Source organism: Oratosquilla oratoria, chromosome 3 (assembly GCF_046742065.1).
Source record: "Oratosquilla oratoria isolate Oo_2021 chromosome 3, ASM4674206v1, whole genome shotgun sequence".
NCBI lineage: Eukaryota > Metazoa > Arthropoda > Malacostraca > Stomatopoda > Squillidae > Oratosquilla > Oratosquilla oratoria.
In genome coordinates, this window is record NC_134779.1 from 32,302,032 (window position 1) to 32,417,031 (window position 115,000).

Genomic DNA, 115,000 nt, shown 5'->3' on the forward strand with positions numbered 1-115,000 from the left:
CGACCCCCAGGGGTCGATGAGACCATCCAAGGGGTCGACAAATAGCCAAGGGGTCGAAAGGGGGTCAGTAGATTGCTAGGGGGTCGATGAGACCATCCAAGGGGTCGACAAATAGCCATAGGGTCGAAAGGGGGTCAGTAGATTGCTAGGGGGTCGAAAGGGGTCAGTAAATTACTCTGGGGTGGAAAGGCAGTCTTTAGAATTAAATGGTTAGCATGAAGTGATCCTGTTCTCCTCCCGTACTGAAAGAGCGAGAATAATCAACCGACTAATATCTAAACTTAAAGAAAAACCATGTCATTTCACTCTGAGTCGAAAATCCTCCCCATTCTGTGTATGTAGGGAGAATCTCACATACAACCACATCGTGAATGAAAATCACGAGCTCGTGTAATATTATTGCCTTGAGTATTACTTATAGTAATATAATAAAGAATATATAATATCACTCTTAAGTTATGAATATTCATTTTAAAACACTAATATTTATGTATATGTGAAAGTGTCTGTATCATTATTGGAACGCCGTCGCCTTGATGAATGTTGCCATTTAGCCCTTTTATAACTGATCAAAATGATATTAATAACACCATTGATAACTAAAATTATAATAGCAATAATAAGAATAATGATGATAAAATAATAATAATAATAATAATAATAATAATAATAATAATAATAATAATAATAATAATAATAATAATAATAATAATAATAATAATAATAATAATAATAATAATAATAATAATAATAATAATAATAATAATAATAATAACAATAATAAAAATGATAAGGATAATGATGACTATAATAATGATAATAATATTACTAGCATTAATAACAATAACAACACCAATAATGATAATAATAAAATGACATAAAATTCGTGAATTAATAGTTTGGGGGTCTATAGAAAATCTTAAACCTTACTTCTAGGGGATCGATGAGGCGAAAAGTTTGGGAACACCTGCTTTGGACAGATGCTCTGGCTCTCTGCAGGAAGCCCGAGAACTCTTGGCCACGTAGCACTCTCACTGACGTCGTCCTTGTCACAAGCGCTCGCGGCCATATGGTTTAAAGATGTCGATGCGAATATACGTCGTGAGCTCCATCATGCACGTGTGTATGTGCACGCGCACGAGAGTAGGAAGGCATACGCACATCTGTTCACACGCAAGCACACACACACATACACATACACATGCGCGCGCGTGCGCATACACACACACACACACACACACACACACACACACACACACACATATATATATATATATATACATATATATATATATATATATATATGTATATATATGTACATGTATATATATATATATATATATATATATATATATATGTGTGTGTGTGTGTGTGTATGTGTGTGTGTGTGTGTGTGTGTGTGTGTGTGTGTGTGTGTGTGTGTGTGTGTGTGTGTGTGTGTGTGTATATATATGTGTGTGTGTGTGTGTGTGTGTGTGTGTGTGTGTGTGTGCATGTGTGTGTGTGTGTGTGTGTTGTGTATGGGTGTGTTTGTTGTGGTTGTGTGTGTGTTTTTGATGTGTGTGTGTGTGTGTGTGTGTGTGCATGTGTGTGTGTGTTTGTGCATGCATGTGTGTGTGTGTGTATGTATGTGTGTGTGTGTGTGTGTATGTGTGTGTGTGTGTGTGTGTGTGTGTGTGTGTGTGTGTGTGTGTGTGTGTGTGTGTGTGTGTGTGTGTGTGTGTGTGTGTGTGTGTGTGTGTGTGTGTGTGTGTGTGTGTGTGTGTGTGTGTGTGTGTGTGTGTGTGTGTGTGTGTGTGTGTGTGTGTGTGTGTGTGTGCAGAAAAAGAAGACAAATATATAGGTACTGAGGTGGGTAAGTAGGTAGGCAGGTAGGTAAGTTAGTAGGCAGGTAGATGGCTAAGTAGGTAGGTAGGGAGGTAGAAGGGTAGTTAGGTAGGTAGATAGATAGGTAAGTAGGTAGGTAGGCAGGTAGATAGGTAGGTAGGTAGGTAGGTAGGTAGGTAGATAGGTAGGTAGGTAGGTAGGTAGGTAGGTAGATGGGTAGGTAGGTAGGTAGATAGGTAGGTAGGTAGGTAGATAGTAAGGTAGGTAGGTAGGTAGGTAGGTAGGTAGGTAGGTAGGTAGGTAGGTAGGTAGGTAGGTAGGTAAGTAGGTAGGAGGTGGGTAGGTAGATAAGTAGTAGGTAGATAGATATAGCAGGTATGTTTTCGCATATTCAAATATAGGTTAACATACTAATGTATATGCTTATGCATATACTGTCACCTTTACACAGTAGATACATATGCATATAAACATGTACGTTTACAAACTAATGTGTATACATGCATTTCAAAAAAATGAAAACATTTGTGTTTCTTTTTTTTTTACAGATGTCGCATGGAACACTGGTACATAAAAAAATGTGCGTAACGACATTTGTGTATGCTGGAACAAGAAACTTCATGGGCAACAGAGAACTTCTGAAAAACATATTTGGATTCAGCACTCGAACATCGTTAGAAGAGACAGATATCGTCAACGATGAAACAAAATGTTTGGTGGCCTGCGGAATCTATACGATATGCCTCCCACTTGACGACCACCAAAGAAACTTGTATTTATTTCATTTTATTCTATTTTATCTTATTTTATTTTATTCAAATATTTATTTATTTATTTATTTACTTATTTATCTATTTATTTACTTTTTTCCCGTGCCTCACAGAGGGGACAAAGACACGAAGATAGATCTGGCGTGACGAAGGAGCTTTGGGCGCACCGAGACAAAGAAGAAAGGCCTACACCTTATATGGTCATGACGTTCCAGAAATAGCCCATTGCCTGCCCAGAGGCATCCCATCCCGCGAAGACAAACCTAACAGGGAAGGTACATTCAAAAAAAATTGTTTTCAATTCTCTCTCTCTCTCTCTCTCTCTCTTCCTCTCTTAGTCTCTCTCATATAGGGCCTACACGTTGACCCATTCGTGCGTGTGTGTGTGTAAATATATATATATATATATATATATATATATATATATATATATATATATATATATATATATACACACCTTGGTCTTTGGATCACGCGTTGGACTCGTGATCACGCGTTGGACTCGTGATCACGCGTTGGACTCGTGTGTGTGTGTGTGTGTGTATTTACCTAGTTGTATTTACCTAGTTGTATTTTACGGGAAGGGGAGCTATGCTCGTGGTGTCCCGTCTTCATATCTCATTTTATCTAAACTATTTTTAAATTCATGTATTGTTTTTGCACACACCACTTTCTCATCTAACTTGTTCCAACTGTCTATTACTCTGTGAGGAAAGCTGTTCTTTTTCAAATCTCTTCTATAGCTGTCTTTTTTTATTTTCTTTCCGTGTCCTCTAGTATTTCTGTCATCCCATTTTATCAGATTCTCTCTATCAGTAATTTCTATGCCTTTCATGATTCTGTAAATAGCTATCAAATCTCCTCTCTCTCTTCTTTGCTCTAGTGTCTGTAGTTCAAGTTTTTCTAGTCTCTCTTCATATGATAGTTTTGAGAGTGTTGGTGCCAATTTTGTAATTGCTCTTTGTATTCTTTCAATTTTTTTTTATACATTTTTTTGTACTTGGTGACCATATCGTTGCTGCATATTCCAATCTTGGTCTTATCAGGGTGATTAGGATTTTCTTCACCATTTCTTCATCCAGGTATGTAAATGCCACTTTGATTGTTCTTATTAAATTATAAGTTTCTCCAAAAATCTTATTTATATGTTTCTCAGGTGACATATTATTCATAACAATGACTCCCAGGTCCTTCTCATTTTCTACTTTTTTTATTCCTTCTCCCAATTTATATGCTCTTGTTATTCTGTTTTTGCTTTTTCCAAATTCCATTATACTACACTTTTTTGTATTGAACTCCATCTCCCACTTCCTACTCCATTCCTGTACTTTATTTAGATCTCTCTGTAGTGATTCACAATCTTCTTCAGTTTTCACTCTTTTCAGTAGTTTTGCATCATCTGCAAAGAAGCTCATATAGCTTTCAATTCCTTCATCCATATCATTAATATATATAGCAAACATTATTGGGGCCAGAACTGTTCCCTGCGGAACACCGCTTATTACTTCATCCCATTTTGAGTGCTGGTTTCTTATCACTACTCTCATTTTTCTTTCTTGCAAAAAGTCTTCCATCCAATTTAGTAGTTTGCCCTGTATTCCTCCTTCAGTTTCTAATTTCTTAAGCAACTTCTTATGTGGTACTTTGTCAAAAGCTTTTTTTAGGTCTAAAAATGCACAGTCCGCCCATCCATCTCTTTCTTGTATTATATCTATTAGCCTTGAATAGAAACATATTAAATTGGTGACGCATGATCGTCCTTGTCTGAATCCAAATTGCCTTGGATTTAACACTTTGTTTTTTTTTTTTTTTTAATATTTTACCCATCTACTTTTGATCATTCTTTCACAAATTTTTGCTATTGTACTTGTTAGAGAGACTGGTCTATAGTTGGTAGGTTCTTCTTTATTTCCTCCTTTATATATAGGTACTATATTTGCTTTTTTCCAATCTTCTGGAACTTTTCCTTCTTTCAAGGAACTATTTAGTATGCTATGTATTTTGTCTGCCCGTTCATTCCTGCATTCTTTCAGTATCCAGTTTGCTATTTCATCTGGCCCATACGATTTTCTGATATCAAGATTACTCAAGTGTGTTGATATATCATTCTTTGTTACTTCTATTTCTTCCCTAGGGGGGACTTTCTCTTTCCATTCATTCTCTTCAGGTTGTATGTTCTCCCTTGTGAACACTGATTTAAAATGTTTGTTCATAATTTCCGCCATTTCCATTTCTTCAGTGTATTCAACTCCCTCTTGTCTTAATTTCTCCAAGTCTTGTTTGTTTTTCAGTTTATTGTTTACAAATCTGTAGAATAGTTTTGGTTGATCTTTACACTTTTCTATGATATCTTTTTCATATTTTCTCTTTTCCTCTCTGCACGTTTGTACATATTCATTTCTATAACAGGTATATATTTTCCATTTTTCAGGTCTTCTGTCTTTTTTCCATCTGGTCCAGGCTTTGTCTCTTTTGTCTTTTAACTCCCTACAACTTTTGTTGTACCAGCATTTTACATATTCTTTTTCTTGTTTTTGTCTTGGGACATACTTTTCCACTCCTTTTTTGTAAATTTTTGTCAAAATATTCCATTTCTCTTCTACTGTTGTTTCTTCTTTGTATATTTCTTCCCAATTTTCCTTTTGAAAGAATTCTCTTATTTTATCAAAGTTTGTTTTTTCATACATCATTCTTCCTTTTCTATATTGTTCATTTCTTTTCATATATTTTTCTTCATTAAGTTCCAGTTCAATCAATATGTGGTCACTTTTACTTATTGGTGTTTTATATTCAATTTTGTCCACTATTCTAGGTTCGGATGTAATTATTAGGTCTAGTCTCGATGGCTCTTCTTCATTTCTATACCTAGTGTTCTCCTGTCTCCATTGTGTCATTGTATGGTCAGTAACCATCTCAAGTAGAGCGTTTCCCCATGAGCCGTCTCCACCCTTTACTGTCATTTCTTCCCAGCAGATTTCTTTGCAATTAAAGTCGCCCATCATAACTATTTTTCCTCCCTCTTCCATTATCTTGTTTAATGTTATCTTTGTGTCCTCTAACATACTTTTATGTTCACTCTCTTCCCATGAGGCTGTTTTCGGGAGCACATAATTTATCACAAACTTTCTGCTCTTCTTATCTCTATCTTCTACTTCCATCATTATAATCTCTACTGTATTCTTTCCATATGTGACACAATTCACGTTTATATCCTTCTTAGTCAGGAATATAACTCCACCCCCTTCCTTTTTCACTCTGTTTCTAATCATGTCCTACACTGTTGGGTGGTAGTGGACCTTTTAATTTTGTTTCTACAATTCCAATTATGTTCTGGTTCGTTGAAGTGTGTGTGTGTGTGTGTGTGTGTGTGTGTGTGTGTATTTACCTAGTTGTACCTAGTTGTATTTTACGGGAAGGGGAGCTATGCTCGTGAGGTCCCGTCTTCATATCTCATTTTATCTAAACTATTTTTAAATTCATGTATTGTTTTTGCACACACCACTTTCTCATCTAACTTGTTCCAACTGTCTATTGCTCTGTGAGGAAAGCTGTTCTTTTTCAAATCTCTTCTATAGTTGTCTTTTTTTATTTTCTTTCCGTGTCCTCTTGTATTTCTGTCATCCCATTTTATCAGATTCTCTCTATCAGTAATTTCTATGCCTTTCATGATTCTGTAAATAGCTATCAAATCTCCTCTCTCTCTTCTTTGCTCTAGTGTCTGTAGTTTAAGTTTTTGTAGTCTCTCTTCATATGATAGTTTTGAGAGTGTTGGTGCCAGTTTAGTAATTGCTCTTTGTATTCTTTCAAGTTTTTTTATACATTTTTTTGTACTTGGTGACCATATCGTTGCTGCATATTCCAATCTTGGTCTTATCAGGGTGATTAGGATTTTCCTCACCATTTCTTCATCCAGGTATGTAAATGCCACTTTGATTGTTCTTATTAAATTATAAGTTTCTCCAAAAATCTTATTTATATGTTTCTCAGGTGACATATTATTCATAACAATGACTCCCAGGTCCCTCTCATTTTCTACTCTTTTTATTCCTTCTTCTCCCAAATTATATGATCCTGTTATTCTGTTTTTGCTTTTTCCAAATTCCATTATACTACACTTTTTTGTATTGAACTCCATCTCCCACTTCCTACTCCATTCTTGTACTTTATTTAGATCTCTCTGTAGTGATTCACAATCCTCTTCAGTTTTCACTCTTTTCAGTAATTTTGCATCATCTGCAAAGAAGCTCATATAGCTTTCAATTCCTTCATCCATATCATTAATATATATAGCAAACATTATTGGGGCCAGAACTGTTCCCTGCGGGACACCGCTTATTACTTCATTCCATTTTGAGTGCTGATCTCTTATCACTACTCTCATTTTTCTTTCTTGCAAAAAGTCTTCCATCCAATTTAGCAATTTACCTTGTATTCCTCCTTCATATTCTAATTTCTTAAGCAACTTCTTATGTGGTACTTTGTCAAAAGCTTTTTTTAGGTCTAGAAATGCACAATCAGCCCATCCATCTCTTTCTTGTATTATATCTATTAGTCTTGAATAGAAACATATTAAATTGGTGACGCATGATCGTCCTTGTCTGAATCCAAATTGCCTTGGATTTAGTACGTTGTTTTTTTCCAAGTATTTTACCCATCTACTTTTGATAATTCTTTCACATATTTTTGCTATTGTACTTGTTAGAGAGACTGGTCTATAGTTGGTAGGTTCTTCTTTATTTCCTCCTTTATATATAGGTACTATATTTGCTTTTTTCCAATCTTCTGGAACTTTTCCTTCTTTTAAGGAACTGCTTATTATGCTATGTATTTTGTCTGCCAGTTCATTCCTACATTCTTTCAGAATCCAGTTTGCTATTTCATCTGGCCCATGCGATTTTCTGACATCAAAATTACCCAAGTGTGTCAATATTTCATTCTTTGTTACTTCTATTTCTTCCATAGGGGGGACTTTTTCCTTCCACTCAATCTCTTCAGGTTGTATATTTTCCCTTGTAAACACTGATTTAAAATGTTTGTTCATAATTTCTGCCATTTCCATTTCCTCAGTGTATTCAACTCCTCCTTGTCTTAATTTCTCCAAGTCTTGTTTGTTTTTCAGTTTATTGTTTACAAATCTGTAGAATAGTTTTGGTTGATCTTTACACTTTTCTATAACATCTTTTTCATATTTTCTTTTTTCCTCTCTGCACTTTTGTACATATTCATTTCTATAACCAGTATATATTTTCCATTTTTCAGGTCTTCTGTCTTTTTTCCATCCGGTCCAGGCTTTGTCTCTTTTGTCTTTTAACTCCCTACAACTTTTGTTGTACCAGCATTTTACATATTCTTTTTCTTGTTTTTGTCTTGGGACATACTTTTCCACTCCTTCTTTGTAAATTTTTGTCAAAATATTCCATTTCTCTTCCACTGATGTTTCTTCTTTGTATATTTCTTCCCAGTTTTCTTGTTGGAAGAATTCTCTTATTTTATCAAAGTTTGTTTTTTCATACATCATTCTTCCTTTTCTATATTGTTCATTTCTTTTCATATATTTTTCTTCATTAAGTTCCAGTTCAATCAATATGTGGTCACTTTTACCTATTGGTGTTTTATATTCAATCTTGTCCACTATTCTAGGTTCAGATGTAATTATTAAGTCTAGCCTCGATGGTTCTTCTTCATTTCTATACCTAGTGTTCTCTTGTATCCATTGTGTCATTGAATGGTCAGTAATCATCTCAAGTAGAGCATTTCCCCATGAGTCATCACCACTCTTTACTGTCATTTCTTCCCAGCAGATTTCTTTGCAATTAAAGTCGCCCATCATAACTATTCTTCCTCCGTCTTCCATTATTTTAGTTAATGCTATCTTTGTGTCCTCTAACATACTTTTATGTTCACTCTCCTCCCATGAGGCTGTTTTCGGAGGCACATAATTGATCACAAATTTTCTGCTCTTCTTATCTCGGTCTTCCACTTCTATCATAATCATCTCTACTGTATTCTTTCCATATATGACACCTTTCACGTTTATATCCTTCTTTGTCAGGAACATAACTCCACCCCCTTGTTTTTTCTCTCTGTTTCTAATCCAATAATTGTATGTATCATGTCCTACACTGTTGGGTGGTAGTGGGCCTTTTAATTTTGTTTCTACAATTCCCATTATGTCCGGTTCTTTTTCTTTCAAATAATCATTCAGTTCATTCAATCCTGTTATCAATCCATCTATATTTGTGTAAGACACTCTTAGTTTTCTGCCACTTCCATTGTGTTCTCTGTTTCCCTTATGTTTTTCTTTAGTATGTCGAACTGCTTTATTTTCATGTTCACTACTCTCCAATAGAATCTCTCTTTCTCTGACTCCGTTCTTTCCTCGTTTTTTGCCTTAGCTTCAATTCTTTTCTGCTTTTCTGCCTCTCTTTCCTCCTTATTCATTTCTCTTTTTATCCATACCTTTTTATATTGATCATTTGTTGCTAGTTTCCCTGTCTTGGATAGAATTTTCTCTGCCGTTGTTTGTGACCTGAATTTAATCTTAATTGGTCTGGTCTTATCTGTACTATATTTTCCGAGTCTGAATTTTTCCTCAATTTCCTTTATAATTTCTGGTTCATCTTCCTGGACTAATTTTAATAAACTGCTTACCCTTTCATTTTCCTCCTTGATTCTTGCGGTTCTATCTGGGTTATGTTTCTCTTCCATTCCTAATATAATTATACATTTCTTTTTGTCAGCTAATTCTCTTACTATATTCTCCTTCTGTCTCATCACTTTAATAACTGAGTCTTCATTATGTTCTTTCAATTGCTGTTTGACTATGTCAGTGAATGAAACCTTATTCCCTTCTTGAGTTATTCTCCAATTTTTAGCTTCTGTAGCTATTTTCTCTCTGTTTTCATTACTATTCTTCTTCAATTTCTCATTCTCCTCCTTTACATTTCCTAACTGTCTTTTTAGGTCCTCTACTTCTTCAGTTAAGTTTCTGTTAGCCTTCTCTAGTTGTTCCAATCTTTCAATTCTCTGGAAGATGGAGTCTACCTTACCTAACTTACGTTCCAAGTCCTCGATCACCTTATCAACTCTCTCCTCTAGTCTTATCAGTCGGGGGGGGGTTGTGTCCCCCCCACCCTCTTTAAATCCCTGGAACATATTCTCGTCACTTTCTTCTGTATTGCTCCTCTCTATACTTCTAATCTTTACATTTTTATTTGCCATTTCGTCATCCGGTGGTCTTTTGTTGACCTTACGCTTGTCTGCCTGGTCAAAGTCTACTCCACATCCTCATTACCTTCCATTTCCCCAGTAATCCCTCCCCTTCTCCTCTTTTCCTACTTACCTACTGCCTCACGAGCAATTTCCCCCCCCCCTGCAAATACAAAAAGGCACTTCTCTTTGCGTTGGTATCCACAATCTGCACTTTTCTTCAGAGCGTTCGTCAAGCCGTCCGTTCGTTGAAAGTGTGTGTGTGTGTGTGTGTGTGTGTGTGTGTGTAACTAAAGGCGGAGAAAATATACGAGGAATAATGGAAGAATTTTACTGCCTTAACGTTTCGACCCTTAGTGTCTTGATCACAAAGCATAACACAAAAGTACAACATGGACAGAAGATAGGGGTAAATGGAGAATGGTTGCGTATGGATGATGCTGTGATATATGTGGGGGAGTGGGTGGGGGTGGGGGATGAGAGAGCATGTATGAGAAATAAATTGACGCAGCCCAAAGGGATTTCTACTCGTTTTCTCCTTTTCTGCATGAGGGGACGGAGAGAGGGAATCGCCGATTTAATGAAACGGCCTTGCTGTGGATGTGTTGTGTCTTGCAACACTGCTTCTGACCCAGGGCAGTGGAGAAGATGCAGGGATGACCCATCATCCAGGAGGTTCCAAGATAAGAGGGAGGGAAGAGGGTAGGGGGGTAGAGTGGAGTAGGTAGGGGATGGAAGGGGTTGGAGTGGTTTCTATGCCTTTGTTTTTTTGGCTACCACCCTTGTAAGGGGAAAAAGCCTTTGGTATATGTATGTATGTATATGTATATATACTGTACATATATACATATATATTGTATGTATATATATATATATATGTATATATATATATGTATATATATATACATATATATATGTATATATATTTATATGTACATATATATTTACATGTATGTATATATATATATGTATATATATACATATATATATATATACATATATATATATATATATATATATATCTATATATATAAATATATATATATTTAGGGCGCAGGTTTTCTTTCATACACACTTGAACACCACAGCGTTTTCACAATTATTAATTTTCTTCTTAATATTTTCAAGTTTCCTCACTAAGGAAGATATATGTAAATATATATATATATATATCTATATATATATATATATATACATATATATATGTATATATATATACATATATTTATGCATATATATATACATATATTTATGCATATATGTATATATATAGATATATATATATATATATATATAAATAAACGTACATGTATATAAATATATATACGTATATATATATATATATATATATATGTTGGTGAAGGTGGGTGAGGAAGACATAAATCAGAGTCCAAGTTTATTCCTGACTAGTTTCGCACAAATAGGCTTCTTCAGAGAAATAATGTAATAAGGAGAAAATAATGCGAACATATATATGGGGCACTGAGGAGCTTCGGAGAGCTCACCCAGGATCGCCTCTGTATATTGGGGATTTTGTCCTATTGTCCGTTATTAAGGGGTCTTTGTTCCGGTGGCGTAATGTCCTAGTTGTCCTGTTGTCCGTTAATTGGGGGTCTTCGTTCCGGTGGCGTAATGTCCTAGTTGTCCTGGTGTCCGTTATTGAGGGGTCTTTGCTCCGGTGGCGTAATGTCCTAGTTGCTGTTGCTATGGCTGCGGTGGATTTTGTCCATTTGATGTCACCTTATTACATTATTTCTCTGAAGAAGCCTATTTGTGCGAAACTAGTCAGAAATAAACTTGGACTCTGATTTATGTCTTCCTCACCCACCTTCACCAACCTGTCACAATGCCTCAAAGATATATATATATATATATATATATATATATATATATATATATATATATATATATATATATATATATATATATACATTTACCTAGTTGTATTTTACCGGAAGGGGAGCTATGCTTGTGGTGTCCCGTCTTCATATCTCGTTTTATCTAGACTTTTTTTTTTCACACACCACTTTCTCATCTAACTTGTTCCAAACATCTATTACCCTGTGAGGAGAACTGTTCTTTTTTAGGTCTCTTCTATAACTATCTTTCTTGATTTTCTTTCCGTGTCCTCTTGTATCTTCACTATTCCATTTTATTAGATCCTCTCTATCAAAAGTTTTTATGCCTTTCATGATTCTATAAAGATTTATTAAATCTCCTCTCTCTCTTCTTTCCTCTAATGTCTGTAGCTCAAGTTTTGCTAGTCTCTCTTCATATGATAGTTCTGTGAGTGTTGGTGTTAATTACGTAATTGCTCTTTGTATTCTTTCAAGTTTTGTTATGTATTTTTTGTACTTAGTGACCACGTCGTCGCTGCATACTCCAATCTTGGTTTTATCAAAGTGACCAGTATTTTCTTCACCATTTCTTTGTCCAGGTATGTAAATGCCACTTTGATTGTTCCTATTATATTATAAGTTTCTCCAAAAATGTTGTTTATATGTTTCTCAGGGGACATATTATTCATAATAACGACTCCAGGTCCTTCTCATTTCCTACTTTTTTAATTTCTTCCTCTCCCAATTTATATGACCCCCTACTATTTCTTTTTCTTTTTCCAAATTTCATTATACTACACTTCTTAATATTGAATTCCATCTCCCATTTCCTACTTCATTCCCATACTTTATTGAGATCACTCTACAGCGACTTACAATCTTCAAAGGATTACAAAGGTGGAGCATGCCGACAGGAGACCTTTTGGTCCATAACTAGGTCGGATGCGAAAAAAAATATAATAATAATAAAAATAAATGAATAGATAAATAGATTAAGATAAAAAATATGAACATATAAATAATAATTGATAAAATAAATAAATGCATAGGTATAGTTAAATAATAAACAGGTAAATAGTAAATGATAATAAATTTACATATAAATACTACATATATATACCAAGGCTTTTTTCCCCTTTCAAGGGAGGTAGCCAAAAAGAAAAAGGCATAAAATTATTCCCACCCATTCCATCCCTAAATACACTCCACTCCCCTCCACACTCCCTCTTAACTTAGCACCTCCTGGATGACGGGTCATCTCTGCACTTTGTCCACTGCCCTGGGTCAGAGGCAGTGTCGCTAGTCACAGCACATCCACAGCAAGGCCGCATATAAATAATAATATATGAAAATCAAGCTAATATTAAATAAACAGACAACAAACAAACAAATAAAACATTTCATCGGTTCTTAACATTTTTCAGTGTTCACTTTTTTCAACAATTTGCATCCGCAAAAAAGCTCATATAACTTTCAATTCCTTCATCCATATCACTAGTAATTATAGCAAACATTATTGGGGCCAGAACTGTTCCTTGTGGAACTCCACTAATCACTTCATCCCTATTAGTGTATGCCTCTTATCACCACTCTCATTTTTTTTATTTCATGCAAGAAGTCTTCCATCCACTTCAGCAGTTTGCCCTGTATTCCTCCTGCAGTATCTAATTTCTTTAGCAGCTTATGTGGCACCTTATCAAAAGCTTTTTTTCAGGTCTAGAAATGCACAATCAGCCCATCCATCTCTTGTATTATATCTATTAGCCTTTAATCGAAACACATTAAGTTTGTGACGCATGATCGTCCTTGTCTAAATCCAAATTGCCTTGGATTTAGTACCTTCTTTTTTCCCAAATGCCTTACCCATCTAATTGTGATCATTCTTTCACAAATTTTAGCTATCATACTTGTAAGAGACCGGTCTATAGATAGCAGGGACTTCCTTGTTTTCCCCTTTATATACTGGCACTATATTTCCTCTTTTCCAATCTTCTGAACTTTTCCTTCTTCCAATGAACTACTTAGGCTATATATTTTGTCTGTTAATTCATTCCTGCATTCTCTCAAAATCCAGTTTGCAATTTCATCTGGTCCATGCGATTTTCTGACATCGAGATTACTCAAGTGATTCGTTATTTCATTCCTTGTTACTTCTATCTCTTTCATAGGGGGGACTTTCTCCTCCCACTCGATATCTCTAGGTTGTATGTTCTCCCTCGTAAACACCGATTTAAAATGTTTGTTCATAATTTCTGCCATTTCTATTTCCTCTGTGTATTCAACTCCTCCTTGTATGTGTGTGTGTGTTGTCCATATATATATATATATATATATATATATATATATATATATATATATATATATATATATATATATATATATATATAGATATATATATATATATATATATAATATATATAATATATATATATATATACTGTATATAATATATATAATATATATATATATACTGTATATATTATATATATATATATATATATATAGATATATATACGGTATATATATTTTATATATATATATATATATATATATATATTATATTCGGACGGATAAGTCTCCTGTCGACATGCTTTATGCTGTCACACTGACAGTATATAACGCTTATCCCAGATGCTTAGCTACGATGCACTCGAACTGCTATGGCAAGGCAGCCGCTTAGTTCGAACAGATCCCACGCGACCTATGACGAGGTCGAAACCAAACATAAGTCTACGGATGTCGTTCTCCTTCAGTGAACAAATTTTGTGATAGAAAACGGAATCAAAGAGCAAAAACTATACCAGAACAGTTTTTTTACGTCGACGTCTTCATCTGGTACTTTCATCAACTAGAATACCTGACCTACTTTGAGTGCCCTAGATTTGCTAGGCCATTTGGTAAGGCCTGCACATCGAGCAACGTAGTACGATGGTTATTATTGCAGTCCTGTAGGCTCTTTCCCTTTCCAGATAGGGACGACCAGACCCTATTCCAGTTAGAATGAATGGTAATGGACTGACAAACAGCAGGTAGCACTACAAGCAATCCACGAATAGTAGCCCCACCTCTGGCTTTCGTCTCCTTCGCGTTGAGATTACAGATGCCTCAAACCTTTCCACTCTTCAATTTAAGGCCTCTCAAACCTCGACCAGTGAGAACAGACTTTCATCTATCAGAGGTCCAACAACCGTACCCAAACACCTGCTAAGGTAAGCTGGCCGTTCCAAAGAACAGCCATGTACAACTGATCTGTACCCAACCCAGCGAGCTCTACATCCACCAGTGAATGACACCCGTTTCCCGTCACCTGTTCAGATGGTGGCCAGCTGGGTCACAACTTTAAAAGTGGGGTAACTTCTGGGTTTGGTAAGCAAGTGCAAGATAATTAGCACGTAGAAGGCCTTCGATATCTTCAACAGATCCCCCAACACACCTCTCCTTGCTCCTCTAATCCACCATTTCAGAGTTATTTAATGACCCAGGTCCCCAGCCAATCTACCATGATGCTTCTGTATATTTTAGTGTCTCACGAGACGCCACTCCACTCCTCAACATAAGACATTTTTCAATGCACGTCTTGGCAGCTTTCAACATTTCGCATTTGAATATATCCCACAATTCTCCCATAACTTAGCTAAACTAAAATTTTACTTATGTCGAAATCCTTCTCAGGTAATTCCTGGAGTTCAATTGATCCAAGGCCCGAAATTAAATTTCTGATAACTTACCAAAACCTTCTTTACCCTGGTAAGAGATATGAATTGATAATAATAATAATAATAATGAAAATTATAATACTGATAATCATAATGATGGTGGTGGTGGTGGTGGTGGTGGTGGTGGTGGTGATGATGATGATGATGATGATGATGATGATGATGATGATGATGATGATGATGATGATGATGATGATGATGATGATGATGATGATGATGATGACATTAACCCTAAACAGGGAACATCCAAATTTATGATTTTGCATAGAAGTTGTACCATTTCTGGCACACCCACTTTTAGAAACAATGAAAACCAAAGGTTTATGGGAAGAAGTGCTCCAAGTTATAGAGTAAAGTGGGCATGCCAGAAGTGGTACAACTTCCATGCAAAATCATAAATTTGGATGTTCCCTGTTCAGGGTTAATAATAAGAAAATGGGGACCTGTCTTTCCCATTACATTTATTGTAAAAAAATAATAATAAATAAATGACAGCAAATGCGCTCTAACATGCTCTATCATTTAACCTGGTGTATACCAAAGGATAATGAAAACATTACTTGTTCCTTCAAAAAATCATTTGTACCAGATACCTTTACAAAAAATTCTTTCGTGTTCAGTTTGTGGGTGGTGACATCTATTCACTAACCTTATTTCTATTACCAGTATAAATTTCACCAACCTTGTTGTGCCCTACTGTATCATTACAAAATGTTTTGGCATAAAAAGCCAGTTTATAAAATCTACACAACCTCAACAGATCTGCTGATGATGGTTTTACTATAATCAAGAAGGGTATTAGATCGCAAACATATACAGTAGATGAGCTGTCTGGTGCAAGAATATGACAAAGCCACAAGGTAAAAACCCATAGTACAAGTGCTCAACATTTTCAAAATTATGAAACCCTAAACTCAGTCTTATATGCTGTACAGTGATGAAATTTGAGTGGTTGGACAGCTAAACTATCCTATATTTTGGTCACATAGGTAAAATAAAAATATTTATTCATATTCATATATATATATATATATATATATATATATATAAGTATATATAGTTTGTATATATATATATATCTATAAATATTATATATATATATATATATATATATACATATATACATATATAAATATATATACATATATATATATTTATATATACACATATATAAATATATATAATGTATATACAGTATATATATATATATATATATATATATATATATATATATACAAATATATATAAAGTATATATATATATATATATATATATATATATAATGTATATACAGTATATATATATATATATACACATATATATACAGTATATATATATATATACACATATATATACACACACTCATACATACAGACATGCATACATACATACATAATACTGCAAGGCCCTTTCCCCCTTATAAGGAGGGTAGCTAAATCAAAGAACACACCTATTGTACACACATCCCAAACTCGTCTAAAAATGCATTTTTTGTCCCTCCCAGCTTAGCTCCTCATGGGTCCCTGTATCCCGGCACATTACAGCTCAGGTCAGAGCCAATACAGCAAGATAGCACCTCCGCAGCAGGACCCAACAGCTAGAGTTGGTTTACCCCAACCACATTACCACTTAGCAACCCCCTACCTATCATCCACTAGAGAAATAAAGAGGGCAAACAAGACATAACCCCTTCAGGTTGCATCATTTCCTAATCCGTTTACAGCCACTCTTCAGTCACTCCCATCCTCTGCACTCTCTTTTCCTCACTCCGAAGACATTCTTCTTACATCCAACACCTCCCCCACCCTGTCCATCCACCTCAGTCTTGGTCTTCTTAAATTCCATCCATCTACTTCTGCTTTCCACACTCTTTAACATAAGAACATAAGAATAAAAGAGACTGCAAGAGACCATAAGGCATACACTAGGCAGCTCCGTATCCATCACCACCTGTCATCCCCATCCATAAAGTTGTCTAATCGCTTTTTAAAACAACTGCTAGTTTCAGCACTTACTACATGGTTACTAAGTTTATTCCATTCATTGACCACCCTATTAGTAAACCAATTTTGGCCTATTTCCTTCTTAGATATAAATTTGTCCAGTTTATACCCATTTGCACAAACCATCTCAGCCCTCTTTGATCAACCCTATCTCCCAACTCTCTTTCTACCCTCATCAACCACCTCACCTCCACATTTCTCTTTCTATCCATCCTCTAAAATTCCAACCTACTACTGAAATACTTCTTCTCAAACGCTATTCTCCACATGAATTTGAAGTGAGGTATGACAAAGTGGAGAGTAGCAGATGTGATCCAAAAAGCATTGCTTCTTTCCTGTATACTACAATTAGGTAAATATGCACACATACGCACACAAATACACAATTATATATATATATATATATATATATATATATATATATATATATATATATATATATATATATATATATATATATTCTTAAAGGAGTATAGGTTACTCTGCAGAACTAAGTTAATATTTTCTACATTTTGGGAATTATAAATGCTTGTACTGTAATACTTTGTACTGCAATAGTAATGAATTGACAGTACAATATCTCAACACCAAAAACAGAAAGATTAGCATTATGTATAACTGTAACTTCAGATAAATAGAAAAAATATATAATACATAAATGAGCACTGGTTTTCGAGTCCAAAACTAGATATATAACTAATAAAATAATTATCCTATAAAATTTATATGATTCTTAATCAGGAACTTTGATTCAGGTGGTATGAACAGCTCTAAATCTTAAAATCTTCACTACCCTTAAAGTAAAATTAGCCTATGTTCAAGTGTAGCTTTGGTAAAATACAATATCTTAATTTATATTTCTGACAGCTGGTTATCTTGGGGTACGATTACTCAGCTTTTGATGGGCTGTGGAACTGTAACATTCTTATACCAGGCACCTTATATCTTCTATAGATAACACAATCATAAACACTCACAAATTTAGAAAAAACAAATGCAGTACTATTCAAATACAACTTATCATAAATTTCCATGATAACAAGAAAATTCAATATACATTATATACAGATTCCCTTCATCATACAATTTTATTCTCACTAATAACAGATTTTTTTTTCCGGATATCTCAGAGCTCCAAGGCTTCAGCTGAAGGATTTATATGTCTTCTAGCCTTCTGCTGAACATAACAATTTGACCTTGACCAAATAAAAATCTACAAAGGATACCACTTTGTTGAATAGGCTTGACCCAAGAATGCAATTTCTTTAATACAGAGAAAAAATAAAAGAATTATTCACAAAAAAAATGTGGCTGTACAAGTATGACTCAAAAAATAAATAAATAAATAAAATACGGTGGTTTCAGAGAAAATGTGAAGTCTTTAACACATTAACATACTTTGCATTTTTTTTTTTGCTCTAATAAATCCTACATGATATTATAACTATGGATAAAACAGGGTTTAGATTGATCAAGACTAATCTGGGATTACCTGTAATACTCAATCATGAGACCCGAGTCCCTCAATGTATCCAGCAACAGCCCCCCCTATGTTGGTGTAAGCTACTCAGAATAAGAAATATGTAATACCAATTACAACATAAAACTGTGAAATACATCACCTTGTTAAGAGAATTAAAAAGGCCTCGACTAACCCTCTCAAATCAGTAACACACACACAGATGGAGAGAATGTATCTATGACCCAATTCTGAAGTCAAGGAAAACTACCTAGTTCCGATTAGTAATTAGAGAATTTTAAAAGAAAAACATGGAGTCTTGGTCAATAAGTAATAAACTGACTTAGTGTATTTAATATGAAAATGGTGGAAATTGATACACTGGAAAGTAAGGCCATAAACTGGAACATAATTCTAACTTCTTCAATACAAGTCAAATATTCACATGCACATCAGGTTGCCTGATGTACAATGATGCATCACAATATGTGCATTACAAAATATAAAGTTACTGCTGTTATACTTGTTCTCTTTCACCCTGAATAAATATAACATCACAGAAAAAGTGATCAAGCCTGTTCACAGAACACGGGATTCACTTAGCTACAACTACAAAATAAATATAATCAGTAAGCCAACACCGGCATCCATGAATACCCCACTTGCAGCTCATGATGCTTACATAGGCATCATCATATAAGTTAAAATATGGTGACAGCAGATCAAGGAAATAGTGAGTTGGATACTGACGATGAACAAGAACAAAATGGTGATTGCAAAATATTCATTGATGAGTTATGTAATCTAATAAACTAAAGATAAGATTAATTACCATTCCATTCATGTCTTTCTTGCTCATCCCCTCAAGTTCACACTCCCTCCACCTCCACCTTCCACATCTCTTTTACTAATCTTTCATCACTCATTCTTTCCAGGTGTCCAAACCATCCCAATAATCTTTCTTCAGCCTTATCTGCCCTCTTTTCCACTCCTTCTTTCCTCACCTTCTCATTTCTCACTCTATCCAACCTAGTAGCCCCTACCATACTTCTCAGACATTTCATTTCAAACAAATTTAAACTTTTCCTCTCTGCCTCTCTTAAATTCCAAGTCTCTGTCCCATACAATACCATCAGCACAATCACTCTTTCATACTCCTCTTTGCATACATTCCCAGATGTCTATTTCTCATAACACTTTTTAATCCCCCAAGGCCTTTACTTGAAAGAACAGAAAATTAAGTTGGAGGACTGTAGTTAAAATTAAAATCTAAACCAAGTCTGGTTTAGAAAACTTATATAACAACATAAAGAAAAGGAAGATGTGGAGTTGATAAGGGTACTAAAGAGTACAGAACCATCAATAAGAGAACTAATAGAAAAACAAAAATGATAGGATGGAAAGAGGAACATTTACTAATAACAAAAGAAAAATAAAGGAAAGGCAGAAACCAAAAGAAATACTGCAAGTAATGATGGACAATGAGGGAAACATATATGAAAAAAATTTAAGTAGTCAAGTTGGATATGTAAAAGCAGGTGCAGGACATACAAAGCAGGTGCAAAACATACAAAGTAAAATTCAAATCACAAAACATGGCGAATGTATTAATGAGACAATGAAATTAGCACATCTAGACAAATTCAAGAATGTTTGGGTAAGGAGAATGAGAGAAAACAAGAAAAGTGGATGAGGATAAGGAAAAAAAATAAAATAAGAAATGAACAGGAAAGGACAGTTTTATTGGAGAGTGACAGATCAGAAGATTTGATGGTTCCTAGAATTAAATCCAGAGAAGGAATGGGAGGAAAAAAAAAAAAATATATATATATATAAATATATATATATATATATATATATATATATATATATATATATATATATATACATACATATTAGAAACAGCCTACATAAATACAGCCTGATATCAGAAAAATTAGAAATAAATGACTATCTAATGGAGAAAGGACCAGATAAAATTTGTACTGCCAAAACCAAACTCGATGGAAATATTGATGTTCGAGTGGGCAATGTAGGCCATTGTAGTATTAGGTGTTCAGAATCTTGTGTGTGGTGGTTGCATCTGGGCTATGTTGAATCTGTGACCAGGCCTATTCTGTGTTGGTACTATTCCAATACTGGATGGTGTCCTGAGCACAATCATGCTAGTGTGGTTCTTGCTAGATAAAGGGGGAGTTTTTTCTGTACTCCTTATAAGAAAAGTGTGAGGATGAGGAAGATACTATAAACAACATAACAGCAGAAGTACAGGAAATGTTCAAACTACTTGAGAAACTAGAAGTGAGGAAGTTCTCAGGGCCAAATGGGATCTCAAATTGGATATGTAAAGAGTAGAGATCAATCAATCAATCCACCGCCTTAGGTCCCTCCCATTAGAGACCCATGGCTCCCAGATAACTGGTAATGGCCACTGGGTGAACCCATAGGTCACTCAGGGAAGAAATATTGTGCTGCTGTCTGAGGATTGTTAGTGTGGAGCAGAGTAAGATGAAGTGCTCCGTGTCTTCATGTGGTGATTGTATCAAGGAGAGCTTGATACTGTAACCAGGTCTATTCTGTGCTCACACTGTTTTGGAGCTGGAAGGTGTCCTCAATGCAAGCATGCCAATGTAGTTCTTATTTTTCCCAGGATGCATTTTTCTCTGAGTCTGACGTCTAGAGGGTGTTGGAGATTTATCGAGTTTGGTGATCTGTCTCAAAGAGCTTATTCAATGATCTCAGTGTGAATGTGTTTTTGTGTGGATGTGTTGTGTGATACATGAGACAGGTTGCTATATAAATTTGAGTAGTAAGTTTTTTTTTTAACAGTTGGTAGTGCTTATGTGATCAAATCAGATTGGTGAGTAGGGGAGAGGTGTTAGCATACTATGAACTTATCCTTTTCATGTGATATCCTATGTGGAGGATTTTAGTTGTTTGTGTACATGTCCTATTGAGGTGGTTTTGGTGTATCCTGTTAGTACTCTCAATGTTTTATTGAGAGAGACCAGCATGTCACAATTCTGCCATCTTGCAGAACCTGTCAACCCCCTCACCTCTAGATGGAGGTGCAGCCTTGAGGGGTTGACACTCAATCTCTTGACTAGGCCCAAGATCTCGCAACTTCAGCCATATTTCTTAAACTTTTTCACATGTGTAGCTGACATCTGTTTATTGCTCTCCCCTCCCTACATCTTTCAGCGAGTAACAGGGTAGCAGTCCCACAGCACAATAGTGAAATTACGTGAAAGGATTGTGAAAGATTGATGGACCAAATATCTTGAAAAGATAACATTCTGATAGACATCAGTCTGGTTTCGGATCTGGAAGGTCATGCGTGTTAAAAAAAATTTCAAGCTTTTACTTGAGAGTGATGTGCTGCAAGAGAGAGAGGACTGGGTGACTGCACGTACCTGGACCTAGAGAAAGCATTTAATAAAGTACCTCACAGTCAATTTATGTGAAAATTGGAGCATGTTAGAGGAGTGAGAGGCAAACTATCAGAATGGATTAAAGACTTTTTGAAGGAAAGATACATGAGGACAGTAGTAAAGGACAAGATGTCAAGCTGGAGAGCAGTAATGAGTGGAGTTCCACAAGGTTCAGTGCTTGCACCAATAATATTTCTTGTCTGTGTTAATGACATGATGGAAGGAACAATAAACTATGCCAATTTGTTTGCTGATGATAGAAAAAAATAATGAGAATAGAGAAAAAAAGAGGAAGATGGTAGAATATCTAAAAAAGATCTAGATATTATTTTTGCATAGAGCCAAGAATGGGAAATGAGGTTCAGTAACAGAAAATGCATAGTACTGAAAATGGGAAATAGTGGCAAAAGGCCATTCTTACACTATTCCTTGGAAAGCAAACACATTACAAAAGAAAAAGAGGAGAAAGGCTTGGGTGTGTTGATAAAAGACAACCCGTCACCTGAAAGACATATCGGCAGGATTATGAAAGACATTTGGACTACTGCAGAAGATTAAAGTGACATTTCATTATATGGATGAAGAGATGATGAAAAGACTCATTAAAACCCTGAATGTCCAAGACTTGAATATGCATCAGTAGTATGGTCCCCAAACAGAGTAAAGGATACAAGACTGAGAGAATACAAAGGGCAGCAATCAAATTGAGCCCCAGCCTGGCAGATAAACCAAAGGCACAGAAATACTTGATAGAGAGGACTTGTTAAACTGTGACAGGAGAAGCACAAGAGGACATGGAAAGAAAATAAAAAACATAGCTACAGAAGAGATCTGAAGAAAAACAGTTTTCCACATAGAGTGGTAGACACTTAGAACAAACTGGACAAGGAAATAATGTGCGCAAAAACCATTCATGAGTTTAAGAGCAAACTAGACACTGCGAGATACAAAGGCGGGACACCACGAGCGTAGCTCCCCTTCCCGCAAAATACAACTAGGTAAATACAACCAGGTAAATATGAGGAGAGACTAAAAGCAATGGGTCTACCAACTTTGAAAGATCAAAGAGAAAGAGATGACATGATTACAGTATTCAGGGCATTAAAGGAGATAGATTGCATTGATAGAAGATATCTCCTAATTAATGATGGGAGGGCTTTAAGAGGTCATGGAGGTAAATCAAGAAAGACCACATGTTGAAAGGCTGTGAAGAAATAGTTTTCCATATAGATGTATATGTGGAATAGCTAAGAAATGGATATAGCCCAAGCTCAAACAATACACGAGTTCAAATCTAAATATGATAACTGGAAATCAAAGATATAAAGTTGGAACCGTACACGAATTTGAGTCTAAGTACATTCGAAAATTAGAGAATAGGAGACTGGACCCAATAAGCATTGCTCCTTTCTTGCATACTACAATTAGGTAAATACAATTAAGTAAATACAACAAAGACTACAGTCAAAAAAAAATTCCCAAAGATATTTGTAGGAGGTTCAAAGGACCATTGCTAGCCACTGTGGGACTCTGGATTTTCCCCTTAGTGCAATTCAAGACAACTGATTGACTTTGAAATGTCTATGTTTGTTTTGCCGACTGTTAGGAACCAAACTGTGGAGGTGTAGTTCAGGATTGACCTCTCATTAACGGACTAAAAGGGGGGTAACGGTGTCCGTTGATTTGGAGTGGTTTCTGGGTGGCATAGTGATTGCACAGCACTAAACAACAGCACCAAAAACACAGCGAAAACATCACAAACACAGCTAATTAATGTCTATTAATGAAAGGTCGATCTGTACTTCTTATGAACTGTTGAAAGACAGTAATTAGAGCTTTCTTCTGTTTTCTTAACTTGTGCTTATGATGGAATCGAGTAGGTTTGTTTTCTTGTTGATTTTCACTGACAAATCTTCAACATATGGGCTGAAGGTCATATGGAGTATCGACAATTAGGCCAAGAATTTTAGGGCTCTTTTCCAATGCAGTTTATTCTCACTATAGAGTGTTTTTTTTTTTATTCACTGTTGTCTGGAGTGAGCATTGTTATTGATGATTTCTGGAGTAAGGCTTCCATTCTATCATTTCTGATCCACTGCTCTAGTTTTCTAAATAGGCCTGGGTGTTATTAGTTGCTATTTTGTAGTTTCTATGCACGATTTTAAATCTCTAAGTCATCTGCATGAGTGCACTGGTGTCAAGTTCTGGATCTGGAGTTGAGAGGTTGCTTGTATTTACCTAGTTGTATTATATGGGAAGGGGAGCTATGCTCTTGGTGACCCGTTTTTGTATTTCGCAAGATCAAGTTTGTTCTGAAATTGTTGTGAAGAGGTTGAATTGCATAGATGAGAGTAATGCTCCTTGTGGGGCCCCATTGTACAGTCTTTTTGTCCCAGAAATTTAATTATTTCAGTTTACCCTCCAAAGAAGTTAGCCATTTCTTGTTATTCTTGTATCTGTCTCTATTATATTTTTCACTTTGCTTGCTGTGGATGTGCTGCATCTTGTTGCATTGCTTCTGATCCAGAACAGTTGGCAGGAGACAGGGCCCTTCACCTATGAGGAGCTAAGATGAGAGGGTGGTGGACAGGATTGAAATGGGTAGGAGTGAGTACATGCCTTTAATTTAACTACCTCCCACATAAGGGGGAAGGTGGCCTTGGTATATGGATAGAAATTATTTTTTTTTATAGTATGTGTCTGGGAACTTTATCAAATACCTTATTTGTGTCTAAATGTACTACCACCATTCTTTCTGGAGGTACTTTCTTGTTCAATTCTTCTAGCATTTGTTGGGTAATGTTTGTGAGCAGACCTGGGAAATGTCTACAAAGGAACAAAACAACTACAGCCCAACATTCACATCAGCTGAAGTACTGGATACAGACTCCACAACAATCCTGACAGATTCATGTGAAATCCTTGAATTCTGGAGAGAACATTTCTCGTTCTTACTGAACCAGGAATCTACTGTGACAGAAGACTTTTTAACAAGTGTCCCAGTTCATACCCCTCAAGTTTGGATGAGAGCATAAGAATGAAGGAGACTGCAAGAGACCATAAGGCCTACACTAGGCAGTTCCATGTCCATTACCACCTATCATCCCCATCCATAAAGTTACCTAACCTTCTCTGGAAATAAGTGATTGTTTAAATCCATTACTGCAAGTCCTACCTTGTTGTCTTAATGAGATGATATTCTCTGCATCACTTGTTAAAGCCCACGACCCACTTGAACACCTCTATTAGATCACCCCACACTCTATGCCTTTCCAGAGAGTGTAAATTAAGGTGCCTAAGCCAGTCATCATAAGGTAAATTTCTGAGCTCATGTATCATTTTGTTCATTCTCCTCTGTACTAATTCCAGTGAATTAATATCCATTCTATGGGATGAAGACCGAAACTGTGCCACAAAGTCAATGATGAGTCTTACTAATGCCAGATAGAATTTTATAACTACCTCTGCACTTTTATCTGTAGCCATCCTAGCAATGAAACCTAATGCTCGTTAGCTCTATTTCTGGCACTAACACACTATTTCCTGGATTCAAGATCTGGACTTGCACTCCCAAATCTCTTGCATTCGGCTTTCTCTAAAAAGGTGTTATCTAAGCTATATCCACTTCCTGTGTTCTGTAAACCTATGTTTAACACACTGCACATTAAAATATTAAAGTTCATTTGCTATTTCATTGACCATGCAAACAAACTGTTAAAATCTTCCTGCAGTATTCTGGCATCTTCCTGACATAACTTGGCATCCTATTTTAGTGTCATCCACAAACTTATTAACATCACTAGTAAACCCATTATTTAAGTCATTAACATACTGAACAAAAGGGACCCAAAACTTAGCCCTGGGGAACTCCACTAAAGACACTCAATTTGGATTTTACACTATGAATGGTGATTCACCATTTTCTGTCACAGATCCATGTTCTAATCCATTTAAACACTTTTCTCCTATGGTATGGGCTTTGAATTTATTTAGTAGCATCTGGTGGGGCACCTTGTTGAACGCTTTGCTAAAGTCAATGAAATAACATTGCAACTATCATTATCTGATGCCTTGTAGACATTAGTGTAAAATGATAGAAGATTAATTACATATGACCTACTCTTCCTGGGCCCATGCCGTAAATCATGAATAAAATTATCTCTCTCCATATGATTTCTGATTCTACTGGCTATTAGTTTTAGATACTTGGGTGCGAATGTGGCAGGAAAGGGAGGAGTGGAGGTGGAGGTAGAATGTAGATTGACAGAAGCGAATGCCTTGGTGGATTAAAAAGTGTAATGAGAAATAGACATTTGGGAATGGATGCTAAGAGGAGGTTGTATGAAGGAGTGATTGTGCCGACAGCACTGTATGGGACACGAACATGGAACATAAGAGAGGAAGAGAGAAGGAGTTTGAATGTGTTTGAGATGAGGTGTCTGAGAAGTATGATAGGGGTTACTAGGCTGGATAGAGTGAGAAATGAGGAGGTGAGGAGGAGAACAGGGGTGGTAAGGGAGTTGGGAGATGGGGTAGATGAAAGAGTATTGGGATGGTTTGGACACATGGAAAGAATGAGTGAAGATAGACTAGGATGAGATGGATGGATGAGGTAAAAGGGGCTTTGAGGAAGAAGGAAATGTCTCTTGATGAAGGACGGAAGAGGACAGAAGACAGGGGTGAATGGAGAATGGTTGTATATGGATGAGGTTGTGATGCATGAGGTGGAATGGGTGGGGGATGGGGGGTGAGGTAGTATGTGTGAGCAAAATTTGACGCAGCCCAAAGGGATTTCTCCCCATCTTCTCCTTTTCTGCATGAGGGGACAGAGGGGGGTTGCCAATTTAATGAAGCGGCCTTGCTGTGGATGTGCTGTCTTGCAGCACTGCTTCTGACCCAGGGCAATGGACAAGATGCAGGGATGACCCATCATCCAGGAGGTGCCAAGATAGGAGGGAGGGTAAAGGGTGGAGGGGAGTGGAGTGTATTGGGGATGGAATGGGTGGGAATGGTTTTTATGACTTTGTTTTTTGGCTACCTCCCTTGTAAGGGGGAAAAAGCCTTGGTATATGTATGTAGCATTTTACCTATAAGTAACATCAAACTGACTGGCCTGTAGTTGTGCATTGACAATTTATCACCCTTTTTAAAAACAGGAACAACATTTGCCTGCCCCCAAGAAATAGGCATGAATCCAGTGTCTACCAGCTTATTAAATACTTTCATTAACTGGTCACAGATTTCAAATTTACTCTCTTGAAACACTCTCAGAAAATTTTCATCTGGACCCAGGAATTTTGTAGCTTTAAGTCTTTCAATCCATTTGACTACTTCTTCCTTGCTAATGTTGATGATAGTTTACTTCCCTCATCCCCACTGAAGATTGGGCCACAGTTAGGTACCATATCTAACCTCTCATTTGTGAATACCTTGAGAAAATATTTATTAAACACCTCACTCCCTTTTTCCCCCAAATCTATCAAGACACTTCATCAGTTTTAATTGGCCCTATCTTTTCCTTACTTTTTGTTCTGTAGTGACGAAAGAAGCCCTTTGGGTTGGATCTTGCTTGTCTGGCAATCTTAATTTCATGGTACATTTTGGTGTGCGTGCGTGTGTGTGTTCTTTTTAGCCAATCTAGCCAGATCATTATATCTAGATCTAAGGTGTGTTTTCCCCGTTCTTTATTCCGAGATAAAGCCCTCTTTAAATTCCAATCTCATATTTCAGCTTATCTATCATCCATCTGGGAGTACAACTCATGAGGAATTCGAGAATTCAATGAAGAGGAAGCCTTCATATAAGTCCCCTGGCCCTGACAACGTCCCATACAAACTGATTCAACATGGTGGTTCTCTACTGAAGACCCACCTGTTCAGTCTCATCCTAAGAATGTAGGACAGTCAACAAGTTTCAGAAGGCCTCAAAGATGCCGTTGTTATCACCATCTTCAAGAAAGGCGATCAAAAAGTTTGTGGGAACTATCTTCTCTCGATTGCAGGTAAAATCTTTGCCCAAGTCCTCTTGAACTGACTCAAAATCAAATAATTTCCAACAGTTGCCCCAGTTCAAGTCCCAGGGCAACTGCTGGAAAATATTTGGGTTGACATACACTGTAACTGGTGATTCTCTTTAGGTGACTTCAAGTCCTTGCAGAGCAATCCCTCCTGGAGTTCCAATGCCAATTTTGACTGTCACGTGGTACCATCAACATTATTTTCTGTCCCAGATGACTGCAGGAAAAGAATGGAGCAGCAGAAACTGCTATTCCTTGTCTTATAAGATCTGGAGAAGGTTTTTGATAAAATTCCAAGAACAGCTATGCAGATGGTCCTCTGAAGATTTGAATGCCCAGAACACTTCGTGGGCCTGCTCTGTGCTCTGCATGAAGGTACGTCTGGATATGTGTCCCACAACAATAGAATGACTGAAGAGTTACCCATCACATCGGGATTGAAGCAGGGATGTGTTCTTGCCCCTTTCATAATTCTGAAAATGGTCAACAAATCGCCTCTTTCCCTTCTCTGTTCCAATGTTGACAACTGTAATGATGTTGGTCTGCATCACTTTATTTTTTCTCTAAGCTAGGAAGCTGTTTTTTTTTACTGACATTCATCCTCATCATTGTAGTCATTCTGACCAAGTTTCGTTTAAGTTTGTCAATACAGTACTTACACAATAAAAGCCTTAATTCAGTGTAAAAAAATAATCAATATTCAAACCGCTACTAGCCGCCAACTATTTGGACTTATACTTTGGTATTTTTTGTAAAGAAAATATTGAACATGGTTATTATTAACATATTAAACATATGTAGGTTCTGTGATTATTTTTTGCTCTACTGATATATTTACCACAGAATATTTCAACTGTTTATGACATATATCCTTCATGAAATTCAAATATTCAACACACCATAATAAAATATATTCAGAATTTAGAACAAAGTGTCAGCTTTCAAATATAAAAGAATCATGTAAATAGATCAAAATTTGTCATAGTAGACTACTTTGAATGACACTATTTTACACTCCAGACATCAATTTAATAGGCGTGACTGGTGAAATATGCAAATTATCTAGTAATTCATTATTCAAGTAAATCAAGGCATTCAGTGTGTTTCTAAAGGTAGCAATTGGTAGCCCTTAAACGGTAACAGGCTACCAATCTCCTCTTCACACATCCACTCTTACTTATGCCTGATTTTCTCCCTTTCTTTGCTGCAGCCCTCTCCTGTTTCAATGGTCTACGCATTTCAAACACTTGTAAGTGTTTGTAGACTGTAGGAAACCAAGTGGAAGTGAATAAAAATGTGGTGCATAGTAAAACACATCCACATGGACCACACATGCATCGCTACTCACATTGTGGTAGGAACTGATGCACTCTCCCTCCCCTCTCTCTCTCTTTCACACACAAATGCACATACCAAAGTTGCTGTCAAATACATTATCTAAAAAGGATAAAGTAAAATAATGCAGTAGTCATGTGTTCCGATGCCAGGGTTGCCAACATCCAATATTTATACTGAAATGATAATTATTCAAAGTAAAAATTGCCGTATCAAATTAAAATTTTGTGATGTTGTTACCAATACTTGAAACTATTTTACAGCAAGCTTTCACATTTTTTTCATAATTTTTCATTTTCTACCTCTCCAAAGCAGACCATCATAAAGGAAATTGGAAATGATCCAAGGACATGGGAGACAACAGCGGTAAGTCAAGATGTTTGGCAATACAGATTGACCTCTCATTAACGGACGTTAATTAGCTGTGTTTGCGGTGTTTTCGCTGTGTTTTTGGTGCTGTTGTTTAGTGCTGTGCAATCACTATACCACCCAAAAACCACTCCAAATCAACGGATTATTCACATCAACGGACACCGTTACCCCCCTTTTAGTCCGTTAATGAGAGGTCAATCTGTGGACCATTTCCACCACCACATTTGAAGCAGAAAGAAAGTGCAAAGCCAAAAGGAAACAGTTATCTATATATACCAAGGGATTTTTTCCCCCTTACAAGGGAGGTAGCCAAGTCAAAGGCACGTACCCACCCCACCTATTCCACTCCTTAAGAAGGTAAACATGTGGAACAGAAATTCTGCCTCGCCACCCCTCAACCACCACAGACTCTCCAGTGCCCCCACCGCCCTTGCAAATTGGACACAAGAACCAGACTCCAAAGATACCTCTAGGACCATTAAAGATGAGGAAATTGAATGTATAGTAGGAAATGATACTTATAGATGAGCTCATGCTGACAATGACATATATATATATATATATATATATATATATATATATATATATATATATATATATATATATATATATATATACATACATACATATACCAAAGGCTTTTTCCCCCTACATGGGGGGTAGCCAAAAAGAAAAAGGCATAGAAACCACTCCCACCCATTCTATTTCCTATATATTCCACTCCCCTCCACCCTCCCTCTTATCTTGGCACCTCCTGGATGACAGGTCATCCCTGCATCCTGTCCACTGCCCTGGGTCAGAAGCAGTGTCGCAAGACAGCACATCCACAGCAAGGCCACTTCATAAATTCGGCAACCCCCCTCTCCACCACCCCTCCATATATATAAAGAGGGTGGCCAAATCACATACATCTATCTCACAACCATTCTACACCCATCCAAAACCCATTCATTACCCCTTCCACCTTAGCACCATATACAGTAGATGAAGGGTCATCCTTCTCCCCTGCTACTCAGCTCAGATCATAGGAAATGTAGCGTAACAAGACACATTGTCTCCAAATCTTGACCTTGTACCCAGAGTTGGTTTACACCTGGTGCTTGATTATATGACAATCTTGCTCTTATCCACTCAGAAAATTTACAGAATAGACAAAAAAAATACCCCTTCAGACCACATCATTCCTTTATCCATTCACAATTCCCCCCCCCGATTCACTCCTATCTTTTGCACTCTCGTTCCTGTTCTAGACATTCCTCATACACCCAAGGTCCTGTTCACCCCAACCATCCACCTCATTTTTGGTCTTCCTCTCAAGTTCCTTCCCTCTGATTCTGCTTTAAACACTCTTTTCATTCTTCTTTTCTCACCCATTCTTTCCAAGCCACCTCAGTATCCTTTGATTTTTCATATCCAACAGTTCTATTACAGGGATCAATAATGGTATAAACATACATATACCAATGGCTTTTTACCCCCTTGCAAGGGAGGTAGCCAAAGTCAAAGGCATAAATCCACTCCCACCCACTTCATCACATACTCCATTCCCATTCACCATCCATCTCTCCCTTTTTTCTTGGCTCCTCCTGGATGACAGGTCATCCCTGCATCTTGCCCACTCCCCTGGGTCAGAAACAATGCAGCAAGACATAGCACATCCATAATAAGGCCACTACATCTAATTGGTAACCCCCCACTGTCCCCTCATGCAGAAAAAGAGAAGACAGGGAGAACTTCCTGCCACTCTTCTCTAGGCTTCTTCTTGTACTCCTTCTCCTTTTCTTTCTCATTTAAGCAGTTTACTCTAAGCACCTCCCTACCTTCTGTCCTTTTCCTCTTTCTCCATCTATCCTCCACTCTCAACTTACCTTCCACCAAAAAATGATCTGATATTCCCCCACTCTCTCCCCTAAGAACATGTACATCCAAAACTCTTCCTACTTTTCTCCTGGTTACCACTATATAGTCCATTAAAGCCCTATCTACCACCCTTCCATCCACCACCCTCTCCCATGTGTACTTATGCTTGACTTTCTTCCTAAACACTGTGTTAGCTATCATCAACCCTCTTTCTAGACACATCTCCACCATCAACTCTCCACTACAATTTTTTCCTGGAACTCCACACTTCCCAACCACTCCATTTATTAGTTCGTCTCTTACTCTAGCATTGAGATCTCCCAATACAACTACATTGACATTTCTCCCTAAACCTATGCACTCATTTGAATCTCTCCAAAAAGTCTCCCTTTCCTCTACACTTTTCTCACTACCAGGCACATATGCACTTACAAAGATCCACATCTCCCTTCCCAGTTTCACCTTCATCCACATTAGCCCTGAAGAAACCTCCTCCCACTCCATCACATGTTTACCTACCTCTTCACTTCCTACCCCTTCTCTCCCTCTCCTTTCTTCACTCCTGACACCCTCCCAACTACACTCCCAAACTCAAACTTGCCCCCCAATTTCAATTTAGTTTCACTCAATGCCAAGACATCTTTCTTTTCACAAACATACTACGTACCACATTTATGCACATAAAAGACCTAATCCTTTGGGTTATGGTTGGAAAATTCCTCCCAAACCCTCTTATGCCTTTGCCTTTTTTTAGGAATGTCTTCTTTGGGACTACGGAGAATAGGATGCCTAGCCCTATCCCCGTCCCATTTTTTTTCACCTTTCACGACTCAAGTGAAAACCCTCAGTGGCAGTATTCTTTCTCCCCTACCACAGGGTTAATAATGGTAAAAAAAAATCAAACTCGTAAGAATTAGCTGTTATAACAAAAAACCACTTTGAGCAATCATAAAATCAATAAGACAAAATAAGAAAACAAAAAATTTAATAAAACACAATAAAATTGGTATTCAACATCACAGCATTTGTTCCTAATCTACAAATTATTAGTTAGAAGGATTTACTGTGATTTGGTTACTTTTTTGGCTAAATTTTTCTCATGCAAATCATAGACAAAATTTCTGAAAAAAAAAAAAAAAAAAAAAAAAAATTAAAATATTTACAAACCATTGGTGAAAGAAATTACAAAAGCAACTGGGAGAGTCTGGATTTTGCAGTCCCATGGATTTGAATTTACTCCCCAAAGAAGGAAACACAAATAAAGAAAGAATCAAAATAAAGGCCCAGTCTTCTCGCTGGCCTAACTGGTCTAAGAAATAATTCCCAAACTTTCCTCATTCCCAAGAACAGATGCTTTGCTCAAGGCCATGTAAGTAATCATTATTAAAATCTACAAGGAAAGGTACCAATCAAATAAAAAAGAAAAAAGTAAAGAAAAAACAAACACAAGGTTTATAGGCATTTTCATGTACTTCAATTTATTGCCTTTTTTGACATTGCTTCTGGCAGCAGATATGTATATCTTGTACAATGCAAATATATTGTTTTCATCATTTTTTTTTTTTAATGCTAAAATATAAATTTGATGAAATAGAATATACGATGAATTACATACAACAGTTTCCAAATTCTGCTGTGTATGATCAATGAGAATGAAATTTTTAAATAAAACTATCATCACTTGCAACTGATATTGAATCATCAGTTCCTCCTTCTTCTAACATTATCTGAATGAGTTCCTTGAAGCGTATTTGGATCTGAAAAAAAAAGAAAAAGAAATTTGTGAACTCTTATCTGCATATGTAGAACAGCCAATTCAATATAACTAGAGGATATACAACAATGCAAACTAATTATCCTGTAATAAAGTTCCATCCAGTCCAAAACAAAACTTAATCCTTCCTCCCATTCTCAATTTTCTCACAAAATCCAACAATGTACCGTAAACATGGCATAAGCCTTCTGCCCCATAAGGGTGGCCAAATCAAAGATCACATCCACATTTAAAAAATATTCAACCACCCCTCCCATCTCAGGGATGAAGGGTAACCCTCCCTCCCACACCATATTGTTTGAATTAAACAAAGTGTAGCGAGTCACAGCTCTTTTCATATGAACTGCTCCATCCATGTAAATGAAGAATGTGTTCTAGATTTTTTTAAATGTGTGAATTCACATAAAATCAACACTTAATTCAATGGGGGAGGAAAATAGAGCTACATTACATATTCTACCACATACAACTAACATTTTTACACATAAAATAAGGAACTTGATATAAAATGCATTAAAGGAGATGAAAGTAGGTAAGGCGCCTGAACAAGATGGTTGTCATGTGAAGTGCTGAAGGAGGGGAGTATCTATACTGGAATGACTAGTGAGAATGTTTAATATATGTCTAAGAGAAGGAAGTTTACGAATAGACTAGATTGCAAGCATGATTTCACTAAACAAGAAAAATGGGGACAAATATGAATGTAGTAGTTTAGGGGAAGACTGAGAATGGGACGGATGGATAGAGTGAAGTGGGCCTTGGGTTATGGGGAATATTTGTGGAGGAGGAACGAATGAGGGCAAGAGATGGGCATGAGTGGAGAGCGGCTCTGAATGGATAATAAATTGATGTGGCCTGAAGGGATTTCTACTAGTCTGCTATGTATCTTTGAATGGATGAGGGATGAGGGTCGCCATGTAATGACACTGTCGGACCCTGCTCTAGACATGATGTGTCTGCATTGCTTCTGATTTGACCAGTATGTAAAGGAAGGGATGACCTCTTCTGTACAAGATACTATGACAGAAGGGACAACAAATAGGATTATGGATGGGTGTGGGATGGGTAGGTAGATTTATATTCTGACATGGTCACCCACATAATAAGGGGGGGGGGAGGGGGAAGGTCGCCGATTTAATGAAGCGGCCTTGCTGTGGATGTGCTGTCTTGTGACACTGCTTCTGACCCAGGCCAGTGGGCGAGATGCAGGGATGACCCATCATCCAGGAGGAGCCAAGATAAGAGGAAGGGAATTGGGTGAATGGGAGTGGAGTATATGAGGATGGAATGGGTGGGAGTGGATTTTATGCCTTTGTTTTTCGGCTACCTCCCTTGTTCGGGGGAAAGAGCCTTTGGTATATGTATGTAAAAGGTCTTGTGGTATATGTATGTCTTGAGTGAGAAACTTCAGAGCAACTTAATATGGTCCTTGGACCTAGAGGCACAAACCCAGGGGGTGGATAATAATAATAAAAGCATACATACATACATACACATACCAAAGGCTTTCTCCCCTTACACGGGGGGGTAGCCAAAAAGAAAAAGGCATTGAGACCACTCCCACCCATTCTATTTCCTATATATTCCACTCTGAAACTAAGAAGGCAACCAACAAACTCACCTCACTAGCAGATTTATTATGGATGACTTTGGTTAATTCTGGAAACAGGGCTTCACTGTATCCTTGCTGTTGTACCATTGACAATATTAGAGCATCCTCCTCCTTTGTCCATGCACTTTCTTTCCAATCTGAAGACACTGCAGTAACTAAAGACTCTGTTTCTACTTGATTTTCACTGTTTGAGACATTTGAGTGAGTCACTGAGGAAGAAGAGGTTTCACTTAAGGTACTCTGTGAGGCAATGTGTAAGTTGTCCTGTCCAAATGAACTGGATCTACTTCTTGAGGAGGCATTTGGAGTATTACAACTCGTGTTACTGGAGAGCTCTGGCTGTGCTTCAACAGGTGTGGATAAAGATTGATGAGGCATATTCTCAGGTATTATACTTGAAGATGCAAAAGAACTTGAACCCGAGGAAGATGATGATGAGGATGATGATGATGAGGATGATGATGATGATGAGGATGAGGAGGAAGAAGAGGTGCAGGAAGAGGATAAGGCTGATGCTGCCCTCTGATTCCCTTCTTGGGATGAAAATGATGAAGAAGCTTGGGATGTTTGTTTTTCTGAAATACATGGTGGTGATTCTATCATCTGTGATGTTCGAGATGAAGAAGGTGATGATGTATCTGAGGTCTGTGATGCCAAATGATGTGATGTGTTATTTTCTCTTCTGCTGCTATGTGAACTGGATTTGTCCCTCGACTCCAACGACTGTCTTCTGTTCTGGGTCTTGGAACCTTCCTTCTTTGGTGAAGAAACTTGCCTTGGCTCCTTGGCAGACGAAGTAGGACTAACTATTCTGACTGGGGACTTCTGGCAGAACTGTGCCATGTGCTCAACTTTCAAGGACTCTCCGTTAATGACAATGACTCCTGAAGCTCTCTTTCTCCTCTGATCAAAAATAGAGTTCTTTTCATTCAGCATTTCCTTAACACAATGAAATGTTCTTGGACCATCTCTGCTACCTCTTTCTGTACACGGGGGTAGCACAGCATCTTCATTGTGAATTTCTTTTGGAGGGGAACAAAGCAAAGGTGACATTTTGTTTTCATTCAAATGTTTGGTCTGACGACTTTTACACCCCTTTTCCTGAGCCGTTTTTCCTTTCTCACGATTCTTAGATTTTCTACTCAGATTTTCATCATTTCCACTTTCACTGTTGGCACTCCCACTTACAAAAGTATCGAAACTAACCCCCTTGTTATCACTTGTTTTCCCACTACCAGAAGCACTTCTCACACCACTACCACCACCACCACCGCTTGTTCTCGTCTCTCCTCGAGCATGTTTATCACTGAGTCTCAAATACAACTTTGGGCCGCCTTCTTTCTTGGCCATTGCACCATCCTCAATTAACCCAAACTGTGTCTTCTTTGCCACTGAATCCTCCCATCCCGTGTCCTGACTATTTCTTCTTGTCGTTACTGTCCCCTGATCTTTGCCCACATTTACATCTGGATTAACCACAACCCATTCCTTCATCCCCAGTTCAGCACTCGCGACAGACCCCTCCTTTTGTTTGCTCGCCCCATGTTGCACCTCTTTAACATTCTGCTTCCGACTACTTCCGCTAGATTTGCCACTCCGTCTACTGCCTTCCTTCTCCGTCGCCTCTCCTGGAACCGATGCGGCCTCGCTCTCCTTCTTCACTTTATCTTCATCCTCATCCTTCCTCTTCCTCCTCCTTCTCACATTTTCCTTTTCTCCTTTCCCACCGTCTTCCTCCTCTTCGTCCTTTCCGAGAGCATGATTATCTTGATCCTTCTTATCGTCATCTTCCTCTTTCTTCTTCCTTTTTCTTCTTCCGACCTCCTTCTCTGTTCCTTTCCCTCCTTCCTCCTCCTCTACCTCCTTCCCTCCCGTTGAGTCCGGGTCATTCTTCTTGTCCGACTCCCCTTCATGAATGGCAACCTTGGCTGGACGTAAAGTTCTGCCACAGTACATGTACACTTTACCATCCACAAACTGAAAAAAAGTGGAAATTTCATTAAAAGTTTATATCTATCTATACACCAAGAGCTTCTTTCCCCCTTATATGGAAGGCAACCAAAGCTCATGCACCCATTATTGTTAGAGAAAATGAAAGAGAGAGAGAGAGAGAGAGAGAGAGAGAGAGAGAGAGAGAGAGAGAGAGAGAGAGAGAGAGAGAGAGAGAGAGAGAGAGAGAGAGAGAGAGAGAGAGAGAGAGAGAGAGAGAGAGAGAGAGAGAGAGAGAGAGAGAGAGAGAGAGAGAGAGAAAGAAAGAGAAAGAAAGAGAAAGAAAGAGAAAGAGAAAGAAAGAGAAAGAGAGAAAGAGAAAGAGAAAGAAAGAGAAAGAGAGAAAGAGGAAGAGAGAGAAAGAGAGAGAAAGAGAAAGAGAGAGAAAGAGAAAGAGAGAAAGAGAGAGAAAGAGAGAAAGAGAGAGAGAGAGAGAGAGAGAAATAGAGAGAGGAGACAGATAGGACAGAGATTCTTTTTTCTTTTTTTCTTTTTAGTTCCTATTTAAGTGACACTACCACATACATAAAAGCAGACTGCCACCTATACTAATATATTCTTTCTATCTGAGGTCCTATAAGACATGATGTAACTATACCAACCTGTCCTGATTCAGCACTAGTTAATCCACATAATTCCAACTAGCCTTAATTCCTCTCAATAAACCATAAGAAGTCAATCAATCACACCTTGGAAAATGTACATACATACATACATATACTCCCTTACAAGGGAGGTAGCCAAAAAGAAAAAGGCATAAAAACCATTCCCACCCATTCCATCCCTAAATACACTCCACTCCCCTCCACCCTCCACCCTCCCTCTTATCTTGGCACCTCCTGGATGACGGGTCATCCCTGCACCTTGTCCACTGCCCTGGGTCAGAGGCAGTGTCACAAGACACAGAACATCTACAGCAAGGCTGCTTCATAAAATTGGCGACCCCCATCCCTCTCCGTCCCCCCCATACAGAAAAGGAGAAGACGGAGAGAAATCCCTTCGGGCTGCGTCAAATTTTTCTCACACATACTACCTCACCCCCATCCCCCTACCCATTCCACATCATGCATCACATCATCCATATACAACCATTCTCCATTCACCCCTGTCTTCTGTCCTCTCTTGTCCTTCCTCAACAGACATTACCCTCTTCCCCAAAGCCTCCTTCACCCCATCCATCCATCTCATCCTAGGATGCCCCCTCATGTTCACTCCCTCCACATCTGCCTTCCATAACTCTTTTACTAGTCTTTCTTCACTCATTCTTTCCATATGTCCAAACCATCCTAATACTCTTTCATCAACCCTGTCTCCCAACTCCCTTTCCACCCCTGTTCTCATCCACACCTCCTCATTTCTCCTCTCTATCCAGCCTAGTAACCCCCATCATACTTCTCAGACACCTCATCTCAAACACATTCAAACTCCTTCTCTCTTCCTCTCTTATGTTCCATGTTGTAATTAAGTATAAATACACAAACTCACTCACCCTAAGACTGCAGGACGAGCAGTGTTCTGTGATGGGACGTGGTACGGGATGCACGTGGCAAGAACAGGTACAGTTGTCTAGGGAAGGTGCTGGGTCTTCCTCCGGTAAGGTGATATGTTCAAAACTATCCGCAGGCTCCCTTTCATCTAATACTATTTCTTCAAAGTCCATTGGCAGACTGTGGAAAATGGAAAGAGTACTTAACAAGGACAATTAACTATGACCATATCTAGAAACTATGACTGTTATGCACGAATGGCCGAGTATTGGCATGCATAAAGTACCCAGAGTGCTAGGGTATTAAAATATATACGTAGGTTTCTATATCTAATAAGTACTTCTGCATACATAGGCTTGGATACATAAAGGGAGCCCTATCAATATAAAACAGTGAATATTGTTCAGCACTAATGTTAAATAGTTCACGTCCACTGGTCCAACAGGATCCAACCACCATAGTGTCTCTGGTCCAACTGAGTTGGCGGGAACTATGCCGTGACGTCATGGCGTCACCGTGACAAAGGTAATAGATATATACAACAGCATCCTAGACTAAATTGTCCTAGCTAGGTCATCTATCATGCATAGTCCCTATGCTCCGTTACACATGGAAAAAGTGTCTCCTATCCTGACATGTGTTTACAAATGTATGTGTGTCGTATGCCTATAGGTGTCTATCATGATCACGCCATGCACGCGGGAATATCAAACACCCAGACATAGACACATGTGCCACATCTCCCCCCCTCCCTTAAAATCGATGTATTCATTGAGCCGTCGATTTTTTGCATGCGGCCAGTCTCGCTGAGCGTCTTGGTCCATTGGGCTGGCCAGTTTGATTCGTGGGGCGAGGAGTATTGCCGGCAGTGCTCGTTGGAGACTCCTTCATGCCATCACGGGCGACACCTGGCTCAGGGATGGGGCGGAGGAACTTCCGGACGCCGTCTTGATAAGGTAGTCCCTGGTACGTCCTTGTCCCATTATGTGGCCGACCTTACTCCATCGTCGTGACGTAGGATCCTGGATCCTGACCGTGGCTCCAACGGAAAGTTGTGGGAGCGGCTTCGCGTGTGAGTCGTACTGCTTGATGGTCGCCTCCATTCTGGCGGCTGCCTTCTGCTCGCATTCAGCTGTGGCAGCCTGCCACTCAGGCGCAAAGGACCTGGAGTGGGCTGGGACGCAGGACCGAAGGGGGCGTCCGAAGAGGACCTGGGCGGGGCTTCTTCCGTCGGGGTTGGGCGTGTTCCGTATCTCCAGGAGACCCCGGTGGAACGCGTCGCTGTGGCGAATGTCTCCATTGGGCGCGACCTTGATGAAGAGGCGTTTTACGGCCTTGACCGCCGATTCTGCATGCCCGTTGGACTGTGGGTGGTAGGGGGTGGAGACGTCGTGGCGGACGCCCCATCGTCGCAGGAATTCAGCGAAGTCATAGGCCGTAAACTGGGGTCCTCCATCCGTCCTGAGTCGTACCGGGACGCCGAAGGTGCTGAAGAAGTGGCGGAAGAGCCGGATGGTTTGGGATGTCGAGGAGTCCGTGCCACAGTGGCCCACCGTTGCCCATCCAGAGAGTCGATCCGCGTACACCAGGAAGTGCTTCCCGGCGGTGGTGAAAAAGTCTGTGGAGACCGACTCGAATGGTCTGGAGGGGGGCACATCGTCGGTGAAGTAGGGCTCACGCTGTTGGCTCGGCTGCAATATCTGGCATGGCTCGCAGGAGCGTACTGTGTTGGCGATATCGGAATCGATGCCTGGCCACCAGACCGTTTGCCTGGCTCGGCGTTTGGTGGCTTCAATACCACGATGGCTGTCGTGAAGTCGAGCCAACACACTTCTGCGAAGAGCTTGGGGGACAAGTATTCGTGCCTCTCGAAGGATCAAGGGTCCGTCGACGCAGAGGCTGTCTCTGAACTTCCAGAAGGGAAGTAGAGCTTCGTCGAGTTCCATGCGTGATCGTGGGAATCCCTTCACGACGAAAGAGGCGAGTTGCACGTACGTGGCGTCCGAAGATGCTGCCTGACGGAGTTCGTCGAGTACTGGGTCCGTCGAGTGTGGAGGAGTTGCCGTGGTGTCGAGTGTTGGAGGGCCGGAAAGGGCATGGAGCGTGGCAACATTGCGAGTCACCACGTCGCGGATGCAGATGCTTGTTTCATCGCCCAGGGCGACATCATCTGCCAGAGGTTTGTCCACGGGAGCTCTAGAGAGGGCATCCGGAATGCATAACTCTGAGCCCTTACGCCATCTGCTGGTGAATACGAATCCTGCAATCTTCTCTCGGAGGCGTTGGAGCCTTGGATTCTCAATACAGTCTAGAGTGTACGTATTGAGGATCGGAAGAAGGGGTCGATGATCCGTGATGTGTGTGAAGTCCTGGAGGCCAAGCAGGAAGTATTTGCACTTCTGCATGGCCCAGACCGTAGCCAGCAGTTCCAACTCGATCGTGCTGTACCGTGTTTCCACGTCCTGCAGGAATCGAGAGCCACACTGTACGAGTCGCCAAACTCCCTCTTCATGTTCCTGTAGGAGGGCGTACCCTATGCCATTCAGACGAGACGCGTCCGTTTGGAGGGCAGTCGGTAGTTTCGGGTCGAAATGGGCGAGGACAGGAGGTTGAGCGAGGGCCTGCTTCGTCCTTTGGAAGGCGTCCTCCTGAGCAGGTGTCCAGAGGAAGGTGTTCCTCGGGCTGAGTAGCGGGCGAAGAGCGTCTGCAGTTGTAGAGACGTTGGAAGTGAATTCGCCCAACTGGTTCACTAGACCCATAAACGATCGGAGGTCTGTGATGTTGGAAGGCGTTGGGAACTCCGTAATTGCCTTTATTTTCTCGCTGTCGATGGCTACGCCGTCTTGAGACACTGTGAACCCGCAGAAGTTGACACTGGGAGCAGCAAGAGTCATCTTGTCAGCGTTGAGGGAGATGCCATGAGTGCGGCATCGGTTCAAGACCTCACTGATGCGACGTAGGTGTGTCCCGTAGTCACTGTCCCAGATAATGATGTCGTCCACGACCTTGGCAAGGTTGGGAATGTCTGCGAGGGCCTCGTCACCCCGGCGGTTGTACTCGTCGCCAGTTGAACAGAGGCCCATGGGGCCCCGGCGGAACATGTATCGTCCGTACGGAGTGATGAATGTCGTCAAGTGGCGGTCTCGCTGGGCTAAGGGGATTTGCCAATATCCCTGGATAGCATCGAAGGTTGAGAAGTACTTTGCCTTCCTGTCGATGCGACTGATTGCCTCGCTTGGTGTGGGGGATGGGTGGGTTGGGCGTAGTACCTGGTTGTTTAACTTTGAAGTGTCCACTGTGATGCGCACACCACCCTTCGGTTTCGGCACCGCTACGAGGGGGTGACACCAAACGGAAGGGGCGTCACCAACAGGTTCAATGATGCCTTGGTGCACCATTGCATCGAGTTCCTTCTTCACGTCATCTTGCCATGCGTGTGGGATTCGTCTTGCGGTGTGGAGTGCGAACGGCTTCGCATCTGGCTTGAGATGTATCTCCATGGGCCTCCCAGTCATTTCCCTAAGGGCCTCGCCGGACCTGAGGTCTTCCTTGTGTCGAAGGACGTCGGGCCATGTCTTCCTGATACAATCTGGCAGGTCAGCTACTGTAGTTGACGGGGGCGGGACGTGAGAGATCGGGAGGGAGCTGTGAGCCGTAGTCGTTGGAGAGTGTGTGACCGGCTGTGGTACCGAGTCGTCGTCCCGTTGCAAGCGGCAGGCGTTGCCGATTGGTTGGTCCCTCGGCAGTTGGGCAGGGTATGACGAAGGTATGAGGCGGAGCTGCATCGAGTGCCACCATGACAGCAGGGGGCGCGGCAGGTGCGTCACAATATTGATCCAGCCGTCGATGGTGGTGTCTCCAAAGGACATCGTAGCATACATGGAGCCGATGGTACGTCCTTGGAATGCAGTATGGTCCGGGTTCCGCAGGGCCAGGTCCTTTGATGGGTTGAGGCTGCGGGCGCTGATGCCCAGATCCTTCATGTGCTGGCACCCAATGACCGTTGTATCAGATCCGGTGTCCGGGATGAATCGAACATTGCCTTCAACGTCACCAAATTTGACCCTCACAGAAATGGTAGGAGTCGGGGGTCCGATCCTCCCATCTGCCGCCCGTATGTTGGCAGATAGGCTTGACACTATGGCCATCTTCCGAGGTCGTTGGTTCTTCTGCTTCGGTGGCGGGATGGGTTTCGGGGCGGCCGTGGATGAATTGCACACCTTCTCGAAATGTCTTCTCTTGGAGTAAATCCGGCAGACATGCGTAAGAGCTGGACACGTTTTTCGTGGGTGTTTGGGGAAGACACCGCACCCTGGACAGGCCTCATTCCCTGGTGGGGTGCCGCCTGTGGGACCTCGGGCCGTGCGTTGCATCTTCTTGTAAGTTGACACAGCGCAGGCCATTCCCGAGGTGGGTTGATGTAACTGACGGCGAATAGCGTCCGTAGTGCCACGAGCGGTTTCCCTTGCATGAGCGATCGATAAAAAAATCCTCTAGTGTCGCGCTGGAACTCGTTTGTAGGAGTTGGCGTACGGTTTCGACGTCTCGTAGACCTATGATGAGTTGGTGTTTCACTTGAGTCTCACGGCAATTTAACCCGGTGCACAGCTCAACTTCACGTGTGAGCTGCGATAGACGCTCGTAGAAGGCGTTGACCGATTCTCCATTCTCTTGCTTGCAATTTGTAAATGCCAATCGTCGTACGGACTCATTACACTTCTCCCTGTAATGCACTCGAAGTTTGTTCAAGATTTCTTGTACAGGGAGAGTAGAGTCGCGTGGTACTCCGAGAGTGTCCTCTAGGAGTGATCGTACACCGTCATGTAGGTATGCCCGGAGTGTGGCAATTTGTTGCTTGTGCTTTAGCGAATGGAAGTTTGTTAGGGTGGAGAAATCGTCGAATTTGGCGGACCATGCGTCAAATTTCTTGTATGACATCTCCAGCATCAGTATGGGAGGTGGCTTTGGAGAGACGACGGGTGATTTGGTGGAATCCGTGGAGTTATTTCCATGTGCCGTGGAGGTTGTGATAAGGCGGGCGAGGGAGCTCGCTAACAACCTGAGTACATCTTGCTCATCTTGGGTTGCGTTTCCGGGTGTTATGGAAGTGTCTGGCTGTAAGTTGTCGGGGGATGACTGATCTGGCGTCGCCATGGCGTTGGTTTCGTCAAAATCGGCCGATTGGCAGGCGAGATATGCTATGCACGTAAATCAACACGCGCGTGAGATCAGTGTTCAGTAGGCCCCGGGCAGGCGGTGAACGTGGGAGGTCTCTCCGGAGGGAGAGGGGGCTAATGACGCCTTGGGTACACCGGCTTAATCCACAGAACATACGCACTAAGATAGCACTGAACTCGTACACAAAGTAATCACCACAGCACATACGCACTAAGTTAGCACTGAACTTATGCACAAAGTAATCAACACAGATCATACGCACTATGTTATCACAGAATTATGCACAACGGAATCACTGATAAGTACAGAAGTATCACTTAAACTTTCACTGCGCCATGTTATGCATGAATGGCTGAGTATTGGCATGCATAAAGTACCCAGAGTGCTAGGGTATTAAAATATATACGTAGGTTTCTATATCTAATAAGTACTTCTGCATACATAGGCTTGGATACATAAAGGGAGCCCTATCAATATAAAACAGTGAATATTGTTCAGCACTAATGTTAAATAGTTCACGTCCACTGGTCCAACAGGATCCAACCACCATAGTGTCTCTGGTCCAACTGAGTTGGCGGGAACTATGCCGTGACGTCATGGCGTCACCGTGACAAAGGTAATAGATATATACAACAGCATCCTAGACTAAATTGTCCTAGCTAGGTCATCTATCATGCATAGTCCCTATGCTCCGTTACATATGGAAAAAGTGTCTCCTATCCTGACATGTGTTTACAAATGTATGTGTGTCGTATGCCTATAGGTGTCTATCATGATCATGCCATGCGCGCGGGAATATCAAACACCCAGACATAGACACATGTGCCACAATGACCATATTTAGGGACATTATATTATGAACTCCACCTGTGCAGGTGTCTGAAAGAGGTACACACACTTCCACACCTACACAGAGGTGAATGTCTGTTGAGCAGGAAAGGGAGAAGGCAGGGAACAGGTGTGAATGGAGAATGGTTGTATATGGATGATGAAGGGCCATGGAAGGAGGGTTGCCTTGTAAATAAAGTAGCCCTGTTGTAGATGTGCTGTGTCTTGCTGCATTGCCTCTGACCCAGGCTGTGGGCAGGAGACAGGGATGATCCTTCATCCACATGGAGCTACGATGAGAGGGAAACAGTGGGTGGTGGATGGGAGTGGAATGGTTAAAAGTGAGTGGGTGCCTTGGATGGATACATACATACATATACCAAAGGCTTTTTCCCCCTTACAAGGGAAGTAACCAAAAAAACAAAGGCATAAAATCCACTCCCACCCATTCCATACCCACACACTCCACCCCCATCCACCCCCTCCTTCTTTTCTTGGCTCTTCCTGGATGACGGATCATCCCTGCATCTCGCCCACTGCCCTGCCTGGGTCAAAAGCAATTCAGGAAGGCACAGAACATCCACAGCAAGGCCTTCATTTAATCAGCGACCCCCTCTCTGCCCCCTCATGCAGAAAAAGAGAAGACGGGGAGAAATCCCTTCAGGATCCATCACAATATCATTCACACATACTCCCTCACCCTCCCATCCCCTACCCACTCCCTTCCATGTATCACAGCATCATCCATACACAGCCATTCTCCACTTACCCCTATACTACAGTATTATAATTGGGTAAATACATACAATCTGTTCCTTTCAACCTCTCTCACATATCAAGTCTAATCCATATAGTGTTGTGGGCACAATCACTCCTCTTGTATTCATACCCAAATATTACATACATACATATACCAAAGGCTTTTTCCCCCTACACAGGGTGTAGCCAAAAAGAAAAAGGCACAGAAACCATTCCATTTCCTATATACTCCATTACCCTCCACCCTCCTCCCTCCCTCTTATCTTGGCACCAAAGTATTAAGTTTATCAATATCAAAAGATTAAATTATCTTACCTTGGAGGTGGTTCTTCTTCTGGGAAGCACTGCATGAGGGCCTCAACTAGGTGAGTGTGACGTAGGAGAGGCACGGCAGTCCTCTTGACCTCCTCAGCCGTAATGCCCTTCTGGCACTGCAGGTTAGTTAGGGTTTTCATGATCTTGAGGATATACTGTGGTTGCTTGTTGTACTGATGCTGATAAAGAAAAACATACAAAGTTATTTACCTATTCACAAATAGAGGGGGGTTGCCGAATTTATGAAGTGGTTTTGCTGTGGATGTGCTGTGTCTTGCGACACTGCTTCTGACCCAGGGCAGTGGACAAGATGCAGGGATGACCCATCATCCAGGAGGTGCCAAGATAACAGGGATGGAGAAGGGTGGAGGGGAGTGGAATATATAGGAAATAGAATGGGTGGGAGTGGTTTCTATGCCATTTTCTTTTTGGCTACCCCCCGTGTAAGGGGGAAAAAGCCTTTGGTATATGTATGTACAAATATATATATATACATGCATACATACATATACCAACAGCTTTTTTCCCCTTATAAAGGAGGTAGCCAAATTCAAAGGCATAAATCCACTCCCACCCACATCATCCCCACATACTCCACTCCCATTCACCACCCCTTTGTCCCTCTTTTCTTGGCTCCTCCTGGATGATGGGTCATCCCTGCATCTCTCCCACTGCCTTAGGTCAGAAGCAATGTAGCAAGACACAGCACATACACAGCAAGGTTGCTTCATTTAATCAGCAACCCCCCCATTTTCATCCCCTCATGCAAAAAAAGTGAAGACAGGGAGAAATACCTTTGGGGTTCATCAAAATAACATTCACACATACTCTCTCACCCCTCCCAATACTCACCATCCCAATACTCTTTCATCAACCCTATCTCCCAACTCCCTTACCACCCCTGTTCTCCTCCTCACCACCTCATTTCTACATACATACACTATCTTCTAATCACTATCCTTTAGAAAAAAGATGTTTCTTCACTAATTGTCAAGTTAATAATATTCCCATTTCATGCTAGTACTATTTACACACATGGGAAGCTCATTGATTGAGTGGGTTAGGGCATCGTAACTTGTGGCAAAGGTCGAGGGGATGACGGTTTGAATCCTGCCACCGGTGAGGTTAAACCAAGGCCATGCTTCATTAAATTCCACACTACAAAGTCCTCTGTAAGGGGCACCATTCTAGCCTTCCAGGGGTGGGGGGAGTTTGCGACATTAAACCATATCCCTATTTACACATACTAAGCATCAATTTTAAGACAGGATGTATATACACTATATCATAAAGAACTTGTTCATTGTTGTTCTTACTGATCCACTAATTTCACACCAATGAAACTTCATATACACATAGCCTGATGATTGTATAATTCTTTATAGAAAAAAAATTCTGAAACACTTGATTTGGTTTAATATCACAAACTCCCACCTATCAGGAGGCTAGGACAGTGCCCCTTTACAGAGGGCTTTGCACCTTGGAATTTAATGAACCACACCCTTGGTCCAACACGCTGGTGGCAGATTCAAACAGACATCACCTCGACCTCCATCGCAAGTAGAGATGCTCTAACCTGCCCAGCCAGTCTAAACAGATTGTTTCTTCTTTAACTTACTATAAAACCTTTGTCCTATAACCATTAATGTTACGTTTTGTCCAGAAAGTAGGAACAACTAAATCAATCTTACCTGTAACTTGTCAAGAAAGTCCCACATGCGGTGAATAACAAAGTACTGAGAATAGCGCCCAATCTCTATGGCCTGCTGTGGCAGTAGGAAAGCAACAAATTCCTCGGCCAACTGCGGGAAGTCTTTCAAAAGCTGCAAGGGTATGCAAAAAATTCACAATTCAGCTTTCAATACAGAAATTCAGTGTACAACAAATGAGTGTATAAAGCTATCAGCCAGTGACATAGATACAGTCCTACACAGATACAAAACAGACAGCAGCCCAAAGTTTCTTCCCAGAGAGTTCTTTAGGAGGTTCTGGGGAAGGTTACCATTTGCTGCAGGGCTGCACGTTTCCCACTTTGTGAAATTCGAGGCAAGAATTGATTGACTGAATGATTTTAAGAACGGAAATATCTGAATCTGTTACATAAACAAAAAACTCTCAAGACTTACTGGTGAAAGTTCCTGGTACAACTGTACTGGCTCTTGCTCGGCGCTTTGGGAGAACTTGTTTAGAAGGTTGAGGAACTCCTGAAACAGCTGTGGGTCCTTCTCCACTAAAGCCTCAGACACACGAGTCAAGTAACTCTGAGCAACTACTAAAACAAAACAAACTTCTTTAATACCTGTACTCCTGAATATGTGCGTATTTTCTTTATTTGTGTTTGGACGCAGGTCATCCCTGCATCTTGGGCAGGGATGTATGTATAGATTGAGACTAATTCTATTGTGGTGTCTGTTAGCCTTTATTTTGTTTCACTGAAGACAGGTATTCTGTTATGTATTAGTGTTATAATTCCACCTCTATGTTCCATGTTATCTTCCCTTCCTTTCGTGTAATCAGTAAATGTGGATAGAATAGATTGTGAAGTTAGTTTTGTCTCTTGAATTACAGTTATGAGTATATTGTGTTTACATATGAAGTTAACAAAAAAAATTGCATCACAAATATTTACATATCACCCATCACAGCTTCCCAAGGCTACATCCTTCAACTCCAATCAATCAACTGACGAACAAACCATATACTGGTAGGTGACTGGAATGCACATCACCCAATTTGGGTAAATACACAAACAGCAAAACAAAGAGGAAACAAAATGGTAGAACCCCCCCCAAATTTGGACATAAAATTCCAGAAACCACAACCATCCAACCTCCTTAATATAATCAAGAAGCAGCTTCCCAATATCATCATGTATTCACCCTCCCTCTAAACACAAAATATATGGGAAATCATGTATAGAACATGAGAGAGGATGAGAGGAAGAGTTTGAATGTGTTTGAGATGAGGTGCCTGCGAAGTACAATAGGAGTTACGAGGCTGGATAGAGCGAGAAATGAGGGGGCGAGGAGGCCAGCAAACAATACATTCCAAGAGGCTTCAAACAAAAATATAACCCCAACTATACACAGGATAGAGCTATCCTTAAAAGAAGAGAAAAAAATTAAAAGTAAAATAATCTAACAGAACAAGAAATACAACAGCTATCTATCTGTCTATAACTATACCAGAGGTTATTCCCCCTTATAAGGGAGGTAGCCAAGTCAAAATGCATGCACCCATTCCAACACCCTTGCCCTCCACATTTTAGCTCCTCATGGATGATGGGTTATCCCAGTTTCATGCCCACTGCCCTGGATCAGAAGCAATAGAACAGAAACAACAATTAAACCCCAGCCTATTTGGTAACAGACAGACAGACAGACAGATATATATATATACATATATATATATATATATATATATATATATATATATATATATATATATGGGTTCTTACATTTGTCCAATGCTTTTTGGTCTGGCTTGTGGGAGAGGGCATTGACATGGGCCTGAAGCTGCCTCTGCTGTTTGGTTAACTTCCGCTCCCCACTGGATCCAGTCATGTCGCCACCACTCCCTGCTCGTTTCCATACAATGGTAGAGGACGCCTTCAGTAGGGCTGCTAGGTGTTCCTCTCTTTGCTGAAAACCATCAAAATCTTTATTACTCGAATGTTCTTTCACCAATACACGAGTTCAAGTCTAAATATGAGTTTAAATCTAAGTACAGTGAGACCTCTCATTAATGGATGTTAATTAGCTGGGTTTGCGGTGTTTTCGCTGTGTTTTTTTGTGTTTTGGAGTGGTTTTTGGGTGGCACAGTGATTGCACGCACTAAACAACAGCACCAAAAACGCCGAAAACACAACACAGCTAATTAACGTCCATTCATGAGAGGTCTCACTGTATGGAAATCAAAGATATAGATTATGTTGGAACCCTACATGAATTTGAGTCTAGGTATGTTAGAAAAATAGAGAATAGGAGACAGGATGCTACGAATGTTGCTCCTTTCCTGTACAGACGCTCCTCAACTTACGTTTTAGTTACGTTCCGAACGGCCGAACGTAAGTTGAAAATGAACGTAAGTTGTTACTGTAATATACATCGGTAAATTTTATTACCGTATCTTATAAAACACCCCTAAATCATTAATTATACACATAACATTGTAAAATAATAACATTAATTTCAAATAAATTAAATTCAAGCAACATAAATTGAGATGGTGGAGGAGGAGGAGGAGTAGGATGAGGCAAGGCACGTTCAGTCTGTCGTTTGTGCCATGTAAACAATGGACGCAGCATCATGCGTAAGTACCATCTGAACTACGGAGAGCATGCTAAACTAAAAAATTCACTCAAAAAAAAAAATTACAATTTTTTTTTACAGTCAGTTCAAACGTAAAATCGAAAAAACGTAAAACGAATGAACGTAAGTAGAGGAGCATCTGTATACTATAATTAGGTAAATACACCCTTATACAGGAGAAAGGACCCTTTGGTAAATGTATCATCAACTTGATTTATTTTCATAGAAGAGACATACAAAGTGGAGTATCCCTAGTCCCCTTTCTCCCCCAATTTAGTCACCTTATTCACCATGCATGGAACACAGTGGCAACATCCTTCTTCCCCATACCACAGGGGGATCAGAGAAGGAAAAAGTAGTAAAAGAAAAGGTAAAGAATACATTCAAGGGAACACCATAAAGAGGGGACAGAGGAAGTACAAAATCATCTCATCATTCATTTATAAGTAAAGATTTTATCATACACAAATAATGTGTGGCTCTGGTCCATAGGGGCATCACAAAAACAGTACCTAAGTACTCAGTACATGTCACCATACAGTCAGTACCCCAGTATGAGGTAGTGATCTATGTATTTCTTAAGTGGATGGGGGGTATGTCACCATGTAATGATGCAATGGAGGTAAATCAACTCTGGCCATTACAAGTACTGTATCTTGCTGCACTGCCTCTGACCTGGAGAGTGAGGCAAGGGGCTGCGATGACCCTTCAACCTCGAGACGCTAATATGGGAAGAACAAGAACAGGGGTTCTGGGTGATTGTACATAAGAACATAAGAATGAAGGAGACTGCAAGAGACCATAAGGCACTAGGCAGCCCCGTATCCATCACCACCTGTCATCCCCATCCATAAAGTTGTCTAATCGTTTCTTAGAACAACTGATAGTTTCAGCACTTACTACATGGTTACTAAGTTTATTACATTCGTCGACCACCATATTAGTAAACCAATTCTTGCCTATTTCCTTCTTAAATCTAAATTTGTCCAGTTTATAACCATTACTGCGAGTCCTGCCCTGTTGTTTTAATATGATGACCTTGTTTGCATCACCCTTGTTAAAGCCTTTCATCCACTTGAACACCTCTATTAGATCACCCTGCACTCTGCGTCTTTCCAGTGTGTGTAAGTTAAGGCGTCTAACCCTCTCTTCGTAAGGCAAATTCCTGAGTCCATTTATCATTTTGGTCATTCTTTTCTGTACTGATTCAACCTCAATATGCTAATATGGGAAGAACAAGAACAGGGGTTCTGGGTGGTTGTAGGAGGAGTGTATGCTTTGACTTGGCCACCCCTCTTACAAGAAGGAAAAACATTTTAGTATATGTAAGTGCCATCATCTAGAAAATGGCTGGGCCATATTCTTAAACCCTACTCCAGGTTACTGGCATTCCCAAAGCTGAATGAAAACATTTCCAAAAATGTGGTCAACTTAGTATTGTACAATCCATATGTATATACATATACCAACAGCTTTTTCCCCCCTTACAAGGGAGGTAGCCATAGTCAAAGGCATAAATCCACTAAACCCATTTCATCCCCACATACTCCACTCCCATTCACCCTCCCTCTCTTCTTCTTTTCTTGGCTCCTCCTGGATGACCAGTCATCCCTGCATCTCACCCACTGCTCTGGGTCAGAAGCAGTACAGCAAGACACAGCACATCCACATCAAGCCCACTTCACTTAATTGGTGACTCCCTTAATCTACAAATAGGTTAATTATTTAAGATTTAACTTACCTGAACATCCTCATCTTCTTCTTCCTCCTCCTCTTCCTCTTCCTCCAAGAAATCCTCTTCAAAGTCTTCTTCAAATCTTTCTCTATTGTTCCTTGGAGCCTCATCCTCCAGCATTACATCTTCCATACGAACTAATTCCCGGTCATCTTCCGCGTTTTGCTGACTCTGTCTGCTGATGGAAAATAAGCATACAGACCATCATTATTATCACATAAGCACAGTCAAATGAAAAACAACACCATCAACATATTACTCAAACATCTACTACCAAACAATACATCTACTAGTTTGGCCTGACATATGAACAAAGACTGGCTGAATTGGAATTGCCAACCCTGGAACAAAGAAGAGAACGAGGGGACCTACTAACCATCTACAGAATTATGAAAGGAAAAGAATGCCTTGATAGAGAGGACTTATTAAAGTGGGACAGAGGAAAAACAAGTGGACAAGCAATGAAACTCAAAAAGGATAACTACAGAAGAGACCTGAAAAAGAACAGCTTCCCACACAGAGTGATAGATATATGGAACAAATTGGATGAAGAAATAGTGTGTGCAAACACAATACAAGAATTTAAGAACAAACTTGATCTTGCGAGATACAAAAACGGGTCACCACAACCATAGCTCCCCTTCCTGTATAATACAACTAGGTAAATATATCTACTACCAAACAATACATCTACACAAAATCACTTTTACACCCTACAACAATCCAAATTTTCTTCCCAGAGGTCAATGGGAGGGCCCAAGGAATGTTGCTAGCTACTACAGGGACCAGTGTTGCCAATGTGATCTATACCAGTTCCCACAAATGAGTGAGATTTTAACCACAAAATTCCCACAAGGAAAATCTGGATTTCCACATTTTTTCCCACAAAAAGAAGGAATTATCATATACACAAATAAGTTCATTGCAACATATAACTTGCTCACAAAACATCCCATGTGAGCAAATTTCTCTGACACAAATTTGTGGAAAATCCCCATAAAATGGCTGTGGGGCTGCAGGTTTTCCTCTTCATGAAACTTCAGGCAAATTAAGCCAATTAACTAAATATACATATTAGCAACCTTACCTGGGTGCATTGGGGTTTGAATTTTCCTCATTTTCAATCTTCCCAGACTGGACACTGGTTGGTACTTCATTCCTTCTGCCTATATTAATTGGCGTTGTGGAGGGTTTTGGAGCAAGGGGACGGCGTGATGATCGCAACTGAAACAGAAAATACCTGAATTGATGCTGATCTTGTAACAAACCATTTTTATTGCAACAAATAAGATGATTACCAAATGCCTTTCAAACAGAAAGGGTCCTGCTAATTTACCAATCCCAAAGGAATACATACATACATATACCAACAGCCTTTTCCCCTTTTCAAGGGAGGTAGCCAAAGCCAAAGGCATAAATCCACTCCCACCCATTTCATCCCCACATATGCACTCCAGTCATGTCCATCCCCCTCCCTCCCTCTTATCTTGGCTCCTCCTGGATGACAGGTAATCTCTGCATCATTCCCACTGCCCTGGACAATGTAGCAAGACAAAGGAATGAAATGATAACATACATACATATACCAAAGGTTTTTCCCCCTTACACGGGGGGTAGCCAAAAAGAAAAAGGCATAGAAACCACTCCCACCCATTCCATTTCCTATATATCCCACTCCCCTCCACCCTCCCTCCTATCTTGGCACCTCCTGGATGAGGGGTCATCCCTGCATCCTGTCCACTGCCCTGGGTCAGAAGCAGTGTTGCAAGACACAGCACATCCACAGCAAGGCTGATTCATTAAATCGGTGACCCCCCTCTCCGTCCCCCCCATGCAGAAAAGGAGAAGACGGGAAGAAATCCCTTTGGGCTGTGTCAAATTTTTTCTCATACATGCTTCTTCACACCCCATCCCCCACCCACTCCCCCTCATGCATCACAGCATCATCTATACATAACCCTTCTCCATTCACCCCTATCTTCTGTCCTCTCCCGTCCTTCCTTCACAGACATTCCTCTCTTTTGTAATACCCCTTTCACCCCCATCCATCCATCTCATCCTAGGACGCCCACTCATATTCACTCCTTCCACCTCTGCCTTCCACACTTCTTTTACTAATCTTTCTTCACTCATTCTTTCCATGTGTCCAAACTATCCCAATACTTTTTCATCAACCCTATCTCCCAGCTCCCTTTCCACCCGTTCTCCTCCTCACCTCCTCATGAAATGATAACATAATAATGCAAAATCGGCAAAATTTCAACTCTCACTCCTATTCCTCTTAAAACTGAGAAGTAGCAGGGATGGAGCATGTTCAGAGCTCCCGCTATGTAACAACCACTTTGAGCAGCTGATTGGCTCCCTCCAGAACCAGAGGGTCTGTCTGTGGCCTCGGACTGTTTGGAATCAAGGATGAAACCATTTACTTCTACCACCAAGTGCAATGGACCAAAAGGTCTCCTGTCAGCATGCCCCGCCTTGCAATCCTTTATAGAGCCTGGGCTATGTTACCACACTATGTCTGTCTGTAACTTAGCATGCCGTAATCCTGAAGGGATCAAAGGAAGATGAGATGAGTTATGCCCTTACTGTTGCATACTACAGGAATATTAACCTCTTCACTCCGGGGCACATCGCACATCTGGCAGCATTAGCTGCCCGACGTGCAATGTTGCGTCATAATAATCGCATTATAAAAAATAAAGTCAGTGCTCAATCATTCGTTCTCTTTCACCCGTGTATTTTGATAACCATAGAAAATATGATGAAGCCAGTTTAGAGAGAATGGAAGTTACGTAGGTACGACTACAATAAATATAATCAAGATGCCGACGTCGGCATCATCGAGTACCCACTTGCTCCTCATGCCGCCTATGTAGGCGTCACTGTATGGAAGTGGTTAAAGCACTCCCCTTGTGTGCAAACATCCTATCCAAGAGTTCCACTGATGATGCAGTTTACTCATCAGTTGTATTCCACACAAGAATGGTAAATCCAAGTGTGGTGATTATGTCAAAGTCCATGGGGAAGTGTCAAGATTCTTACCCTGTGGGGTGGCTAGTTTTCATTACGAATATGGTCAATCACTATCAAGCTGATTTCAAGTAGTTAACAATCCTTGTCAAACACTGTACTATGTGTCTCTATCTATCCCCCTTATAAGGGGGAAAAAGTCTAATAGTATATCACAACAAAGATATGTCGTAGCACATTTGTAAAATAATACTGATGACCCACTTTCGGAGAAGAATAAGCGAAGATATAGAGATCTGTATATTTCGATCACTTACTGTGATCCTCTTCAGCAGATATGAGTTACAAAGTAGAGAACAATGTGTATTTATAATGAAACAGTGAGGTAGCAAGAAGGGACGGGGGCTCAGGTCACATGCCCGGCACGCATGCTCGGATCTTGGTGGCTCAGGTTACATGTCCGGCGTTGCATGGACCTTGGTGATTTTTTGTCCCTTCTTGCTACCTCACTGTTTCATTATAAATACACATTGTTCTCTACTTTGTAACTCATATCTGCTGAAGAGGATCACAGTAAGTGATCGAAATATACAGATCTCTATATCTTCGCTTATTCTTCTCCGAAAGTGGGTCATCAGTATTACTAATAGTATATAGTTAAACTGTACTGTGTGAATCAATATATATTATATATATATATATAGATAGTATATAGCAATGGAGAGGGTAAAGGGTATGTGCGTGCTTTGGTTGGGTCACCCCTTTATAAAGGATTACAAAGGGTTACAAAGGCGAAGCATGCCGACAGGAGACCTTTTGGTCCATATCTAGGTCGGATGCGAAAAAAAATCATAATAATAATAAATGAATAAATAAAAACTATAATCATGTAAATAACAAAATACATAAATAAATGCATAGGTATAGTTAAATAATAAACAAACAGGTAAATAGTAAATAATAATAAATTGACATATAACTAATAATAAATGAGAATCAAACAGACAAAGACATAAGGAGGAAAGGGCCCTTTGGTATATGTATGTATGTACCTATAGCCTAAATATATTTCAAAATTAAACACTTACCTTCATTGGTTTTGGCAAAATTGGTGAATTCTTCCTCAAGTTTCCACCAGTCTTTCTCATGTTCCTCGGTGAATATTTACGGAGGATTGGACTGACTTGTTTCATTGGAGACGTCTTAACCGATGATCGTTTCACTGGACTGCTCATTATTTTTCTTGGTGAGCCAACACTTCGTATCAAAGATGGATTACTTACTCCAATGCTTCCAGTTGTGTCAATTATCCCAGAGCTCTCAATACAAATTCCTTTTGAAGTCGAACTCGGATTTAAATAAAGTGAACACGAAGCTTCACCTGACGGTCTTGATGTTGATAACGGATACGACTGTCTAGAATCCTTTTGTTTATTTTGCTGATCATCAGATAATTGAATTGATGAAACAAGTGTGCTAGAATTTCTTGAAAGAACTGTACCCACTCCCATGGTCTCCTTGTGGTCTCCTTTCTCATTCCTACTTGAAAGTTCAGAAATCAAAGGATGTCTGACAGCTTTTGGAGAAGGAACACAACCCCAGTACGAATTTGAGTTCTTTGGGGTTGTCAAACATTTCTCTGGTGATGGAGACTGAGGTAAGGGAGTTTTTAACGGAGTAACAGTCAAACATAATGATGGGAATCCTGCCTTCGGAGGCGTCGTAAAGACAGGCATGAAATCGTGAGTTGGTGAGAATTTAACAGGTGATGCCTCCCCTTCCTTCTCTACTACATGACCTCGGTTAAGCGGCTGTGGTGAACATTTATTTCCGTTTTGTTGTTCTTGAGACGTTATCTGGTTTTCTTTCTCATTCCCTTTTTTGTTTTTGTCACATATTTTACTTCCCATTTCAACACCTTCTTTGCTGGCTTCGTTCCTGTCCTCATCTGTCTCTGAGGGTTTATCTCCAACCCTCTCCATACTCCCACTGTTAACTTCAGCTTTTCCATCCTCCTCATTCTGTATGTTGTCCTCACACTGTCTTTTATTTTCTGAAGTTTTTTGCGACCCAACCTTTTTCTCTAATGTTCCATCAGTATTAGAGACCAGTTCCATCTCCATCAAATCTGGCAATGATGCTTCTGTATCTTCATCTGTGTTTACTCCTTCTTCCACATGACAGTTTATGCTCTCCACTAGCGTTGTCTCACCAAAGCCACAGCTGTTTCCGGGAATATTCTTTTCACCGCCTCCTGTTATGTATGAAAGATGTTTATTAGTTTTTCTAACAGAATAGCTACATACATATACAACAATATACATCAGCACCAAAGATGTTATATATTAAGCCATTAATATTCAAAGATTTTATGCTCATGATCTTATATCCTTGTGATTTTTCATTATACATAAGAACATAAGAATAAAGGAGACTGCAAGAGACCATAAGGCCTACGCTAGGCAGCTCCGTATCCATCACCACCTCTCATCCCCATCCATAAAGTTGTCTAATCGTTTTTTAAAAAAAACTGATAGTTTCAGTGCTTACTACATGGTTACTAAGTTTATTCCATTCATCGACCACCCTATTAGTAAACCAAATCTTGCCTATTTCCTTCTTGGTGATAATAATTTTAATCAATAATGGAAGGGAGTGGGTGGGCTATAGGGCAGGGTGAGGAGTGGTTATGTGTGATTGATATTTTGACAGAGCCTGAAGGGAATTGTCCTCGTCTTCAGTGTTACACAAGGGGACGGAGAGGGGGAGTCCTTCACTAAATGAAGCAGCCTTGCTGTGGATGTGCTGTGTCTTGCTGCACTGGTTCTGATGTGAGGCAATGGGCAAGATGCAGGGATGACCCATCATCCAGGAGGAAATAATATGAGAGGAAGGGAGGGAAGGGTGGTGAATGGGGGTGGAATGGGTGGGGATGAAATGGGCAGGAGTGAAACTATAACACAAGAACATAAGAATGAAAGAGACTGCAAGAGACCATAAGGCCTACACTAGGCAGCTCCGCATCCATCACCACCTGTCATCCCCATCCAAAAAGTTGTCTAATCGTTTCAAACAACTGATAGTTTCAGCGTTTACTACATGGTTACTAAGTTTATTCCATTCGTTGACCACCCTATTAGTAAACCAAATCTTGCCTATTTCCTTCTTAAATCTAAATTTGTCCAGTTCATAACCATTACTGTGAGTCTTGCCCTGTTGTTTTAATATGATGACTTTGTTTGCATCACCTTTGTTAAAGCCTTTGATCCACTTGAACACCTCTATTAGATCACCCCGCACTCTGCGTCTTTCCAGAGAGTGTAATTTAAGGTGCCTAAGCCTCTCTTCATAAGGCAAATTTCTGAGTTCATTTATCATTTTGGTCATTCTTCTCTGTACTGATTCTAGTGAATTGATGTCCATTCTGTAGGACAGAGACCAAAACTGTACCACATAGTCAAGGATGGATCTAACTATCACTAGAGTTTAATAATTACCTCTGCACTTCTATTCCTTACTGTCCTAGCAATGAAACCTAATGCTCTGTTAGCTTTATTCCTGGTGCTAATGCACTGTTTCCTGGTTTTAAGGTCCAGACTTACTAGAACTCCCAAGTCTCTCTCACACTCAGTTTTCTCTAAATGCGTGTTATCTAAGCTGTATCTATTTTCGGGGTTGTGTAGCCCTACATTTAACACACTACACTTATAGATATTGAAGTTCATTTGCCATTTCACTGACCACGTGAACAATTTGTTAAGATCATCCTGCAGAATCTCTGTGTCTCTCCTGACCTAATTAGGCATCCTATTTTAGTGTCGTCCGCAAACTTACTAACATCACTATTTATCCCATCGTCTAAGTTGTTTATGTACATAATGAACAAGGGACCCAAAACCAAGCCCTGGGGGACCCCACTAGTAACATTGCCCCACCTAGGTTTTACTCCATTTATGGTGTTTTCTGTTACTAATCCAAGCTCTGATCCATTCTTACACTTTTCCTCCTATGCCATGGGCTTTGATTTTATTTAGTAGTCTCTGGTGTGGCACCTTGTCGAACATTTTGCTAAAGTCAAGGTAAATAACATCATAATTATCATTGTTCCTTTCTGGCTACCTCCCTTGTAAGGGGGAAAAAGCCTTGGTATATGTATGTATGATGTAAAAGGATAAAAGATTAGTCACACATGACTTATCCTTGGAGAAACCATGCTGTGAATCACAAATTAAATTATGTCTTTTGATGTGTTCTCTGAGTCTATTTACTATTACTGATTCAAGCATTTTTTCTATAACTGATCTCAAACTGATTGGCCTGTAGTTGCATATAGATGATCTATCTCCCTTCTTTTATTAAAAACAGGAACAACCTTTGCTTGCCTCCAAGCAGTAGGCACAAAACCAGTGTCTACTGATTTATTAAATATTTCTGTTATCCATGATTTTTCAATATTCACAAGGGGTCTCAGGGAAGATTGCTGGCTGAGCGGGTTAGGGTGTAGTTACTTGTGACAAAGGTCAAGGTGACAGTGATTCGAGTCCCGCCACCAGTGAGTTGGACCAAAGGCATGGTTCATTAAACTCCATGCTACAAAGTCCTCTGTAAGGGGCATCGTCCTAGCCTCCTGATAGGAGGAAGTTTGTGATGTTAAACTATATTATCATCACATGGGGTCTTAGAACCTAACGCTCATGAATACCAGGGGATCAATATATACACACACTTCACTCGTCTGCACATATCCAAAACCCTTCGTTGTCCCTTCTGTCTTAGCTCCTTATGAATGACAGATCCCCCCCACCCCCCACCCCCACCCACACACACACATTGCTCAGGTCAGAAGCAGTTCTGCAACACACTTTACCTAGAATGCACCTAATCATTTTCTTTCAAACAGCTCCTGATAACCTTGACTACATTCCTATCAAACCAATCAACTTACCTTCATTCTGTGGTTGGAGTGAGGAGGGAAATAACTCTTGCTGAAACCGAAGGCTGTTTACAGGTTTTTCCACAAGCGTCTTTTCAGGAATGACAGGGGACATATTATTTATAAGACCTGCACTTGTGACATACACCCTCTCAGAACCGATGGGCTTTGGGGTGGGACATCTGTTTATGTTCGAGCTGGAAGCAACATCATTTTTCTGGAAAAGACAAAATGACAAGTAGTAAATGCAATCAATACATTCCTCTGGTCTTTTGCCTACATGATACCTGTCATGGCCATATGTTCGGCCTGTAAGTCATTCAGTAAAGATATTTTGTGGAGCTGTCCAAGACATACGAGTATAGGGCACTGGTATTGTGTTTTCTGTAAGATGGTTGCATTTTGGATGTTAACAATACAAGTCAAATATTTGCACGCACATTAGCTGCCTGATGTATGATGATGTATCACAAAACGTGCATTATAAAATATAAAGTTACTGCTTGTTATACTCATTCTCTTCCACCCCAAATATCTGTAACTACAGAAAACACAATCAAGCCCGTTCACAGAATATGGAAAGCCAACGCCGGCATCGTCATATACTCACTCACGCTTCATGAATCCTATGAAGGCATCATCGTATTCAAGGGGTTAATATCTACTGCTAGACCGATTCTGTGTTGGTACTGTTTCTGTGTGGGCTAGTGACCTTAACAAAGGGAAGCCACTGCAATTCCTGCTTGTCTTGGGAGAGAGTTCCCTGGTGGGTTGATTTCTCATGATATTCTGTGATATGAATGTGTTATGTTTTTGTATGAAAAGGACCAGCGACGGGTACCTGCTTGTGGTTCTTCAAGATGGTCAGCAGATCTGCCCACTTTCAAAACACGTCAACCCCTCACCTCCTTCAGAAGATGAGGATTAGAGCTCTAGAGAAAGAAAGGTGAGAGAAAGATGAGAGAGAAAAAAGTGAGAGAGAAAGATAGGTGAGAGAGAGAGAGAGAGAGAGAGAGAGAGAGAGAGAGAGAGAGAGAGAGAGAGAGAGAGAGAGAGAGAGAGAGAGAGAGAGAGAGAGAGAGAGAGAGAGAGAGAGAGAGAGAGAGAGAGAGAGAGAGAGAGAGAGAGAGAGAGAGAGAGAGAGAGAGAGAGAGAGAGGAAGAAAAAGATGATGATGAAGGAGAGACAGGTTGAGAAGTGAGAGAGAGAGAGAGAGAGAGAGAGAGAGAGAGAGAGAGAGAGAGAGAGAGAGAGAGAGAGAGAGAGAGAGAGAGAGAGGATAAGAAGTGAGGGAGAGACAGGATATTAGGGGAGGGAGAAAGAAAGAGGAGGGAGAGAAAGAGGAGGGAGACTGATAGAGGAAAGAGGGAGAGAAAGAGAAGGGAGAGAGGGAAAGAGGAAGAAAGCAGGGGAGAAATAGAAAGAGGAAGGATGGTGAGAGAAAGAGTAAGAGGCAGGAGATGGAGGAAGAGAGCAAAAAAAAGAATAAGGGAGAAGAGAGAGAGAGAGTAGAAACTCAGGAGAGCGAAATTCTGACGTGCAAGAAGTCCAAACGACTTATAAACATACAGATTGACCTCTCATTAACAGACATTAATTAGCTGTGCTTGTGGAGTTTTCGCTGTGTTTTCGGTGTTTTGGAGTGGTTTTTGGGTGGCGTAGTGATTGCACAGCACTAAACAGCACCAAAAACACTGAAAACGCAGCGAAAACACCGAAAACACAGCTAATTAACGTCCGTTCATGAGAGGCCTAACTGTACAGTGAAATACAACTCACACTGGTGGTGCTCCGGCAAGATGGGTTAGATGTTACAGACAAGGTCAGTTCTTGGGTTGTCACAATAGGTGGAGCTCCAAATGTTGGGTTATTCATGGGGATGACAATAGGAGCTTTGACTTCCTGACTGGGTGGCGGAATGATGAGCTGTGCGCCGCCATTTGGTGTTTGTATGATGACAATATTCTGTACCTGGAAAGATTAGTTAAAAAAAAAAAATAATAATTATCTAATCATGTCACTAGTGAATGGTCCTGCATATACAGATGGTCCACATCCTTAACTATACATACATATGTACATACATGCAGACACATGACAGTCAAAGTGACAGCAAAGATTGGACTCCAGAAAAAAATACAATTTTCGTGGATCTCAATGATGAGGGAGTACCTGTGCTGTATTAGTAGGAAAGGGGAAAGCTCGTGGTGTAGTGGGAAGGTGAAGAAAAAGGGGAAGGGGAGGGAATACTGAGGAGAATGGAAGGAAATGAGGAAGGAGACAAATGGGCCCCAGAAGTCAGAAGGAATCTCAACGAGAGATGCGCAGACAACAGAGGTGAAGTCTAAGAGATTTGTAAAAATATAAAAATTAGAAATATAGATAAGAGTAGTGTAATGGAAGGTGAAGATAATTATTTCCATGGATATAATGATGGAGATGACCTCTCCCAATTAGCAAATCTAGAGGAAAAACTAGAGAAAATGAACGAACAGTGGAAGGTTAGGTTCAGTCAACTTACACGGATTACACAAAGAGTTGATAAATTGGAAGAACTAAAGAAGGAGAACCAAAACCTAAATAAAGAAATAGAAGAATTAAAAAGACAGTTAAAAGAAGTAAAAGATGAGAATGAGGAATTAAAGAAGAATAAAGAGAATAAAGAGTCCATAGCAAAAGAGGTACAGGGTTGGAGAAAAGTCCAAGAGAACAACAAAATTGAATTTAGAGATACAGTAAAACAACAGATGAAAGAACAAACTAAGGACACAGTTATTAAAATAATGAGAGAGGAGAATATAGTAAGAGACTTGGTGGATAAAAAGAAATGTATAATTATATTAGGGATGGAAGAGAAGCATAATCCAAATAGGACTACAAGAGTAAAGGAGAAGGAAAAAGTAAACAAGATATTAAAAGTAGTTCAAGAGGATGAACAAGAAACAGGGAAAGAAATTGAAGAAATATATAGACTAGAGAAATACAATATAGATAAGACCAGACCAATTAAGGTTAAATTCAGGTCACAAATGACAGCAGAGAATATCTTAGCAAAAACAGGGAAACTAGTAAAAAGTGATCAGTATAAACAGGTATGGATAAAAAGAGAAATGAATAAAGAGGAAAGAGAGAAAACAAAAAGACTAGAAGCTAAGGAAAAAAACAGAACAGAATAGAGTCAGACAAAGAGAAATTTTATTGGAGAGTAGTGGATATGAAAGTGAGGAAATGGTTCATAGCAGAGAAAAACAGAAGGGAAATAGAAAACAGGATGGAGGTAGCAGAAAATTAAAAGTGTCTTACACAAATATAGATGGCTTAATAACAGGCTTGAATGAACTGAATGATTACCTGAAGGAAAAAGAAACGGACATAATGGGAATTGTAGAGACAAAATTGAAAGGTCCACTACCACCCAACAGTGTAGGACATGGTGCATATAATTATTGGATTAGAAACAGAGACATAAAACAAGGGAGTAGAGTTATGTTCCTGATTAAGAAGGATATAAATGTGAGGAATGCAATATATGGAAAGAATAGAGTAGAGATGATTATGATGGAAGTAGAGGACAGGGATGGGAAGAGCAGAAAGTTTGTGGTAAATTATGTGCCTCCTAAAACTGCTTCATGGGAAGAGAGAGAACACAAAAATATGTTAGAAGACACAAGTATAACACTAAATAAGATAATGGAAGATGGAGGAAGAATAGTTAGAATGGGTGACTTTAATTGTAAAGAAATCTGCTGGGAAGAGATGACAGTGAAGGGTGGAGATGACCTATGGGGACATGTATCACAGCATCATCCATATACAACCATTCTCCATTTGCCCCTGTCTTCTGTCCTCTCCTATCCTTTCTCAAGAGACATTCCCCTCTTTTCCAAAGCCCTTTTTACCCCATCCATCCATCATATCCTAGGATGCCCCTTCATGTTTACTCCCTCCACATCTGCCTTCCATACCTCTTTTACTAGTCTTTCTTCACTCATTCTTTCCATGTGTCCAAACCATCCCAATACTCTTTCATCAACCCTATTTCCCAACTCCCTTACCACCCCCGTTCTCCTCCTCACCTCCTCATTTCTCACTCTATCGAACCTAGTAACCCCCATCATACTTCTCACACACCTAATATCAAACACATTCAAACTCTTTCTTCCTTTCTTATGTTCCATGTTTCTGCCCAATACAGTGCTGTCAGCACAATCACTCCTTTATACAATCTCCTTTTAGCATCCATTCCCAAATTTCTATTTCTCATTACATTTTTTTAACTCACCAAGGCATTTACTCTCTTCTCTCTATCTACATTCTACCTCCACCTCCACTCCTCCCTTTCCTGCTACATTTGCACCCAAGTATCTAAAATTATCCACTTCCTCCAGTCTCCCTTGATACTCACTTCCAGTCTGCTGCCACTTACTCCCTTTGTACATCTCATCACCTTACTTTTACCCACATTTATCTCCTTTCACACATCTTCCCAAACTCTGTCACTAACTTCCTCAATCCCTCCTCTGATCCTGCTACAAGTACAGTGTTGCCCGCAATCAACGGCTGGCTTATATCCCACTTTTCTCCATTTTATTTAATCATCTCCAATCCCTGACCCACTACCCTTGCATTTACCTCTCGCACCATCCCATCCATGTATAAATTGAACAGTCAGGGTGACATAACACATCCTTGACGAAGTCCCACCTTTACCTCAAACCACTCACTCTCTCCATTTCTAATCCTGACACACGCTCCACTACTCACGTAAAAACTCTTGACAGCTCGTAAAAGTGTTCCTCCTATCCCGTATATCTGCACTACCTCCCACAGTGTCTTCCTGTCTACCCTGTCATAAGCCTTTTCCAGATCCATAAAAGCCCAAAAAACATCCTTACCTTTTCTTATAGCTTTCTCACATATCTGTCTTACCACAAAATTCTGATCTACACAACCCCTACCTGTCCTAAAACCACACTGTTCCTCACCAATTACTCCCTCTGTTCTTCTCCTAATCCTCTCAATCAAGACCCTCCCATAAGCCTTCCCAACTACACTTAACAAGCTAATCCCTCTGAAACTACTACACTCACACTTGTCCCCTTTTCCCTTGTAAAGTGGAACTATACAGGCACTCCTCCAATCCTCCAGCATTCTACCGTCTCTTAAACAAACCTTAAATAACCTCACCAGCCAGTCCACCATCACTATACCTCCTTTTATCTGACATTCAGCATGACATCCAACCAATCCAGGTGCCTTACCTGCTCTCATCATCTTAACAACTGCATTCACTTCATCTTTCCTTATTTCTCCCCCATTTTCCTCACTCATCACTGTCATTTTCTTAGCATTTCCCACTGCAACTACCTTTTTCTCCCTATCCTCCTTGACATTTAGCATACATACATACATATACCAAAGGCATTTTTCCCCTTTATAAGGGAGGTAACCAACTCCCTAAAATACGCTGCCCATCTTCCGCTTATTGCCTTCTCTTCCATTATCATCTCTCCATCTGCACCTTTTACCTTTTCTTCTCTACTTGATTCACCTCCTCTTCCTCTCTTAATTTCTTTCCAAAACATCTTTTTATTACTTTCAAAATTTTCTGTCATACTCTTACCCCATTTCACATCTGCTCTCTTCTTTGCCTCCTTTATCTTATGCTTTACTTCTCTCCTCTTTTCTTTGTACCTCTCGTATGATTCCCTTGTCCTATTTTGTAACCAACCTGTGAAAGCTTGCTTCTTTTCTACAACCTTCTTTGCTTCCTCATCCCACTACTCACTACCACCACTCAAAACAGCCCTGAAACACACAACCTGGCACTAGGTAGTCAATTCCCCAGTATAGGAAAACTAAAAACAGTTTACTTGAAAAACAGCAAGACCTACAAAAACCAGAAAAATATAGTAAGAGGCCTTACACTGTAACTGAGCACAACAATGCAAGTACCTGGTTTTGTTCTGCATTGGAGAACTTTGTGGATTTCTTGGGCTTCACTTCCACAACGGACTTTTTCTTCTTCTCCTTTTCCTCCAGGTAGCGTTTGTAGGTGCTTATAATTTCCTGCCACTGGAAGTTTAATTCTTCTTTGGGGTACTTCTGAACAGGAGATGGTACATACAAGGGGAGGGCTTTCTCATGTGCCTCCTGAAATTCCACCTCACCTGATCTGTAAAATGACTGTAAAAAATAGATATTAAATGAAGCGACCTTGCTGTGGATGTGCTGTGTCTTACTACAGAAGCTAGGGGTGAAGATTACAAAGGATTACAAAGGCAGAGCATGCCGACAGGAGACCTTTTGAGAATGATTGTGTATGGATAATGCTGTGATGCATGAAAGGGAGTGGGTGGGGGATGGGGGGTGAGGGAGTGTGTTTAGAAAAATAATTTGATGTAGCCTGAAGTTATTTTTCCCCATCATCTTTTTTCTGCAAAAGGGAATGGAGGGGGAGGTGATGGGTAGTGAGGGAATATGATTAAAAAAATAAATTGATACAGCCTGGTTATTTTTCCCATCATCTTTTTCTGCATACGGGAACAGAGAGGGATGTCGCCAATTTAATGAAATGGCCTTGCTGTGGATGTGCTGTGTCTTGTGACACTGCTTCTGACCCAGAGCAATGGGTGAGATGCAGGGATGACCCGTTATCCAGGAAGAGCTAAGATAAGAGGGAGGGAGTGGGATGAATGGGACTGGAGTATGTGGGTGATGGAATGGGAGGGAGTGGATTTTATGCCATTGTTTTTTGCTGTGGATGTGCTGTGTCTTGCGACACTGCTTCTGACCCAGGGCAGTGGACAAGGTGCAGGGATGACCCGTCATCCAGGAGGTGCTAAGATAAGAGGGAGGGTGGAGGGGTGTGGAGTGTATTCAGGGATGGAATGGGTGGGAATGATTTTATGTCTTTTCCTTTTTGGCTAACTCCCTTGTAAGGGGGAAAAAGCCTTGGTATATGTACAGTAGCCGCGAAAAGTTTGGGCGCAAAATTATAGGCGCCCCAACTTTCCCCTAAACTCAAAACATGCGAAAAATACAACTTTCCACCCAAACTTTTCGCTATTTTTCAATGCTAGCGTTTGTACCCGTATTTAGCCGAGACAATGCATACTATTTGGCAACTCTGTTTAGGCGCACTCGATGTCACATGGAGTCAGTTTCTAAACATCTCTCACGGAGAGTAGTCTTTTTTTTGCGGTGGTCTCTGTTTTTGTGCCTTGATATCTCCGTAATGGGAAGTGGTAAAGAGCTGGAAAGAGACACAGTTGTTCCAATCATAACCCTCTATAAGGAGGGTTATAAGTGTAAAGATATTGCTACTCGTGTGGGAATTGGAGTGCGTCAAGTGCAAAAGTGGACCAAGAAATTATGAGACGAAGGAAGTGACATCATTCGTACTCCAAAGCATCGCTCTGGTCGGCCAAGGAAGATATCAAATCGTACTTCTACGGTTCTAACTGCCTCCTACAGTTATTAGGAGGCAGTTAGAACCGTAGAAGTACGATTTGATATCTTCCTTGGCCGACCAGAGCGATGCTTTGGAGTACAAATGATGTCACTTCCTTCGTCTCGAAATTTTTTGGTCCACTTTTGCACTTGACGCACTCCAATTCCCACACGAGTAGCAATATCTTTACACTTATAACCCTCCTTATAGAGGGTTATGATTGTAACAACTGTGTCTCTTTCCAGCTCTTTACCACTTCCCATTACGGAGATATCAAGGCACAAAAACAGAGACCACCGCAAAAAAAAGACTACTCTCCGTGAGAGATGTTTAGAAACTGACTCCATGTGACATCGAGTGCGCCTAAACAGAGTCGCCAAATAGTGTGTATTGTCTCGGCTAAATACGGGTACAAACGCTAGCATTGAAAAATAGCAAAAAGTTTGGGTGGAAAGTTGTATTTTTCGCATGTTTTGAGTTTAGGGGAAAGTTGGGGCGCCTATAATTTTGCGCCCAAACTTTTCGCGGCCACTGTATGTATGTATGTTTTTTGGCTACCTCCCTTGTTAGGGAGAAAGCCTTTGGTATATGTATGAATGTATTTTACCTAGTTGTATTTTACAGGTAGGACAGCTATGCTTGTGGTGTCCCGTCTTCATATTTCATTTTATCTGGACTGTTTTTAAATTCATGTATTGTTTTTGCACACACCTCTTTCTCATCTAACTTGTTCCAAATGTCTATTACTCTGTGGGGAAAGCTGTTCTTTTTCAGATCTCTTCTATAACTGTCTTTCTTGATTTTCTTTCCGTGTCCTCTTGTATTTCTACTATCCCATTTTATTAGATCCTCTCTATCAACAGTTTCTATGCCTTTCATGATTCTATAAATAGTTATCAAGTCTCCTCTTTCTCTTCTTTGCTCTAATGTCTGTAGCTCAAGTTTTGTTAGTCTCTCATCATATGATAGTTCTGAGTGTTGAGGCCAATTTTGTAATTGCTCTTTGTATTCTTTCAAGTTTTGTTATACATTTTTTTGTACTTGGTGACCACATCATCGCTGCATATTCCAATCTTGGTCTTATCAGTGACTAGTATTTTCTTCACCATTTCTTCATCCAGGTATGTAAATGCCACTTTGATTGTTCTTATTAAATTATAAGTTTCTCCAAAAATTTTGTTTATATGTTTCTCAGGGGACATATTATTCATAATAATGACTCCCAGGACCTTCTCATTTTCTACTTTTTTTATTTCTTCTCCCAATTTATATGATCCCACTACTCTTTTTTTGCTTCTTCCAAATTCCATTATACATTTCTTAATATTGAATTCCATCTCCCACTTCCTACTCCATTCCCATACTTTATTGAGATCACTCTGTAGCGACTCACAATCTTCTTCAGTGTTCACTTTTTTCAACAATTTTGCATCATCCGCAAAGAAGCTCATATAACTTTCAATTCCTTTATCCATATCATTAATATATATAGGAAACATTATTGGGGCCAGAACTGTTCCTTGTGGAACACCACTTATCACTTCATCCCAATTAGAGTGTTTGTCTATCACTACACTCATTTTTCTTTCATGCAAGAAGTCTTCCATCCACTTCAGCAGTTTGTCCTGTATTCCTCCTGCAGTTTCTAATTTCTTAAGCAACTTCTTACGTGGCACCTTATCAAAAGCTTTTTTCAGGTCTAGAAATACACAATCAGCCCATCCATCTCTTTCTTGTACATCTATTAGCCTTGAATAGAAACACATTAAGTTTGTGACACATGATCGTCCTTGTCTAAATCCAAATTGGATTAAGTACATTGATTTTTTCCAAATACCTTACCCATCTACTTCTGATAATTCTTTCACAAATTTTTGCTATCGTACTTATTAGAGAGACCGGTCTATAGTTAGTAGGGTCTTCCTTGTTTCCCCCTTTATACATTGCTACTATATTTGCTCTTTTCCAATCTTTTGGAACTTTTCCTTCTTTGAATGAACTGTTTATTAGACTATGTATTTTGTCTGTTAGTTCATTCCTGCATTCTCTCAAAATCCAGTTTGCCATTTCATCTGGTCCATGAGATTTTCTGACATCATGATTACTCTAAGTGTTTCATTATTTCATTCCTTAATACTTCTATCTCTTTCATAGGGGGGACTTTCTCCTCCCATTCGATATCTCTAGGTTGTATATTATCCCTTGTAAACACCGATTTAAAATGTTTGTTCATAATTTCTGCCATTTCTATTTCCTCTGTGTATTCAACTCCCCCTTGTCGTAGTTTCTCTAATTCTTGTTTGTTTTTCAGTTTGCTGTTTACAAATCTATAAAATGGTTTTGGTTGATCTTTACATTTTTCTATGACATTTTTTTTCGTATTTTCTCTTTTTTTCTCTGCAAACTTGTACATATTCATTTCTATAACTAGTATATATTTTCCATTTTTCAGGTCTTTTACCTTTTTTCCATTTTATCCAAGTTTTATCTCTTTTGTCTTTTAACTCCCTACATCTTTTGTTGTGCCAGCACTTTACATATTCTTTTTCTTGCTTTTGTCTTGGAACATACTTTTCCACTCCTTTATAAATTTTTGTCATAATATTCCATTTCTCTTCTAATGTTGTTTCCTCCTTGTGTATTCTTTCCCAGTCTGCTTTTTGAAAGAATTATCTAATTTTATTAAAAAAAAAATAATAATAATCATACATCAATCTTCCTTTTCTATATTGTTCATTTTTTTTCATGTATTTTTCCTCATTTAGTTCCAGTTCAACCAATATGTGGTCACTTTTACTTATTGGTGTCTTATATTCAATCTTGTCCACTATTTCAGGTTTTGATGTGATTATTAGGTCCAGATTCAATGGTTCTTCCTCATTTCTATACCTAATATTCTCTTGAATCCATTGCATCATTGAATGTTCTATAATCATGTCAAGTAGTACATTTCCCCATAGGTCATCTCCATCCTTCAAGGCCATCTCTTCCCAGCAGATTTCTTTACAATTAAAGTCACCCATTATAGCTATTCTTCCTCCATCTTCCATTATCTTATATAGCATTATCCTTGCATCTTCTAACATATTTTTGTGTTCTCTTCCCACAAAGCCGTTTTAGGAGGCACATAATTTACTACAAACTTCCTGCTCTTCCAATCCTTATCTTCCATCTCCATCATAATCATCTCTACTCTATTCTTTCCATATGTGACATTCCTCACATTTATATCCTTCTTAGGAACATAACTCCACCCCCTTGTTTTACCTCTCTGTTTCTAATCCAATAATTATATGCACCATGTCCTACACTGTTGGGTGGTAGTGGACCTTTCAATTTTGTCTCTACAATTCCCATTATGTCTGGCTGTTTTTCCTTCAGGTAGTCATTCAGTTCATTCAAGCCTGTTATTAAGCCATCTATATTTGTGTAAGACACTTTTAATTTTCTGCTACTTCCATTGCGTTTTCTGTTTCCCTTCTGTTTTTCTCTGCTATGAACCATTTACTCACTTTCATATTCACTACTCTCCGATAGAATTTCTCTTTTTCTGACTCCATTCTTTTCTCGTTTTTTTCCCTTAGCTTCTAGTCTTTTTTTATTTTTCCTCCTCTCTTTCCTCTTTATTCATTTCTCTTTTTATCCATACCTGTTTATATTGTTCACTGTCTGCTAGTTTCCCTGCTTTTGCTAAGATATTTTCTGCTGTTGTTTGTGACCTGAATTTCAACTCAATTGGTCTGGTCTTATCTGTATTGTATTTCCCTAGCCTATATATTTCTTCTATTTCTTTCTCTGTTTCTGGTTCATCTTCTTGAACTACTTATATCTGCAGTTCCATTATACCTCTAAATTCCATTTTGTTGTTCTCTTGTACTTTTTTCCAACCACTTATCTCTTTTGCTATGGACTCTTTATTCTCTTTATTACTCCTCTTCAATTCCTCATTCTCTTCCTTTACTTCTCTTAACTGTCTTTTTAATTCTACTATTTCTTTAGTTAGGTTTTGATTTTCCTTCTTTAGTTCTTCCAGCTTATCCACTCTTTGAGTAATTAATTTTATTTGGTTAAACTTAGCTTCCCAATTTTCATTCATTTCTTTTAGCTTCTCCTCTAGATTTACTAGTTGGGGAAGGTTGTCATTTCCTCCCTCATTAAATCCATGGAAATAGTTATCTTCACCTTCTATTGCACTGTTCTTATCTATATTTCTAATCTTTACATTTTTACTAATTACATTGACTTCACCACTATTGTCAGGCCGTCTCTTGTTTACATACCGTCTGAGTTCCTGGGCCCTATCTTCCCATTCCTCATTTCCTTCCATTTTCCTCAGTAATCCCTCCCCTTCTCCTTTTTCTTCACCTTCCCACTACACCACGAGCTTTCCTCTTCCCTATTAATACAACACAGGTACTTCCTTGTATTGTGATCCTCAAAATTTGAAGATATCACCGGAGTCCAGACTTCGCTGTCACTCCGACCGACGTGTGTGTGTGTGTATGTGTTTCTCTTGCGTGTCTGTGTGTGTATGTGAAAGCATGCATACATGTGTACAAGCTTGCATACACATATGTGTCCATCAAAATCTCCACTACATACCATTATAGGATTCTTGCTGTAGAGTTCTTTATTCCTGTTCCGTAGGTTCTTGGCTCTTGTATACAGCTGCTGCACTGACTTTAACACGACCAAGTTCTCTGAGATGTCCTTCAGAGCCTCTTGAACATCTCCAAAGTGTTCTCTCCTCCTCCGAACCTTACATTTCTCTTTGTCACTGTATTGTGGCAGGTGGCCTAAATGTTTCTTTAGTCCCATGGCTAGCAGACTGTCAAAGAAACAGATTCAAATGCAATATCAACAAGGGCAGTTTAAACCAATACAAAATGGAGGAAATAAACACGGAAGAAAAGAAGAAAGTTCTCCACCTTTACTTACAGGTCTTCAGAGGGGAGGAAAGGTGCTTTGTTCATTACATTCTTCCTTTTAACAGGATTAATGAACATACGCTCTGGAAGCAAGTCAGCAAATGGGAAGGCAATGGATTCTGCAATTGTTTCCACTACATCAGGATGGAGGCTCAATTTGTTGTAGCGATAACTTGGTTTTGATACCTTGGATTCCCTAAAGGAAAAGAGAAAAAGTTGACCAACTTGGTGAATGCCATGGGAAATAAACCACTTCTTATTTGCAGATGACACTACTTTAAAGGTTGATTCTATGAAGATGACTGAAGCAGCTAGTGAATGAATGAGAAAAGACTAGCAAAGAGTGAAGAAACCAGTAGTGGATGGAGTGAGCTTGAGAGAAAGACAGAATGAGATGGATGGATGGATGAGTGAATACTATGGATGTATTTGGAATGTTTATGGAAGGAAAAGAGAGTGCAAATGATAGGAGTGACGGAGGGAGATTGTGAATAGATGAAGAGATGACACTATTTTGATCTGCTTCATTTGAGTACATGAGAAGGGGAGAGAGAGGTCAACATATGGTAAAGCAGTGAGGGTAAATCAGCTCCAGCTGTCAAGGCCTGCTGTGGAAGAGCTGTGCCTCATTGCATTACCTTGAGTCCTGCCATCACTTAGAGGTGTCTTCCATAGGAAAAGAGTCTTGATAGGTTTGACAGTGGAAAGCAAGTAAATGATTCTCTCCAGCATCCATCTCAAAAAATCACCACTTGCAGTGGTTCCAGATGAAGTACATGATAAAAATACACACATTAAAAAAGGGATATAAAAAACTAACCCTTCCTGTTGAACGTTTCCAGTAGCCTTTGCCTTAAGAGTCGAGATGGCCTCTAAAGCTGGCTCCAAGTTCCAGGGCGCCGACCCGGCAGTTCTTTTCAGTTCTTCCTGTTGAATAATCAGTTAAGTTCTTACTTACTGTACCAAACAACATATATGATGTGTTTCCCAACAAATTCAGTCAAAACTGTACCAATATATAAAGACATATACCCTGTCAACCCTGTGGGAAAAGTGCTTTCACTCATTTAAACACTTCTACAGCAAGTGTCTGGAATGTAGGGGATGTAGGGGGCCTCACTGAAGGCAAACTCTGGAAAGTTTCATTGGGGGGGGGGAAGGAGGAGGAGGAGGACGGTGTCTGTCCCTGGCAAAGTCTCAGTGTGGAAGGTGGCTAGAGATAGCTTCCTCAGGTCCCGAGGCCGTCTGTCCTTGGTGAACTCCTGGTGACCCCTTATATTCACCAGGATCAGGTCACGACCCTCACATTAACTGTCCCGTGAGAGATACTCAGCACAACTGGGGGGTCTGCAGATGTTCCAGGAGACCTGTTTTGTCCACAGACCTTAAGGACCCATTTTGTCCAACCCGATGCAGCCAGGTCATGACCTCAGGGCAGCTAGTGACTGCCAGGTTTTCAGTCCCTGAGGACCTTCAGAGGCTCCAATGCTACTTACGCATCACCAGCAAGTGATGCATAAGCGTGCTTTTCCTTTTATACTGGCTACATCCACTTTATATTATTCATTTGTATGTCACAACCTTAGTAGAGTCAAAAGCCTGTCAATTTACACTTTTCATTCTGAATGGTGACTGATTTGGTTTATTGTCGTGAACTCCCCATTACCAGGAGACTAGGACGGTGCCACTTTACAGAAGACTTTGTACATACATACATACATATACCAATAGCTTTTTCCCCCTTACAAGGGAGGTAGCCAAAGTCAGACATAATCCACTACCATCCATTTCATCCCCACATACTCGACTCCCAATCACCACACCCCCCTTCCTTTTTCTTGACTCCTCCTGGATGACAGGTCATCCCTGCATCTTGCCCACTACCCTGGGTCAGAAGCAATGTAGCAAGACACAGCACATCCACAGCAAAACCACTTCATTTAATCGGTGACCCCATCTCCGTCCCCTCATGCAGAAAAAGAGAAGATATGGAGAAATCCCTTCAGGCTGTGTCAAAATATCATTCTCACACATTCCCTATCCCCCCATCCCCCACCCACTCCCCCTCATGCATCCCAGTATCTACCATGCATAATAATTCTTCATTCACCCCTATTTTCTGTCTTCTCCCTTCCTTCCTCAACAGACATTCCCCTCTTTCCCAATGCCCCTTTTACCCCATCCATCTATCTTGTCCTTGGTCGCCCTTCATGTTCACTCCTTCCACCTCTGCCTTCTACATCTCTTTTACTAATCTTTCTTCATTCATTCATTCCATGTGTCCAAACCATCCCAATATTCTTTCATCAACCCTATCTCCCAACTCCCTTTCCACCCCCACTCTCCTCACCTCCTTGCTTCACTCTATCCAGCCAAGTAACCCCTATCATACTTCTCAGGTATTTCATCTCAAACACAATTAAACTCTTGCTCTCTTATATTCCATGTTTCTGCCTTGTACAGTGCTGTCTGCACAATCACTCCTTCATAAAATCTCCTCTTAGCATTCATTCCAGAATGTTTATTTCTCATTACACTCTTTATTCCCCCAAGGCACTTACTTGCTCCTCTCAATCTACATTCTACCTCCACCTCCACTCCTCCCTTTCCCACCACATTCACACCCAAGTATCTAAATCTATTCAATTCCTCCTGTCTCTATTCCTTAACACTCACTTCCAATTTGCTGTCATCCTCTCCCCTTGTACATCTCATCACCTTACTTTTACCCATTTATCTTTAACTTCCTTCTTTCGTACACCTTCCCAAATTCCATCACTAACTTCCTTAGAATCTCCTCTAATCCTGCTACAAGTGCAGTGTACATACATACATATACCAAGGCTTTTTCCCCCTTACAAGGGAGGTAGCCAAAAAGGAAAAGGCATAAAATCATTCCCACCCATTCCATCCCTGAATACACTCCACACCCCTCCACCCTCCCTCTTATCTTATCACCTCCTGGATGACGGGTCATGCAGTGTATAAGTTTAAAAAAATAGTTAAGTACACACCATCTCCCTAAACTTCAGGAATAATGTAGACCAAAAGAACAACAATACCCTTGCTACTGACCAGACGCAATACACCCTGATCTTGGATGTTCTTCAGACTGGGTTCTCCATGACACAGCATGACAGTCTGTGTGAGGAGCTGCACGTGCTGCATCATCTGGCTTTGGATCACTGCACGGTGTTCCTTTTCTATCGAGGGAAGAGCAATTTCCACCCACACCTCACAGGGCTTGGCTGGCTGAAGAGGTAAAAACAATGAAAAAGTAATAATTAATTGCCATTTCATGAATGCAAATGAACCTCAGTCACTTCAACCTGCTGGCATATGTTACAGATTTGTTTTACATACACATACATACACCAAAGGCTTTTTCCCCCTACACGGGGGGTAGCCAAAAAGAAAAAGGCATAGAAACCACTCCCACCTACTCCATTTCCTATATATTCCACTCCCCTCCACCCTCCTCCCTCCCTCTTATCTTGGCACCTCCTGGATGACAGGTCATCCCTGCATCCTGTCCACTGCCCTGGGTCAGAAGCAGTGTCGCAAGACACAGCACATCCACAGCAAGGCCACTTCATAATTTCGGCGACCCCCCTCTGTGTCCCCCCATGCAGAAAAGGAGAAGACGGGGAGAAAACCCTTCGGGCTGCGTCAATATTTTTTCTCATACATACTTCCTCACCCCCCATTCCCCACCCACTCCCTCTCATGCATCACAGCATCATCTATACACAACCCCTCTCCATTTAGGTTTGTTTTAGTTAATGCTAAACAATCTATTGAAATTCTGGAAGGTTGACTCATTACCGATATCTCAATAAATCAAACCCCTCTTCATCCCTATTGTCAGACATTTTTTTTCTCCTGCAGGATAGATTCAGGACCATGTTCCAAGACATCAAGACCCCTACCACTCCAATATCTCTTCCTCTGGTAAGTACAACTGCTTGTACGGAACAACTTATACATTATGCCACCTAGTTTCCTCATATATGGGAAAACCTAAACAGTTATGTACAATATAACTGGGTTCCAAAGAAAAAATATTAGCTGGGTTTAAAAAGTTAAACATACTGTAGGAATATTCAATATATTGAAATGAATAGAAGTTCTTCTAGTACAAATTTCTGGTATTCAAGGATTTCCTAAGTTTACATGGCACCTGATTAAACTTGAGGTGTATTTGAGATGAGGTGCCTGAGAAGTATGATAGGGGTTACTAGGCTGGACAGTGAGAAATGAGGAGGTAAGGAGGAGAATAGGGATGGGAAGGGAGTTGGTAGATAGGGTTGAAGAAAGAGTACTGGGATGGTTTGGACACATGGAAAGAATGAGTGAAGACAGATTAGTAAAAGAAGGTTGGAAGGCAGAGGTAGAGGGAGTGAACATGAGGGGGCAACCAAGGATGAGATGGATGGATGGGGTAAAAGGGACTTGGATGTCTGTTGAGGAAGGAAGGGAGAAGACAGAAGATAGAGGTGAATGGAGAATGGTTGTGTATGGATAATGCTGTGATACATGAAAGGAACTGGGTGGGGGATGAGGGAGTATGTGTGGAAAAATAATTTGACACAGCCCAAAGGGATTTCTCCCCATCTTCTCTTTTCCTGCATGAGGGGAGAGAGAGAGGGGAGGTCACTGATTTAATGAAGAGACCTTGCTACGGATGTGCTGTGTCTTGCGACTGCTCCTGACCCAGGGCAGTGGGCAATATGCAGGGATGACCCTTCATCCAGGAGGAGCCAAGATAAGGAGGAGGGAGGGGGTGGATGGGAGTGGAGTATGTGGGGATGGAATAGGTGGGAGTGGATTTTATGCCTTTGTTTTTTTTGGCTACCTCCCTTGCAACGGGGAAAAAGCCTTTGGTATGTGTATGTATGTATGTATGTATGTAAGATGAGTGCATGTGATGGGGTGTCAACATGTCATAACGTTATGTAATGTAATGTGATCAACTGATTCAATACAACATCGCAAACTCCCTCCATCAGGCATATTGATTATATTTTGTAGTTGGTCACCAATTAAATGAAGTGGCCTTGTTGTGGATGTACTGTGTCTTGTTACATTGCTTCTGACCCAGGGCAGTGCGCAAGGTGCAGGGATGATCTGTTATCCAGGAGGAGCTAAGAAAAGGGGGAGGGAAAGGGAGTTGAGAGATCGGGTTGATGAATGAGTATTGGGATGGTTTGGACACATGGAAAGAATGAGTGAAGAAAGACTACTATAAGAGGTGTGGAAAGCAGATGTGGAGAGAGTGAACATGAGGGGGCGACCTAGGATGAGATGGATGGATGGGGTAAAAGGGTTTTTGGGAAATAGGAGAATGTCTGTTGAGGAAAGATGGGAGAGGACAGAAGACGGGTGAATGGAGAATGGTTGTATATGGATGATGCTGTAATGCATGAGGTGGAATGGGTGGAGGATGGGGGTTGAGGAAGTATATGTGAGAAATAATTTGATGCAGCCTGAAGAGATTTCTCCCCATCTTTTCCTTTTCTGCATGAGGCGACAGAGAGGGGGGGTCGCCGGCAGTGGATGAGATGCAGGGATGACCCGTCATCCAGGAGGTGCTAAGATAAGAGGGAGGGAAGTGGGTGGAGGGGAGTGGAGTATGATAGGGATGGAATGGGTGGGAGTGGTTTTTATGCCTTTGTTTTTTGGCTACCTCCCTTATAAGGGGAGAAAAATGCCTTTGGTGTATGTAGAAAAAATCAATATATACTGTAATGAATAAAACTCAGTAACTACCCACCTGTTCAGTGACTTCCTCTATAAGTTGTGGATGAATTAGGCCTTGACTTAACGAATTAATGTTAGAAATACTGACATTCAAATTCTTCTTCCCTTTGTCCCCATCACTATGGTTTCCCTTATCAAGTGAATCAAAGAGCTCATTCATAAGTGCACTCAGTTCTTTCTTGGTGATCTGGACAGCCCGATCACCCCTCATGTCTTCAGCCAAATCAGTCTCGTCCTCCTTGTCTTCAAGAATGTTGTACTCTGGGTCAGCCTCCTCATCTTCGTTCGGTACATTTTCTGTTGCATGATGAAAACAGAAGAATAAAATATATTCTCAAAAGTTTACTTCTGGGGGAATAAGAGGCATGAAACCAAGAAAGTGAAATACGATACAGAATGATTTAGGGTAGACCAAGTTACTGGTGGGTGGATGGGTAGAATGAACCAGCGAGGGCAAACAGTCATGATGTTAAACGACAGAAAATCTGCATGAGTGACACAGAGCTGGAGAAGAATATACACACAGGTAATGCCTTGTCTCGAGAGAGGGGTGCACTGGGAATGAACTGGCAGCAATGATAAGAGAAATAAGATACATACATACATACATATACCAAAGGTTTTTTCTCTTTGGTATATGTATGTATGTATGTATTTTATTTCTTTCATCAGTGCTGCCAGTTCATTCCCAGTGCACCCCTCTCAGATACAATCAAGTAATACATTACCCAAACAAAGGGACCCGCAACTCCCAAATAACTGGCAAAAGTCACTGGAATGACCTGTAAGTCACTTAAGGAAGAAATACTATTTTGTTGTCAAGGTATGGCCAAGGTGGAGCAGTGTAAGATAAGGTGTTTAGTGTCATTTGAATGATGGCTGCATCTAGGGCAGTTGGTTTCCATAGCCAAGCCTACTTAGTGCTAGATGGCAACCAGAACGCAAGCACACTAATGTGGCTCTGGCTTCTCTTGATGTGGACCTTTCAGTCAGGCAGTCTACTGCCTCAGGCTCTAGTAGAGACTCGCACCATCCGGGTAACCAGCAATGGCCATTGGGTGGGTCCGCAAGTCACTCATGGAAGAAATATTGTGTTGCTGTCGACAGATTGTGTGAGATATTGCAGAATGAGGTACTCTGTGTCTTCTGCATGGTTACTGCATCTAAGGTAGTTTGATTTTGTGGACAAGCATATTCTGTGTTGATATTGTTTTAATACTGGATGGGCGTCCTGAATACAAGTGTTCTAGTACAGCTATTACTTCTCTTAAAGAGAGATTTTTGTGGGGCTCATGGGTGTTCGTGGAGTACTGAGTTTGGTGGTCTATCTTGGAGAGCGTCTTTAGGGATCTATGTGTAAATGAATCTATGTGCACATGTATTGTGTGATAGAGGTGGGAGGTTGTTCCATATGTCTGAGTAGCATTTTTTTTTTTTTTTTTTTTCATTTAGCTGGTAGTATGACCTGTCATCCAGGATGTGCCAAGATAAGAGTGAGGGTAGAGGGTGCAGGGGGGTGGAGTGTATTAGAAATGGAATGGGTGGGGATGTTTTTTTTATGCCTTTGTTTTTTGGCTACCTCCCTTGTAAGGGGGAAAAAGCCTTTGGTATATGTATGTGTGTAGCTGGTGGTGCCTGTATGATATAATGAGATGGGTGGTTGGTGTTTAGGGTTCTAGCATAGAACTATATACTTACCATTTTTTTTTTTGTGTGTGTGTGTGTGTGGAGGGAGTAAATAATTTGATGGTCAGTCCTAAAGAGCTTGTTCTATGATCCAAGTGTGATATGTTTTTGTGCGGATATATTGTGTGGTACAGATGGTAGGTTGTTGTAGATGTTTTAGTAGTATATTGCTGGTATAGCTTTTTCTTGCATTCAGTTGGTTGTGTTAATGTGCTATGATAAGATGAGTGAGTAAGGTTGTGGGGTCTTGCACAGAACAGTGTATCTATCATTTCCATATGGTATCCTATGGCTTTTGAGGGGACAGAGAGGGCGGAGGTCACCGATTAAATGAAGAGGCTTTACTATGGATGTGCTGTGCCTTGCTACACTGCTTCTGACCCAGGGCAGTGGGTGAGATGCAGGGATGACCCGTAATCCAAGAACCAAGAAAAGAGGGAGGGAGGGGTTGTGAACGGGAGAGTAGTATGTAGGGAAGAAATGGGTGGGAGTGGATTCGTGCCTTTAACTACCTCCCTTGTATGGGGGAAAAAGCCATCGGAATATGTATGTATCCTATGGTGAGGATATTGGTGTCTGGTGTTCAGAAATAGCTCTACAACAGTACAACATAAACAACAGTCCAACATTTCTTCCCATAAATATCTATGGAAGGACCCAGGGAGTGTTGCAATCCATCGTGAGAGTACGGTTTTCCAGTCCCTAACTTGAGACAACAATTATAATCAAGTTTACACTGCTCAAGCTCACCTGTTGTCACCTAGGTGCCAGATTAAATCTGCAATCTAAAACCCACCAATTATGTTAGCACATTTTTTCCTGACAACCTTATTCTGCTGAATGAAGGTAGGCCTCCAAACTGACGAGAGTCCAGATCCGTCAACAACTGTTCAGCCTAATATCTAATTGGAAAACAGGATAAAATTCCAAGGCACTATGCAGAGCAATAGATTCTTATCATGCTGAAAAGATAACTCGCGATCACAGCCAACTTACGGAGAGGTTGAATAAATTCACATAAGAAGTTCTTCCACTCTTCATCATCACACTCGGCTTCGTACATGTCCTGCGTTACATCCGGAGGCACAAAAGCTAATTCCAAGAGCTCCACAGGTGTATCCTCCATGTTAAACTTGGAACGTGTACGATGAACTATCATATCCTGCAATAATAAATTTTATCAATATTTTTGTGAAGTTAAACAGGGATACATTATGATGTTTACAATGTAAATCATGAACTACGTCCAAAAACACAAAAAGTTGTGACTAAAAATGTATACACTTTTTTCCCAACCTGTAATCGTTTCCAACAATGGCCAAACATGGGAGACAGAAACTCTCACCCCTTTTCATTTCCTATCCCAGTCATTCCAATATTCAAACCATTTTATTCCCAACTGATGCTAAACTTGCACTCAATCTGCAACCATTCCAACATTCAATTTCTTTTAACATATCCAATCTGCCCCTACCAACAATGTGATGTGGCTTGACATTTAAGAAGATCCTTTCCCCTTTCATTCTCAGCATATGATTAAGTGTTTTACAATCTATCTATATACTTGCCTTCTTTTCTGGATGTTTATCAAAGTTGAGGAACCTCGGGACAACTTTGGGAAGCTCTGGTATTTTGAAGTTGGAATCAGGGCATGTAGGAGTACTACTGTTCCTGAGTGAAAATTAAAAACAAAATTACTGTGAGGTTGTTCTATTACAAGTTGATATATGTAATCAATGCAGTACATGAGTAGCTCAGCATATAGGTTCTTCTTCTGGAATATGCAAAAGTTTTCAAGATTATCTAAACTCCTTTGACGTTCACTTACTCCCTCTTTACCTAACTTCTCTGGTAAAGACTATCTAAATCTTGTGTATTATCTTACCAAAACGTATACAAGGCCCTTTTCTCTCTATAAGGAGTTGGCCTATTCAAAGCTTAAACCCAATAAAAAATAAATACATACATACATGTACCAAAGGCTTTTTCCCCCTTACACGGGGGGTAGCCAAAAAGAAAAAGGCATGGAAACCACCCCCACCCATTCCATTTCCTATATATTCCACTCCCCTCCACCCTCCTCCCTCCCTCTTATCTTGGCACCTCCTGGATGATGGGTCATCCCTGCATCCTGTCTACTGCCCTGGGTCAGAAGCAGTGTCGCAAGACACAGCACATCCACAGCTTCATAAATTCGGTGACCCCCCCCTTCCATCCCCCCATGCAGAGAAGGAGAAGATGGGGAGAAAATGAATAAACAAATAAATAAATAAATAAATAAAACCCCATTCAAACACTTCTTCCATCTTATCACCTTAGGGATGAAGTGTCACTCTCTCCCACCACCTACTTGGGTCACGACCAGTGCAGCAAGGTACATTTATCCACAGTAGGACCCAAGACCCAATGCTTGTTTTCCCCACCTCTTCACCATGCCACAGCAGCCTTGCTGTGGATGTGCTGTGTCTTGCAACACTGCTTCTGACCCAGGGAAGTGGACAAGATGCAGGGATGACCCATCATCCAGGAGGTGCCAAGATAAGAGGAAAGGTAGAGGGTGGAGGGGAGTGGAGTGTATTAGGGATGGAATGGGTGGGGATGGTTTTTATGCCTTTATTTTTTGGCTACTTCCCTTGTAAGTGGGAAAAGCCTTTGGTATATGTATGTACAAAATAATATACATACATACATATATACGCACATAAACATACCAATGGTTATTTCCCCCCTACAAGGGAGATAGCCAAAACACAAAGGCATAAAATCCACTTCCACCCATCCCATCCCCATCACACTCCATTCCCCTCCACCCTCTTCCCTCCCTCTAATCTTGGCTCCTCCTGGATGATGGGTCATCCCTGCATCTCACCCACTGGCCTGGGTCAGAAGCAATGTAGCAAGACACAGTACATCCACAGCAAGGCCGCTTCATTTAATGAGCAAAACAATATAGTACAGAGTAATTCTTCCTATCTATATACCATGGACCTCTTTCTCTTAAACAGGAGGCAGCCAGCCAAGCAACACACCCATTCCACTTCTGTCCATCATCTGTTGTTTCCTACTCCAAGAAATAAGACTTACATAAATACATACATATACCACGGGCTTTTTCCCCCTACATGGGGGGTAGCCAAAAAGAAAAAGGCATAGAAACCACTCCCACCCATTCCATTTCCTATATATTCCACTCCCCTCCACCCTCCTCCCTCCCTCTCATCTAGGCACCTCCTGGATGATGGGTCATCCCTGCATCCTGTCCACTGCCCTGGGTCAGAAGCAGTGTTGCAAGACTTACATTTGAATATGACTGCTTGTGGAAACAGACGATGTTGATGACCTTGGAGTGCATGGAGTCATAGGAGAGCCCATGTCACTGCTGAACGGAGTCGATACACAACTGTCATCTTCACTCTGCAAAGATATAAGAACAAAAATTAAATAGCAAAGATGATTTAGGCTGCATCTGGTTTCTTTCCTAGTAACATTGCCACTTGATCCCTGGTACACCGCTCTCTTGAAAAACGGTTGGCTGGATGCAGGATGTGTGCATGTTTTGCCTCACCCCCATTATGAGGGTGAGGAAATATCTTAGTATATCCCTCTTGTGAAACAACAACTGAAGGGACTGTCCCAAGGGGCTGGCACTATGTTTCTAGATTGGAAACTTTGGGAGGTGAATGCAAGCATACATACACACATAGAGTGATAGATGTATGGAACAAATTGGATGAAGAAATAGTGTGTGCAAATACAATACAATTTAAGAACAAACTTGATCTTGCGAGATACAAAAACGAGTCACCGTGAGCATAGCTCCCCTTCCCGTATAATACAACTAGGTAAATATATATACCAAAGGCTTTTTCACCCTTACAAGGGGGGTAGCCAAAAAGAAAAAGGCATAAAAACCATTCCCACCCACTCCATCCCTATTACACTACACTACACTACACTACACTCCACTCCACTCCACTCTGAATGCAAGCATACTAGGCAGAAATTTGGAATTGGTGGATAATCAAGCAGTAATACAGGACCACAAATTCTGTCCTCACAAAGAGTACAAAGGACTCATGGTTTCCCTTCACTACTTGAGAAGTATGTGCGGATGAAGTAGGCGAGAGTGGATTTATGCCTTTGATTTTGGCTACCTCCCTTGTAAGGGGGGAAAAAGCCATTGGTGGATGTGTGTACTTGCGTATTGCAGAAGCAATGCAACAAAACACAGCACACCCTTGTTGTGGATGTGCTGTGTCTTGCTGCACTGCTTCTGACCCAGGGCGATGGGCAAGATTCAGGGATGACCCGTCATCCAGGAGGAGCCAAGATGAGAGGGAGGGAAGGGTAGTGAATGGGGGTGGAATGGGTGGGGAATGAAATGGGTGGGAGTGGAATTATGCCTTTTGATTTTGGCTACTTCCCTTGTAAGGGAGGAAAAGTCCTTGGTATATGTATGTATGTATGTATGTATGTAGGGATGACCCATCATCCAGGAGGTGCCAAGATAGAAGGGAGGGTGGAGGGTGGAGGGGAATGGAGTGTATTCAGGATGGAATGGGTGGGAATAGTTGTTATGCCTTTTTCTTTTTGGCTACCTCCCTTGTAAGGGGGAAAAAGCCTTTGGTATATGTATGTATGTATTTTCTTGTTGATTTTCACTGCAAGTCCTTCGCGTGTGGGTTGTAGGCTACATGGGTAACAAAAACAAAAACCAGGATTTTTGGGCTCTTGTCCAATGACGGCAATGGCTATTCAGTTTCACTACTTTACATTTCTTTGATTCATGATTGTTTGGCATGAGCTATGTCAATGATGTTTTCTGAATGGAGGTTTCCATTTAATTTTGTCTCAGCCACTGTTCTGGTTTGTCAAAGTATATGCATACATATACCAAAGGCTTTTTTCCCCCTTATAAGGGAGGTAGCCAAAAAACATCCCCATCCCCATCACACTCCACTCCCCTCCACCATCTTATCTTGGCACCTCCTGGATGATGGGTCATCCCTGCATCTCACCCCCCTGCCCTGGGTCTTAAGCATACATATACCAAAGGCTTTTTCTCCCTTACAAGGGAGGTAGCCAAAAAGAAAAAGGCACAAAAACCATTCCCACCCATTCCATCCCTAAATACACTACACTCCCCTCCGTCCTCTACCCTCCCTCTTATCTTAGCACCTACTGGATGACAGGTCATCCCTACATCTTGTCTACTGCCCTGGGTCAGAAGCAGTGTCGCAAGACACAGCACATCCACAGCAAGGCTGCTTCATTAAATGGGTGACCCCCCTCTCCGTCTCCTCATGCAGATAAGTAGGTTTTATAAATTGTACCTGATAATCAGCTTCTGGACGATACTCTTCATCTTCCTCATCATCAGGAAACTCAGTGAGGACAAGTTCATGAGTCTCTGATGGCGGAATATTGATGCCGCTGCTTCCCATAGGCCCCCAGTTTATTGGCACCTGCTGTTTCTCCAACAAATCCCTGAAATAAAATCATCCTCTTATCCACTAAACATCCAAGACACTATTTCATATCAATTCACAACTAATCTTATTTGACATGGACGCGGGCTACGACTCAGCACCCACCCCGTCATGAGGAAGCGATGGCCTTTGATATGTATGTGCACACACTTACTTAAGCAGGTACAGTCAATCTACCATCACATACATACAGTACATATACCAAGGCTTTTTCCCCCTTACAAGGGAGGTAGCCAAAAAGGAAAAGGCATAAAATCATTCCCACCCATTCCATCCCTGAAAACACTCCACACCCCTCCACCCTCCCTCTTCCCTCTTATCTTAGCACCTCCTTATCTACCGTCACAAGAAAAGAAATTATTCAGCTCCTTCTGAAATATGAGATTCACTCCACCCTCACGTGATCTCTTGCATTCACTTCTCTAACTGCACAATGCACATATAGATTAAATAGCCATGGTGACAATACACATACCTGCTTTGTGCTACATTCACCTATCCTCAAACGAGCACTCACCATAATAGTTCTTCACTGCCTCCCAATTTTTTCTTGGTCCTACTTTATAGTCTCAAGGTTTCTCACATTTTCTTCCCATCCACTCTATCATAAACTTTCTCCAGAACTACAAAACACATATACTTGTTTCCATTCCTAAAACGCTTTCTCACTGAGTTGTCTTCGATGTGGAAATCTTATCTCCACAAGCCCATTCCCATGCAAAAACTGCATTGTTCCCTTCGACTACTGGTTAGACCACCCTCTTTAAAAGGGAAAATGGTCATTTGTATAAGCATGTACAAAATTTCGAAAAAGAAAGCTGCCTACTTGATCCGTGTGCGAGTCAACTTGGGTTCATAAACTGCTTCCGTTTCTGTTCCCTGACTACCAAGGACTGTGTTCCTCACCATTGCTACCACATTCTCATCCATCATCACACTCTGTAATGAAACAGAAAACATCATGTAACATAGTACATACATAGAAAAGACCCTTTCCACCTTGAAAGAGGGGTGGCCAAACAGTAATTAAAAATGCACACACACAATGTATATTTATATATGAGCTGGTTTTCACAACATTAACACCAGCTCGGTAACAGTGGTAATCTTATAAAAAGCCGAAATAAAAGTAGGGAAAATGTTTGTCAAGTAGGTGTTTACTGTGTACTATGTTTAGGATGTAAAAAGGTCTACATTGGTGAAAGTTTCCGTGGTGTTGATAAAAGAATATCGGAACATAAATATGATATGAAAACTTACAATATGAATAATGCCATTGTTAGACATAGATACGATACAGGCCAAAATGCTGACTGGAATAATTCTAAGATTATTATATATGAAAACCATACTATGAAACGTAGATGTTTTGAATCTGCTTTCCTATCTCTCATTGACAATATTAATCAAAACAATGGATTTTTTACAATAAATAAACCTTTAATAACTTTAATAACATAGCAACAAGCAATTTACGCAAATTGTGTTTACGCCAGTTTCATGTTCGTTTCTCCCCACAAGCTCGGGTTATACAAGGAGTCAGATGTTTGTCCACTATGTTATTTCTGAAGAAGCCCTGCTGGGCGAAACGTTAAATACATTGGATCCCATACCCTGCGTTTGGCTTCTCTCCTACAGTTGTATAGAGCACCGTTTTCAGTTGCTTATTTGTTAATATTATATGGTAGGTTAAAGAAAGAAAATACTTATTATAGTATTCTTATTAGTAAACTCATAATAGGCATTTACTAGATGTGGTCATAAGTACATAAGTATCCTTCATCCTTAATTAATTTATCAAACTCTTCCACAAATGCCTTGCTGCAGGTGCATCACTGCTAGCAGCCTCACCTTTCGACAACATGTGGTGAACCTGGTAATGCTCTCGAAAGCAACAAAACCACCCAGCACTCACTATGAATTCATGTAAAATGTATTCTTCAACTGCACATTCTTTCAACATGCAAAATTAACTTGTAGCCTTACTTTACACTGCTTGCATCACTTTTACATTTCTTTGCCTATTACCTTGCAACCACATGTATAGCAACTTTTCCATCTCTACCATAACTGTTGTCCACGATGCTGGGCTGCCACAACTATCTTACATGCTGTGCTGCCAGACATACACAGTAAACTTATAATAGGCATCTGCTAGATGTGGTCGTAAGTACGGGTGGTCGTAGCTCGCGTACGTCATAAATTGGATAGTGACTGCGTATATACATATATATATATATATATATATATTAAGTATAAAAATCCTTCCCATATCCAAATTATTTGGGCTATAGGGTGTTAAGATTTGAGGAGTATTCAGATTTGTGAGTTAAAATTCTCCGCCCTCTCCCCCACCCCTTCTTCACTCCACCACTCCACACTCCAGTGTTAAATTTTCAATTCTTAAATAATAAACAAATCATCATCATGAATTGGCAGAGAATCCACTACACCATCCAAGTATTACAGTTGTTTTGCTTTAACCATAACAACTGGTTTCAGACAGTAGAAACCTGGTAAAAGGTCCTGACCCGAATTTATAAAAGATCCTAACCCTAATGGCAGAGAGTTTACCTAAATCCCTATGTCAACGACCCAAATGCTTATGTCTAGGACATAACCTTGACAGCATAGACAGCTGATATCTGCCATTTTGATGATTTATGTCTAGACTTAGGGGTTAGGAGTTTATATAAATTTGGCTCCTGCTGCATCTGAAGCAAACATTAACACTCGCTTTCCACAGAATTTTAACAGGCACTGTCATTTCCTTATCATTTGCTTAGATGTTTTCTGTGATCAAGCTGTAATACAAGTCAGTTTTTCGTCAATGTTATTAGATCAAATGGCATTTGCTCTCTTTCTACCAACTTTAACTAGTTTTCCGCAAAATGTTAGCAAGGAAAGGACAGTGGCAGCTTACCTTGATAATGTTCTTGACATGTTTGGCAGTGAGGTGTGTTCGTTCCGCTTTCTCCTCCAAAACGTCATCAATGCCAGACTGAATTAAGTCAATCACTTCTTTTGGTACCTCAGCTAAGTCCACCCCCCTACTGTCAACCAAATGGAAATAAAAGATAAATAATTAATTCATGTTATTCATGGACACTTTTAGAGTCAAGAGCACCGACTCTCAATGAGGCATCAATTGTATGACAAGCAGTACTTGGCTGGTTCCAGACATTTGTTTAGGTATGTACATATCTTTATGTTAAGAGTATAATGATGGTGAATCTCAAAGGGATTCATCTATCTATTATCAACAGGTTCTTCCCCCTTATATGAGGGGTAGCCAGTCTGGGAATGCACCCATTACACTCCCATCCCCAACCCTTGTTTCCCTCTCTTCTTAACTTTTTATAGACAAATGGTCATCTCTGCCTCTTGCCCACTGCCCAAGTCAGAAGCAATGTAGCAAGGCACAGTACAACCACAGCTGGGCCACTTCACTTACACAGGAACCCTCCCTCCTAGTCCCCTCATCCACAAATTAAAGAAAACGAGGAGAAATCCCTTCAAACTGCATCAAAATATCATCCATACACAACCATTTTCCATTCACCCCTCTGCTGCCCTCTTCCTTCCTTGCTCAACAGACATTCCCCTCTTGCCTAAAGCCCTTTTCATACATACATATACCAAAGGCTTTTTTCCCCCTTACATGGGGGGTAGCCAAAAAGAAAAAGGCATAGAAACCACTCCCACCCATTCCACCCCCTACATATTCCACTCCCCTCCACCCTCCTCCCTCCCTCTCATCTTGGCACCTCCTGGATGACGGGTCATCCCTGCATCCTGTCCACTGCCCTGGGTTAGAAGCAGTGTCGCAAGACACAGCACATCCACAGCAAGGCCACTTCATTAAATCGGTGACCCCACCCCTTTCCGTCCCCCTATCCACCTCATCCATTTCATCCTTAGTCACCCCTTCAATTTCATTCCATCCACCTCTACTTTCCATACTGCAGGACTCACAGTAAAAGTTATAAACTGGACAAATTTAGATTTAAAAAGGAAATAGGCAAGAATTGGTTTACTAATAGGGTGGTCGACAAAGGGAATAAACTTAGTAACCATGTAGTAAGGGCTGAAACTATCAGTTGTTTTAAGAAACGATTAGACAACTTTATGGATGGGGATGACAGGTGGTGATGGATACGGAGCTGCCTAGTGTAGGTCTTATGGTCTCTTGCAGTCCCCTTCATTTTTATGTTCTTATGTTCTTACCTATTTTGCTAATCTTTCTTCATTCATTCTTTCCATGTGCCAAAAGCATCCCAATAATTTGTGTGTCATTGTGACAAATGGAAATTAGCCCCACCGCAAGGACTCGAACCTCTGACTTTGCGACTGTTATTCACCAATTATTCTCTCTGTTCCTCTCCTAATCCTCTTAAAACCCTCACATAAGCCTTCCCAACTACACTAAACAAAGTGATCCCTCTAAAACTACAACAATTACATTTGTCCCTTTTTTCTTTGTAAAGCCTAACTATACAGGCAATCCTCCAGTCCTCAAGCATTCTACCCATAAGTGGACTATGTAGTGGTATCCAAAAGAAGGATAGAACGAGTTCTGAATGTCTATATTCTTAGGGGAGAGAGTGGGGGAATATCAGATAATTTTTTGGGGGAAGGGAAGTTGAAAATGGAGGAGAGGTGGAGAAAGAGGAAAAGGGCAGATAGAAAGATGCTTGGAGCAACCAATTAAAAAAAAAAAAAAAAGAGGGAATAAACATATATATCAAAACCTTTTTCCCTTTATAGGGGGAGATAGTCAAGTCAAAACATTCACCCATTTCATACACAATAAAAGATCATCTGTGTCCCCCTTTACACTGCTCACATAAAAGGCAATGCAGCAATTCAAAGTACTTTACCCTTCCATCTATTCACAATCCATCTCCAATCTTTTACATTGATTTCCCTGATCAACAGAAATTCCATACATAGTCATGTCCCCTTGAACCCCATCCATCAAAATCGTTCTTTGTCTTCCTCTTGAGTTTGATCCATCCTCTTCCATTTTACATCCATATCATACATATATTAAACCCATTCAAGTACCCCCTACATAAAAGTACTAATAATATTACTTATCTAACATCATATACAATGTTATTATACTTTTGGATTAGCACTGGAACTCTCATGTATGCAATAGATCATATTTAGTTTAATCCAACAAAATATTAGCTACCTGTTTTTCTTGTTCTTGTCAGCCCGCTTTTTGGGAGGTGTGTGATCTTCTTCTTGGGCTACAATGGTCAAGGCATGACTGTCTTGACTGTCCTCATCCTCCAGGAACTGTCGGTCAATTACGGGAACCTCAGCAATTTCAGCCACGTTCTTGGTAGGTGAGGACTTTCTAGGAGATGACTTCCTGGGAGAAAATCGAAGTCGCTTTGTAGGTGTCCAGTGAATCTTACCTAGAAATATTTTAAACAAATGATCAAATTTACTTCTCCTCCCCTAACTTCAGTCTACCTTTTGTAAATACAAACGAATGTTGGAAACAACAGTTAATACATACATACATATACCAAGGCTTTTTTCCCCTTACAAGGGAGGTAGCCAAAAAGAAAAAGGCATAAAATCATTCCCACCCATTCCATCCCTAAATACACTCCACTCCCCTCCACCCTCCCTCCCATCTTAGCACCTCCTGGATGACGGGTCATCCCTGCACCTTGTCCACTGCCCTGGGTAAGAGGCAGTGTCGCAAGGCACAGTTAATAATGTGGAAAAATAGTACATATTACTCAATTTTTGAGGAACACGTTCATAAGGAGGAAACAGCCAGCAATGGGTTATGGCAAGAAATTAAAACAGATCATATTTGGCTCATGAAGGAATATTGGGGAGTGGGACTTATGACAGGTACCTGCACATGACACTCCTGCGTGACGGACAGTGATGCTACCCATTTTCAAACCTCATCAATCCCTTTCCCATAACCCCTACACATGCAGTCCTGAGGTGCTGCCACTCAGACTCTATTAACTTTATCTGTATTTATTACACTTTTGGAAGCTCGCTGGCCAAGCGGGTTAGGGCGTCGTTACTTGCGGCAATGGTCGAGAGGATGGTGGTTCGAACCCTGCCAACGGCGAAGTTGAACCAAGGTCATGGTTCATTAAATTCCAAGCGACAAAGCCCTTTGTAAAGGGGAACTGTCCTAGCCTCCAGATAGGGGGGAGTTTGTGATGTTAAACCATATTATTATCATTACACTTTTTCACATGCAGGAAGCTGATTACCAGCAACAGCTTCACTTTCAGCCAGACACAAAAGCAGTTCCTCACCAACACAACAAAGACAGCAGTCCTAAATCCACACTCCTCTACTCCAATTACTCCCTCTTTCCCCATTAGTACTCTAAATTAACAGCTTCCCATATGCCTCACCAACTACACCAGACTGATACCTCTGAAACTACTATATTCATTTTTGTTTCCTTTTTCCTTGTATAGTGAAACTATACATCCCCTTCTTCTGTCCACTGGCATACTTCCCTCCCTTAGGAAATGAGGATCCTATATCAGGAGGCACATATTTGCGGATGAAGCCATCAGCTTTCCCCTATGCGTTTAGACTCGCGTTTCTCAACTTTTTACCCTTACATAACCTTTAGAATAAATTGCATGTCTCAAGGAACCCCTGCACAAAAAAAAACACATATACCAAATCTTTCTCATTTTATTTTCAATGTAATAATAGGTTAGATAGGATGATGTCTATATTACATTATTACAATAACCAAGAATATGCCGTGCGTGTTTAATTATATTACGTATATGAAATTAAATAAAAAATCAAAAGTGCATTGGCTTATCTCACTTATCCTCGCAAAACCCTTAGGGACCTTTTGTGGAACCTTAGGGTTCCAGGGAATCCTGGTTGAGAAACGCTGGTTTAGACGGTTGGGGCAAGTAACAGGCAAAGGAAGTCTTAGGCACACTTAAAACAATCATACTAAGTTAGATAGCATGATGTCTATATTACATTATTACAATAACCAAGAATATGTCTTACAACACTGCCTCTGACCCAGGGCAGTGGACAAGATGCAGGGATGACCCGTCATCCAGGAGGTGCCAAGATAAGAGGGAGGGAGGGTGGAGGGGAGTGGAGTGTATTTAGGGATGGAATGGGTGGGAATGGTTTTCATGCCTTTTTCTTTTTGGCTACCTCCCTTGTAAGGGGGGAAAAGCCTTTGGTATATGTATGTATACTAGCCAATCCCTATAGCTGTTCCTCTGTCAGATAATAAAAGTGACCAACTTTAATCACTTTCAGTGTTCTTTATACATCTTTCCCCATAACACCATCATTCTTCCCTCCCATTACAGTCATTTTCCTGACCTCTTCTACAGCTACAAGCAATGAATTCTCTAACCTCCTCCAAATTAACAAATCCCTGAAATATTCTATTCTTCTTCCCATTCCTGCCTTTACTTCCATTAGCATCAGTCCACCTTCTCTCTACTTGACTTACACTTTCCACTTCTTTTTAGAACATCTTTGTTTTTCAATTCTCCATCAAACTTCCGACAGGGGGGGAGTTTGTGACGTTAAACCATATCATCATCATCAAACACCAACTTATCTGTTATTTTGCCTCTGTTCTCTTCAGTACTTCTTACATACTTCTCTTGTTCTACTTTGCAACTAAATGTCAAAGGATTACAAAGGATTACAAAGGCAGAGCATGCCGACAGGAGACCTTTTTGGTCCATATCTAGGTTGGATGTGAAAAAAAAAAAATCATAATACTGTAATAATAAATTAATAAATAAAAACTATAATAATGTAAATAACAAATAAAATACATAAATAAATGGATAGGTATAGTTAAATAATAAACAAACAGGTAAATAGTAAATAATAATAAATTGACATATAACTAATGATAAATGAGAATCAAACAGACAAATGATAACAAAACAAAAACATACATACATATACCAAGGCTTTTTCCCCCTTACAAGGGGGGTAGCCAAAAAGAAAAAGGCATAAAATCATTCCCACCCATTCCATCCCTGAATACACTCCACACCCCTCCACCCTCCCTCTTATCTTAGCACCTCCTGAATGATGGGTCATCCCTGCACCTTGTCCACTGCCCTGGGTCAGAGGCAGTGACGCAAGACACAGCACATCCACAGCAAGGCCGCTTCATTAAATCGGCGACCCCCCCTCTCCGTCCCCCCATTGCATAAAATGAGAGGACGGGGAGAAATCCCTTCGGGCTGCGTCAAATTTTGCTCACACATACTACCTCACCCCCCATTCCACCTCATGCTATCACAACATCATCCATATACAACCATTCTCCATTCACCCCTGTCTTCTGTCCTCTCCCGTCCTTCCTCAACAGACATTCCCCTCTTCCCCAAAGCCCCCTTCACCCCATCCATCCACCTCATCCTAGGACGCCCCCTCATGTTCACTCCCTCCACATCTGCCTTCCACACCTCATTTACTAGTCTTTCTTCACTCATTCTTTCCATGTGTCCAAACCATCCTAATATTCTTTCATCAACCCTATCTCCCAGCTCCCTTTCCACCCCCGTTCTCCTCCTCACCTCCTCATTTCTCACTCTATCTAGCCTAGTAACCCCCATCATACTTCTCAGACACCTCATCTGAAACACATTCAAACTCCTTCTCTCTTCTTCTCTTATGTTCCATGTTTCTGCCCCATACAGTGCTGTTGGCACAATCACTCCTTCATACAGTCTCCTCTTAGTATCCATTCCCAAATGTCTATTCCTCATTACACTCTTTAATCCACCAAGGCATTTACTCGCTTCTCTCAATCTACATTCTACCTCCACTTTCACTCCACCTTTCCCTGCCACATTTGCACACAAGTATCTAAAACTATCCACTTCCTCCAGTCGCTCTCCCTTAATGCTCACTTCCAGTCTACTGCCACTTTCACCCCTTGTACATCTCATCACCTTTTACCCACATTTATCTTTAGCTTTCTTCTATCACATACTCTCCCAAACTCTGCCACCAACTTCCTCAATCCCTCCTCCGATCCTGCCACAAGCGCAGTGTCGTCCGCAAACAACAACTGGCTCACCTCCCACTTTTCTCCATTTTCTTTAACCATCTCCAATCCCTTGCCCACTACCCTTGCATTTACCTCTCGCACCACCCCATCCATATATAAGTTGAACAGCCAGGGTGACATAACGCATCCTTGACGAAGTCCCACCTTTACCTCGAACCACTCACTCTCTCCATTTCCAATCCTGACACAAGCTCTATTATTCTCATAAAAACTCTTGACAGCTCCCAGAAGCTTTCCTCCTATCCCGTATATCTGCATAACCTCCCACAGTGCCTTTCTGTCTACCCTATCATAAGCCTTTTCCAGATCCATAAAAGCCCAAAAAACATCCTTCCCCTTTCCTATAGCTTTCTCACATATCTGTCTTACCACAAAGATCTGATCTACACAACCTCTACCTGTCCTAAATCCACACTGTTCCTCACCAATTACTCCTTCTGTTCCTCTCCTAATCCTCTCAACCAAGATCCTCCCATAAGCCTTCCCAACTACACTCAACAAGCCATCTCACTTCTCACCCTGACGACCGACGCACCATTCGACGTAAGAAAGACTTTCCCACAGACTCAGACTATATACCCTTCATAGACAGTCAGACAAAACTCATAATACATAGTCTCAAGCACTCATCTGCCTGTGGCCCTGATAACATAAGCAACATCCACCTAAAACACATTGGACCACAAGGTATACACGCACTCACAAACATTGCAAACTACAGCTATTCACACAACACTATACCCGACATCTGGAAACATGGTAAAATAATCACCATTCCAAAACCGAACAAAGACCCAACAATCCCAACATCGCACCGCCCAATCACACTTCTCTGCACCCCCTCTAAAGTCATTGAACGCCTAATACTTAAACTTGTCACACCACATATTCCCCTTGCTGACTCACAACATGGTTTTAGGCCACTACACTCCACAAACACTCTTCTGACAAACCTCACACAAAGAATTTTAGATGGCATCAATTCAGATAGACCCCACCACAGAACAATTCTTATAACATTAGACATTAGTAAAGCTTTTGATGCTATCCCCCGCCACAACCTAACAAATAAAATATATAACACAGACATGCACAATAACACCAAAAGATGGCTGGCCAATTATCTGGCAGGTAGGAATGCTTACGTGTCATATAATGGCCAATCATCGCACATCAGAAACATTAAGAACGGAGTACCACAGGGCTCAGTTCTATCCCCCATACTATTTAATCTATACATGCATGACTTACCCACGCCAGACACCTCAGAAATACAAATCTCTTCCTACGCAGACGACATAACAATCACATGCACACATCGTAACACAGACAAAGCTGCAGAAATAATCCAGCCATACCTTGACACACTCAACACATGGTTCATCACAAACAGACTCAAAATAGCTCCAACCAAATCTACAGCAACACTTCTCACCAACTGGACAAAAGAACACAAATACATACCTCATCTCTACATCAACAACACTCTAATACCACACACAAACACACCGAAAATTCTTGGTGTAACATACGATACATCCATGTCTTTCAAACAACACATCACAAACATAAAAAACAAATGCACACCCAGACTTAACGCACTTAAGTCAATCACTGGAACAACATTTGGACAAAACAAAGAAACTAATATAACAATATACAAACAATGCATACGCTCAGTGTTGAATTATGCGAGTCCTGCATGGGCTCCTAATCTCAGTGAGACACACCACAACACCCTTCAAATCATACAAAACAAAGCCCTAAAAACAATTACAGGCTGCACAAATACAACACCTACAGACCATTTACACCATGAAACAAAAGTCCTCAAAGTCAAGGACCACCTCGACATGAGAGGCACACAAACACTTGCCGCAGCCACCACAAACACATTACACCTGCTACACTACATAGCAGAACACCCACACACACCAAGAAACATTAAAACAACACCCAAAGACCTTTATCATGCACAGATACTCTCTTCTCTTCCTCCACAACCACCAAACACTAGCCTCCGGAAACATATTCATAATCATATCACTCACCGCTCCATTAACACACTGAAAGACAACACACTGCTGCATGCCAGACCCCCTGATATCCACCCTTCTGAATCCTCTCTCCCACGAAAGGACAGAGTCCACTTGGCCAGACTGTGGTGCGGTCACCACCCAGCACTTCTAAGCTACCAGAAGAGGCTGGATGACCGCATTGTGAACAGCTGCCCAGGATGTAACACTTCACCCCATTCCATACAACACATAATGGAAGACTGCATTATACACAATCATGCACGCAAACAACACAACATACACTCTATAAAGGATTTGTGGGAAAACCCAGTTTCGGCTATGGCATTCCTTGGGGAGACGGGACTGCTCGGACAGACAGTCTAGGGAACGACAACAACAACAACACTCAACAAGCTAATCCCTCTGAAACTACTACATTCACACTTGTCCCCTTTTCCCTTGTAAAGAGGAACTATACAGGCATTCCTCCAGTCCTCCGGCACTCTACCCTCTCTCCAACAAACATTAAATAACCTCACCAACCAGTCCACCATCACTGTACCTCCCTTTTTCAAACAAAAACAAATAATATGAAATAAATTATAATCATTACAGCATCTTGCTTAGGTGTTTATCTAAATGATTCTTAAAGCTTCGAACTGAACTACAGTGCAGGAAGTTTATTCCTACACAGGTTGTGCACCTCTTCTTTTTCCACCACCATCTTCAACCAGAAGAGGCTGGATGACCGCATTGTGGACAGCTGCCCAGGATGTAACACTTCACCCCATACCATACAACACATAATGGAAGATTGCATTATACACAATCATGCATGCAAACAACACAACATACACTCTATAAAGGATTTGTGGGAAAACCCAGTTTCGGCTGTGGCATTCCTTGGGGAGACTGGACTGCTCGGACAGACAGTCTAGGGAATGACAACGACAACAACAACAACCCATTCACTGCCTCTCCTGTTCCCTCTCATCCTCCTCATCCCATTCTAAAAATAGCCAGTAATGAATCTCTTGGAGTCATACTGCTCTTTTTAAAATTTTAAGTAAATACAATTTTATCCCATTACCTTCACAAGATTATCTTCATAGTAAAATCAAGTAATCAAAAACAGTAAGAGAAAGCCATATCGCCTATGTAGGGGGTGATCACATGTTTGTGATTTTTTTCCCTCTACACTGACGTACATACACACATACATATACCAAAGGCTTTTTCCCCCTACACGGGGGGTAGCCAAAAAGAAAAAGGCATAGAAACCACTCCCACCAATTCCATTTCCTATATATTCCACTCCCCTCCACCCTCCCTCATATCTTGGCACCTCCTGGATGACAGGTCATCCCTGCATCCTGTCCACTGCCCTGGGTCAGAAGCAGTGTCGCAAGACACAGCACATCCACAGCAAGGCCACTTCATAAATTCAGCGACCCCCCCTCTCCATCCCCCCATGACATCAAATACTATGGTACACATCTGCTCAAACTACAATATACTTACGTCTCTTCCTTGGAGAACTTTTTCCAAGAGGTGATGACATCTTTCTCTTCTTGCCTGAACCAGAGCGTGGACTTGGGTTCTGAGTAGTTTGGAGATTATTTACTAAAGTGCCGATATGTTCATATTTCTTTTGTTTTCTTGGTGTTCTGTGTGAACTTAAGTTTGTCTCATTTTCAAGAACTGCATTTTCATAGCTGTCAAAAGAAAAAATCAATACCACAATGTTAAACAAAAATTAAAAACCATACTGTATGATTATGCTTACAATTAATGTCAAATTATCTAACACTTAACTGAATGGTACACTGTATGTTCTGTTTTAATTATTCAGTTGGAGAGAAAACCCTATTTTGAAAGGGGTTTTCATTAATGAAAAGCATCCTTCTGCATTCAACAAAACACACACAGTAAACCTAAATCAACACTACCAAATATATCCCTGTTAACCTTGTATTGAGAAAATGCAGCTCTTTCATCAACACTTCAGCTTCTGGGTCAGTGATCCCTCCTGCTGCTAGCGCAACCTCACTGACTCCTTCAGTGTCCTTAACAGCTTGTTCCTTCAAACTTGATGGTTCTTCCTCTTCCTTTCCTTCCATCTCCTTATTCTTGTCCCTTGCCTTTCCTCTGCTGCTCTCCTCTTTTGTGTCTCCAGTCTCCACCTCAGGCCCATTTTCACCATCTTGCTTTGTTTCATCTTCCATTTCTGTATATCACTTCATGATTTTAGAAATTGCCAAGCAGCTGAATGGTGAAGCCAACCTAGAATACAAAGAGAAATTATTTCAGACCAGATGTACACAAGTAGTTTGTATGCTTAATCAGAGCACCAACAGCCCAATACTTGACCCTATTTACAAAGGCGGAGCATGCCGACAGGAGACCTTTTGGTCCATATCTAGGTCGGATGTGAAAAAAATCATAATAATAATAGATTAATCAATAAAAACTATAATAATGTAAATAACAAATCTACTACATAATGCTTGTGTAGAAAACTGCTACATACTTAACCTATTCAGTACGACTCAAGTTCTCTCATGCACCATTGGCTGCCATATGTAATTTGCATCACACTACTTGCATTATAAAATATAAAGTCACTGCTGTATTACTCATTCTCTTTTACTCTGAGTAATAATAAACACAGAAAACATGATCAAACCAGTTCACAGAATCCAGGGGTAACTCATGTACAACTACAAAAAATATATATAATCAAGACACCGACATCGATATCCTCCTGTACCCACTCACATCTCCCTGGATACATCATCTTGGCACTTTTGAGACATCTCACAATTCAAAACACCTAAAAAAGTTTCCACCCTAGCTTGTATTACAGGCCAACAACCACTGACAACCCAATTATTCTGTTCCACAAGTACCCTGTTAATTAATATATTCAATAAAAGTACATACATACATGCATACACAAGAAGAAGAGGATTTACGACGAAAAAGGAAAACCTGGTTTGTACTGTAGGGGTGGGGAGTGAACGTGAGTGCCCGAAATGGTATCTATGCAGTGCTAGTTAATTGTGTTAACTCGAAATTAGCAAAAATGAATGAAAACGACTCGAAAGCCAGTTGCAAATCAGAGCCATCTGGCGGCAATCCACTGAACCGCGATGTAAACAATCAACAAAGCACGTGTTACGACAATGATTTCTTAGGGTTTGGTAAGTACGAAAGAAAGAACTTAAGTAGATTATTAGAGATAGAGAGAGAGATGAGCAAAAATAGGACTCGGTGGGAAAATGAAATCATGGACTTAAGAAAAGAGGTCATTGGTTTAATTGATTGTTTAACTAAGACTAACCATGAAATTTCTGACCTGAGAAAAGCTAACTTGGATCTTACAAACGAAATTAAAGAAATGAAAAGAGACATAAATGAACTGAAGAATGATAATGAAAAGAAGAAAACTAATGATATTAACAATAGCGAAAATCTAAAGCAGGAAGTGAACAACAAATTACAAGAATTGACACAAAAGATCGAAGATAACTTAGGTGGGGACAGTATCCAGGAAATTAAGAAGTGGAAAGAAAATATTGAAAATAAAGAAATTGCTTTCAAAGAAATAGTCAAACAGCAAATGCAAGATAATGCAAAAGACACAATCATTCAAGTGATTAACGAAAAAGCAAATTGGGTCAGGGACACAGTAGATAGGAAGAAATGTATTGTGGTTTATGGGCTTAAAGAAAAACAAGGATTGGCGAGGTACATGAGAGAAAAAGAAGAAAAAGAGACAGCAGTAGAAATCCTTAATGAAATTCAGGGGGGAGACAGTGATTCAGGCACAGACCTAGAAGAGACTTACAGAATTGGTCGCTATACTAAGGATAAGAATCGACCTCTAAAGATAAAACTAAGGTCACAAGTGGTAGTAGAAGACATATTTGAAAAAGTAGGTAACTTGGCAAAGAGTGAAAAATACAATAAGATATGGATAAAAAGAGAAATGAGTACTGAGGAATTAGAAAAAGAAAGGGCACTAAGAGAAGAAGCAAAGGAAAAAAACTTGAAAAGATCGGAGACAGAATGCAAAGAATTCCAGTGGAGAGTAATAGACTTGAGATTAAGACAATGGCGCTTCAAAACGAACAAAACAAGGGAAGAAGAAACCAGGGAGAAGGAAGAAAATTAAAAGTGGCCTATACCAACATTGACGGACTAATTTCGGGACTGAACGAACTCAATGATTATCTGTTAGAAGCAAAACCAGACATAATGGGAATTGTAGAGACTAAACTAAGAGGTGAAATACCATCCACTGTTATCGGACAAGGTTTATACAACTACTGGATAAAAAACAGGGACAAGAAACAGGGAGGGGGAATCATGTTCTTGGCCAAGAAAGACCTAAAGGTGACAAAAATTGCAGAGGGCAAAGGTAATGCTGAATTGATCATGATAAAAGTCGAAGGCAAGAATATGAAAAGTAGAAAGTTTGTGGTGACTTATGTGCCTCCAAAAACAAGCGCTTGGAAAGAAATCGAACATACAAAAATGCTAGATGATACAAGAAAATCACTCAATGAGATACTAATGGGTAAGGGTAATCTGGTAGTTATGGGGTACTTCAATTGCAAAGAAATTTGTTGGGACAGCATGACAGTGCAAGGAGGAGATGACTCGTGGGGCAATGTACTGCTAGATATGACCATGGAGTACACAATGACCCAATGGGTCCGTGAAAACACAAGGTACAGAAATAATGAAGAGCCATCGAAACTAGATCTAATATTTACAACAGAGCCTGAAATAGTGCATAAAGTCCAGTATGAGACACCAATTGGAAAGAGTGACCATGTACTCATCGAAACTATACTAAAGGAAGAAATGGACATAGAGAGGAACGAAAAGCATAGGAAAGGAAGACTGAGGTACAACAAAACAGACTTTACAAAACTAAAGACATTCTTCCGGAATGCAAACTGGGAAATATTTTACAGGGAAGAAACAACAGTGGAAGAGAAATGGAATATATTGATGGAAAACTACAATGAAGGGGTAAACAGGCATGTACCAAGACAAAAGCGAGAGAGAGAGTACATTAAATGTTGGTTCAACAAAAGATGCAGTGAGGCAAAAGACAGAAGGGACAAAGCTTGGAAAAAGTGGAGAAAAGACAAAAAACAAAGCAAATGGCAAATTTATGTTAACTATAGAAATGAGTATGTTAATGTGAGAAGAGAGGAGAAAAGGAACCATGAGAAGGATATTATAGACAAATGCAAAGAGCAACCCAAACTATTCTATCGGTATGTGAATGGTAAACTTAAAAACAAACAGGAATTGGTGAAACTATGCCAAGGAAACATAGAATACACAGAAGATTTAGAGATGGCCGAAGTCATGAACAATCACTTTAAATCTGTTTTCACCAGAGAGAAAATACCATATTGTGACATAGATAAAAACAAGAAATCTCCCCTCATGAATGAGTTTACAGCATCACTAAAGGAAATATCAGAACATTTATCAAGGCTGGATGTCAGAAAATCACATGGCCCGGACGGTATTGCAAATTGGATTCTAAAGGAGTGCAAAGAAGAACTAACAGACAAAATACACATCTTAATAAACAGCTCACTCAAAGAAGGAAAGATACCCGAGGACTGGAAAAACGCTAACATTGTACCAATACACAAAGGAGGAAACAAAGAAGAACCCACCAACTATAGTCCAGTATCACTAACAAGCACCATAGCCAAAATTTGTGAGAAAATAATCAAGAATAGATGGGTAAAACATCTGGAAGACAATGACATATTAAACCCAAGACAATTCGGATTCAGACAAGGAAGATCATGCTCCACAAACTTAATATGCTTTTACTCAAGACTAATAGACATAGTGCAAGAAAGAAATGGATGGGCTGATTGTGCATTCCTAGACTTGCAAAAAGCCTTTGACAAAGTACCACACAGAAAACTACTAAAAAAGCTGGAACACATAGGAGGAATACAGGGAAACCTACTAAAATGGATAGAGGACTTTCTGACTGGTAGAAAGATGAGAGTAGTGCTCAGAGAAAAATATTCAGACTGGAAAGAGGTGATCAGTGGAGTACCGCAAGGATCTGTGCTGGCACCAATAATGTTTGCTATCTATATGAATGACATGGATGAGGACGTGAACTGCTACATGAGCTTCTTTGCCGATGACGCCAAACTGCTAAGGAAAATAGAAACTGATGAGGACTGTGAAGCACTGCAAGAAGACCTAAATAGGGTATGGAACTGGAGTCAGAAATGGGAAGTGGACTTTAATACTAAGAAGTGTAGCATAATGGAGTTTGGAAAAAGCAAAAACAGAATATCAGGAAAATATACAATTGGAACCAAAGAAGTAAAGAAAGTAGGATCCGAAAAAGATTTGGGAGTAATTATCACGAACGACTTGTCCTATGATATACAGATTAACAAAATTGTCGGGGAGACTTACAACTTGCTAAGATCAATAAAAGTGGCGTTTACATACTTGGACGAAGACATGATGAAAAAAATATTGGTTACATTGATAAGGCCTAGATTAGAGTATGCAGTGACATTGTGGTCCCCCAGTACCAAAAAGAATATAAAGAAAATAGAAAGAATCCAAAGAGCAGCTACAAAAATGGCACCTGCACTTGCAAACCTATCATACGAGGAGAGATTGGCTAAACTGGAGTTACCGACACTGGAGCAAAGAAGAGAGAGAGGTGACCTATTGACCATCTACAGAATCATGAAAGGCACAGAGGTACTCGATAGTGAGAACTTACTTAACTGGGACAAAAGAAACACAAGAGGACATGGAAAGAAAATAAAAAAACATAGCTATAGAAGAGAACTGAAGAAAAACAGTTTTCCTCATAGAGTTTTGGACACTTGGAACAAACTGGACAATGGAATAGTATGCGCAAAAACCATTCATGAGTTTAAAAACAAACTAGACACTGCAAGATACAAAGGCGGGACATCACGAGCATAGCTCCCCTTCCCGCAAAATACAACTAGGTAAATACAACTAGGTAAATACCAAGGGCTTTTTCCCCCTTACATGGGAGGTAGCCAAAGTCAAAAGCCATAATTCCACTTCCACCTATTTCATCCCCACCCACCCAACTCCCATTCTTTTAATATAGGTACTCAGTTTAATTTCATGTCAGGTTTGGCCCCCAAAATGTGAATCTAAAATGCCAACAACTGGGACAATGCACGGGGACCAAGCCATCCTCTTGGAGATGATTGGTGGATGATTAATGACCTTGACGCTAGGTGCCCTTGTTTCATCCTTACACAACATGCACCAATGATTTTGCAGGTTGTCAAAAATGCAAGGATGGGAAAATCTCAACAAGAAAATGATTTGTTTGAATTGATATACACTTGAAATGAATTTATAAAATAACTCAAGATCCCCAGACACGAGAGAGAGCATGTCACAGCAAGAAACTCATGATGATGGACTAAAGGTATAAAAAAAATAAAGATTGCCATTAATCTTTAACCCCTTCACTACGGGACAAAATCTCGCAGGCAGCATTAGCTGCCAGACGTCCAATGTTGCGTCATAATACTCGCATTATAAAAAATAAAGTTACCGCTGTATTGCTCATTCTCTTTCACCCGTGAATTTTGATAACCATAGAAAATATGATGAAGCCAGTTTACAGAGTATGGGGGTCACGCAGGTACAACTACAATACTGTATATATAATCAAGATGCCGACATCAGCATCCTTTGCGTACCCACTTGCTCCTCATGACGTCTACGTAGGCGTCATCGTATCGAAGGGGTTAACCTTTTCATTAAGCAATTTTTATCGAACCAATTTTTAGTTATCAATGAAGTTTATTTTGTTTATTTCATTGGGTTCTTAATTTTCTAATGACCCACCAATCCATCCTTGCATCCATATGATAAATGGGACCACTGCATTGTTGACAACACTGAAAGCTTCCATCAAAGGGTTTGTACTATAAATTACTGAGACAGTGTTTAATTTGATAGATATAATACAAAAGAAATATAATCAAGCAGGTTGCCAGTGGTTTTTACTGGGTTGTCGGCTTTTAGCATGACCACCCAACCTTGCCACCACACTGAGAGACTACTAATAGCATGAAATTCCCCTCTTGCATTTTTTTTCATGAGTACGCTATTAATATTCAGCATTCACTTCAAGCATACGAGGGGTGATCAGAAAGTAATGACAGTCGGACTCGTAGCTGAGAGACTATAAGTGTTGGGGGGGCGGGGAGCAAGGGGCAGCAAGTGTTGCCTGTTGTTACATGTTTGAGCTTGTCGCTGTTTGTCTAGCTTACATTTTATCGTTGCGCTGTGCGATTGCGTCATTGTTGGTTTGCCTCTCTAACCGGAAACATGGATTTTTTCGAAAGAAGGCTGCAGATTCTACACCTTCACAAGGTGGAAACTCGGGAAAAAAAGCAACGGAGATCAGAGAGGAATTGTTGCAAGTTTTTCCCGAGTCTACTCCATCACTGGAAACTGTTTCCCGCTGGATTCGAGCTTTCGTAGCCGGAAAATTGCAGCTAGAAGATGATCATCGTCCTGGCCGCCCTCGGACATCCGTGACCGAAGCAACGACGGTCCGTGCGTGGGCCATCATTGACGAAGATCCAACTGTTACTCTTCGATTCTTATCCTTGGAGCTCGGTGTCAGTTATGGGAGCGCACATGACATCGTGCATGAACACTTAGGGCTGAGGAAGAAGTGTGCTCGATGGATACCTCATTTGCTTACGGAAGAGCAGAAGAGCGAACGGGTGCAGATTTGTCGTCTATGGCTGGCTGAATTCGAGCCAAATGGTCCGAAACAGTTCTCAGATGTAGCTACCGGAGATGAGTGTTGGATTTCTTTCTTCACCACCAGAGACAAGCAGTCTAACATGGTGTGGTTGAGTGATGAAGAACCTCGACCTCAGATTCTGAAGGAAGGATTTCGCAGCAGGAAGCGCCTTTTCACCATCTTCTTCAATTCACAAGGACCAATGTGTGTGGATGTAATGCCTCAACAGTGTACTATCACAGCCCAGTACTACACTGATCACGTCCTTCCTCGAGTCCTGGAATATCAGGCCAAGACTGCACCAACCCGTCGTCGATCGCGCCTTTTGCTGCACCATGACAATGCTGCCCCCCACAAAGCTCGCCTCACTGTGCAGTTCCTGGAGCAGCAGGGGATCACACTTCTCCCCCACCCACCCTACTCGCCTGACCTTGCTCCCTGTGATTTTTGGTTGTTTCCAAAGATCAAGGGTGCGATCGCAGGGAAGCTGTTTCATCGCATCCAAGATCTGGCGCGAGCAGTCAATTCAGAGCTACGAGGTATATCGGCTTCTGAGTACCGTGAGTGCTTCATGAAGTGGCGAAAGAGGATGGAACGTTGCATAGAGGCAGGAGGGGAGTACTTTGAAGGAATGTAGGCCACTATTTGGATTTACCTCTGTACCATGAAAATATATGGTATCACTGTCATTACTTTTTGATCACCCCTCGTATACTAAACTTAATAATTCTATATATGAACCCTTAAATATCTACCCATTTCACATATTACCCAATTGTTTGCTATTGTATTTTGTCTTATATAAAACTGTTGCTTTGAATTTTACTGACATGAAACCTGCAGTTCAAACATGGTTGGCAACAGTTCTTAGACTCTCCTATGGATCTCTCTGAGAGGATACATAGATATTCAACATGAAACTTACGTTGTCCAATAGCTCCTACCCTAGTGTAACCTAACCTAACCATTCCAAGGAAAAAATAAACTTTCAAATACAAAGAAAGAAGCGAGAAATGTATTTGCATGATACTGGAATAGAATATAGATACTTTGAACTAATAGCTACATTGTAATAGTATAAGCCAGTTTCTGTTGATGACAGTAGGTGAACAATTCCTGGTTGTCTACCTTATGCAAATTGCCAACTGGTGGGGGATATACATTTGAAGTTTATAAGGAGAGATCCTCCTTCTGTTCCTGAGGGTGTGCGCCATCCCCAAATCGGAGGGAGAGGCACTGACTAGTTTTGCAGATTAGTGGCAGGGAGATAATACCTTCACTAATATAATAACTAATTTAAAGTGTCATGTAGTAGTTAAGCTTTCCATTTTTATTTTATGTGAATAAAAGTGAAATCAAAACTGGGAAAATAGGAAATAGGATAAAATGTACAAGGGCCAAGGCCCGCCAAAGAATAATACTTCGATCCTTGTAAAAGGGCAGAATATAAACTCCATGACTGAAGCCAGATGATTTCATTGGTAGGCCTATGGCTAATGTCAATGAAAGTCATTCACCTACGTCACCCTCGACAATTTCCAATATTGAATATATTAAACTCCTGTCGCAAGCAAGCCGGAGTATAGTAGCACAGGCAAAAACATGCTGTAGCACAGGCAAAAACATGCTGTAGTACGCCAACTTAGATAGTTATACTAACCTAATATGCTCATAAATTCGATTTATATGAGGAGATAGTGTCTATACTTACACTATCACTATGCAACACACACGACAACTTCTTATACATACCTTCACATGAACAACTTGCGTGAGACTAAGATATAATAGAATTATATCTCTTACAGCCTTCACCACTTAATTAATGAAATTAGTCACTTCAAATCATATGATAAAGGTTGATTTGTCACGAACTTTTCAGAAATATATCCCCGCGTAACATTCACAATGAAAACATAAACAAACTGTAGACATGGTTCGCCTACGAAATACAAATTCAAAGTATAAAAATAAGATGATTTTGTATATTTTATACAAAAATATAATTCATATAAAACAATTAGGTATTTTAGGAATTCAAATGCAGTTCAAACTATATTCAATCAAACATTTCACCAGAATCGTAAAGTTTGACTCAAAATATAAACAAAGAACAGATATCCATGCACATGCGCATTCTTCTCATCACATCTCCTTTGTAAAAATTACAAATGCATGTAACAGGACGCAAAGTCTATGTAACTAAAAAGGATAAGAAATTTGTATCCTCATGATATTTCCCTTAGTACAACGTATTCTATTTTTGTTTTCTGGTAACCGCCAGGCGATGTTAATCAGCTTAGACTGAGGGATATCTTGAATTCATCTGAATAGGATTACAAATAACTATATGAATTATTGTTTTAACTAGAAAAAATATTGGGTTGAGTTTGAACGGGTTTAGACTTTTGGGACACGTCAAACTTTAATATAAGTAACTTGAAACAATATATACGTATAAGTGAAATAAGACCTCCAAAATAATGCCACTTGGTAGTAACTGGTTACTGGTGTTAACGTTTGCGTTATATATGTTGGGTAAATGTTGAACTAAAACGATTGAAGTGAAGTTCTGTGGTGTATTTGATTAATTTACCTAATTGAGATAGTGAAAAGGGCTTAACTCGGAGTCCTGTCTATTTTTCTTACTATCACACCTGATTTTAATTTTGCTTGTTATCATAACTTGAGCTATTTCAGCTAGAACTCGGAGTCCTGTCTATTTTTCTCACTATCACACCTGATTTAAATTTTGCTTGTGGTGTGATAGTAAGAAAATATAGACAGGACTCCGAGTTAAGCCTTTGTCGTGGTTAGGTTCGGCCGGACAAGCCAGGCGAATGAGACTCACAGTAACACTAGGATTTAATGGTTACTAGGCCCGGAGGTCACGGACGAGGGCTCGTAGAGGGAAGGTCCGGATTGAGGGCCTCATCAAGTGTCGTGGTCTGGCGCGAAGGGCCGTTTGAAGATTGGCGACGTTACTTGCTGGAGAGCACTGCGTCCGAGGCAACTTGCTGGAGAGGACCGCTCCTTGGAGAGAACTGGTCCCGAGGCGACTTGCTGGAGAGAACTGTTGCTTGGAGAGGACTACTGCTTGGAGATGTGTCCGGGAGAGAACTTGCGACTTTCGACTTGCATGGTAAGACCACCCGCTTGCGCGGGATCGGCTTTTGTGGGAGGGGAAGAATGTCTGTAAGAAAATGAAAAGATAGTAGTGCATAAAAGAGGGCTATTGCCACCGGGCGATTAAGCGAGCGCTCAGGGGCTGTTGGTGGTCGTGGCTCGGGAGAAATGGACAGGGAACTCGGACGGCGGCGCTGGCGCCGGGATTAGGATCACCAAAAGTTCAGAAAATGATAGGAGGCGTAGTAGTAGAGAATGGTGGAAAAACGGAAAAAATCTTTAGTGGGAGGTAAACTGAAATGAGAAGATGTAGTATAAGAGAAAGTTAGAAAGGAAGCGAAATTTAGTCGAATAGAAAGTAAGTGTAGATGTTTGTGCGTGGGTCGTGGCTATAGATGCAAAAAAAATTAATCGCGTTTTTTTTTTTTTTATAAAAGAAAAACTTGTTTTTATGATATTTTTTTCAATCTCGTCCAAATTTGTTCAGATATTAGATATTTAGTGTATAAAAACAGGTGTAAGTATGTTATTCATCCCTCCACATATGTGCATCTGTCTATTCAAAGAGGCATTAGACAGAGTGTAAAAATAAACAAGTAATTGACCATTTTAGTCACTGTCAGATGCTGCAAGCCTGCAACAAGTGTAGATACTGTATATGGGCCAGTATGGCTATTGGCTGGCTACCTTACAAGATTTACCTTTTATCTTAGCATACTCTTCAAAGATTAAACACTCCAGTTTCCCATAATGACCCTGGACGTTGCCTAAATACAGATCCGCCACTTGGACAGTGGAAAAGGGGTTAACATAGTAATGGGGGAAACTGTTGTACTCTCCGCCACCCATCAAGTCTCAGAGCTTATTTTCTACCTGACTTTTGTTCGCTATCCCTTAGCTTTAACCTACAATCATACATAAGTCCTTAAGATGCAACTAAAAAAAAAAAAAAAAAAAAAAAAGTGCTTTATTTTATTTTATTTGTTTATTTATTTATTTGAAAAAAACAAACAAAAAAAAAGAGAGAGACCAAAAAACATGGATATTTTCTTTTTTCTTTTTACATATTTTGTTTTAAAATAACTCAGCAAGGAAAAGAACCATATTACAATAATTTTTCTATGTTAGAATATCAAATAAATCAGTATACCCCTCACTTAAGGTTTTCTATGGTGTTAGGGCACTTCTATTTTCTGTGGTTTCATGCTTTGATGTGTTTTATTTATTTAACAATGTACAGTTGCCCCACTTAGTTTTGGCAGTTTTAAAAATATTTCGGACAAGAATAGCAACTCGCCCGGTTTTTTTTTTTTTTTTTTTTTTTTTTTTTCATTTTCGTGTCTGTTCCTTTACTTTTTTTTTTTTTTTTTTTTTTGCTAAATAGTAACTACCTGAAAAATGTGACAAACAGCGAAATACTCAAAATGGTGTAGCAGACGACACATTTTTCTTGACTTACTAATGACATCTATCACTCTTATTTGACAAGTAATACGATTAATATACGTTACAGAGGAGAGAGAGAGAGAGAGAGAGAGAGAGAGAGAGAAAACGCAGGAATCCGTTCACGTAGTGGTCGATGGTAGAATAACAACCAGCTTCAAGCTGTGAGTGGTGTTGAGTGCAGTGACAAACTAACCAAAACTAACTCGTATACTTATAAGTTATGTTATAACCCTATTATTAAATCAATTATTTTCATTTATTTATTCAGCAGAGGGTTTGTGATCCAATTATGTTATGTATGATTGTAGGTTAAAGCTAAGGGATAGCGAGCAAAAAGTCCGGTAGAAAGTAAGCTCTGAGACTTGATGGGTGGCGGGGAGTACAACAGTTTCCCCCCATTACTATATCAACCCCTTTTCCACTGTCCAAGTGGCGGATCTGTGTTTAGGCAACGTCCAGGGTCATTATGGGAAACTGGAGTGTTTAATCTTTGAAGAGTATGCTAAGATAAATGGTAAATTTTGTAAGGTAGCCAGCCAATAGCCATACTAGCCCATATACAGTATCTACACTTGTTGCAGGCTTGCAGCGTCTGACGGTGACTAAAATGGTCAATTACTTGTTTATTTTCATACTCTGTCTAATGCCTCTTTGAATATGATAGATGCACATATGTGGAGGGATGAATAACATACTTGCACCTATTTTTATATACTAAATATTTAATATCTGAACAAATTTGGACGAGATTAAAAAAATCATAAAAAACAAGTTTTTTTTTTTATAAAAAAAACGCTATTAAAAGATTTTTTTTTTTGCATCAAATTTAACATGATATAATTGGATCACAAGCCCTCTGCTGAATAAATAAATTAAAATAATTGATTTAATAATAGGGTTATAACATAACTTATAAGTTTACGAGTTAGTTTTGGTTAGTTTGTCACTGTACTCAACACCACACACAGCTTGAAGCTGGTTGTTAGTCTACCATCGACCACTACGTGAACGGATTCCTGCGTTCTCTCTCTCTCTCCCCTGCAACGTATATTAATCGTATTACTTGTCAAATAAGAGTGATAGATGTCATTAGTAAGTCAAGAAAAATGTGTCGTCTGCTACACCATTTTAAGTATTTCGCTGTTTGTCACATTTTTCAAGGTAGTTACCATTTAGCAAAGAAAAAAACAAAGCATGTAAATGAACAGACACGAAAATGTAATAAAAAAGAATATCGGTCGAGTTGGTATTCTTGTCCGAAACATTTTTAAAATTGTGCCAAAAGTAAATGGGGCAACTGTACATTGTAAAATAAATAAAACACATCAAAACATGAAACCACAGAAAATGGAAGTGCCCTAACACCATAGAAAATCTTAAGTGAGGGGTATACTGATTTATTTGATATTCTAACATAGAATTTTTTTTGTAATATGGTTCTTTTCCCTGCTGAGTTATTTTAAAACAAAAATATAAAAAAACGAAAATATACATGCTTTTTTTTTGCAAAAAAAAACATTAAAACCACTTTTTTTTTTTTTTTTTAGTTGCATCTCTAGTCGTGGCTATGTTCGTGAGAGGTGTGTGTATGTATCTTACGGGAAGTGAGCAGAGTTCACTTCCCGCGTGTAGAGCGCGTTCTTGTTTAGCCCCAGGTTAGGCATGAGCTTTTCCTGCTTTTCCCCAGGTTGGGTTTGAGAGTCGGTAGAGTCGATCCAGTGGCGGTGCAAGGGGGGGGGGTTGTATTATCTTTCTCCTTCCAATCACAACTCTGAAAGCAGAGAATTACGTGACTAGGAATTGTGTGTAAATATCTGAAGTGTAAACCCGCTCGCCAGCGTCAGCGAAGAGGCCAGCGTGTGGGTGCGGGCCGGTCGGATAGAGAGGCTCCCCAATTCCTCTCTGTCGACCATCCGGCGATCAGTTAAGGGTACTGAATAAGAGTTGGGTTGGGCCTCTGCTAAGCCAGCGAGTAAGTGTGCGTGTGCCTCTTTTCTTCCAAGCACTACTCTGAAAACAGAGAATTACGTGACTTGGGAAATGTGTGTATTTGTCTTTGATGTAAACACGACTGCCGACGTCAACGAAGAGGTCGGCCTGTGCCAGACCGGCAGCAGCAAAGGAGAGATATCTCCTCGCCACCACCGGCCGGCGAAGATTGCTGGGCGCTTGTTGTGTGAGCTGGAGTGGAGAGACGTCCGACCTCTAGGAGACACCGTCCTTTTAAAGGAGGCTGGTGGGCCCCCGGGGAGCTTTCCCGAGTTACTGATTGGCTGCTGGCCGCGACGTCTTTGCGAAATATGCTTGCCTACTACAGCGAGTATAAAGGCTTATCTCGAGTTGTGCGACGGCCAGTCTGGTTTTGACCAGCGGCGCGTCACCACAATACCCCCCCCTTCTTTTGGAGAGAGCAACGCGGAGAGTGAGGCAGGTGTGAGTGATGTGGCAAAATCGGCTGCAGTGGCGGCAGCGGCGATGGATGCAGCTGTAATGGCGGCAGCGGCGGTGACTGCGGCTGCAGTGGCGATGACTGCAGTGGTGGCAGCAGCGATGGCTGCAGTGGTGGCAGCGGCGGTGGCTGCAGCTGTAGTGGCGGCAGCGGCGGTACTATCGCTGCAGTGGCGGCAGCGGTGGCGGCTATGGCTGTAGTGGCTGCAGCGGCGGTGGCTGCGGCTGCAATGGCGGCAGCGGTGATGGCTGCGGCTGCAGCGGCGGTGGCTACGGCTGCAGCGGCGGTGGCTGTGGCCGCACCGGTGGTGGCTGCAATTGCACTGGCAACAGTGGCTGTGGTGCGGCGGCTACTGCGTCCACCTTCAGGTGCCGGTCATGTTTAGTGTGTAAGCGATGTTCGCGGGCAGTGGGGTTGGCCAGAGAAGTTCGGGGTTGGGCACGCCGAGTCTGCGGAGCTAGGCAGGCCGGGGAGGCTGAGCTGGGCTGGGCATGCCTGGGCGTGAAGTTTAACCTGTGAGCCTGCCATCTTCCTGGTTGTTCTCGCTCGGGGTCACCAGTTTGCCGTGAAAGAGTGTGGACAAGCCAGGGAAATGAGATTCACAGTAACACTAACACTAACACTGACTAAGATTCAATGCTTACTAGGCTTGGAGGTCACGGACGAGGGTTCATAGAGGGAAGGTCCGGAGTGAGGCCCTCTTAAAGTGTCATGGCTGAGAGCGAAGGGCCACAGGAGGGAACTGGTCCCAATGCGACTTGCTGGAGGGAAGTGCTGCTTGGAGATGTGCCTGGGAGAGAACTGGTCGTCTCTGCAAGACGCCATCCTTTTAAAGGAGGCTGGTGGGTCCCCCAGGGAGCTTTCCTGAGTTTCTGATTGACTGCTGGTTGGCTGACCGAGACGTCTTTCCAAATTACGCTTGCCAACTACAGCGAGTATAAAGGCCTATCTCGAGTTGTGTGACGACCAGTCTGGTTTTGACCAGCGGCGCGTCGATACACCCCTTTCAATATCACAATTAGGCAAATGAATCAAATATACCCCAGAACTTCACTTCAATCGTTTCAGTTCAACATTTGCCAGGCCTAGACTTTTCCAAAGGTTAATCATATTATTATTATTATTATTATTATTATTATTATTATTATTATTATTATTATTATTATTATTATTATTATTATTATTATTATTATTATTATTATTATTATTATTATTATTATTATCATTTTACTTCTTTTAGACATGTAGTCTTTTTCAATTTCTTCACACGTCCCCATGACTTCCTCTTGTCGAATACCAAGATACCTATGTCACTTCCATCTTTTCCCTTTATTAACTTGAACACTACATTTAATGTCTTTTTCTCCAATGCCAAAAAAGCTTCTTTTCTGACACCTATTGGTACTGGAAATCCCTTTCGCAGACATACATTGGCGATTCTATAAAGACTCCTGTGGTGACGTTCTCTCAACCGCCGACGCCGGCCACACCGGAGATGTCTGCTTCTCTGGCCGGTCCAACCCAGACTGATGACGTCACCATTGCGAGCGGAAGCGTATCCACTGGTCAAGGCTCACAGCTTGCTCACACGGACCACAGCCAAAGGGATGGTATCCAATCAGAAGGCTAGACGTTCCAACGGGACCCGTCCGTGATCCCGCCACGGGGTTTATAAGGACGGTTTTTAGTTACTTGCCAACTGAGATCAGAACAGCCTCACTAATCACTGCAGTAACAACTCGCCTCCAGCTCCAAGACTTTTTTCCTCCTAGTATCGACCTCCAGTTCCAGATTTCACGTTCGCCATATTCTCGCCTGATTCGGTGATTACGGGATAAAGATTACTGTGTAGTCGGGAGTTTAAGTTCTTCCTTGCTTGTCCATACCAGAACACTACACTCTTAAAAAAAATGTTCATTATTTCAGCATGTGTTGAAGCTTCCTTCTAAGAAATTCCATCCACCTTCAACTTGGATATTTCTCGTTTGTGGTTCGATTGACACACTTATAGAACAGTTTCATGCTAACTTTTGCAATACTTTATAATGCCCTTTTCAAATTTCTCTCTTTAGGGAGCTATATGAAATAATTTGCAACTCTTGTATTCTTCCATAGTTCTCTAAGCTCCTCTCTCACTCTCTCCATGTGGTGAGCTTTGCTTTTTTTTAAATTTTTCAAACCAGTTTCCTAATTCGTTTTTCTCTCCACTAATCCTAAAAACAAACTTGTCAACATCCGAGATGTAGATGATTTGAAATATTTTCAATTTCTTTTCACTCTTTTTAATACATTAATTCCTCCTGATTTGCTACTTCAAAAAATCAAACTGGATGAATTTGTATTATCAATATTGCAACTGTCTTATCTAAATGATGTATTTCTCAACTCAAAATATCTTATGAATTGGAATTCAACTCCACATGACCATTTCCTACTATGGGTATACGTGCATTTCAAATATCCAGTTACATCCGGTTCCTTAATCGTGTCATGTCTTTTACATATCGGGACATTTTTTTTTATTGCACTGTTTAGTAAATTTGTAAGTCCAGGATTTACCATTCCCACTTGATTCCCATTCTTCCTAATTTACTTCTTTATCTATTATGATCATGTTGCCATTTTCTAAGAGGTTAGATGTCTTTGATAACAACATTTGGTAATCTTTCTCATCCCATCTCATCGCCTATGGTCTTACGTAATCTGACGTGAAGTTGCTTTTATCATTTACTTTAATTTTGACTCACAGACATATTGCAGCAACCTTTCCTTCGTTTGATGTTACTTTGATACATTTGTGTTATCTTTTTACCACAAGTATCACTGCCTTCTATTCTATTCTCTCACGTCTCTACGCAACATATCCATCATTTTTTTTAATTGTAGGTCGACTTTTCATTTAAGAGGACAGGGGAGGGGGTGAAAGGTGCTGTAATAATTATAATTTATCTTATATTATTTGTTTTTGTTTGTTATCATTTGTCTGTTTGATTTGCATTTG

At 40.4% G+C, this 115,000-nt stretch overlaps 1 protein-coding gene across 3 annotated transcripts; it reads right to left on the minus strand.

Annotated features, from left to right (window-relative positions):
- Positions 1 to 32,965: 32,965 nt before the first annotated feature.
- On the minus strand, positions 32,966 to 106,913 carry LOC143021263 (uncharacterized). Of its 3 annotated transcripts, none has more exons than XM_076178678.1 (28): positions 106,731 to 106,913; positions 98,117 to 98,431; positions 97,670 to 97,863; positions 90,246 to 90,474; positions 87,969 to 88,098; positions 85,872 to 85,984; positions 84,890 to 85,043; positions 82,855 to 82,970; positions 81,125 to 81,227; positions 80,553 to 80,718; positions 77,884 to 78,167; positions 75,186 to 75,362; positions 72,931 to 73,037; positions 72,121 to 72,306; positions 71,785 to 72,010; positions 65,685 to 65,915; positions 61,509 to 61,700; positions 59,742 to 59,946; positions 55,885 to 57,050; positions 52,911 to 53,047; positions 51,830 to 51,998; positions 49,236 to 49,419; positions 47,905 to 48,050; positions 47,470 to 47,601; positions 45,779 to 45,957; positions 38,701 to 38,878; positions 35,232 to 37,199; positions 32,966 to 33,593 (listed from the first exon to the last, which is right to left on the minus strand). In XM_076178678.1, the coding sequence occupies exons 2-28, from the start codon at positions 98,371 to 98,373 to the stop codon at positions 33,498 to 33,500; spliced, it is 7,425 nt and encodes a 2,474-aa protein (XP_076034793.1). In that variant the 5' UTR covers positions 98,374 to 98,431; positions 106,731 to 106,913; the 3' UTR covers positions 32,966 to 33,497. The 3 variants fall into 3 exon arrangements, with proteins under 3 accessions (XP_076034793.1, XP_076034786.1, XP_076034779.1); XM_076178671.1 differs by having other exon boundaries at positions 47,905 to 48,047; positions 51,830 to 52,001; XM_076178664.1 differs by having other exon boundaries at positions 51,830 to 52,001.
- Positions 106,914 to 115,000: the final 8,087 nt, after the last annotated feature.

Coding starts and splice junctions, on each gene's coding strand:
- LOC143021263 (XM_076178664.1), bottom strand. CDS start 98,373: ATGGAAGATGAAACAAAGCAAGATGGTGAAAATGGGCCTGAGGTGGAG. Junction 52,002..52,910: donor TCAAACCCCAATGCACCCAG/GTAAGGTTGCTA, acceptor ATTTTCCATCAG/CAGACAGAGTCAGCAAAACG. Junction 37,200..38,700: donor GCTCGTCCTGCAGTCTTAGG/GTGAGTGAGTTT, acceptor ACTTTTTTTCAG/TTTGTGGATGGTAAAGTGTA.